Source organism: Vigna unguiculata, chromosome 8, assembly GCF_037176805.1.
Source record: "Vigna unguiculata cultivar grain cowpea cultivar isolate G323 ecotype 2 chromosome 8, ASM3717680v1, whole genome shotgun sequence".
NCBI classification, from domain to species: domain Eukaryota; kingdom Viridiplantae; phylum Streptophyta; class Magnoliopsida; order Fabales; family Fabaceae; genus Vigna; species Vigna unguiculata.
Window position 1 is genome coordinate 33,247,568 of NC_140799.1, and position 144,179 is coordinate 33,391,746.

Here is a 144,179-nt window from a genome sequence, read left to right on the forward strand (position 1 = left end):
CTTGCTCAAGATAAACTCACTTCCAGTTTAATGAAGCTTATATTTGTTTCTTCTTCACACCAGCTATGTTCACCAAACCCTTAACCTCGAAATTGTTTCTGTCTAATCTTTTCAAGCTTGAGCTTGATGATTTGTTTGAACTTCCAGCTTATGGGGGTTAAACAAAATGCAAGACCTCAAATAAAATTACCTTTGTATTTTTGTGTCATAATTACATTTTGTTATCAACATTCTAGAACATGTTGATATATTATTTTTTGTTTTCCTCTTGTCTTTTCCATTTTTGCTATTGCGCGTAGCTTGAACATATATCTTTTAACTTCTATCAATAATAAAGACCAATGTTTCTAATCATCATTCCTATTTGAGTCTTCATGCATTTCTGGCTTTCTTTTACATCGTATGCAACCAAATATGCAAATTTGGTCTATTTTAATTTGCTTGCTTTGTTTTTAGTTGCTTGTATTCATATAGTTTTTAATTTTATTCGTCAATTTTGTTGCTTGTTTTCCCCATCAATTGGGGAAAATAGTTTAAAAAAATATTTTTTGAATATCTTAGAGAGATTTTTAAGAAAACTCTTTCTTGGTGTTGTAGATGTTTGTTCTAGTGTTAGTATCTTATAAATATAATATAATTAAGGGTTAAATATGTTTTTAGTTTTCAAACTTGAATGTAAAATTTGAATTTGTCCCTATTTGAAACTTTGATACATTTTGGTCTTCCAACTTTAAAAATGAATGGATATAGTTTTCTTAACGCAACAATATTAATTTTTGTTTACATGTTAAATGGTCTTACAGGTTGATATTTGAGAGAGAATGTGCCAAATGATGTAAACAACTAAAAATTTAATCTGAAATGTTGCTTGATGCGTCAAAAAGATTTAACGTAATTGAGTTAGAATGACTGTATCCATTTATTTTTTAAGTTTGAGGATTAAATTGTATCAAAGTTTCACATGAGAACGAATTTCAAATCTTCGTTAAAGTTTATAAACTAAAACATATTTAAACCCTGTAATTAAATTGTAAAATAATTTTTAAGAGATACTTGTTAATTAATTTCAAATATATAAAATTATATTTAAAAACAATATAAATTTTGATTCAATTCTTAATCTTTTAACCAAATCATCGATTAAGAAAAATAGATCACAGAATTTCAAAATATAATTTTAACCAATTTTTCGCTTTCTGTTGATTATTTTGTTGGTTTTCGATTTTGTGTAAAAACTCTATATGTAAGATATTAAAGCCATCAAAGGGAGGGAGTAAACAGTACAGAGAGAGAAAAAAAGTTGCAATAAATAAAGTAAAATATAAATTGAAATTTCGCTAAATAATCTTTTTGGTATAATAAGCATTATAAGAAAAAAATTCAACTTTAATTATATAAATTTTAAGTTTGTTAATTTTGAATGGATTTTATTAATGATTAATGATTAATTTTAAAATAATTTTTGCTTTTTAAATTTAGAAGTTGTATCTATTTTTTAAGATTACTGGTATATTAATAATAATTCTTTATTTTAAAAATACACATAACAATTTATAAAGTTTAAATATATTTTTAATTATCTTAACTATTAATGAAATTCAAACAAAATTAGATAAATTTATAAATTTTGTGATAAGATTGCAGTTTTATTTTATTGTATCTAAAATCAAACATCTCAATATTTATTAACCTAATCCTTATAATTTTAGATGCAAGAGTTAATCGAAAAAAAAGAAAATCAATACTATTATGTTGATTTTTTTAATGGTTGGAAAGATTTAAACCAATTTTACTCTTTGTTATCCAATGAATATAAATCCATTTAGTAAATTTATTACTTTATTTATTTTAAATATTTTTATCATTTTATATTTTCCATAATTTGTATTAAAAGTTGTTTTGGTATAAAATATTTTAAAATCATTTAAGACCTGAATTCTAAATTGCACATACCATCAATATATTTATATTTAATATCTTATAATACAATAATTTGTTATCAAGATATCTTGATATAATAATTGATTATATAATATTTTTAAATATAGTACTTAATTATTTTTAAATAATCAAAATGTTTAATACAGAATCCTACTACATCAATATATTTATATTTAATATCTTATAATACAATAATTTTGTTATCAATATATCTTGATATAATAATTGATTATATAATATTTTTAAATATATACTTGATTATTTTTAAGTAATCAAATATGTTTAATACAAAATCTTACTACATCAATATATTTATATTTAATATCTTATAATACAATAATTTGTTATCAAGATATCTTGATATAATAATTGATTATATAATATTTTCAAATATAATACTTGATTATTTTTAAGTAATCAAATATGTTTAATACAAGATCCTACTATAGTGAGTGGTGATTGAATTCTGACATGGAAATTTTATGCAATTCTCATTTAATATTACTCATGTATTACACAAATTCGTTTAATTGATTTGAGTATCAGAGAGTTTTATACATGTGAATTTTTTTTTTCTCAATGAGACTTAAACTCTCTATCAGAGACACAATTTAACTCTTAAAAATCTCATACTCTACCTCGAATACATCTTGAACAAATAAAGTAATAACATAAATATTTCTTGGTAAACAAATCCAAGCAAATTTGAGTATGATTGTAATATTTAGTAGAAGAACTAGATAAACTTCATCTTACCCAATTAGTTTAGAATACAAAACGAATTAGACTTAAATTGTAGTACGTAGTTGTTATAATAAATTTAGGGTAAAAGGAAGAAGAATTAAGAGCCACTAAAATCCAATGAAAAAGAAAGATGCGACTTTTGTGTGGTATGGTTATCGAGTGAAAGAGAGATGTAAGGAGTATTGTGTTTGAAATGCGGCTGATATGAGAGGAAAAAGAAAGAGAAGTGAGATAAGGGTTAGGAGGATTTAGCAGCACATGGAAATTGGAAATGGTGTTGTGAGTTTCTTCTTTCTTGAATTTAGCAACAGTTGGGCAACCCACATGTTAGGCAGAAGAAGGTTACAAGATCTCAAGCATAGCATGCCTCATGCAGTAACACCTTTTGCTTTCCCACAACAATGGCATGTGCCAAATGGATAAGGAAACCCAATTGGTAAGGTTAATGTTCAGAGAAAAAGAAGAAAAAGGAGTGGAGAAGGTTGATAACAAAATGGATTTGCATGTTTGGAGCTTAGTGCTTACAACTTGATATTTCTGCCATGAATTGAGGTTGCTGCTACTTCATAACCCATCACTTCAGCTGCCAAACTTATCTTCATGCATGTAGCACAAAGATGTCTATAAAGACATCAATTAATGCAACTGCAAACAAACAGAACACTGTCTTTCTACAAACAAGGATTCACCAATGCTTTCTAATAATTAAAATGCAATCCTGTTTGATTTTGACCCCAAAACCTTTGTTTTTTCGTTAAATGATTGTGAAATGGATGGTGGTGCATAAAAAATGGAATGCTCCTATGCTTATAAACTAAGATACTCATTTATTGGACATTTTGTTATCTATTATATCAGATTTCTTTTAGTAACAGTTCAAGAATATTTTTTGGTGAACATATATCCTTATTAATATAAATCATTTTATTAATTATTTTACCCTTCAGATTTTTTAACTCCTTTTGATAATTATTTTTTCAGATTACTCTTTTTATAAATTTAATGGTATTTTTCATCTTAATAATAATTTAAAGAATTAATTTTTATGTTTTTATTATCATAATTTAAAAATGGACAGTTATGCGTGAACTAACAATGTTTTTAACTATTATTTAACATATATTTTGGCCTTTAAAATTTTTATTGTTTAATAAAACTATAATTCAATTACTTAAAGATTTAAAGTTTATTATCACAAACTATAGATAAAATTTGAATAAGAACGTGAACTAATAATCGAAATAACTCCCACGAGAGAAGATATTCTTTAACGATATGTCTGAATACGAAAAGATAATAAAACAATGAGGGAAAGACAAGGAAAGTTGATATTTTGGGTAGATTTTCCTCTTGCCAATGAAGTTGAAGCAATGACCAGAATAAAACTTTGGTCCTTTCAATGTAAAAACAAAACATTGAACCTGTGATAATGAGTGTGGCATATTTTTCAGGACTCTTACATTTTTTTTTCAGGTAAGTGTAAATGGATCGTTTAGGATGTAAACAGACAAAGAATGAATATTATTATTCACCCACATAGGAAATTTCCTAATTTCAGCGTGTGAAAAACTAAACAGTGAAGCTCAGTGTTCTGGGTAAATCGAGTCTTTACTATTTTATCCAAAACAATTTTTTATAGCAAAAAAAACAGTGCATCGTATGTAATTTTCTATGATTTAATATGTAATGACAAATAAACTCTTCAAAAGGGTATCTTCCATCTAAAATATCGGTTACGTTTTACCATAAAAAAGGAAAAAGGATTTTCACATAAGACAAATGTCGAGACAATTTACAATTGTTTTCTTTTGTCATCATGACACGACCTTTCAGAGTTTTGAAGGAGTGGTCGGATTGTTTGTAACTCATGGAATTGAGAAAAAATAAACATAAAAAATTCAATGCACTGGTACTTTATATATATATATATATATATAGATATTCTATTAATATTTATTAATAAAATATCTAATCTATAAAATAATAAAATTTTTATAATAACAATAATTTATTATTTTGACAATATTTAATAGATATAATTTTAATTTAGACTCATAATAACAATAATATATTTAAGAATATTTATACACTTTTTAATATTTATATATATCAATATGCATATATATCAGATACGTGTATCATCTGATACACACGTAAATCATAGATGGAAAGTAAAATAAAATAACCCAAACTTATCAGTGAAAGGCAAAAGGGAAACTAACCAGCACAGATAGAACATTGATAGTAGTTGATGAATATTTATATACGAAATCAGACGAACAAAATTTGTGTAAAGTGAAAGAATGAACTGCTCCATAAAGTAAACAAGCAAATCCTGAGAGTAAAGATTGTGCTTTTTTGACAAACCAACAGACTGCTTCCATCTTCCAGCTTTTTTATAAATATAAGCTGCGACACGCCTCATCTCAAGAACCTCATGCTTTTCAATCTGCACTTACAAATTGTTAATAATCGTTCAAACTTTAAGGAGTTGTTTGGTTTGAGAATGTGTTTTCCGTTTTCACTTTAAATTACAGAATGTAATCAAGTTTCAGAGTTTGTATAAGAAACATTAAAACTTTTGTTAAATATATTGTTATATATTAGATTATTAGATATTTTATCTTTATCTTCTATCTTCAGATTTTTTGTTATTATTCTTTATTTTGTATATTGGGCTTAGCCCATGTTTCCTTTATAAATACAATACTCTTTGTGTATTTTTAACACAAGAGAGATTAATTCAAACCTATTTTCACTATATTCTATATGGTATCTAGAGTCCAAAGTTCTATAAGAAAAAAATTTCCATCACCTTTGTCATTGCACCCGCCGCTGCCGGAGCTGCTGTCATCATCGTCGCCGGAGCATCAATTTTGACGGGCGACCACACGATTATGCTCATCTCGGCCAGGCGACCACAACACTATCGATAACACCGCCATTGAAGTTCCCGGCCGTCGTCTCTTTCAATCACGTGTGCGACGTCCTCTCCAGTACCAATCATCTTCGTCGGACTCGCCTCAGCCTCCTCTTCTAGGATTTGTGCTTGGTGCCTTCATTGGAGCACCTTGGATTTTTAGGATTTTTCTCTCTCCTCCATGGCGTTTTCATCTGCATCTTCTACTTCTGATATCTCTTCTGCCTCCAATATGTCTAACCCGTCAGTCTTTACTACCCATGTCAATGTGCACTTGCCCATTGATAAGTTAGATGGCAAGAATTATGCAACTTGGAATTCCAACGTTAAACTTTGGCTTGAGAGTCAGGGGTATCTTGATCATCTTACTCTCAAAGTGACTGATATTGCTCCCAGTGATTTTCCCCGTTAGAAGAGAATTGATGCTCACTTATGCATGGTTCTCAAGAATACCATCCAATCTTTAAAACAAATGTTTCATGCCTACGGCACATGTTATGAAGTCTGGGAACAGGCTAAATTATTATTATACTCCAATGATACTCAACGTCTCTATAGTGTTTGTCACGATCTTTTTGACATTGTTGCTTCTCGAACTCAGGACCCTATGGTTGATTATTTGGGTAAGATGAATGCTCTTTTTCATGAATTTAATGAAGTATTACCTCCTGCCTCTACCCTTGCCAAAGAAATAGAGCAACGGTCAAACTTCTTCACGGTTTTGACTTTACACGGACTTGCTGATAAATATTCCCATGTTCGTGATCAGATTTTGAATTCTCCTGTTACACCCAATTTTACTTCTACTTGTTCTATCCTTTTGCGTGTGTCATGTAAACCTTTCAATGATACACCTATTTTTGCCAATGATTCCTCTGTTTTGGCATCTGAACATTATGATCACAATCACTCTCGCAAGCCAAAAAAATGGCGTCACAAGTGTGACCATTGTGGCAAGTTGGGCCACAAAATTGATAGGTGTTATGCATTACATGGTCGTTCTCCTCGATCTGTTATGGTTGCTCAAACTGATCCTGTGGATCCTCCTTCATATGCTCAAGCTGACAAATCTGTTATCATCAATGAATTTCTTCAATGGTGTGAGGATCGTAAGCCCTCTAGTTCCACTGCTTATGTTACACACACAAGTACATCTTTTGCCGACCTGACTCAATCTTCGTTTATTGGTCCTTGGGTTCTCGACTTAGGAGCCACATATCACATTACTGGTAACAAATCTTTGTTTTCCTCTTTATCTTCTTCGGATAATTTACCTTTTGTTACAATGGCTAATGGGTCTAGGGTTTAGCTCATTGTGTTGGGACTGTTAACCTTTTTGCCTTTTTTATCCATTGATATTGTTTTTTATGTCCCTAGGTCTCCTTTTAACTTATTATTCATTAGTCGTCTAACTTGTTCTCTTGATTGTGTTATTTCTTTTACCCAAATTTCTATTTGTTTACATGACCAAAGTTCGTGACAGGTGATTGGCACCGAATGTGAGTCTCATGGTCTTTATCATCTCCACCCTTCTACACATCTTGGTGCAGTTATGGAGTCTCAATCTATTCTTCATGCTCAATTAGGTCATCCTAGTCTTGCCAAATTGCAATAGTTTGTTCCTGCCTTATCCAAGTTGTCCAATTTGGTGTGTGAGTTGTGTCAATTAGGCAAGCATAGTCATAGTTTCTTTTCTCGGAGTGTATCACACAGTGCTACGTCCCCTTTTGCCTTAGTTCACTTTGACATTTGGGAAACTAGTCATGTTACGTCTAATTTAGGTTTTCAACACTTTTATTTTTATTGATAATTATTCAAATGATCAATTAGCAGATATTTTCACTAAATCTTTACGGGGACTGAGAATTGATTATATTTGTAACAAGCTTGATACATACGATTTGTATATACCAGAGCTTGAGGGGGAGTGTTATAGATATATGAGATTATTAAATATCTTATATATCTTATCTTTATCTTCTATCTTCAGTTTCGTTGTTATTATTCTTTATTTTGTATATTGGGCTTAGCTCATGTTTCCTTCATTATAAATACAATATCCTATGTATATCTTCTACGCAAGAGAGATTAATCTAAAACCTATTTTCACTATATTCAATAACTTTTGATTCAACCGTTTTTTGTTTTAATTACACAATTTTACGTTTTCACAGATTCCCAAAAGCTTTTGAAATCAGGAAAGTAAATGAAAATATAGTGACATTTTTATAATCAAATGTAAACAAAAAGAAACAACCCAAAAAACGTTTCTGCAAACCAAATGATCTAAGTTTTTCAGTAAGCTTCAGATTTCAATTTTACCAATTTGTCCAAATAAGACAAAAGATTCAGGAGATTCACAGTGGAAAAAAAAATATCATGGGTCAATCCACCTTCATTATAATAAAGCGATATTAGCAGTCAAACAATAGAAACTACAAAATAATCAACAGTCAATCTGCCACTTGTTGCCAATATTCTACAGTCCCCTTTTTTCCTAAAAAATCATTGGTTTGCACATAAAGATTTGCAATTTCAGCGAGGCAGAACTGGATTATCAAGATAAAAAAATTGTTGAGAATATTCTAGAAAAAGAATATCACCTGAATAATGACATTGAGACCACAAATCTGAGCCCAGGGGAATTCTTCAGCATCAATGCATGCTAAACAAATTTCCTTCCCATGTTTTTCAACTGTTTGATTTCCTAGAACAGCACCCTGAAATTGTTTAAGCTTGACCAATGTCACAGCTAACTTAGCCCAGTTAGAAATAAAAGCAAATATAATTTTTGCAGCTTCGTAGAGAGCTTCATCTTACAAGCGGTCTCCAACATTGGGTAAATTAGCAGCATTTGGCATCAATATAAATTCTTCAATTTCTCCAAGCCGATCAATCTTTGCATATGCATAAATGAACTCACTGTCCACCTTGGGCTCTTTGGTCTTCTGCCTAACCATGAGACGAATAAAAGCCCAAGCTTTGTTATAACAGAAATCATTCCATATTTTATTTGAAATCTGCAAAAAGCATGATAACATTTTACAAGGAGCCTATCAATAATGGATAAAACAATAATTGATGGTTGAACTTCACACAAATACCTGCATTGACATAGGAAAGTCGTCAGCAAAGTCTGGAGGGAAGAAAAGATCTGCTTGCTTCTTAGTAAACGATGGTTTTCCTAACAAATGCCACAAGATACCAGATGGTATCAAGAAGTATGAGTTACTGAGGCAAAAACCCACTTACTTTGCCGTATCTCATTTTAAAAGATTCACATGTTGAAAACATCAAATGAAAATAATAAACCAACTATAATTACAGCAGAAAACAGAGAAGCCTGAACCCAGAATGCATGTGAAGTAGTTACATATAGTACCAATGAAAAAGCACTCAGTCATTGCTTTCAATTATATCTTTTGTGGTAGTTCAGTCCAAACCGTTTTTATGTTTTACTCCTATGAAGCGAGTAGTAGACAATGTAAAATGTCAATGACTTCTGGCACTATATCACACGATCTATGTTTTTAATAATTAGTTGAATTAGTGTTCTAAAATATATATCTACTTGGAAGTAAATTTTCAGAAGATTACATATGTTAACATTGTCCTCATCAATGTATAGGCATGCAGTAACAGGTTGTTAACAGCTTATACCTGGTTGGGCACCAAGTTCAATGACATCTTTGATGTAACCTGTCCAGCATTCGTACTCTTTGATGTAAAGCAAATAAGATTAAAATTCTTATCATTCCCAGCCACCTATATGACAAGTAAATTAAAAATACCAAACAACATTGAATTAGCAGCAAAACTAAAAATCACGTTTGATATTCATACAAATGAATCACAAAGCAGACAAAATTACTCTAAATGTAGCAAACGAGGCAGCACGTTCTTGGAGAGCCTGACTTCGTTGCTGATCCACAGAGAAGAGTTGCAGTTCCCTTTTACTAGTTCCGGTCTCTACAAAAAATAGAATGTTATAAAATTATTCCTAAAATTAATGTCACAAGGCAATGTTGTCCCAAAGTTTAAATCACATAACATATGTAAGTTTCAGGGACTTCTAATTTTAAAAATAAGTACAATTCTTGATCATAAAATACGAGTAGATAGTTCATTAATTAATAAAACAATTCTTTTAACAAGGTAAAAGAACTAGATTCAAGAGGACAACCATTCTTCTTAAAATAAAAACAGAAAACACTCATCAGCTTAAAAAGAAAGAGTATACACTACCTTTTGCAGTTAGTACACGCAGTAAATAAAATCCTTGAAGTATTTTAACTGAGGAGTAGAAAAAATATATAGGTATTATAGACTTAACTACACAGTTTAGCAAAAAAATATGAAAATAAAAGCTTAGGAAAAAATAGATACAAACCATCACGTGAATAGTTAGGAAAGGGTCAAGAATATTCACTTCATAAGAAAAATTTGAAAATCTTAATTTGATATGTTGGAAAGCTATCATAATTGCGATTACCCCTCAACTGCCTCAATTGCGGTCACCCTAACCCACCTTAGTTACACCTCTTTATGCGTCTTTCATTGTAGGTCTAGATCCAGTTGAGTTAGTTTGTGCCTAGGTCAAGTTGAGTAGGTCTGGCTGGATCTAGGTCAAGCCCAGTTGGTTTAAATCCATATCAAGTCAAACCAGTCAAAGTCCAGGTCGAGTCAAGTTGATTCAAGATCAAGCCAAGTCGGGGTAAGCCTAGGTCAAGTGGGGATAAATCACTTCCAATCAAGTTGGGCTAGGTCTATATCTAGTCAAGTTTGGTTGGGTCCAGCCTGGGTTAGGGCCAAGTTGATTGGGCCAAGTAGACCGAGACAAGTTAGGTTAAGTTTGGTTGAAATCAAGTTAGGTGCGTGTTGGCCCAAGACGTCAGGTTGAGATCAACCCAAACTTAGTTGGGTTGAGTTGACTTGAGCCCAGTCGATCCAAACGGTCAATTCAAAATATGAACTTGAAAATATGGAGAATTTCAAATTATCGCTTTTATGTAGAATTTGAAATTCTTTAATTTCAAGTAATCTACTTACTCTAATGAAATTCTAGAATTTCAATTTCTTTCAAAATTCCTTACCCAAACAAGATATTTTGTCATAAAGCATTTCAAATTCTCTAAAAAAATTAATTACTCTTTTAAAATGCCCTATCCAAACACACGTTAAAATGTTCTAGTGCATAGCATGAAATTGGCGTATAAGATGTTCAAATGTCAAATTTAGATAGAAAATAGAATTCTATATGAAAACAGGTAATTAAAACATATGTTAAGTAATAGAAAATCATAAAAGCTCACCTTTAGCTGACGTCCGTCCGAGTAACAATTCTTAGCATGTTTGGGGAGTTATCCATTTCCAAAAGACAAACTGAAGGAATTGAAATGATAATTAATAATCACATATGCATTCCAACACACTATCTTCGAAATAGATTCTTATAAGGTAAGATCCATGGATTTAAATTGCAAACGACATCACGTGATGCAGCCACAACATCTGCTTGCGGTGGTGGCCGCCACAACTACATAAAGTCGTGATTCTGTTGTGAATCACATTGGTTACAGTTGGCCATTTAGCCACCGACATGCACTGTTGCCACACCAATAATTAAAAACCTCGATCATATCATATCTAATTCTAAATCATGGAAAAATTTACACCTGCCCTTTCATCTGATGTAATTTCATCTTTGCTTTTATTTCAATGTTAAAAACTTGCAAATGATCCTGTGCAGTCCCTGGAATTTGGGCTGCATATAGAGCCTCATCTTCAGAGACATATAAAATCCATATTCACACAAGCTGCAGTTATCTAAATCATTAACTATAACAACGTCACGAACCACAGTGATCATTCACCATGACCAGATGCGTACACAGAACTTGTCGATTTTAATTCTTCCCACAGCCACAAAACCAGAGAAAAACATGCATGTTATGCAATTAGAGCTACCAACACAAAATCAGAGCCTCCAACGTTACCTTTCAGAGCAAGAATACGAGAATTGGGGTTCATTAGAGCAGAATCTGCAGTTATGATGGGCTGTATCAAAGGCTGCATTGGCGTACTCATGTCAATGATAACAACACTGTTCTGAGGTGCAGTTTCCCTGACGCATATGTACTTGTCCGATTCCATTGTCACATGAGTAAATGTCATGAATTGCTGTTGATTCCGACGATTCCCAGCTGCAAAAGAACACCAAATCGAAAATAAAACAAAAAAAAAAAAAGTGGAAACTTCACAGTTGGGTCACTGTAACGGAATGGTGACAGTGCTGTGAGGCTTTGAGATCTGACGAATGTAAAAAATGGGGACAACCCACACCCATTTGCTGAAAATGAAAAAAAAAAAAAAACTGTGATTTTTGAAATGGAAATGGTTAAGACGAGGGTAGGAGTGGAAAACAGAGACACTAACCGTTAAGGTCTATTTTATGGTGATTGGGGCGTTTGCAGCCATTGTACATGAACAATAGCATCAGAGAGACAGAGACATTAGGTAAGAAGAGAATGTTGAAGTTTAGATGAAGAAATTTGTTACACTGCGCGCTTGAGCTCTGATGCAACGAAGGCTACGAGGAGAGACTGTGAGAGATAGATGAACGGAACAAGAGAAACCGGAAGGGTAGATTAGGAAATTCTCATCACTCAGCCTGGTATAAAAGCTTGGGCCTAGAAATCATTTATGAACTTGGGACAGACTTCTTCTTCCTGCACCTCAATAAATTTTAAATACAGCCTCATAATTTTTAAAATGATTATTTCACTCTTTCTAAAAGTGATTTTAGGATTACTTATTTTGAAAATCTTCTGAAACATTTTTTATATTAATATAAATTATGTTTTCCACACTATCTTGTTATTTCCGATTAGAGATTAGCATTAGCCAATGGAGTAAAGTGTATTTCACTAGTATTTTCAACTCTTTTTAAATTAACTTTTAAGAATATTCTCAGTTACATTTATTATATAAGAACATAAAGATAATGAGTGAAAAATCACTTCGCAAAAAACAGGCAAAGGTGTGGAATTTAAAAGAATCCAATTCACCAAATGAATCTCAATTTTCTAACAATACGTGAATCACGTAATTTTATTTTCATATCTTCTTGAATGACTCGCTTCAATTTTCAAAAAATAAAATAATAATAATAATAATAAAATAGATAAAAATTAATTAAAATTACATGACCTTTTCTTCTAAAAAATCATTCAATCTGGTTTCGATATTTTTTTAATAAAAAATTTATACTAGAAAAAGCATTAGTGAATCTTTGAAGAAAGATTTAACACAAAAAAAAAACAAGTTTCACCAAGCTACCAAGGTTCTATAATAAAGATGTTAACTAATATAGTATATTTAAACAAATTGATGAATGAATATTTTATTGAATGGCAGCCAAGCCTTTAAATAACAACAGAAATATAATTGTAACTGACACAAACAAATAACAGAATAAAAAACAAATCCTGTAATATACTCAACGTAACAAACTCAACAAATATACTTCAACAAACCCTCCCTTAAACTAATTGCACCCATGCACTTTGTTTAAAGTTGGAATTTCACACACTTCAAGCAGTTTTCGAAATTTCAGAAAAGAATCCAATTTTAAAGGTTTGGTCATAATATCTGCAATTTGGTCCTGTGTTCCGCAATGAACTAGCTCAATGACCCCATCTCTTGTGAGATCTCTGAGGAAGTAAAACCTTACATCTGTGTGTTTACTCCTTCCATGCATAACTAGGTTTTTGGACAATTTGATAGTTGAGCAATTATCACACATTATCAGAGTACTTTTTGTTTGATCCAATCCTAACTCCTTTAGGACCCTTCTCATCCAAATTGCTTGACAAGCACATCCAGTTGCTGCAATGAACTTAGCTTCTGTGGTGGAAAGTGTGACAATTGGTTGCTTTATGGAGGACCAAGCAACACTGCCTTCACTCATTACGAACACATATCCTGATGTACTTTTTCTATCCTCCACATCTCCAGCATAGTCACTATCAGTAAAACCCAATAGCTTCTCAGTTCCTCCTCTTTTATATAGAATCCCATAGTTTTCAGTACCCTTTAAATACTTAAGAATTCTCTTAGCCACTTTAAGCTGACCACAAATCTGGTCGGGTGGTAGTGATGTACATCAAACTACCAACCATTTGTTTGAAATGAGTTTCATCAATTTTGACTCCCCCTTCATCTTTACATAAATTATTTCCTAGCATAATAGGATTGTTGATAGAATTACTTTCTTCCATGCCAAATCGCCTCAGAATTTCTTGAGCATATTTCTTTTGGTATATGTAAATCCCATTAGAACACTGCAACACTTCAATGCCAAAGAAAAATCTCATTTTTCCTAAATCTGTCATCTCAAACTGTTGTTGCATGGATTTCTTAAAATGATTCATCATCAGCTCATCATTTCTTGTGTATATAAGATCGTCTACATAAACACTGATAATAAGAATCTTACCTTCTTTGCTCCATTTGAAAAATAGTGTTTGCTCATTTTGACTTTGCTGAAAACCTTCACTAATAAAATAAGACTCAATGCGGCTAAACCAAGCTCGTGGTGCTTGTTTTAGACCGTATAAAGCCTTGTGGAGTTTATAAACCATATGTTCACTTCCATTCTTCTCATATCCTTTTGGTTGAGCAATATACATGTCTTCCGTTAAGGTTCCATGTAGGCAAGCGAATTTGACATCAAATTGATAGATACTCCATCCTCGTTGTGCAGCAATTGCTATTACCATTCTAATGTCAGGTTTAAGAGAGAGGGTTTCACTGGGGAGAACAATACCAATGAAACCTGAGTCCAACCACATAAGGCATTGACACCACTCTCAACCCAAAACCTTAATGCAATGAGTTTATGGGCCTTGATCCTTATATGGTGCTCTACTTTCTCATTTCTGGTCAATGTGGGACTTAGACTCACACTTGGATTCCTAACAATTTCCCCCTCAAGGGTGAGTCCCTTCAACCACATTGGTACACTCCCCCTCCAGCGGAAGCTACCCAACCACGAGTACTCCTTTTCTGCCCTTTTCTGTACCGTCGTTCTTCTTAACGGGACCCACACTATCAGGAAGACTTTCGATACTAGGACCATACTGGTACTGCACTCGTCTGAGCCAGCCGGTATTAACCATCGGCTCTGATACTAATTTGTTAACTAATATAGTATATTTAAACAAATTGATGAATGAATATTTTATTGAATGGCAGCCAAGCCTCTAAATAACAGCAGAAATACAATTGTAACTGACACAAACAAAATAACAAAATAAAAAACAAATTCAGTAACAGACTCAACGTAACAGACTCAACAAATATACTTCAACAAAAGAACATTTATAACACTCCCAATTAGGATTGGACAAAATAAATTGAACTCAAGTGTTAAAAATTGTATTGAACTAAAAAATAGTTCGCCTAAACTAAATTAAACTGAAAAATAGTTTAAATGAACTAATCAACCTGTTTTTTTTTAACCAACTGAACTGCAGTAAGTTGCATTGTACTATAATATGAACTGAACTGAAGTGTCATAAACTGAACTGTTTTTCGAACTACACTATTTTTGAATTGAATTGCAATATTTTTGAATTGAATTACTTTTAAACCGAAATGCACTAATTTTGAATTGAACTGTATTATTTTTTTAACGAAATTGCACTAATTTTGAACCAAACTACATTATTTTTGAATGGAATTGTAGTATATTTTTAAGCCAATTGCACTAATTGTGAACTAACTGCACTATTTTTTAACCAAATTCTATTTTGTTTTTAATCGAATTGCACTAATTTTGAACTAAACTATAAAATCCTACACAACATAAGCAAATTTTGTATTTCAATAATCATATTAAATAGAAACAAGATCATCCATTTATCAACATAACTACATCACGTACATGATATTTCATTCGATACATCTTATTGTATATACCTATAATTCTTTTGTCATAATTTGACTTGCATGAATTATTTATTGTTAATATAAGTATATTTTCATGGTTGGTTTAGTGGGATTTAAAAAGAAAAGTGGGAGGGATTGAGGGTTCATCTTTATTTTTGTGCCTAATGCTGTTCATGATTGAAAATTTGAAGTTCGATTTTAAATTTAGAATATTATCAACAAATAATTTTATTTTTCTTTGTAAATTGAATCGCCTTATAGATTAAAGATCAAAGAATACAATTTAATTCATGAGTTATTTTATATTATTTTTCTTAATACAAAAACTCTTAGGGTGTGTTTCTTTGAGGGAGTGGATATGGGAGAGAATGTGAAGATAAATTTGTGTAGATTTGGGTAGATGAATTTTTGTATTTTTTTAGTGGATTTAGAGAGTAAAGTAAGTGGATTTGGAGATAAGTTTTATGAGAGTTAGTGAGAGATTTGATTGATGTGATAGATAAAATTAATTGTAAAAGTAGATAGAATTAGGAAGTTACCAAAATACCCTTGATGAAAAAAAAGAATAATTTTGTAATTTGTTATAAAAATAATTATAATTAATTGATACAAATTAAAAAAATATTAAATTGTATCAAATTTAAAATGAAAAAAAAATTATGAATGTAAAAAAATTTATCCAATTATTTTTTTAAAAAAATTATACAAATTTATATAAATAAAGTTAAACAAAAGTTTAAAAAAAAGTTAATAAAAAAGTAAAAAAAAAAAACACACACACACACACGACACCGGTGTCATCCCTTTCAATGTTAAGGCATCAGTTATGTAACCGGTGCCATCTACACAACACACACTTGCACACTCGCAGCACCGATGCATATCACCACCATGCCACCTCGTGCAACTATAGCCACCACCTCCGTGTAACCACAACCCACCCCTTCATCCTCTTCCTCCCCCACCACACTCAACCAATTCATCTTCTTCCCCCTCCATGGATTCAACAAGGGCATTTTCGTCATCTGCCCAACTCCACTGCAATATCATCTTTGTTTTGAAGGGATGAATTAATTTATCCATCCCCCAAATATGCTCTCTCATATTTGTGAAATTCATTGAAAACGAATGCGCTCATACATGAAAATTCACTCTCTCAAATACCATTAAACAATATCATTCTCAAAAACGAACATTACGTTATGAAATAATTAAAGAGTTAACATTTTTTTAGAAAATTTAAAGTTTAATGACTAAGGAATCAAAATTAATGATTGTTTTAATCAACTTCAGGATTTGTGCTAAGCTAACACATTAATGGTCAAATAGATGAAACTTAACCTTAAAATGTTCCATATGGTATTTTCATTATTTTAATTTAATATTATTCTTCGTGCCTTTTTCTTGATTAAAAAAAATTGAAATTTAATAGTTTGTTTTCAGTTTTTTTAAATGTATATAATTTAAATCTCAAATAAATATAAATATAATCATCACAATATGTCATTAAAACTTGAGTAGATTTCCTACAAGAAAATTACTAAACTAAATTTATAAACTAAGTTAGACACCATTTATAAATCAAATATGATTGGTATATAAAAGGGTTTCTATTATTAAAGTAAAATTATAAATAATTTGTTAAATATAATTTAAATTGGTTTTTAATAAGGTTTTAATTAGTTACTATTATTTATTTTAAATTAATATTCATTTTTAAATTAAACAATAATTTAGAATCCATGATAGCAAATTGTTAAAATCTTAATACTTAACGTTAAAATTAATTTACACCATAATTTATAAATTGATTATAATTTTTTATTAATAATAGAGACTATTTTAAATACAAATAGTTATAGTTTATAAGATGGTTTCTAATTTATTTAATATAATAATTAATTTTTTTTTCTCTAGATGTAATTGTTATTTAATGATTTTCTTATAAAGATTCTATAAGTTGACTGTGATTGTTTGAATATATATTTAACCATCAACATGATGTTAGGGTTAAAAAACATATATAAAAGTAAAATAATTCCAAAACTCAAATTATAAGGTCATTAATATCCAATTCTTTGTGACCTTTAAAATTACATGGATTTTAAAAACATGGTAAAAATTTTCACTTTATTATTAATAGAAACCTAAGAAACAATTGATAAACTTGAAAAACTATAGCCTTTGCATAAAATCAAATTTAGATGACCATTAACTTTTTCGTCTCTTTGGCACGTGAATCACATGAAAGATGTCTATTTTAAATAATTCTATGATACTTTTGGCATGATCCAACAAATAGCTCATTAAATTCCTTTTTAGAACAACATGTGACTTTACACATAAAAACTATATTTGCAAAGCAAAATTAGTTTTATTTTACAAGATAAAGATTATATTCTTATTTTATTTATTAAATAAACAATGATAATTTTATAAAATTTTCAAAAAGCTATGACTCATAAAGATATTTAAATCCTTCATACACAAAAAATAGTCAACAATCTTAACATACAAACCTAAGCAATTTCATATATTTTTAGTGTCCAAAATAAATGTAAGTCTAAATCATACATTATGTAAAAGTGATATTTAAAGCCTTCATAAACAAAAAATAGTCAACAATCTTAACATACAAACCTAATAATTTCATATATTTTTAGTGTCAAGAATAAATGTAAATCTAAATCATACATTATGTAAAAGTGAGGAGATTTCACAGTCTTAAACTTTTTTATTAAAGATGGTATCATTCCTTATATAGATTGAATTCATATTTCATTAAAATTAAAATTCATCGATGTTTTCACTGACACTAAAATATCATAATTTTTTTTTTCACTTCTTTTCACTTTAGAAATAAATATGGTAATTTTAATTACAAGACCATTCTCACGTAAACACACCTAAAGCATTTCAACTACATGAGACACCTTCCATTATTGCGTTCCTTATTTTCCATTGAAAGTCTACGACAAATCCACCACGTACATGTTCCAAATAATGTAAATTGTTTAAGAATTTATTTATTTAACATAATAAATTTGTTCTCATACAACTTATGGGCGTATTGTATTATAATGTATTGTTTTTATTTTATTAAATAATTAAATGAGTAAAATAATGCATGTGTATGTTGTATTTTCAGTCTACTCTTAATAATTAGCCGTTCCTTTCTTCTTTCTTGATTAATTCCTAATTATAAGCTTAAGGGAGTTTACACATTGAACATTGAAAGCAACAATTTGTAAATTTTTTTGAATCAAATCACACAATGATAGAAAATTGTGAGTTGTCCCTTTTATATTAGTTACGTGCTTAGTTGCTTTTTGTTGCTATTGGCTATATTGTTTTGTTTATCCACCACTCTTTGATTTGAATCATTAATTAATGGGAGGTGATAGATAAAGTATGCAATCACCCTATTTGATTTGATTGGATTTGAATCATTGATGGAGGCCATGGATGAATGACAAATAAAATGAGTTAAGTTTATAAGATTTAAAAAATAATAATTAATGAAAGGTGTGTTATTATTATTTTTTCATTATTTTAGAATTTTTTTATTTTAGAAAATTTCAAAGGCACCTTAATAAGCTTTCTTAATGAACTTTAAATGTGATGTTGAATTCCTATTTAGAAAGAAAAATTATCAAATATTAGTGGTTTTCAGAAGGTAATACTTTTATTTATTTTTTCTATATTTTTATGCTTATATGTTTAGCGACTAAAATTTGTTTTTCATAAAAATATAAGAAGTTGCAATGTGATTTAACTAATAGTTTATTTTCACCCTTATAAGTTGAATTTTTAAATTTTAAAAAATATTAAACATTTTCAAAATAAGCTTTTTGTTATGAATTAATGATTGTCCATTGATTTGATACATTTACTGATATGATTCATTACTCTTTATGGTAAATATTTGTATTAACTAAGTTGATTTGTTTCCTTTATGGATTACATATTGTATATATAAATAGGACTCTTCCTATCAATAATAATACACAGATGAGTTGCTCCCTATTCTCTCATTCTCTATTCTCTCTTGTTTCTTCTCTTCTCTATTATCTGTCGTCATTCTCTATGTTATTCGCTTTATTTCATAACACGTTATCAACACGATGCTTCAACCAATTGAGGACTAGTGGAAGCTTTTTCTCTATAACGACAGTGCTCTGCGTGTCTCAGTCCAGGCTCTTTCTAATCCTTTCTCCAATTATAATTTTAACTTATATTCTTCCTCTTGCGATAAGAATTGTTTAACTTTATTAATTTTCATCTTCGTCTTATTATTTTTATTTTTATTATGACGGTGATTATTATTATTATTAATATTATTATGTTATATGCTAGTTCTAAACACGCGAAAAGTTGCAAAATTTGGATTTGTAACTCTGGATATTACAAGGAAGAATTCCTTATATTGGAATTTTAAATGTTGAAATACATTTATATGCAATTGATATTGGGATACCATTGAATAAAGAAATAAAGCATCTAAGCAATTAATTTGCTCATGCGACAAAAATATTGTGAAAAGAGATTTCACAAATATTATGAATTTATTTCATGCCTATGTATGGCTGGTTGGACAAAGCAATAAAGCTTTTGATGAAAAATCATGAGATCCGCCTAATCTGCTCCATTCCCAGAAGTGAATGCAGCAATAAATATTATGAATTTATTTCATGCCTTTGTATGGCTGAACAAAGCAATGAGCTTTTGACCTCAAGAAAATCATGAAACATGTCCAAACTGGTTCTACTTCATTCCCAAAAGTGAATGCAACAACATTTTATTTATATTTTCATGATCGTGATCGTGATCTTGATTATGGACATGATTATAAAGAAAATTTCAAAGACACATTTTGTCACCAGAAGTGGCACAATAATGTGAAAAAAAAGGAAAATGTGAAAATATTGACAAAAAGATGAAAGTATATATTATCATTACGGTGGTAAAGGCCATTTGAGTTGTACTTATTGTACACCAGAGCATCTTACAAATAATGAGAAGAACATAGAAACACACTTTGCTTATGAAGATGGTGATTCTGATTATGGCCATATGGATGCTACTCATAATATTGTTATTTTCTTTGCTAAAGCAAATGAAAGCATTGATCACCTAATTGATTATGAGAGTGTTGAAAAAAAATAAATCTCATATTGATATTTACGTTTATATGAAAAACGAATGTTTGCACTAGTACCAAAAAGATATGTGTCTTATTGATAGTGCAACAACTTATACAATTCTCAAGAGTAATAAATTTTTCTCTTGTTTGATAATGCGAGACATCAATGTTAGTATTATTTATAGTACTACAAATATATTTGAAGACTCTAGAAGAGCTATTATACTTCTACCAAGAAGTTGAATAGAAACTTATTAAGTTTCAATGACATTTGTCTAAATGGATATTATATTGAGACAAACAATGAAAAAGCTATGAAATATCTTTATATCTCTATGATTGAGTTGAAAAAGAAAGTGTGTTGGAGAAATTATCAACATTCTCTTATAGTTTGTACTACAAGTTTATTAGTACAATTAAAATGTATGTCATAGTAAACCAGAAGTTTACAAATCAAAATGATTGCCTTGTTTGACATGATCAGTTATTATGATGCGAAAAAAAAAGGGTTGAAAAACTCATGTGGACATCTTTGAAGCGTGATAGACCTATTGGTTCCAAATATAAAAACTCTTGAATGAGAAAGGGAGCTAAAATGCAAAATGACCTAATCGAAAAGGTTAAAATCCCAAAAGATTCATTTGACATAATTAATGGTTCGGTTCCAGAAGAACCTCAAGTACCTGAAATGGTTGAAATGATGAGATCTCAATAAATTATGTCATGAATCATAGAATATGGAACCAAAATAAAGTTAACATTGACGAAAATTTTACTTATAACATAGCGATGAATATTATGAATGACAATGAGGATCAATAAGCAATGATCATTGAAGATTGTCGACGAAGAAAAGATTGGCCAAAATGAAAATATGCAAAGAAGCAAATTGTATTTGCTTACTGAACGAAAGGTTTTTGGACGTATAGTTCGCACACCTGAAGTTGTGAAACTTGTTGGGTACATATGGATTTTTGCGCAAAAATCAAATTAAAAATGATGAAATTGTTAGATACAAAGCATAATTGGTTGTTCAAGGTTATTCACAAAACCTTGTATTGATTAGTGAAAAAACATGTTCACTAGTATTGGATGCAACAACATTGCAATATTCGATTATCCTAGTTGCACAACAAGGTTTGCATTTACATCTAATGGATGATGTTACAATCTATTCGTACGGTTCTTTTGAGAATCATATTTATATGAAAATCCCTGAAGGATTTTATTTGCCCAACAAGACAAATTCTAAAGAGGGTTATTCAATAAAATTGAACATGCTCTTTTATTGATTAAAGCAAGGATGTGCGTGGTATAACCATCTTATTGAGTTCTTATTAAAATAAGGATATGGAAATGATCCTTTTTGTCCTTGTATTTATATGAAAATATTAGAAAATCAATTTTTCATAATTATTGTTTATGTAGATGACATAAACATTGTTGAAACTACTAATGAGCTCACAAGGCAATTGAAAGAATTTGAGATGAATGATCTTTGAAGGGCAAAGTCTTGTTTGAAATTAGAAATTGAGTATTTAAATAAAAGTATTTTTATACATCACGAGGCTTATATGATTAAGGTGCTTAAAATGTTCTAAATGGACAAGTCATGTCCATTATGCACTTCAATAGTTGTGAGGTCGTTAGATGTTGATAAAGACTATTCTTAGACCTCAAGAAAATGATGAAGATCTTCTTGGTCTAGAAGCACCATATCTTAGTGTCATAGAAACACTAATGTATCTTGCGAATTATACTCGATCTAATATTGCATTTGCTATAAATTTGTTAAGCAAGATATAGTTCTTCAACTACAAGAAGAAAATGGTTTGGAGTAAAACATATACTTCGTTACTTTAAGGGTACTACGAATATGAGCTTATTCCATCCAAATGATTCAGATTCAGACCAATGGGTTATGGATATGCATGTTATTTTACATATTTTTACAATGTCACAATGGTTGATCACAAACAAGATGTTTGTTCACATGTGGTAGCACAATAGTTTCATGAAGGTATATGAAACAAACCATAGTAGCAATATCGTCTAATCATACAAATTACGAGGAAAGTTGTGAATATGTTTGGTTAAGGTTTATAATTCAACATGTGCAAGAAACTTGTGACTACCCCCGAGAAAGATGGAATCAACAACCATATATGAAGATAATAGTGTATTGTTCAATTGAAAGGATGATATAGATATCCAAAAATTCGTTCATCTGAAAATATGACAAGTCTATTTGTAAAGTTTTTGCCAAGAAAAACTTTTGAGCAAATGACTCACAAATTCGGACTCACCTTAATGATGTAAGTTTACATGAGGGGGAGAAATAGAATATGTGATGAACAATATTGTATTAAAGAATACAGAATGTTGTACTCTTTTTCCTTCACTAGGTTTTTTATCCCAAAGGGTTTTTCCTAGTAAGGTTTTAACGAGGCACATTCTTTATCAATGGACACTCAAGGGGGAGTGTTATGAATTAATGATTATCCATTGATTTGATACATTTACTGATATGATTCATTACTCTTTATGGTAAATATTTTTATTAACTAAGTTGATTTGTTTCCTTTATGGATTACATATTGTATCTATAAATAGGACTCTTCCTATCAATAATAATACACAGATGAGTTGCTCCCTATTCTCTTATTCTCTATTCTCTCTTGTTTCTTCTCTTCTCTATTATCTGTCGTCATTCTCTATGTTATTCGCTTTATTTCATAACACTTTTAAATATTTTATTCATAGTAGGTTTAATACTATTGTTTTGTCCTCATAGAATAATTATTTAATTTTATTTATTTATAACTCAAATTAGTTTCTATACTTAAAAAAAATGATTCTTTAAAGGTATCGTCATTTAGAGATGATAAGATGATATCTATTAATACAATAACCTATGTTTTATATTTTTATTGTTAAATCTAAAAGCCAAATGGAGAGAATGAAACACTAATCTAACTCAAACAATAAGAATATATCAAGTCAAAAATAAAAATGTTATTATAAATATAGGAAAAAAATACTATTAAATCTGGATAATATTAATAAAATTACGGTCCAATGATAATTAACCCTTAAACTAATGATATATATTTTCATATGCCAATAAAAAACCCTTAGAGTAACTCTCACGCCATTGTATTATTAGAAATAACATCCCGAAATGCAAATTCTTCCAACTCCAAACATATCACCATCAAGGACAACAACTACATCAATTAGAGACAAAACCCAATTTTAAAACTTTTTTAATTACATCTTGCTAAATAACTAAAAAAAAAAATCAATGGTTAAAATTTAATTTAAAGGACATCCATTAATAATAAGTTTATATCTCCAAAACTAATCTACTAAAACGATTACTTTGAAGAAAATTTCAAAATTTCATCATTTTTTTTCATCGATAGTAGTATTATAGTTAGTATAAAAGTGTCTAATAATAACCCTTTTACAACAAATACAAACATAATTGTTATGTTCTAATTTGGTTTGAAGGAAAATATCAAAACTAAAACCACACAAAGTTCCTAAAAAAGTATATAAATGATTTTAATGTAGCAACCTATAAGTTCCACATATAAGATTACGTGATCCTTAATGTTATTATGTTATTACAAACAACATAAGATTTGGTTTGAATAAAGAGTTAAAAAAAGTTGATTTAACCTAGGAGTATATATATAGTGGGTGTTATGTTTTAAGATAGTGAGAGAATAAAGAAAGATTGGTTGGATAAGGTTGAAGGGTTCGTCAACTTCATTCGTGCGCCATATTTGATAGGGTTATGTTATGTTATGTGAGATTTGAAGGTGAGTCATGAAAGTGGGGACCAAGCATTAATATTTGATATAGAAAGCACACCAAACAGTTCCAGAACTTCCTTTCTCAAATTCCTCTTCCATCTTTTCGTACATGCAATGTATCACCAATTATATATGTAGTCTAAATTTTTTATTAGTTTTTTTTGTGTGTCTTATTCTCTGTTACACGTTAAAAATACACTGCAATAATATTTTAAATATTTTTTTAATATATTTTAAAACATTAAAATGAATGATATTCGATGTATTATGAAAAAAAATATTAAAAAAAATTTAATTCATGTAGAGTTTCACTTGTTTTTATCACAAACAAACCATAATGATTTCAAAGTAAAAGTAAAAGTCGCGAGTTATTGAGTTCAGAATTATTGAACAGTGTGTTTTTCTTTTCTTGTTTACAACAATCAATTATTAAGAAAAAGTAATATTTTAAGTTCGGAATGTTGACACCCTGTGACCTCTTGAACACTTAAATTTTTTTTTTTTGGTGAAAGTGTACATAAGAAGAAAAGATGAAATCTAAAGAAAAATTAATGTAAAAATTTATTGGGTGTTAAATATTATAACGTTGAAGAAAATAGGGTGTGCGCTGGAATAAAATAATGTTAATTATTATATTATATGTACTTGTAAATAAATATTTTTATTAATTAACATGTTAACGTATTGTTTACAATATATAACCATCAATTAAACTCTTTTGGCAGTTATCTTAAAAATTTTAAAAATTATGTTTAAGATAATTTTTTCATTAGAGCAAAGTGTTAGTAAATTAAATCATTAAATATAATATTACAAGAAAATTTTTAAACAATGACTAATTTTAATAACAAAAAATAATTAATTATTATACTAACAAATTTAAAAACTAATTATAAACTTAAAATGATAATTAAAATAGTTTAAAAATTTATAATTATTCTCTAAATTGATAATTAAAATAGTATCTATTATAAATTGGTCTCTAAATTGGTTTTGGTTACAAAAAAAATTTACTTTTAATTAAAAAGTTGATCTTTAAATATAGTTTGTCTCACTAACATCAATCATTATTTAAGAGTTTTCTAAAATTTGTACCTTGGTTCTAATATATTTTTTAATTTTACTTTTTACTTGTTCTCTAATTTTTTTTGTCAAAAAAATTATTTTCTTATGTGAAATATTTTTAATTTTTTTTTCTTTTTGATTCCTAAATTTTTAATATATATTTTCGTTGGACAATAAGTGCGAAGTTAACATATATAGTTAGTGTAACAATAAAGATCAAATACAAAAGTAATTTGTTTAGAGTTAAAAGAAAAAACAAAAAAAGTGATTAAAAGTGAAAAATAAAAATTAAAACATAATTTAGGAATGAAAAACATATATTGTTTAAGTCTATTCTTAATATAATATTTTACTTTTGAGTTCTTTAATTATTGCCAAAAAGAATAATGATTAATAAAATCATTTTTATTACAATATTTTGTTATGTGATGCTGAAATCCAATAATTAGCTGATATTGTAAAATAATAGTAAAAGTTTCGTTGTCTTCAATTATATAGCCAATAAATAAGTTGTTCTTGCCCCAAGATTCCAAAATATGTTGACTTGTTACTATCAATCACTTGTGAAAGGTCACTCACCCTATTGTTGGTGAATGATAAAATCAATGGATACATGAAATTTCAATTCTCTTTTCATTTCTTCAAGCACATATTTAGATGATCACAACAACAAAAGAAAGGGAGAGGATACAAATTATAGCATATAATTATTTTTTTTGGCACATAATTGATAGAGGTTATGTTTCAGCCATTAAATACCTCTCTCCACCATAGAAAAAAAATGTCAAATTATTATTGTTATCAAATATTACAAACTATGGAAACGAATTTTGGATCACATAACATTCAATTGCATGTGCAGTCAGAGAAATATATGTACATGGGTGATTCTATAGTTCTTGAAAATCATAAGGTCCACACATTTCTTTAGTATCTCATTAATGAATCATAAATGTATGGTGATTATTTTTTTTCATAACCATGTTTCAAAAAATCTTTAAATGTTTTTATTGAACATTCTGGTAAAGATAAGATGATTTTATGTTATATGTGAGTGACCGAAACCTTATCTTATAAACCGATTTTGTAAAGTTAAATTAGGTTCAAAGTTCACTTTTTAAAATGACATGAGTCATTTAAAGTCTATCATATTAAAATATAATTGTTGGATTTATAGTGTCACTTGTTGTCGAAATATCCACTACTTTTTAATCCTATGATATTTGAGATGTGTAAAAGAGGTTTATCATAGTCTAAAAATAAGACAATTTCAATAGATACAAATCTCATGCTATAAATCAATTTAATAAGATAATTGAGTTAAACTTTCGCTTCATAAGAGTTTTAAAGGTGCTTTTATTATCTTCTTCGATATATTGTCAATATATGATTTTCACTAATCCCTTAATTAGTGCTCTAAATATATGGTTATTCACAATACCTATGAATATTTACATATTTTTGAAGTGTGAATAGAGAAGGAACCTGCATAAATGAGATGATGAAGCACAAAAGGAGAAGTGTATACAATTGGTGAAGGTAAAGAGAGTTTTAGAAGTGTTCTTAGAATCTTATGTGGTTCTGTATTTTGGTAGGTTGTAAACATCACAACCTAGGTGCCTAATTCAGGTTGGCCAGAAGTTGTTCTTAACTAGAAATGAAGGGGTTTTCTCTAAGTTCACTTCAATTGTGGAAATTTGCAGCCTCAAAAGCTGTGTTTTTGGTGGAAAACTTTGCTCTTTTCTATTATTGGATGTGATCACAAGGTCAATGAAGACCAGACATTCATCTACTTCCATGTTCCTAGTTTATTATCAAGATGCCCCACTTGGAAAAATTTAAGTCGGTTCAATTACCCTTCCCATCCCTACCCTATCATATCATAATTATATTTTCATTATTCCCACAAGTTTCAGAAACAAAACATCTCAGTTTAATATCTCTTAAATGTTCCAAAGTTCGGTTTTGGAGGAAAAGAAAAAGAGTAAAAATTCATTTCTGAAAAAATGGTCCCTCTTTTTCTTTAAATCTCCACTACCAAACATTGACTAAGTAAACTTGCTAGCACAGACAATTGACAAAACTTGGTGATAATAAATTACCTTTGACAATCTTTTACCAATGGATGGTTTCTTCAAATGTTATGTTCTTTAGTTTGTGTGTCTGAAAAAAAGAATCCATATAGTGAATATCTCCTCTCAAAAAAGATTATCTATTGTAAGGAATACCCGTGATGTGAAGAAGAAAAAAAAATGTTAGATCGTTGTCTGTTATACCTATCTTTTAAGAATCGTTCCCCATTTCTATTTTACTTACATTACATAGGCTGGAACTATGCCACTTCTAAGAAAATCATAGTTTACAATTATGAAATGAAAATGGCAGTTACTTGAAACAAGGAAAAAGACATGTACCAAATCAAAAAACCTACGAGTATCTTGTACCAAAAAATACCTATAAGTACCCAACAATAGAGCTAACTATTGAATTTCTGTTCAGGTTTGAAGATGAGAGGAGATTTATATTTGTTGGTTAGGGTTAGAAATTAATCTCAAGATAGTTACTGTAAGAATGGTCCTTTTCTATAAGTTACTTCAATTAGTTTTACACAATCACTTAAACTAATGTTCACTTAATGTGAAAGTTACTGTTCATAGTTAGTATTTGAACAGAAAATAAGTTGTTTACCATTCATTTTGAGGGGTGTGGGGAAGGTGTTAGGTTGGTTAATAAGTCCACCAATAGAGAGTAAAAGAGCATTGAATGCATTTTGCAACTTCTTTGGACACACACACCACTTGCATTTTCTACTACTTCAGTTCTTCTACTGTTCATTTCCTTCATTCTCCATCTTTTATTTCTATATATTATTCCCTGTCTCATCATAACTGACCTCATCTTTGCTTCTGAGTCATTCTCACTTTTCCTTCTCTTTCAGCCATGAACCCATCTGAAGAATTTCTGGAACATGGAATGTCTCAGCAGGTACTCTTTTCTTAATTTTTAGCAGTCTATGTACTGAAGGAACTGTCACCCTTCAATACTTTCATGAATAACTGATCCATTTCTACATCATGGTCATTATTCAGTGAATGTCTTCATTTTTTTTCCTATGTAGTTTAAACTGTCTTTTGAGCTAAACGGGGTTTTGTTACTTTTGTCTGTTGTGTTGAAAACTAATAAGATGTTACTTGTATTCATTGTGTTTCCATAAGGTGTATAAGAAGGACATTGCCATGTTCTGCTTGGGATTTTAAAGCCACAGTGTCCTTTTCTTGATGTCTCCTTTTAATTTTTTACTGGTTTTTCTGGCATTACATCTCATCCATTTTAAACTATTTGTACTTTATGGTTGAGCTTATAGAGGTTGATGTGATGAGCTGCTTCTTATCTCTGTTTATTTCATTTCTTCAATTTTTCACATTTGATTAACGTTGGTGTTTCTGAGTTATGGAGAATGTTGGTCAGAGCAGGTTTAATTAGGGAGGAATCTCAATTCTAGCATTTCTCTTTTGAAATTGAAAACATGATAAATTTGATGTTGCTCTGACATCTGCTCATGATATACTCAGAAGTTCATAGAATGCTTGAATAGAAATTTTGTTTACTTTGTGATATTGGCTAGGGTTAAAAGTGTGTAGTAGTGTATATCACTAATTTCTTATGCTTGGCTTCATGTATCAGAATTTAAAGAGAACTTCCTGTGCAACTGTGCTCACTCTGGCTTACCAAAGTCTTGGAATAGTTTATGGTGACCTCAGTACTTCTCCTCTTTATGTTTACAAGACCACATTTTCAGGGAAATTGAGACTCAAAGAAAATGATGAGGAGATTTTTGGCGTGCTTTCGCTTATCATCTGGACATTTACCATCACTGCTCTCTTCAAATATGTTTTCATTGTGATGTCTGCTGATGATAATGGAGAAGGTAAAGTCTTGAATCATGATCACGATTAGCACAATTTATATATTAGCAGAGTAATATTTTAGGATTAATTCACCTGTGAGTTACTACCACTTTTTGCTTTACAACAGAACTGTAAAAAACCTCTTGCTCCATGAACATCTAAGGATGATTAGTTAAATGTTTTTAGAATCAGTGGTTCACTTGTGCAGGAGGAACTTTTGCATTATACTCACTTCTCTGCCGGCATGCAAAACTAAGTATCTTACCTAATCAGCAAGCTACGGATGAGAAATTATCTGCTTATACCACACAAGATTCTGAAGAAACATGGCTTTCTTCTCATTTGAAGTTGTTCATTGAAAAGCACCCAAGGTTCCAAAAAGGACTGTTGATCTTTGTTCTGCTAGGAACCTGTATGACAATTGGTGATGGTGTGATTACACCTGCAATATCAGGTAGTTGATCAAGAGCAGCCATGAGCTTCTATAAGAACACATGAAGTATGTCATCCATCATTGACTTTGTTATAGTTACATGACTGCATCCCTTATAAATACTAGCTTTATGTCATTGCTCATTTCTAAAGTTATTATTCTTGTTAATTTTATCATCACATGTTTCAGAGTAAATGTTGTATTGTTTACCGAAAATGTGCCATGAGTCATTGTGTACAAACTTCTCAACAAATACTTATAGGAGACAAACTTAATAAATGGAATCAAATTTTTCTCACAAGTTCAAACTTAATGAATGGAATTAAATATTTCTCACATTTCTAAAGTTTGAAGTTTTAGACTTTGAGAACAGAAACCTTACAGTACGTTCAGTTAGAAACTTACAATTCTAATGTTTCTTAGTAAAAGGAAATTACAATTACATTGCATCTCCAGAGGTTTATGCCACATCACCATGTTCTTGGATCTTTATTTTTCTCTTTTAAATTTAGTTTACTTATCGTGAGATTATGAGTTGTTGGTTCAGGAGTTTATATTTGTACAAACATCTTGATTATTTGTTTCTCCTTTGAATCTATGACACTCCTTGTGTCTGCTTTCAGTTTTTTCAGCAGTTTCTGGAGTTCAAGTTAAGATCAAAGAACTCCATGACAGTAAGCCCACCAAGCATATCTTTCACAATCTTTATTTCTATCCACACTTTTTAAAACTCTACATTATTTATGCAGATTATGTTGTCATAATCTCGTGTGTCATTTTAGTGGTCCTTTTCTCCATTCAACATCATGGGACACATAGAGTTGCTTTCATGTTTGCCCCAGTAGTTGCTGCATGGCTTTTGTGTATAAGTGGTATTGGTATCTACAACATATTCCACTGGAACCGGCAAATATACCGTGCACTTTCTCCATTCTACATGTTGAAGTTCCTCAAAACCACTGGCCTTGAAGGTTGGATGTCACTAGGTGGAGTTGTGCTTTCAATCACAGGTACGTATATATACGTATATGATATAGTATTTTATACATTTTTCTCATAAGCATCTATATATAGTTAATTTTATTAACAGCTAGAGTGTAGTGGGATTAATCTTCCTGTGATACTGTCTCAGGAGTGGAGGCAATGTATGCTGCTTTGGGTCATTTTTCTGCACTCTCAATAAAGGTAAATAGAGATTTGAGAGTATAGATAAATGAATTAACTATGTTCAAAACGATAAATGCTTTTAACAGACACCCTTAAATCTCAGGTAGCTTTCACATGTCTAGTGTATCCGTGCCTGATTTTTGCATACATGGGAGAGGCTGCATTTCTCTCTAAGCATCATCATGCTATTCAGGACAGTTTCTACAAAGCCATACCAGGCAAGAAATTATTTCAAGAAACAACAAGCTTCAATGTTATTTACAGCCTCTGATGTAATTGGGCTACTATTTTCTGCAGAAACTGTATTTTGGCCAGTTTTCATAGTTGCAACTTTTGCGGCCATTGTTGGAAGTCAAGCAGTGATTTCTGCCACCTTTTCCATTGTAAGCCAGTGTTGCGCATTGAATTGTTTTCCTCCGGTTAAGATTGTTCACACTTCAAGCAGAATATATGGACAGATTTATGTCCCAGAAGTGAATTGGATACTAATGTGTCTTTGTTTAGCTGTCACAATTGGCCTTAGGGATATAGACATGATGGGTCATGCATATGGTAAACTTCTTTTCCACTATGTTTTCTCATGGTATTTGAAGTATATGTAATGTAATGTAATGTGAGTTCTAACCATTTTGCTTGGTCTTCTGCAGGGCTGGCTATAACCACTGTAATGTTTGTGACAACATGCTTGATGACACTAGTAATGGTCATTGTTTGGAAGCAGGGAATAATAAAAGCCATTATATTTTTGGTACTGTTTGGATCAATTGAACTGCTTTACATCTCAGCTTCTTACTGCAAAATACCTGAAGGAGGATGGATCCCCCTTGTGCTATCTTTTGCTTTTATGAGTGTAATGTTCACATGGAACTATGGAACAATGAAGAAACATGAATTTGATGTGGAGAATAAGGTTTCAATGAGCAAGATACTGTCCTTAGGACCTTGCTTAGGCATGGTCCGTGTCCCAGGAATAGGAATCATTTTCAGTAATCTGGCTTCAGGTGTCCCTGCTATTTTTGGTCACTTTGTCACAAACTTGCCAGCATTCCATCAGGTGTTAGTTTTTGTTTGTGTCAAATCAGTTCAAGTCCCTTGTGTCAGTGACAATGAACGGTTGATCATTAGCAGAATTGGCCCAAAGGAGTACCGAATGTTCTGTTGCATTGTCAGGTATGGTTACAAAGATCTGCAACAAGAAAACTACAATTTTGAGAATAAACTGGTAAGTGCAATAATCCAATTTGTAGAAATAGAAGAGAGTGATCCTGCACCAACCCCAGAAGAATTGTGTATGGATGGTGGAAACTTAAGTATGGAACACCTTGCTGTTTCACCACACACTTTGAATAATTCATGTTACATAGAGAAAAGCTTCCCATTTTCATGTGTTTTACGTGTGAAGAAGAATGAAAATGATCATCTCCAAGAGTCTCCTTATAAAGATGAATCTATGCAGATTTTAAGAGCGAAGGAGTCTGGTGTTACCTATATACTTGGTCATTCCTATGCAGAGGCAAAGAAATCATCCTCTATTCTAAAGAAATTTGCCATTGATGTTGTTTACGCTTTTCTGAGCAAAAATTGCAGAGACCCTGATGTTTACTTGAACGTAGCACATACTTCTCTGCTAGAAGTTGGTATGGTTTACCATGTCTAGCTCTAACAATTTCAATTTGCTTATAAGAACATAGTCATTTTTGTAAATGTTGTTGGTTAAGAAAACATGACAGTGACTTCTGCAAAGATGTTATCCAGATGTATCAGTTGTAGATTTTACACCATTGAACTCTAGGTGTTCATGATTCTGTATCTAAGAAACCAATTTAAAAATTTGTTTCATACAAGAAAAGTAGAATACACACAGGTACATACTTATGTAACACTTATAATATTATTCTACATTCTTAAGGCATGTTCTGTATAGCCCCAAAATACACACTGTATCAGCTTGTATAATTCCTCTAGTTTTCTCTTTATCAGCACAGTTGACACTTCCAACTATCAAAATCCAACTCCAATATTATAATTTTTCAAAGTAAATAAATAATTTCCATAAAGAATTATCACGTAATTAATACTATACCCTACTGAGGGTCTTCACAAAAAATTAACTTAGAAATGACTTCTATTTGTACCTTACGATTCCAAATAATATCAACAAAACGATATGGATCAAGTTTCCCCTTTTGACTTTTGCTGCTTTAGAGTTTCCCTGATGAACTAACAGAAATTCTCTTCATTCTACTCGATATTGAAAATTATAAATAAAATATTTATATGAATGTAAGTACATCACTCGTTACAAATTTGTTCGAATCTTATACACAAGTATTATACACAAGTATGGAACTTCGTATTTACATTCACTTTACATTATGATGTGGCAAACATAAACCAACAAGACAAACATGTTGCATATAAGTTAACAAGAACAATGATACTATAATTCCTATTTTTTTTATTAACATCTTTTACTCACTAACGTGACTTAGTGTGAATCATTAATTAATGTATCACTATCTTTTCTTTTGAAAAAAATAATAATTCATACTAAGTCACGTTAATAACAAAGTAAAGAAATCAAAAAATAGAGTCAAAATATAACTTTATTAACAATAATTATTTTTTAGCCATAATGTGAGGAATTCTAATAAAAAAAAGACTTTGTAAGATTATATTGTATAAGAATTATGATATTTGTACAATTTCTTTTGATAACGTTCGATAAAATTTTCTTTTTAACACATCCAAACTTTTTTCTTTCACATCATATCAAACTTTATTTTCGTCCATTTAAGTATTATCAGGAATGTATTGTAAAAAGTTTATCAACAAAACTTTGTTACAAAATAATTTATTATACAAGGATTATGATACTTTGACGAAGACTGATTTTTTAGGAAACACAGTGATTATTTTTTTCTAAACTACTTTTTCGTGCTTCATCTTATTAGTAAAATTCATTTTAATCTTTTATCCATTAAATTTGTTAGTCCTTTATTTAAATGCCATCCAACATATTCTTCGGTTAGTTTAAGGTTAACGTCATTTATGACATATAAGGCTAAAGTGAAAATGTATAAAGAAAATTAATCAAAATGAAATTTACTAAGGTACATACTAAAACAAAGTTTGTCCTTAGTTTTGCGAAGCCTAATCTTAAAATGGTTCCTTTTTATTAAATCCAGATCTCTCACCTTGGGTCTATAATACAGAGAACTGGGTCACCCAACATGAAAAAAATAATAATAAAACAATGGAAGGATAAAGTAGGTTCCTTATTCTTGTAACCATATTGTTTCGTCTTTCAAATATAAAAAAAAAAAATTAATTAAGATCCAAATTTCATGATAAATATTTGAATATTTTTAATTGACTCTGTACTAAGTTTTTATTTATTTTTTAAGTAATAAAAAATTTATATTTTTAATTATGTTTTTGCCATTAATTTTTTTGGTTAACCTAATGAATTAGTTGTTATTTTGTCCCATACGTGTTAATAAATGTGAGGGTATGTGATTAACCTAATGGTATTGTATTTAATGTAATAATAGTGGTGACATTAAAACAGTATATTGCATGCTAAAAGTGATAATGTGAATGTCATGGGAATACATAGTTATCTTTTCTACAGTATTAATATCAATAAAAAAAATTATAACCGTATAAATATCCAATAAAAATATCAAATAACAATTAGATTAAAATTAAATAATTATAACAAAGAGTAAGATTATCACATGCATATCTTATAAATAAGTCATGAAATCAAGAAATAAAAGTTAATATTTTTTTTTGAACTAACTAATAAATTAAAAGTGTATTAATAATTTAAAATGAAAAAAAATGAGGTGTGTATATTGAGATAGGTAAAATGACATGACAAACATATAATTATTCATTTGTTTTCATACTTAATTTACAAAGTCAATTATATTATTCATATACATACTTATACATATTCAATACAAAACGTTAAAATATGACGATTTCAAATAGGACAATGATATTTTGACTACTAAATTTTGACAATTTTTTTTACAATATAAGGTGTCATTTTTTTAAGTGATTTTGGAATATTGAAAATGAGAAAATGAAAAAAATTAAAAACCACTTAAAAAATGACACATAAAATTGTAAAAAAAAGTTGTCAAAATTTAGTAGTCAAAAAATCATTTTTCTTCCAAATATTATATGCGAGAACAAATTTACTTGTCATGACAGGTCATGGTAGGTGTTGTATTTTTAATACATTATGATTTTAACTACACGTTTTTTTTAAATGTTATTTTCTTAGCAAATCGAAATATATATATATATATATATATATATATATATATATATATATATATATATATATATATATATATATTATCTTTTTTTTGTTATAATTGTTGGGTTTTTAAATCCTCTCACACTAATAATAGGAAATAACTTTGTTTTTAACTATATCTGTGATCTTTGGTTGATTTTATAAAATAAGAAAGTGAAAGCTTTGTTTTCATATTTATTAAAAAATATTTGTATATTAAGTTTGCGAAATCGTAAACTAAGTATTTAAAAATCACTTAAACTAATTCTAATTTATTGACTACATACAAAAAATTATACAAATTCTATTAAATAATAAACAAAAAAACTCATGTCTTTTTTACATTGATTCTTAATTGATTGATGGCGTAAAAATCTATACACATTTACACAGGAGATTTTATAAGTTTGAAGGTATTTAAATACATGGAAATTAAATTGAATTGATATCATTTTAAAATATTTTATTTGAATAAGAAAAATTAAATTTATTAATTTCATTTTTTGTTTAAATAAAGTATTTTAATTAATAAATGAAAAGTTGTTTAAATATTAAATAGTTATTAATACTTTAAAAATATTAACATTGATTATATTTTTTTAACTGACGCTTTTTTTATTGATGTTAGTTGAAATTGTTTTTAGTTAGTATCAATCACAATAATTTTAACTAATATAATTCAGGGTTATGAGACTAATTTGATTTTTTCTTGACTTTTCAATCGAAAAACTCTCATAGTTGACATTAAAAAAAAAAAATTCTAGTTAATATTAGTAAAACGTTTTCCTAGTTAACAATTGGAAAAAATCTTCACAAACTATCGACCAAAATAAAAATAAAAATAACATAAGTTTTGTTGATAAATAAAAATAATCACTATAAATATCAATAAGAAAATAACCACGACAAATGTCAATTGAAAAAATCTAATTCGTCAAAATTTAATTTCCCTAACATTGATAGAAAAAGTTCAAACTAATATCAAACGAGGAATAATTGTGGTTTAAAAAACAAATCCTAACAACGTAAATTAACATGAATAAACAGTCCTTCCTTGATTTTGGTTAGAAAATTCTAGCTAGATTTGATTGAAAAATAACCTTAACTTATATTGTTAAAAAAATAACACTAATTGATATTAGTTGAAAACAAATGGACATAAATTGAAAAAAAAAAAAAGTGTTCGACAAAGTTAAAAGTCACTGTTAATATTGACCAAAAGAATCTTGACTATTGGTTGTAAATAACTCTAAACTAACATAGGTTATTATATATAAATCTCAATCAAACTAACAATATTTCAACTTAATCAAAATTAAGATTAGGAAAAAATTCAAAAATTTCACTTTTTAAAATATTCAATAACGAATGACAAAATAAATCTTACAAATCTTATATATTAAAATTTGGTTATATGGCTGTACAACTCGAAATCCTTATCGTATTAATATAAATAAAAATTAAATTATTTATATTACCGTATAAACTTTGTACAAGTTTAATTAAATAAAAAAAAAAAAGAAACTCACCGGTCCAATTATAATGTGTTTTTAAAATATTGTCTTCTTTGATGTATTTGAGCCCGTCACAAAGATATGTTAGAAGGTGAAAAAAGATAAAAATATTTAAATTTCGCTTGATTTCAAATCCTAAACGATATGGAGTTTATTGAGGGTAAAAAAAAAACAACATCAATTAGAATGAGAAATTGCATTAAAATTTATCATCTAAACTTTCCAAAATATTACTCCACACCAATGTCACAATAACATATTGAATAAAACAATCACATTATTTTTTATATATTCATCTTACCTATGAATTTAACAGAAAAAAAAAAAGAAAAATGTGTTAGAGGATATGTTGTTTGCATTTCTTACATCATCAACGTACTTTTTTTTTTGTGTGGAGAAATATGTACTAAGATTTGGATATTAAACAGCCTGCAAGGCTTGAAAGTGGGGCTATATAAAGATTGTTAATAGTTATGCATGTTCCATATTCATTATTGTAACAACACCATTGATGTGTTGACCTAGTTTTCAAATTCAATGTGTACATGCTATCCAACTATACACCTCCAACCGCTCAATAAATGTTCACAGAATTGTTGCTGTCATGGGATATTCACAACAACTCCCAAATGCTCATGAGCTCTACACCTCTTCCCTCCTATTCACGACATTCACATATCCACTTTTTCGTGGTAGATTAAGTATAATTTTAGTCTTTTAAGTACAAAATAAGAATTTGATTATGTTCTAAACTTTGATATATTTTAATATTTAAAGTTAAAAATTGAATGGATATAATTATTTTAATCTAACTGGGTCAACTTCTTTTATATGTTAAACAATATTTTAGTATAACATTTGACTCTTATGCATCAAATGAGATGTCCAATTCTACAACTAATCTGAAAATGAATGAATATAGTTATTTTAATCTAACTGTGTCAAATATTTTATATGTTAAACGATATTTTAAGATGACATTTGAACTAGAACATATCATAATATATACATTCAAACATTAATCTAAAACATCTTTACATCAAAAAAAGTTTACACATTTATATTAGAAGGAATATATATTCACTTTAAAATTTGAGAACCAAACTCAACTAAAGTTTGGAGCAAAGACAAATTTTAATTTTGGCTCCAAATTTAGGGACTAAAAATGTATATATTTTACCTTTTCTTCTTGTTTCTCTAAGTCTCTCGAAGTTGATGTGATTTAGAGACTTTTTATAATATGCTGGCTCTACTTTTTCCATTTTCCGAGTTAGAACTAAAGGAATGATGAGATGAGCTACCTAACCCAAGAGAAAAAACACATACGTTGTTTCCTAAAAGTTGGTAGTGTGATGGTGAAGAGAACGGAATGCCATAATTTAATATCTGAATTTTAAGGTTTTGAACGAATACTTTAAGAACAATGTTTCTTATTACTTTCACGTTCTTCACCTAAAGCATAGGACTATAGATTCAGGAGTACCAATCTACATCAGTTTCACACTTTCGGTTGTGGAATGGGTGGTGATTTTAGTCCATGGAAGGAGTAGAAAGTAAGAAAAAGAACCAAGGTTTCTGAAGGGGCTCTGAGACAACATAATTATTCGAGAAAAAAAATGTAGACATCATAGGATCTTATTTGGTATGCTGTAGTTATCACCACCTTTCCTTGTGAATATTTTCACCCTCCCATGAACTTGTCTATAATGGAATACATTTTCCTACCTCCTTTGTCCTCTCTTTTCATTGCTTCACAAGCAAAGAAATAGCCAAATGCCACAAGAGTTGCACTTCTCAAATGATGAAAAAAATAAAAAGGCAACCATAACCATGGAAGCTTGCATTTTGTGGTTTTTACCAGGCTGACACATATAGATCGGTACCAATGAATTGTGAACATGTTCATATAAAAGATCAGAACATCACTTTTAACCAAAAATCTTAAGACAATAGGTTTATGAATCCTTCTGCTTCTCATCTTTATCTGATGTGAAACTTTACAGTCACTTGAATTCATAACATGCATTATCCAATGACACTCCTTCCCATGAGTTAAGACAATCTAAGAGATGTAACTTGCAAGTATGAAAGAGAGTTATGTGAGAACTTCATAACCAGTTTGGTATACAAAGTAGTTTAATTTTTGGCCACGTGTATAGTGAACAGAAAATCTGAATTGAATAAGGGTCAAGAGTGGACATGAATCAAAAGTAGAAATTAATGAGACAGGACAAGCATATACTCACCAAGGCCAAAATAACCTCACTTGGAAAACTTTTGCAGCATTGGTGAACCATTAAACCTCAAAGATATGACAGTATAACAAATTAGAAAGCAAGAAATCTCACCCCGAAAAAGATTAATCTAAAATCAAAAGCATTAGAGTAGAGTAAATTTGACCAAAGAATTTAAGGTTGTACCTAACATGGCACTCTAAGTGCAGCTATCACATACTATAGAGCTGCCATCAAGCCCAAGTAATCTCCCATCCCCCATAAAATTTGTCACAAAGAAATCATAATGAGTCTTTATAGCAAAGTGCATTAAAGTAGTGTGAAATGTCCAGAGTATCCTTATCAAGATCATTGTCACCCTCATCTGCATAAGGCCATTGGAAGCATTTTCAGGGGCATTCTTGCAGATTTAACTCTCACATACCAACCTTACTTCAAAAGCAAGACCAAATTTAGAACAATAACAAGCTATCAAATTGGTAACCATTTTCTGATGAGGGAAGGAGAGACAATGAATGAGTCTGAGATTACTTCTCTCAAGAAAAAACTTGAAGTTCACATGGCAAGGGACGAGTTACTACAGAAGGAAAACCAGGAACTCAGAGAAGAAGTTGGTCGCTTAAAATCACAGGTGGTTTTACTCAAAGCACACAACTTGGAGAGAAAATCAGTTCTGTGGAAGAAGATACAGAAATCCATCGATGGAAACAACAACAACAATTCAGAACCAATTCAACTTAAAGCATCACCAGTTCAGGTAATCACATGTGAAAAGAGTTCAGAAAATGCAAATACACATACAAATCCAGATTTTCAAGACTCAGCACCCAGAAAAGAAAAACCAGCAATAGTACCAGCTCCTCCACCAAGACCTTCTGCTGCTCTTCTTCTTCCTCTGCATAAAAAAGAGAAAGTGCTTAAAGTGCAGCCATTAGCACCGCCACCACCTCCAACACCACCAAAATTATCATTAGTTGGGTTAAAAGCAGTGCGCCGTGTTCCTGAAGTAATAGAGTTGTATCGTTCCCTTACACGAAAGGATGCTAACATGGAAAACAAAATACATTCCAATGGAATTCCCACAGTAGCATTCAGCAGAAACATGATTGAGGAAATTGAAAACCGTTCAACATATCTCTCAGCTGTAAGTTTAGCCCCAAACTTCTCAATACTCATTTTCACGGGTCAAAAGTTTTAACATCAATTAATCTTCATATCTATTTTCATTGATAGATAAAATCAGAAGTTCAAAGACAAGGGGAGTTCATCAGTTTCTTGATTAAGGAGGTAGAGTCTGCTTCGTTTGCAGATGTTTCTGAGGTGGAAACCTTTGTGAAATGGCTCGATGGGGAACTATCTTCATTGGTGGATGAGAGGTCAGTGCTGAAACATTTTCAGCAGTGGCCAGAACAAAAAGTAGATGCACTGAGGGAAGCAGCTTGTAACTACAGAGATCTGAAGAACCTTGAATCTGAAGTTTCATCCTATGAAGACAATCCCAAAGAGCCATTGTGTCAGACTTTGAGAAAGATTCAAGCACTGCAAGACAGGCGAGCATGTACAAAATTTAGAATTTTCATACTGAAACTTTTGAGTAATACTTAAAATCAATTGAAAGTGCCATTTTCAAATGTGCAGGTTGGAGAGAAGTGTGAGTGCTAAAGAGAGGATGAGGGAGAGTATTAGCAAGAGATATAGGAATTTTCATATCCCTTGGGAGTGGATGTTGGACTCAGGTCTTATTGGGCAGGTATATAGAGCAGATACTTCATAGATTCTTTATGCTTTTAGACCATAATATGATACAAATTTTTTATTAAATACAGTTTAATATTGATTAGTATTCTTAGTATGATGAGGTGTGTTTTGTTCTAATAAGGTTTATTGGGTAGTAGTATGCTTAAACTAAAGCTTATTTTCAATCAAGAAAAAGATGTTTTTGTATTCTGTAGAGAACTAACAAGACACTAAATGAAATCATGCATAATGATGTTGAATAATCCTGTATGATTATCCATTTCACATAGATCAAACAACCAGAAAGGTATTCAGTTATTACCATCAAAATAAATTGAAACTTGAAAGGGTTTATCTTGTTATTGACTGCAGATGAAGCTAAGTTCATTGAGACTGGCAAAGGAATTCATGAAACGGATAACCAAGGAAATGGAGTCAAATGAAGTTTTGCAGGAAGATAACCTCTTTGTACAAGGAGTTAAGTTTGCATTCAGAGCACACCAGGTAGAGTACAGTCTCATAAAACACCCTTAAGTTAAAACATTTCCCCTTATTTTACTCATCAGCCACAAAGCCTTTCAGTTTGCAGGTGGCTTTGATCCTGAGACCATACAAGCATTTCAAGAACTGAAGAAGATTGGTTGTGCTATACCAAGCTATAGTAATCTGATTAAATGCCCCAAACTTGTTAAAACTTGCCACAAACCTGTATCTTAACTTCAATTGTCTTCCCTTAATTATTTGATGTATACACATCAACAGTGAAATTAATAAAATGTATATGCTCCTCTCTGTATTTCCTAAAGCATTGCCTACTTTTGGCTAGTAGGTACATGCTTTCTTAATTATGCAAGAGATAACTCCTCATTGGAGTCTTTGTGCTTCACAAAACAAACCATTACCAAAATGAACACCATATAATGCTCAATCTATAGGCTGCATAGGATCAATATATGGTTAGCAATAAAGGCTTAATGAATGAAATGAAGAGCAATTGAGAGCAAATAATATGGTATATATATATATTTATATTCATCATCAAATTGGAATACATTTCCACCATTGACCTTGCAATCTACTATGTTCAAAAACCAAATGTATTAACTACTTTTCTATGCATATTGTACTTCTAAATTTTCTCTGTTATTATGATATGTAATGCGTTTCTTTCTTAATTTTATAGAATTGTGGTAGTGTGTGTATACATATTAAAAATATAAAATTATGAATTTTACAATAAAGAAGCTTTCTCGGAGGACAGTTTCTCATATAGCCTATCTCAAGTCAAAATTAACTCATAAATTTACTCAAATCCTATCTCTAGTGACTTTGAACCTATGGTTACTCGTTAAATTCCAATTCCTTTAATCCTCAACAAGGAAAAACATGCCTTAAGATCAACATTATTAAGATAACTAAAGAATTATGTTTTATTCCTATATACAAGCTCCATTAGGTACTTGTTTCAGTTCTAAATTAAAAAAAATAATTTCCAATAATCAAGCCATGGGTGATCAAGTCACAATCATTAAGTGTATAAACAAAATACTACCATTGAAATGGAAAAACATATATATTCACAACACAAATACACAAAAATTTAGTTTATTACATTTAATTATCAACAAATAGATTAGCTCTCCACGGTGGAGAACTTTAGAGTATACAAATTGAAGAGATATGAAAGAAATTGAAACCAAAAAGAAGAAAAAAGACCCTTTCCCAAGGCACCTAGCACCTAGCACCTTCTCCAAACTTCATGTGTGCCTCCCATTTGCGTCTCAACCTCCAATTTGTAGCTTTTCTCCCGCTTCAATCCAAAAGGGGGGACATCACCTCCTTTTGCGACTCCTCTTCAACTAAAAATATACATACAAGATCTTCTTTTTGTGATCTACTTGATTTTTTTTAGCATGATTAATTATGATTCATGAAAATCTAAAATTTTGAGATGGTGTTTCATGCAATTGCAAATTCATTTGAATAATTTGTTAGGTATATAAGGAGGGGTATCACTAGGGAGATACAACACCAATGAGACCTGAGCCTAACCACATAAGACACTGACACCACTCTCAACCCAAAACCTTAAGGCAATGGGTTTATGGATCTTTATTCTTATATAGTGCTCTATTTTCTCAATTCTGATCAATGTGGGACTTAGACTCACACTTGGATTCTTAACAATCTGTCCCTCAAGGGTGAGTCCCTTCAACCACATTGGTACACTCCCCCTCCAGCGGAAGCTGCCCAACCACGAGTACTCCTTTTCTGCCCTTTTCTGTACCGCCGTTATTCTTAACGGGTCACGCTTTACCTGACCAACACTATCAGGAAGACTTTCGATACTAGGACCATACTACACTCGTCTGAGCCAGTATTAACCATCGGCTCTGATACCACTTGTTAGGTTTTACAGAGGGGGTTTCACTGGTGAGATACCATATAAACCATATAAGGATCAAGGCCCATAAACCCATTGCCTTAAGGTTTTGGGTTGAGAGTGGTGTCAGTGTCTTATGTGGTTAGGCTCAGATCTCATTGGTGTTGTTCTCCCCAGTGAAACCCCTTCTGTAAACCCTGACAAGTGGTATCAGAGCCGATGGTTAATACCGGCTCAGACGAGTGCAGTATAGTCCTAGTATCGAAAGTCTTCCTGGCAAGAGTCCCAGATAAGGGTTCCAGGTAAAGCGTGTCCCGTTAAGAATAACGGCAGTACAGAAAAGGGCAGAAAATGAGTACTCGTGGTTGGGGATGCTTCCACTGGAGGGGGAGTGTACCAATGTAGTTGAAGGGACTCACCCTTGAGGGGGAGATTGTTAGGAATCCAAGTGTGAGTCTAAGTCCCACATTGACCAGAAATGAGAAAGTAGAGCACTATATAAGAATAAAGACCCATAAACCTAACGCCTTAAGGTTTTAGGTTGAGAGTGGTGTCAGTGTCTTATGTGGTTAGGCTCAGATCTCATTGGTGTTGTTCTCCCCAGTGAAACCCCTCTGTAAACCTAACAAGTGGTATCAGAGTCGATGGTTAAAAACCGGCTCAGACAGTGTGGGTCAGGTAAAGCGTGTCCCGTTAAAACGGCGGAACAGAAAAGGGCAGAAAATGAGTACTCGTGGTTGGGCACAGACAGTATGGGTCAGGTAAAGCGTGTCCCCTGGAGAGGGAGTGTACCAATGTGGAGGGGGAGTGTACCAATGTGGTTGAAAGGACTCACCCTTGAGGGGGAGATTGTTAAGAATCCAAGTGTGAGTTTAAGACCCACATTGACTAGAAATGAGAAAGTGGAGCACTATATAAGAATAAAGACATATAAACCCATTGCCTTAAGGTTTTGGGTTGAGAGTGGTGTCAATATCTTATGTGGTTAGGCTCAGATCTCATTGGTGTTGTTCTCCCCAGTGAAACCCCCTCTGTAAAACCTGACATAATTATGTGGTAAACTTTTAGATGTTATGATGAAGTTTTAGAGGTAAGAGAAAGACTCACTCTTACTTTCTTCGATTTACTAAGGAAGAAAATGAAGACCTAAGATGTAACAATGAGATTAAGATACCTTGACTTTTCATGTAACTCTTGGTTTTGTTAAATCTGCACTTGATATAGTTTAACTTATTTTGTGTTGTATTTCAAATTAAAACCTATCTTGAGTTGGTTGTAAAAGTATAATAAACTTCTCTAACATACATCTATACATGTATAAATATTTTATTTGCATAAATATCATGTATGTTTAACTGATGATCAATTAAGTGATGTATTTTTATGGGTTAAATATATTTTAGTTTCTAAACTTGGATGCAAAATTGGATTTTATCGTTGTTCCAAACTCTGATACATTTTTCTTCCCAAACCTTAGAAATGAATGGATATATCCAAAAATGTTAAGTTGATCCTCCAATTTTTTTTTATTTTCAATTTGGTCTTGATTTGTGAAAATTGAGTCAAGTAGGTCATATATTTTTTTTTAAATTAATACAATTTAGTCATTTTCATTAAATTTCTTAAAACAAATCAAGAATTTTTCATCAAAATTGATACCTGAATTATGTTAATTACATCAATAAAACAAATCGTCCTTATTAAAAACTTCAATTTTGATGAAAAATCCTTAATTTGTTTCAAGAAATTGAATGGAAATGATCGAAAATCAATTTTTTCACAAATCAGGATCAAATTACATCAATTTTCACAAATCATGACCAAATTGAGACTACAAAAAATGGACGACCAATTTGATATTTTTGAATAAAAATAGGTACCAAATGAGTAATTAAATCTATTTTTTTTTCATGTGTGAATTGACTATTCATACTAGTATTTGAGCTGAAATATGTCAAACAATGTAAATAGTTCAAACGTTAGTTTAAAACACTCATTGACGTGTAAACAAATTTAATGAAATTGGGTTAGGAGGACTATATCTATTCATTTTTTAAGTTTGAGAACCAAACTTTATCAAATTTTGGGATATAGACGAATTGGAATTTCACCAACAAATTTCATTTTCATGTCAAAATTGAATGACTAAAAACATATTTAATCATATTTTTATTTAATGTGTAATTTGTTAAACAAATACAAACTTTATTTTTCACAAATAAACAATACAACATCAGGTAACACTAATCTTTATCTACCAATTAACTCTTAACAAACAAATTAATTGATTTATATGTGTACATATTAACTAATTACTACCCTAGATATTTGCTTAAGTCCACACTTATTTAAGTTCACATCTCGCCTAAATCTGCACTTGAAAAGAAAAAAAAAAATCTTGAATGAATAATTATGTGACCTTATTTTCCAAAAAAATCACCTAAAGTCATTTGTCAACTATTTCCGAGATTTATTCAAACTTGTAAGACGGCCTCATTCATATTTTGCTTGATCTCTTATCAAGCTTATTATATGACCCATTATTGATAATATTTACCTAATATCTTTTTTATTTAAATTAATTTTTATGAAATATTTATGTTTTTAAAAATATCTTTCTATTTTAGAACTTAGTTATTATTTTAGAATAAGAAAATCAAGATTGAGATATTATAAATATTTTATATTCGATTACATTTTGTTATATTATATATAGAGGATTTAAATAAAATAAAATAGCAGATTTTTTTATATAATATATCTTTTATATCTATCATATATCTCATATTTTTATAACCCATAAATTCTTTTAACACTAATAATATATTATACTACAATTATATGACTCTTAATATTTCATATTACAATTAAATGACTCTTAATAAATTTGGGTGGAAGTACAAGCTTGGTCGAGTATGTTTGATATATATTTTTTATAATAATAAAATATAATAAATTATATTAAAAGTTGTTAATAAAATTAATTAATAAAATCATTTTAAAAAAGATATAATTTTTTTCATCTCTAGAAAATTATTTATTAAACTACAAGAAAATGTACGTTTTTTTCGTATCTCTCTTATTTTTATTTTTTTAAACAAATATGTACATGGTGCTAAATGAAATTTGTATTTAATTTTCTTAATTACTTATATAGATAATTAAGTTATTATTAATAACCATTATTATTTTTTAATAAGTAAACATATTTATCCCAATTTTAAAGGTAAAATGATAAAAAAAATTGTGTATAAACAACTACTATTTTTTTTATTAATTGATATATATATATATATATATATATATATATATATATATATATATATATATATATATATATATATATATATATATATATATATATATATAACTAATTTGACAATTCACCTTAAAAAGTAAAATAATTATTTAAAAAATAAATTTAGATATTTATAAAAAAAGGAGAATGAATTGCGTATATTTTGAAATGTTTTTGTTCTTTCTAAATCTAGTGTAACACTGCTGACAAAATGTTGCAAGTCTCTCTCTGCCTGTCACACTGTTAAGAAGACTTGGATAAGAATTTCTTAACACACACATCACCATCTATTCTGTTTTGGTAGCTGCGCAGCTACGGCTAACAAAAACTGTCACAAAACTCTGAAGAATCAATGGCGGGTGATAGCGAAGAAGAGCGAGATGCCTTTAACCACACGCCGTTACGAATCCCCGGATTGCTTTATGTTTCAGTGAAGATGGAGAATCCCAATCTCACTCTCTCTGGGGACCTTCTTCCTCACGTATCGGGCTCTTTCCCTTTAGGCCCTTCTTCGGATCCTTCCAAAGCTGTAATTTTCACTCACCCATTTCATCATTTCATTCCTTTTATTCTGGGTCTCTCGTACTTCTTCTTACTGTTGTTGCTTTTCGTGCAAAAATTTCAGCTTTCTATGGAACGGGAATCCGCGACTGTGTGGGAGTTGAGCTTTGTTGTTCCACCTAATCACGGTAATGCTTTCTCACCGGCTTGGTGTTTGCCTTTTTATTTTATGTTAGTGGTAAACTTGTATGTATAACTGATAAACAGAATAAAGAATGCAAATTTTTGCTCTGAGCATCGAATGATAGCTTCATTTAGACGGTATTAAGGTGTCTCGAAGTTTAGTTTTAGTGATTGTCTTGCTATGGTGAACGGGGTTTCATGAACTGCGTTCTGACCTGAAGTGTTGAATTTTGTTGGGATTTTCAGAAGCTTTAGAGTTTAAGTTCCTTTTGAAGCCCAAGTGCATCGATAATCCTTGTTTTGTTGAGGAGGGTTCAAGCAGGGTACTAGTTGGCGGAGCATGGCAAGATGGTGACAGGATGGCATTGTTTAGACTTGGTAATGATCAAGTTCTTGAGTATCGAGTATTTGTGGAAGCAAAAAGGATTTCTCCCTTTGATCTTGCAGCTAGTTGGAGGGCTTATCAGGAGAATTTCCGTCTATCGTCTGTACGCGGGATACCTGATGTCAGCATAAATTCAGAACATCAGACAGGCAGTGAAGTAAGACTCCAATTATCAATTATCTTTATGTTTGTGATATTAATAATCCGGTAGTCTTTAAGAGAGTCACCTTTCCCTTCATCTTTATTTTGAAATTTAGATGCTAACTTATAAAAGAATCATTTTATTTTTACTTTACAATAATGAGATCTAATGCAGCGGTGAATGAAATGGAGGAGTGCCTTGAATGTTATTTTTATGACTAAAAGACAATTAAAGGAACGCTATAAGACTTGTGAGGTCATATGGAACTGAGTTTTGGGCCATTAGAGGCCAACAAGAAAATAAACTCAGTGGGACAGAGATGAGAAAGTTGAGTTAGATGTGTGGACATACTAGACAATATAGGATTATAGGATTAACATTGAATGCATTGGAAAGAAAGTTGGGGTAGCACCTGTAGTAGAAAGAAATTGGTAGAATCTCATCTTCGGTGGTTTGGCTGTGTCTGGAGATGACGTACAAAAGAAGCCTTAGTGAGGAAAGTAGATTATATGATGGAGGGCATCTTTATGGCTCTTATCATTAGAGGAAGAGGGAAACAAAGAAAAACTATAGGTGAAACCACCAAGAAGGATGTAGAATTTTGTAGATTTAGTTCAGTGTTGAGCATCACGTTGTTGTTTGATCCGGATAGCTAGCATTGGGAGTTCTATTCTTTTCACTAACTAAACTCGACAACTTCATCCCCTTATATGGATTTCAACCTAGAAGGGATCTTCCAAGAATTCTTTGTGCTTCCCGTGTTTTTGAGCCAAAACAGCCCTCTCCTATAAGCTCCATCAGTTTCAATAGATTTTCTGCATTTTCCTTCCTCATCAATTCCATTGCAGTTTGATTTTGAATTGTTTGAGGATGAATCTTCTCATTATTGCCTTTATCTTTGTCAATTCTTCTTCAATGATATTAATTTGCGACTCCATTGTGGCTGTATCAGTTGTTTCTCCTTGTTTCCTTTATTTCATGGGGCATTCACCGATTGGGGAGGGTATTTGGCAGGTTAGACCAGTTAATACAAATTCCACACCACAGAATAACCAAACGGAAAAATATGGAAATGGAAGATAAGACAGCTCTAAGATTCTGTTAACTTGCAACAAAAGAAAATACAAGATAAACAATCTCAGTGCCCAGAGCTAGGCTCCTTTAAGGTAGCAATCTTACTGCACAATCAATTAATTTCTCTTTTTAGCTGAGAGCACACTAGTCATTTATGACTCAGGATTTTCCTATAATCTCAGCCAATTTTAGTTGTTATTCTCTTCATGACAGGTAATTTGTTCTGCAGAATTTTTCTAATGTGATAGTGCAAAATTGTTATCTTACATTACCAATGTACCATAACTTGTTTGATCATGTCTCTTAACTGATGCTCTTTTTATGCTGCCATCTTTTCTCTTATTCCAACTTTATGTGAATACATGTGTGAAACATCCTTTTTCAAACAATTACTATGTACCTTATGCTTAATTTTTATCTTTTATTCAGAACATCTCATCTGCAAATTTAGAGCTTGATCTTGAACATTATATTGTTCCATCTCCCTCAACTTCTCCAAGTTCAGCACGTACATATGCTGCTAACAGTACAGAGAATCCCAGATCACTAGGTGGTGGGTCTGCCAGCATTTCATCTTCCATGGGAGATGACGGTGTTCCTATGATCAATCAACCAGAAAAAGTAAAGGCTTAGCTTCCAAATTCACATTTCAAATTCATGATTATACTTTCTAGAATGGATTGTTATAAAAACATGTAAGATCAGCCAGAGAGTTTTGACCTAACTTTGTTGAAACATTGGTGGTTATTTGCAATATATTCAGAAGTCTTTTTCCAGAACCAGAAGCTGTGGTGGATTTATAGTTGTAGTTGCCTTAAAAGACTTTTATTGGTTGAGGATGTAGATTATTTTGTTCAACATATCAGCTTAGATACTTCTTATGTTCTTCTAAAGTGTCAGATGGACTAATATGTTGATGCTTCTGATAGAGTAATGTGTTCATTTTATTTTCTTTCTCTGCGTGTTTATCTGTTTTCCTATACTAAGAACTAAAGCTTTTTTAAAAGTGTTGGAGAGTATCTCCAATTTAGAGGAAATATCTCCTATTTTTGTGCCAGTTTATTTGTTGCTGATAATTAGAATTTCATTAATATCTTTTCTGAATTATTTTCCTGTATTACTAGTTTCATGAGTTACAGATTGTAGATCATTATATAACCAAATGACGTTTAAACTGCAAAATGTCTCTTCTTGAGGTTATGAGAAAAATAAAAAAAGAAGCTAGTGGGTTATATGGATTCTTGATCATGCATTATATCACATCTAATAGGCTATCTTGACGTTTCAACTAGGTGGAAGAGGTTCATGCACCTGATCAATCTAAGGTTTACCAAAGTCCTGGAATGGTTAAATCGCAGTCTGTGGGAACAATTTGTCCTCCAGAGAAAGAAGGTAATCAGAGGGGAGTTTCTATTGACAGGGGTGTAGGATTTCCCAGACTTGTAAAATCCTCTAGTTCTGATGCGTTCACTACAAATTTTAATTTGGACCCTGGTACTAAGGTTTGTAAAAATGATTTCCGTTGCTTGTTTATTATTAAAACTTATTTACATTAGATTAATGTTTGTTGCATCAAGCTTTTCAATTGAGTTTATTAACAAATAGTTGCTTCTGCTCCCCCGCCACCCTGGCTTTATAATAGAATTCAATTCCAGCGGCTGCTGGAGCTGTTGCAGCTGCTGCAATTGCTGATCAGATGCTAGGTCCCAAGGAGCATAGGCATTTGGCAATTGTCATGGTAATTCTTGCTTGAGTATTAATTGCTCGTAAACCCTTTTAGCAACACTTTCTTTTGGGTATTGAGTGTGATTCAAAATGAGACTATGAACTTGTTGGGTATTAATTGCTCGTAAACCTTTTTAGCATTAACTTGTTGGGATAAGTATAGATCTTGAGTGTGTTGTTCATCTAATTACAAATTAAAATATTTGTAAATGAATAATTTCTTACTAGCTTCTTTTTCTTAGGTGAGTTTGCCAGCTCGAGGTAAGACTTACACTGCAGCTAAGCTTACAAGATATCTTCGATGGTTAGGTCATAATACAAAACACTTCAACGTTGGTAAGGTTGTTCACATTCTTGACTCATCCTCCTTAGTAATCAAGTCTTATATCTAACGGAATACAGGAAATATGTTGAGTGCGAATTTAACACACTTATGTTTCAATGCTGCAGTATCGTCGCCTTAAGCATGGCTCCAGTCAGGTAAACTTAATGCAGTAAAATTAATTGAAAAGTTTATGCTTTATCATGTAGTGTTTATCTACATTATATTAAATGTCAAATAGTTTAAATTTAATTCAATCTTACAAAATTGACTTGTAAAATGAAGATCGTCTTTACTTTTATTTTTTATTTTGGTGTATAGTTCGTGCGGGGCTTTGGATTTTTCCCAACATGCCCCCTTACTTCTAGCACTGTTGGGCTTGGGACATGGATAATATGTTGGGAAACCCTTTTAATGAATTTAGGATATACTCTAATACTATCTTACAAATTGGTGTAAACTTAATTTAACCATGCAAAACCAGCTTAAAGATAAGATTTGTCACCACTTGTATAATATATTTTTTTTGTGAAAAAAAGGAATCCTGCATTAAAAAATTTAGCAACAAGGAAGCTATAACATACCACTTGTTACTATTAGAAACAAAACTGTGTCTCACCAGGAATTGTAGCATAATTGATAACAATGCGTCTCAAACAGAAAACAAAAGTCACGAGTAACTTTGACTATCACATTTCCAAAAGATTTCCTATGATACGAAGAATAAAATTTGTGTAATTGTTTTTATTAATGTTACATGTATCTTTTATTACATGATGTATTGTACTGGTTGTTATAAAAATTTATATGATTTATGTTATGTATAATATATTTTTTGTGAAAAAAAGGAATCAGTATTAAAATAATTCAATTTGTTCATCATGGGATTCATTGATAAATCACTCGGACTGAATGCTAATGCTATTAAGTTTTGACTTGTTTTTATAATTCCAATATACCCCACTAAATCTCATTAGGAAAATGCAAAGAAACCATAGGGTTACTGTTTCCTTGTGCTAAACTTAAAAATTCTGCACACTGAACTGTAATAATTAAAGATGGGAAAGGGGGTTAGCACTGGCCTATATTCTGGTCAAAGAATTGGCGAATTACCCAAAAAGTAACTGTCAAATCTCTCGTACATTGCAGTGGCATCATTTTTTAAATTGTGAACATCACTATAGGGTGCTCGATTTTCTGTTTTATGTTAGTTTCATTCTTGGAATTATGATGTTATGGTACTGCATACTTTATAGGAAAATTTACTATCCATGTCATATTTTTCTGTGCAGTCTGCTGATTTCTTTCGAGCTGACAATCCTGAAGGTGTGGTAGCACGTAATGAGGTAACTTCTAGCCAACAATTTTTTTATTTGAATACGTGAAAGAGTAATTTATACTGGTTGTTTATAATTAGGTCGTAGATGTGTATAATTAGGGTGCATTTGGAAGAGCTTATTTACCGTTAAACTTGTTTTATGGTATAAGCATTCATCTAAGTGTTTTGGAGAAGTTATGAAAATAACTTATGATAAGTCCACAAATTGTTTTCAGATTATACAAGTGTTCTGAAGTAGCTAATGAAAAAACTTTCAACTTATATCTAAGCAATTTAACCCTATTTCCTTTTCAATTATAGAAACAACTGTCAGAAAATCACAGCAACCATAATATGAATTAGGAATACTATGTGGGAAAAAGCTGATTTGCCCACTTGAGGTCTTTCTGAAATTCTCATTAAATAGCCAATAATAGCTTTACACCAGAGGAGACGCTATAGATATTTACAGCACATATTCAATAAATTCTAACGTCTAATTAGATGTGACATCAAATTAAGTACTAATACCAGACAGATTTCTCTATGTCCAGGTAATTTCTAATAAAAGAAAATTATAACTGCATAAAGAACACTAACAACAACTTTTAAGTACTTCCATGATAAATACGTCTCCACTAAGTGTTTAATTATGTTTACCTAGCAGACTCTTAGTTGGAGATGTTACTTCCAGATTTTATTTCAAAATCTTATTTCATTCAACTAATTTATATTGACTTTTTACATTTTATCATTTTTTTGTCTGGTCACAAATATTTCACTTTATTCATACTAGTGGTCCACTTCTTTTTTATGGTAATAAAAAATGTAATTAAAAAATTAATTATTAAAATGAAAAAATGATTACTAAACATTATATTGAAGTTACCAAAAATGTGTGCATAAAAAAAATTATAAAAATCCTTTTTATTTTTATAGTTATAATTATTTAATAGAAGCACTTGTAGTTTTTCATCAATAGTACTACATGAATAGTTTCTTACGCATCATAAAAATAGTAAAAAGATGTGTAAGCGAACATATAAAATCAATAAAGTTAGTTATTTTTATAAAGGTTGAAAATTCATGCACGGAAAAAAGTCATACAAAGGAATCCTCATTATTGATTGTTATAGATTATTTTGTGACTTTTCATCTGGTATGTGTGAGAGAATGAATATTTTCAAGAACTAGTTTTTTTGAATTTTATAGTCTTTCAAGAAAACCCTAGTAATTCTTTTGGTTTTGAACCATACACAACAGTGTTTCCTAAATTAAACGTATAACATCCTTTGAGAGAGATAGTATCAAGGGGAAAGAAAATAGGTAAATAGTCGTTGCAGTACAACAAATATTGATTTATTTCATTTTTAGTACAACAAAAAGAAAATTGCAGTCTTAGTCCAAAAACTTTATTATGCTAGTTTTGTTTGAACTCAATGGTTAAGATGATTGAACACATGTTTGGTATTTAGTAATTGTCTTGAGTATTTATTAAAGAAAAAACTAATGTTAATATGCAATTAATCTTGAAGAAGATTTTAAATTTACAAAGCAAAAAACAAAGATAAAAAATGACTAAGTCCCATATTGACTAGACATAAGGTAATTTCATAGTATATAAGTGGGGTGCAAATCTCACCTTACAAACCGGTTTTGTGGGGTTGAGTTGGGCTTAAAAAGTCCACTCTTCTTAACATGGTATCAGAGTCATTGTTTAAAAAGTCTATCCTAGTGAGATTTCTGTTTCTTGGACAAAAAGTTTCACCCGCTATCTCGGGTCACTATCGGACCACCCATTAATTCTAGTCCACCCTTCTTAACAATAATCATCAACCAAGTTTAAGAAAAAAAGTTTGCCATCATAAAGTAGGCTTACCATAACACCCCTAAATGTCACAATGTAATAGATCAAATAATGATTGAAACACCTTGTTGAGTAAAGTAAAAAATAATCTTCTAAACTTAGCAAGAGGTCAAATTTGACAGTTGGAAGTAGAATAATTATGTTATATCAAAAAGAATTTCATTACTCAAAAGTCAAAAAAATTTATTAGATACATGTCCAAATTTATTCCAAATAGAAGTATTCTTACAAGAATCGGTATTTTGAATAGAAAAAAACAGTATTTGTAATGGTACTAAAGGAAAGGAAACATAATTAAAATTATTTTGTGTAAAAACGGAAGGAAACATGTATATTCCTTCAATTAAGATTACCACCGGCAATCTTCCTCTTCTTGGAGTGAAGCATCTCCTAGATAAAAAGTTGATTTTAAGGAAGGTGATGGACAAATGAGTATGAGCCAATAAAGCACTAATAGACAGAAAATTAAACTTGAATCGAGACACATAGAAAACATTATAAAGCACCACTATAGCATAAAGTTGAACAATGGCAATGGTTCTACATGAATAATAGATTAATTGGGTAATAAAAGGGTTTTATCGGTGGCATGTTTGTAGGATTGAAAACATTACCTAGAATGAACATGAGTACGGTTAGAAGTCTCACATCGACTAGAGATAATGTTAATTTAAAGTATATATGTGGGTGCAAATCTTACCTTACAAGCCGTTTTTATGGAGTTGAGTTAGACTTAAAGTCCTTTTCTTCACATGGTATCAGAACCATTGTTAGAAATAAGGCGAGTTTATCGTATATAAGTGAGTGTAAACTTCACTTTACAAGCTGATTTTGTAGGGTTGAGTTAGGCTTAAAGTCCACTTCTTCATGAGTACTAACACTTGAATTAATGATCCATCTACCTTTAATAAAAGAATTGGTAGAAATAGTATAAAAAAAGCTAAACCATTGGTGAAAGGACTGACATTTATAGTAGACATAATCACACCACTAGGAGACATTAGAGTTCTCATCCATGACATCCATGGGAAGAAACCAAAAAATTTATTGGAATGAATACAGAAAAATCACTTCTGATGACAGAAATAAAATAATTCATTGAATCAATATGATGTTTATATATAAGAGAGGACTATATATAATAGCAATCTAATAAAATAATATATAATATCTATTATATCTAGAAAACAAAACAATTGATAATATATAAAATTTTATTATATCGAATTATTTTTTATTCTAATAGAGAGACGCAAATGCTTTAAATATTGCCTCACCTACACCATGTACTCCTTGTTTAAATACAACAATATGTATTTATTATACCTAATGTTGAGATATGTACACTAAACCCAGCGATTTGTCAGAGAAGATTCTGGTTTGTTAGCTCCTTGTCATCCTTTCTCTATGCACGTAGTTTTAATATTTCATGTACCACTAGGTAGCGAAGATGGCATTTGAAGATATGATATCTTGGATGCAAGAAGGGGGCCAGGTAAATTTGTCCTTTTCAGATGATTTTGTTACTTTAAGCCTTCTTTCAAGATTTTTGTTTTTGGCTTAAGCTTTAATTTGGGTTTAGGTTGGGATATTTGATGCCACAAACAGTAGCAAGCAGCGAAGAAACATCCTGATGAAACTGGCTGAAGGTAGATGCAAGGTAGATGGGTACAGCCATATGTGCAATATGAAAATAATTTAGTTTTGAACTGTTCTTATGTATCCCTGCATTTTTTGTTACAGATAATTTTTTTGGAAACAATATGCAATGATGTAGACATAATTGAGAGGAATATACGCTTTAAAATTCAGCAAAGCCCTGACTATGCCGAAGTGTAATGTTTCGTATAATATTAGTGACATCTTATCTTCATGAGTATATAGAATTGTAGTTACATATGCAATCAGCTTTTCTTTTGCAGACCAGATTTTGAGGCTGGGTTGCGGGACTTCAAAGAACGTGTAGCCAATTATGAGAAGGCAAGTCTTTCACGTGTACTTTAACTTTTAATCGCTATTCGAGGTGAGCTTTTGCTTCAAGTAATGTTGATTTTATGCACTAGGTTTATGAAACAGTAGAAGAAGGATCTTACATAAAAATGATTGACATGGCCAGTGGACATGGAGGGCAAATACAAGTAAGTTTTACATTTAGTTATGTCATTCTATGAAGCAAAACTGAACCATTTTGCATATGTCATTGTCTCTTTTGCTAGTTTTTATAGTTTGATAATTGATATGCATCATGCATGTTTATTATCCATATAGTAGCTTTTGTTTGCGTGAGTAACAAATAGATTCCAGTAGTAACTAGATGTAAAACCTTGGTGTGGTAGAAGGCATAGTTTCACTTTCACCTTCAGATTTAAATAGCTTATAACTACTTTATCCTTGAGTCCACCTTAATCTTTTCTAAATTATTATTTCATGGTTCCGTAGAAGTGTATATTTGAAACTGTGATTGTTCTTGAAAGAATCAGTGTTAGAAAAGCATGTTACTACCATATGGATGCATTATGTTTATATGGATTGCAAATTAGTAGATCTGAGTTATACAATATATAATCGGTAAACTAGAAAAGATTCATTACTCATCTAAATTGTGTTGAATGACAAACTTACATTAGAAGCGGACAGAGTTAGGATCTAAAATATGAACCCTGGGCATCTCGGTTGACCAGTCTGTGATACCGTGTCAACGAACCACGCAATTTAAAAGTTATGCCAAGTAGTAAGGTGTATACGTAAATTGTATTGTAAATTAAATTAAACTCTCTGAGAGGAACTTGAAAGGAGGAACAAAATGTGGCATAGTACTGTAGCCACATACTTTATGATAAAATGTAAGTCATTTGTCTGATGTTTAAGGACATATGATAGTAAAGTACTTTAGCTGTTTGAAAAAAAACTATTGGGAGGCTGCTCTAATATTCTAGAATTTCTTGTGGCAAGTATTTGTTTATCTTGTTGAATTTTTCGATAACCATTTACAAGCATGGTTTACAGTGTGACTTTAATTTGTTAATGATCCACAAATTCTATCTTCTGGTTTAGGTGAACAATATCAGTGGCTACCTACCTGGTCGGATAGTCTTTTTCTTGGTAAGTGTCTTAGAAGAATGCAGTTAATAACAGTCAAAGCTTCACTAACACACTGAAAAGTAAAAGAAATGATCAAGTTAATTAATAATACTTAACCCAGTAAGACAATATTGAGAAATGTCATAGACCAACTTTTGCAAATGGTTTTTTCTTGAAATTAATCATATATGCCTTCAGCAAATGCTTCTGCAAATCACTTGTTAGCTTCTATTAATGATTTGTTTTCCTCATGCAGGTAAACACACATCTTACACCTCGCCCAATATTGCTTACCCGGCATGGAGAAAGTCGGTTTAATGTGAGAGGCAGAATTGGAGGAGACTCTGCATTAAGGTATATTTGGGTTCATACAAGCTTCGAAAAAGGTAGTTTACGAATGAAAATATCAATTTCCATTTCTGTTCTGTTCATACGAGGAACTGTTAGAAGAACACTAAGAATCTAAATTATTTTTCTGTTATCAGTCTTATTGTGATAAATCTTATTTTGATTTCTTCTTGTAGTAGATGTACTAAACTTGTACATGATCAATATTAGTTTAAAGGGGATTATAAGGTCAATTTTTTTATTTATTTCACATCGCAATTACTCAAAGTCTTATTAGTCAATACGCTCTTTTCTACATGGCATTAGATACCCAAAGTTATGTAAGGAACCTGTATGGTTCCTTTTAGTAATATTTTTTCCTACTCTCAATTTTAGAAATTATTATTGGTCTCTTCCTTCCATTTGGTGGCTTTCTAAGAAGCCAAAACTGGGATATATTATAGTTCATTTGTCACTGGTGGCTCAGGTTGGGTTAAAGATGAACCTGATTTTCTTGGTAACTTCTTTTTAGTATTGCGGAATTCGTACCTATCTAAGTGAGAGGCCTGGTGTCATTGGTTGTTGGCATGCAAAGATAGATGATTTTAGTTCCTCTATATTTGAATTATTTCGCATTTTCCTTTTTTTTAATATATAAATGTCATATCTGTTTTTTTGAACAAGAATGTCTATGAATTTCATGTGCCTAACTGGAACACAATGCAATTTGTTTCAACAGTGAGGCTGGAGAACTTTATAAGAAGAAGCTTGCTAAATTTGTTGAAAAGCGTCTCAAATCAGAACGAGCTGCTTGTGTAAGCTTGTAATAAATATATGTGCAAATATTGAAATGATAAACGGTTTGTGATGTTTGTGACTGGTGTCTAGATATGGACTAGTACACTGCAGCGAACAATTTTAACAGCAGGACCAATTGTTGGATTTCCCAAGGTTAGTGTCATCCTTAATACAGAAATATGGATTGGCAAAAGTGTGTATTATTAATAGTATCTATATATGGTAGATACAATGGCGTGCACTTGATGAGATAAATGCTGGTGTGTGTGATGGCATGACATACGAAGAGATCAAGAAGAACATGCCAGGGGAGTACGAGTATGTTCCAAACTGTGATCTTTGTAATTTCAAGTTGAAAAAGTTAAAAATGTTTCATGTAACTATTGTTCTTTATTTTCTTTATCTTTTTCTGCTACAGATCACGCTGTAAGGACAAGCTTAGGTATCGTTATCCTCGTGGAGAGTCTTACTTGGATGTTATTCAAAGGTTGATGCATTACTTCTTGTATCATTTTTTGGTTCCAAACTAGTACTCTTTTTTGTGTAAATATCTTGTATTTATGATAATGCAGGTTAGAACCTGTCATTATTGAGCTTGAGCGGCAACGGGCACCTGTTGTTGTGATATCTCACCAGGTTTTTCACATAACTTTGATGTAAACTTTCCATTTATATGTTCTATGGTTGATTGGTTTTAATTCTTCAGTTTCTCATTACAGGCAGTTCTGAGGGCATTATATGCTTATTTTACTGACAGGCCTTTGCAAGAAATTCCAGAAATTGAGGTAATATATTCATATTTAGCTCAAAGTGAAAGATGGAGTTGTGCAAAAGCTCCATCTAGTTCATGATATTTAAGAAATGAACTGTAGTCATTGTGTTAGAAGAAAAGAATTTGTGAGGTTCACCATCTCATTTTGTGAAACATTTGTGTGAACCATGAATTTGCATAAGATATCTCATGTATGAATTTGGATTCATCACGGGTTTTTTTAAGTTGTTCCTTTGTTGTGTTTTAGAATACAACCTGATTTTGATGTTTTAAAATATATTAAAATAATTTTTAAAATATCAATATCAGTGTATTGTTAATGTTTACACTATCAAAAAAAATTCAGTAGAGAATTTGGACTCCTAATGTATCTGTATCTGAGATTTGCTCATTTGCAGGTGCCCCTCCATACAATAATAGAGATAAACTTGGGAGTTACAGGTGTGGAAGAGAAAAGATACAAACTAATGGACTGAAAGAATAGCTGGAGAGAAGAATCTGAAGGATAGAATAGATATAAGTGAACCATTTTTGGTTTTATATGAGAAAAAATAACTATTGTCATGTATATTGTAAAATCCTGCAAAACCCCTTTTAATAATTTTTATGAGCATCCTTTAGTTTCCAGTTTGAAGAATTCTGAACATCAAAACAAAATCAATAACTTCTGATAGTTTCCATTTTCCAATCAAACAAATCCTGTTGTTTGGTTACATTCTGCATATCCCTTGCAAGGTTGAAATTGAAATTCTAATATTATTACAATGGGGTTCTAGAATATAAGTTGGAGCATTGACAATAAACTAAAGAAACAGGTTTGGACAAAAATCTTTAGCAGAAAATATGGAAAAAGAAGTTTATCTGACATGAGATGCTCGAGGTCTAAAATTTGCAGACCAACTGAAAAAGGCCACAAATAAATTTAGCTATTAGTTGTACTTCTCAAAACATAACATATCGTAGAGGATTAATAATGAAAACAAAAAGATTGAATTAGGAAAAAGAAAATAGAGCATGTGTAATGATTTCCAACCCCAAAAAACCTGTGAATTATTGGCAATGCTGTGTGACAGGAGGAGCTTTTGCTAGCCTAATACTGTAACCTCTCTAAAAACTGAAAAGGGATCTATCCATTGCTGGAAACATGCAACAAAATATGGTGGAATCTAACCAAAGATCTTCTACTGCTATCAACAGTTGACTGCTAGCTGTGGTAGGATGGTCAAAGAAAAAAAAAAAAAAAAAGAAAACAACCCCTATAGAGTGTATGGTTCCATTCACATGGGACCCCTGAACTCTGGTTCATCTCTTTAAAACAGTAGTTGGGGTCCCGCGACATGCCCTACCAAACCCAAACAACACAGCGCCACTTCTAATATTGTCAAAGTTGTAATAAATGCATGAAAGTGAAGAAATTGTGGAGGGGGTTGGCTCCTTTTCATGATTGACTTAGGCTTGATGCAGTTTACAAGAACTAAGAATATCTTATTTTATTTCTTGCCTTAGGAGTTAGGATCCTTTATTGCACCAATTTAACCAATTAAAACCACAAATAAATAAACAAAAACCTGCCACATGAATCCAATAAAACCCACCTACCCTCCATTGCCGTTGCCTTCACGAGTGCTTCATTTGTGCCCTATTTTTCTCTTCATCCCTCCACCCCCCATTCCCATGCATTCCTCATTAATCCCTTAGATATAGGGACTCTCCTTTGACTTCATCTCCAACCCCCCAACACCAAACACCCCCCTTCGTTATCACGTAAACATTTTCACAGTTAATTGCAAAGAAAGTGGAAGAACAAACCAACATTTCATTCAGCATTCAGCATTGCACAAACTGGCTCTTGACTTCACTGAGTTTTGTTGGGTCCCCTCCACCCAAAATCTCGTTTTAAGCTCAAAGCTCTCACCTTTTCCATAAAACTAACCTACCCTTTTCCCCATTCAAGAAAACTACACCGATTTCACTCTCATCCTTCACCCCCTCACAATGCCGACTCAATCCGAGTCACCCAGTAACTCACTGAGTCAACTCGCTCAGAGCGTGTTCTCCGACAACAACAGCAGCATCATGCTCGCAGCCGTTCTTTCCTTGCTCCTAGTCATCCTCTTTGTCCTCCTGCTCCACGTGTATGCCAAGTGGTTCTTATCTCAGTCGCAGTTACGTTCCCACACTCGCCGGTGGCGAACTCCGGTGACTGTCTCCGACGTTCTGGAACCTTCCCATTTCCACAGCATCAACATAGAAGCTTCACCCACCTGCACCAAGGGCCTGGATTTGGCGGCAGTTTCAGCGATTCCCATGTTTGTGCACAAAACAGAGAAAACAGAAGAATTGGAATGTGTGATCTGTTTGAGCGTTATTGAGGAGGGTGAGATTGGAAGGAAATTGCCAAAGTGTGGCCACGCTTTTCATGTGGAGTGCATTGACATGTGGTTTACTTCACATTGCAATTGTCCCATTTGCAGAGCTTCTATTCTGGGGAGCGATGATTCTCAACCGGGTTCTGGTGACGTGTTGGAGGTTGTGGTTGTTACTCCTGGTTATGAGATTAGTGAGCGTGAAATCGGTGCCATGAGTGATTCTGTTCCAGAAAATTCTTCTTCTTTGTTGAGTTTCTCTTTGAAGAGATTGTTGAGTAAGGTTTTTCTGTCACCTGACCATGTAACTGGGTTGGATGCTTCACAATGAAATATGAACTCTTCTCAAAGTTTACACATTTTTTTCTTCTCTTGAAAATGGATGTTTCACAATGAAATATGAACTCTTCTCAAAGTTTACTCATTTTTTGTTTTCCTGAAATTGTTTGGTTTTCTTCTGGAGATGTCTGGTTTCTTTCTTTTTCTCTCAGAAAATGATGCAAGAGCAAGATTGATTAGCCTCTTAGACACATTTTTTGAATGATTATCGTAAAAGCGTGTTCTTTCCCTTTTACTGTGCTAATATGTTCTCCTCTCAATGATTAAAGCAAATTACTTGCAGAGAGTACAGTAAACGACTAATTGTGAAGTAAGAGTAGTTATAAATTGTAACAGTTGTGATACAGAAGAGGAGAAAAGACAAAAGAGAGTACTTGATGGGTTATAAATGTGACGTTGGTTACTCATCTGTCGCAATTGATAACACTTTCTAACTGTAATTGATTGTTCTGATGTGGAAGCTTGTGTTGTTCAGTCATGATGAAGCAGTGACATGAATGGTGCATGTGGGTAGAAAATAAGGGATGGTATGGTATTGCACAGAGAAAGGACAGCTTTATGTACATGTTTGTTTCTGCTCAATGTTTTTGAAGGTTTTGTTCTGGGATGGATCAGAGTTCAGTTATGCAAATGGGGTGGTCAGAAATATTGGAAAAAAAATTCAAATGCTAAATATGTTTTATTTTAATGACTTTTTTTAGTTTTTATTTTCGTTTTAAAAATTTTAAATTGGTCTTTTATTTTTGGTTAAATTATTTTTTTGTCGTTGTATTCTTCAAATAATGTCAATTTGTTCCTCAAGTTTTTTTTTGTCTTAATTTGGTTCTTGTTTTTTTAAAAATGAGTCAATTGAGTCTTTACCATTAGTTTGACCAAATAGTGTTAAAATCCATGGTACATGTCAATTTTTAGTTTTTTTTTTTAATTTTTAAATTTTGAATTTTTATTTTTTTAATTTTTTTATTTTTTACATGTGTCACTTTATAATTGTGTCACGTGTTAAAATGATTCAATCTGGTCTCTATATTAGTTTTTAATTTTAATTTAATCTCAATTTCTATAAAAATTGAGTAATATTGTCCTTCATTAAAGTGAGACTCAATTTACTTTTTATATAAATCTTAAGGTGATATTCTTACTAAAATTAACGTTTTTATTAAATATTTCTAGAAATATTTTTAAATTAACTTTAAATTTTATACAAAACTTTAAACTGTGGTTTTGTTTTGAACTTGAAACTTAGTTCCTTAACTTATGTGTGACAAGTTATTTGATTTTTAATTTTTAATAAGTTTGTATGATATGGCACAGTTGAGTTGATGTCTTTATATATGATAACAAAATGGTTAATTATTGAAATTAAGTTTGAGGAGTCACTTTGTTTAATAATAAAACTAAAAACAAAAAGTTTGTTTAAAAATATTTCTACAAATATTTAATAAATATGTCAATTTTAGTAAGAATATTGCTTTATTTTTACAAAAATTAAGACTAAGTTGAAACTAAAAACAAATATAGGGACTAAATTGAATTATTTTGACATGTAGAACAACTGTGAAGTGACATGTGTAAAAGATAAAAAAAAATTAAAAAAAAAATTAAATATTTTTTAAAAACAATTAAGAAAAACATTAAAAAAAATTAAAAAAAATCACAAATTGACATGCGGCGTTGACTTTAATACTGTTTAATCAAAATTGACGATAATGACCAAATTGAATCACTTTTAAAATAACAAGGACCAAATTGAGACAAAGAAAAACTAGAAAACTAATTTGACACTACTTGAAAATACAAGGACCAAAAGAGTAATTTAACCTTCATTTTTTATTTTAATCTCAATTTTGTTTTGATTTTTAAAAAATTATACAATTTTATCATTTTTATTTTTCTTAAATTTTTAGATTAAATATTTTTCGTCAAAATTGAAGTTGTTAATGAAATAGTTTGCTTTGTTGATGTAATTAATATACTCCTAGTGTCAATTTTGATGAAAAATCTTTGATCTGCTTTAATATATTTAACAAAAATGATCAAATTGTATTAAATTTTCGAAAACGGAACCAAATTGAAATTTTAAAAAATTGGATCATCAACTTGACATTTTAGGATGAAAACAAAGACTAAAAGAGTAATTAAACCTATATTTTTAGTTTCTAAATTTATATGTATAATTGAAATTTGTTTCTATCCAAAATTTTGATATATTTTAATCTTCCAATTTTAAAAAATAAATATAATTATTTTAACCTAACGATGTTAATCTTTTTTTACATGTAAACCGTTTTCTGGTATAACATTTGAGTTAAAATGTATTGGGTGTAAAGAACTCAAACACTAACTCAAAAATATTGTTTGACACAATAAAAAAAAATTAACGCAATTGAGTTTAAAAATACATTTATTTTTAAAGTTTAAAGACTAAATTGTATTAAAGTTTCATATTGACTTGATCCATTATAATAACAAAACACATTATAAAACTGTAAATATTTGAAATATTTTTGAAAATGATTAAATAATTACTAATCACCATTGAAGTAACTAATTTGATTAATAAATAAATAAATTGGAAGTCAATATGTTTTTCCTTGGCATGCAATGACATTTAGTATGATTTTATTTTTGTGGCCACATCCACTTCTATTTTGTTGTGAATTATATTATATATTTCTATATTTTAATATAATTGCGTAGATGCATTGATATAGCCTCTTCCCCTTTTCTTATGCTACTTCTCCCACTCAGAATTTGACCTCGTGAACATGTCACGTTTCAAACTACCTACTAAACCAAAAGTGAGACTGCTTCATCTCATCAAATCTTTTTCCATGTTAGTGCTTTTCAGATAACCAAAATCAGATGTAATTTTATCCGTATAGGGTATTCAAGCAATATTCATGATTATTACAGAAACTTTTTGTGATGGTTTAAAGCTTCAAAACTTATACTCATGAAGGTTTGGGCAGAAAACATATTTTGTTCTATGTCGAAAACATAAAATTGTTTCCTTGGTAAGAAATAGTTTCTTTATAATAAAAAAATAAATGTCTTTAAGAACAACCAATAATAATAAAAGATAGATATTTCTATAAATTACACTTTTTAAGAAATAATTTGGGTTTTTTTAGATTTTTTTATAGAAGAAAAATTGAATACAGGTTGTTTAAAGTCAGCTACAATACCAGTGGTGGCCTTGGATTTGGTACATGTCCTTAAACCTAGTTTAATGGTGTGATCCACGTAATAGAACAAAATTATGGGTTGTTGTTTATTTATAACAAATAATAATAATTGTGCGTATGATTCTCTATGTAGATAAAAAAAAATCACATCAAAATCATATTTCTCAAACGAAAATAAAATGTGGAAGTATATTTAAATTTACATTATATTAAGAGTGGGCGTGTGATATTCTAAATGTAGACAGTTATTTTCTCTCCTCATGAAATGAAGTAAAAGAATATAACACTTGTAAGGATTTTTGACCCTGATTATTTTCGCAATTATGTCCCAATTTTAAAACCGAGACATATTAGGATGAGGCAAAAAAGACACCACTTTTGGTTTCGGATCCCAATCAAGACAAAAACTCTTGATTCTGCCTCGGTTCTAAACACAATCGAAGCTATATGTACTTCTTTTTGGTCCCTACAGCAACCAACGTCGCAACTTCCCCACACACCTGCCACAACCTCACCATAGAAGAAGAACAATCCACCACTACCAGATCTACCTGAAAGGAAACACTCCGAGTCGTGTAATCCAATCATGACGCAACCTACACCAAAACGTGACTCACGCACCCACTTCGTTCACACACCTACATTGTAGAAAAACCCAAAACCAACCATGGCAGCAACCTCCATCAAAACTCAACCACAAAAATATAAAACACCATCAACAAATCACAAAAAAAAACAAAAAAAATGGAGATGTGACAATAGACAAAATCAATGGCAACAAAAAGGCATATAAGGTGATTTCATATGTGAAATCTACACTAGTGTAATAGTTTACACTCTTACAAATGGGATCATAACCTACATATGTAACTTTTGTTTCTATTAATCCCTCGTCAAATCAGAATACTACTTGTGGTATCCACACAAGTAAGTATTTATACACTGATATCTCCTCACAATTATGACATTAACCATAAATTTAATATTAACATACAACTTTATGATTTTAGCTAATTAAGTAATGGTCTTAACACATTTAAATAAAATATATAAAAAAAATACTAACAATCTTCCACTAGTCACATACCTTTTCTTATAAATGTGTTTGACTTTATGAGCTCAAAATTTGCAATTATATATTTAGGACATATTCAAATAATTGTGTCAGTGATATCAATACATACAACTAAAACAATAGTTGTTATATTAATCATAACTAAAATCATTAATGATTACTAAAATAAACTCAACAAAAGAATTAAAAGTATCAAATTTGACCATGGTGGTGAATATTGTGGCAAACATGATGGCTCAAGTAAACAACGTCTAAAACCTTTTGCAAAGTACCTAGGGGAATGTGGAATTATTTCATAGTACACAATGTCATGGTCACCTAGCATAAATGGTGTAGTAGTTGAAAGACGAAACTAAATTCTTAAAGATATGATAAGGAGCATGATTTGTCATTCTACCTTGCCATAGTCACTTCGGGAAGAGACACCAAAGACTACAACTTCCATTCTGAATAAAGTGTCAACCAAGACAGTTGCTAAAACCTTTATGAGCTTTGGGTTGGGTGAAAGCCTAGTGTAAATCATTTTTGTGTATGAGAATGTCCAATTGAAGCAAGGCTTTATAAGCCAAATGAAAAAAAAAATGGACTCATAAACATTAAAAACTACTTTATTGGTCATTCTAAAAATTCTAGAGGTTATATATTTTATGATTCCAAATTGAAGACAATTGTTGAGATGAGAACATTCTTTGACGATATTGAGCTTGGATGAAAGAATGAGGTTAGAAACTTTGTCCTAGATGAAGAATCGGTAATAATTCCATAATCAATTGATATAGTTGGTTTTGATAAAGCAAGTTTTTAACCTTTGCAAGATATTCCCACTCAAGATGATTTGGTCATTCATGAAGATCAAACTTAAGATCCTTAAGAACCTATGCTTTAGACTCAGTACCTTTCTGCAGATCCACAAGAAAAATGAGAAGTGATATTCTAGATGATTGATATTTATCCAAGAACATGAGGAAAATAATGGTATGGTGGAAAATGATTCGGTCAAACTCTGTCAAGCCATGCAAAATTCCAATTCAAATGTTGATGGAAGCAATGAATGAGGAGCATTAGTTCATCCAAGGTAATAAGATTTGAGAACTTGATCCATTACCAAAAGGCATGAAACCCATTAGATGAAAATGGATATTTAAGACCAATGGGCATTGCAAAGGTAATGTAGACAGTATAAAGCTCGTCTTATGGCAAAGGGTATACCTAAAAGGAAGTGATTGACTTTAAAGAAACATTCTTTCTAATTTCATTGAAAGACTCGTTTAAGACAAGTATGACTCTTGTTGAATATTATGATTTAGTGCTCCATCCAATGAATATCAAGACAACATTTCTAAATGCTAACATTGATCAAACAATCCATATAGTACAACCAGGAAACTTTGTGTTGGGGACCCAAATAATAGGGTTTGCAAACTGAAAAAAAAAATTCACTTACAAGGTAAAACAGACATCTCATCAATGTACTATTAATTTCATAAAATAATTTTCTCATGATTTTGAGACAAATCTTATCGTCGATCGTATATATTACAAACTTAGTAGGAGCGAATACATTCTAGTGTTCTATATGGTAATGACATACTATATTCTTAGACATTTCTAAATTACATAATCTGAATTATATTCTAATTCTCATAAATATATTTCAAATTTATTAAATTCAATTTATTTTTTAAACAAATTTAATGTTAAAATGAAATATAAATAAAAATTATAAATTAACAAACAACTTGTTCGTTAGCTTTAAATTTTTTTTTTTAAACTGGTAACTTTAAATGAATTTTTAAAGTCAGAAAATAAATTATTCAAACACAATCCCAATATCACGACCTCCTTAAAAAACAAAATAAGTCAAGTTTTAAAAGACAGACTTCTCGATAGAATATTTTAATTTTAATGTTTTCTAAAAGTACAAAAATAATAATTAAAGCGAAAAATATCAATATCATTTTTCAAACGAATCATCAATTCTATATTAAACTAATAAATTGTTAATTAGGCAAGTTTGTGGGAATATTTTATCTTTTTATTTATCACATATTAAAGAGCCTTACATCCTTATTGACTTAAAACAGTAATAAATGTATCTTAAATAGTTTTAAAAGATTAAATTATATGTTATGTGGCTTAAATAATGTACACGTATTGCTAATATTATTGCATGAACTGGTATTAAGAAATTTGTGATTAGAAGTGAAGAAAAAGAGCTTTGGGTCTTACAAGAAATTGGATCGAACCCCACTCTGTCACACTCAACCTTTTGGGCCTTACACGTTTTTTTCCTTTTTGTCTCTTCTCATGTTTGTCTTCACCACCGTTAATTCCGTCTCATTTATTTGCTGAAATTTAATTTTTTCCATGAGTGTTATTTTTAAATTCTCAACCATATTTTACTTTTCTTTTTTATGTTAAAAAGATGTGTTTTATGACACATTTTTTGTTTTTTTAAGTGTGATGGTTTAGAAACATAAAGTTGCGTTTACTATACGACTTTATGAAACATAAAGTCAATTTATTATTTTAAGTGAAGTGTAATTGAGGTAATTGATATAAATTAAAAGTGAAAAAAATTTGGTCAGAGTAATTATATTTTAAATGGGAGTATAATAATGTATAATATTCATTGTTTATATATGAATAGTTAATATGATTATGATTTTTATTTTGAAATAATTTTTTTTTTGTTTACTTGAGATTGGTTCATCAATCTTGTAATGAATGTGAGAATAGTAGTTGTCCACCGTGATTATTGGTATTGCAAATTAGAGTTGAGAATGAAATTGGAATTAATATTTGATTTGAAACCAGATGAAATTAAATTTTATAAACTTGTAATTGATTTTCAGCATGCATATTTGTAAACGACAATATAAATAAACAATAGTAATATGAGCAAGAAAGTTGAAGAGTCTAAAATTTTTCAAAAATATACCACCAATTATTTAATTTGATTATTATATCATTATTTATTAACTGATTTGAGAATTGTTAACCCTTAAACATCAAACTCATAATTTTGTGATCAGAATGTCTGCTCCTAGAGATGATACAAGTCCATACTTGCTAAGTAAAATTTATGACAAATGAATGTTCTTAATGAATAATTATAAGTGATAAATATATATTTTTTTTTAATTAAATGTTAGTTAATGGATGGGTACAAATAATCCTAGTATTTAATATGTGGTGGATATTCTCTACTTCTTAATATTTCGTTAATAAAGTTTATTTAAATATTTAGAAAATCAAATAGTAACAATAAAGTTATTGATGATAAATTTATTAAATGAAATAAATTATGTATAATAATAAATTATTCTATAAAAATATTAACACTGTTCCTTAAACCGATTATTCATTAAAATTTATTACAAAACAAATTTAAATTTATAGCTTAAGTTTTTATGTACAGAAATTGTTAAAACACATTAATTAAATAATTAATAAATATAAACTCTTTATTGATTAGATATTAATTAATAATTTAACGAAAAAATTCTTGACCAATTATAACAACCCAAAAATTCTACAACAAACATTCAATAATACTTAATTATCATATGGTCCCATAATTATATGTGAACTAATTCACATTACAATTCTTAATAACAGAATTGAGTTTTTGTAAACTAAACTTTACAATAGAAATTTTATTTACAGTTTAGCCCTTTATTCAAAACATACAAAGCATATTCATGTGTTTTTTAAAATCTTTTATAGCTTTTTAAAATACTAATTTCTTTTATATTTATACATACAATTGTACAAAACAAATTTTATTCGCACAAAAAATTTAATTTGTTCTTTTTTTTTAATCCATTTTCTTGTCTTGACAATCTTAAAGAAAGATATATCAAAATACATTAAAGTAAAAACATGAAAGTAAACACATGTACTTCAAAATATAAGTTAAGGATTTTTATTTATTTTTTTTGAAAAAAAAAACTATAATTTATCATCTCTATAATATTTCTAGACTAATTTCTTCATTTTCCCAATTCCGTCTACCGCTACTATCATTTTTTTTTTCGATTTCTATTCCCATATATATATATATATATATATATATATATATAAAAAGGAAGATACCAAGATCAATGTAGAAGTACCATAACACAACTAGACCCTTGTTTCTGAAAAATTAGTATATTGAAAGGACTTCTAAGACTCTACACCTATAATGTTTTCCTTTTTCTCCTTTTTCTCAACAACAATAACCCAAGTGGAATAATCATATAATTCATGTGCTACTAATAAGGTTAACTTCACTAGTTCCATGAGTATGATCCTCTTTCATATCATACTCTCTGCCATGTGAAGGTTCCTTTGACTCTCACTACCTAGTTATCTACTATATATGAGTCAGATACCAGTAGAGTCATTATAGTCTCACCTCCTAAGTTTCCTTCAGTACACTTAAACTCATCCTTGATTAACATTTTCTCTTAGAAATAGCTAATTTGACCATCCTAACACTAGAACATTCACACTTAGTCATGCATTGTCAAACAAATGATAAACAATCATAATTATAAAAGATAACATATAATGAAAATCATTTAAAAACATATAAACCATTTCTAGTATGGAAAATATCAGAGTTACCGTTCAACACCAAAGAACCACCGCCCAACGCCACAAAATCATAGGCTCACTGCTTGCCAAAATACGTAGTGGCACCTAACGGTAGTAGTTACCACCCAACTGCAATGCAACATGAATATTTGGTTAATGCAAGTAGTGCCTTTTATCAACATTTTAAAGCCTCCACTTTTTAATTCACATGTTATAACACTTCGCATACACATACTACATTCATACAAATACAAGCAACATACCACATTCAAATAATACCTTAATCAAAGCATTCAAGTGTGTTTACTCTTTTCATCTCACAAGAATTAAGAGTGTAAGTATGTCCCTAATTAAAGATCTAAATACAACATCCAAGATATTTTCATCTTTCAAATATAAGTAACAACATCATCAAAGGCACACGCATTCATTCCATCTCATATTAGTAACATTTTTTAGTCACAATTAATCTCTCAATTTCAATAGATTCCCTACTACCAAAATCTATACTTCCACATGTTAAATCAACAACATTTTCTCAAGTTTCCATATATTATATATTCATAAAAATATTACCACGACTGACACTATTCAACAAAATCAGACATTTCACGTAAGATTCTCAATTTAACATAATTATTACAGTTACCAATTTATATCATAATTTATATCAATTTAGAAATCAATTTAAAAACTATTTTAGTTACTAATAATTTTAAGTTTATAAATTAATATTTAAATAGATTATTATAGGAACTAATTATTTGTTATTACTAAAATTAGTTATCAACATATTTTCTTAACGGTTTATACTCATGTTTTGTAATTGAAGTGAAATGTGGCTTTTCTCTTTGATAGAAGATGAAGGTTGGATATGAAGATAATCAAAGAGAAAAAGAAGGAACGTAACTTTACGAAAGATAAAGATGAGCACTAGGAACCAAAATCATAGGATTCCAAATTCCTCCCAAATTGAAAAACACTTAGTGGAATCTGTGTATATACTTTCAACTAAACTTCCAAAGAGGCCATATTTTAATATAATGATAAATTAATTTGATACTCCAAGCTTGGAGACCAAATAGTGGTATCCACATTACTCCACTAGGCATCCAACCTTTTCAATTTCCCCTAATTAATGCTCATTTTACCTTTTTTTTCTTTCTTTTAACTTCACTAATTTCAGAATTGAAGATAACAAATGCGAGGAAAAGCATAGTGCCTAACTATTAATTGCCTTTACCCATTTTATTCTACTCTAACTTTAACATTGTAGACAACATACTTTATGAAACTCACTCATCAAACTTATAAGAGTAGCTTTCTAATTTCATCGCTGGATTCATTCATTTCAAAACAATATATATAAAAATAGAGTTAAAAATTAGTGTTAGTGGTGATTAAAGAGAATAAAAGCGAACTATATTAAAATTATACACTAAGATAAGCTTCTCTAATCTATACCTTAATGACCTCTAATAGTTTTAGACATTAAAATTATACTTAAGTTAACAATATTATTTTAACCTTCAAAATTATTGGTTGAAATACACCATTAATAAGACTAATTTATGTGACAAAATTGTACATATCGGAAAAATTAAATATGAACTCTCCGATACAAAATATATGATTTCACTACTAAAAAAATTCATATTTTCTTTCAATTTTGTTTTGAAATATTTTTCGTTGAAAATGCTTACAAGTTTTGTTGTAAAAAAAAATTGCAAGAAATTACTACAAATTTTCTTGCAAAATATTTTGTATAAAACACTTTTCGCTACAAATATTGTAAGAAATACTTATAAATTTTATAATTTTGTAGGAAATGATTACCCACGAAAAAATTATCTGTCAATTAAAATTTTTAGAAAAAAGTCTTTTCTTACAATTTTTTTTAACAAATTTACAAAAAATATTTCATATAATATGAGAATTTCTATTAATATTTATTAGTGAAATAAAATTTCTTTCTAACGATATTCATATAATTATCATGAACTTGTTGATATACATTAAAACTAATATCCTTAAGTAAGATTTTGAATATTAAAGGGAAAGACTCCTCCTATATTATTCAACAATAAGTTTTAGTTAAACACATTTAAGTTGATTCATTGAATTTAAAGGATTCAACACTAGAAATATTCACTCCAATAATTTTGTTATTTTTTCTTCCTAAGTTATATTACATACATATGAAGTTGACATAGGTAAATTTTGAAATGGTTTATATATGATTGAAGTGTAGGTTTGTTTTGTCCATTAGCAAGCTGCACATTTGACAGAAAGTTGAAGGTACAAAATTTTCAAGCCCAAAGAGCAAGAATAGACATTGCAGCAGAACCAAGGGTCAAAGCAAGAAAAGATATTTTCTTCAACCGAGGAGTAGAGTTCATAAGCTTGTTGTGAAAAAAGTCAACTGCTATGAGATCAACAAGGGCCATGTAAATTAGTATTCCTGATGAAACTGAACCCAGTAACCCTTCCAGGATTAAGGCATTTGGATTGCTATCATCGTACCCTGTCAGAGAGAACAATGCCATCCCCAACATTATCCCCATTGGTGTTGTCACTGCAAACATCATGCACATGTATGCTGTTGTTCCAAAGCTAAATCCTGCCTGTAACAATCATCATACAACTTTCCACAATTCTTAAAAACTTACAAAGAATAATACAATTACTTAACATTAAACAGTACAGAATTCAATAAAATGAATTAATTGGAATACACTTACATTTTTTTTTTATATTTATGGAGTAATAAATTAGCATGTGCAGAATAATAAGTTGTTACCTTTGATATAGTTTCATGTTTTAAAAAGTCATATCACATTTCAATTGGCTAATAATATAACATTTTTTTCTTAATTACTTTATTTTGGGAAAACTTTAACACATACCTGAGAGGTGGAGGGTAATTGGTGCTACTGTTTAATTAATTACGAAAGAATATCAAACATTAATAGTTATCATGATTAAAAAGGCATTAATACTTTATTCTGATCAAAATGACTTTGTGAACACTTGAAACATTGTTATTGATTGGGGAGTGAGAGAGATAAAGAAGCCATAGAATATTTATTTATTATGTTTTTTATTATTATCATAGCAGTCACGGTGAAACTATGATCTCACAAACATCTCACGGTTTCCAATTCGTGACTGCACAAGCCACACAAACACATGTAATAAATTAATTAAAATATTCCTCCATTGCCTCTTTTCTAAATACACATTTTATCTTTGCAAAATCCTATTTAACTCTTTTTTAACTATACCCATGCTTGAATTAATGGATAAGATAATCTGGAGAGGTCATTAATAATAAATTAAAAATAAATAAAAGGAACACAATATATACTCTTATGTTTTCAATTCTATAAATAACACTAAAATGGCCTGAATACAAATCCATACTTATCCACAAAAATTACTGAAAAATCAGTCACACGTAATGTTAATTTGGGAAGTTAGGGTCTTTATCCCAATAATTTTAGATGATGATTTACAATTATAACCTTTAAACACTCTAAGCCCCGTTAATTACCAGAAAGGGGAAACTAATAATATAACACAGATTTCAGACAACAAATGAACAAAAAAAAAGTAGAAATAAAAATGTGTTTTTTTATAAACAATGTTTTAGAAACTCCCATAAACGCGACACGTGTTACACTATTTTCCTTCATAAAAAACAGGTATGAAGATATAAATTTTGACAAGAAAAAAATGTAGAAGGCAATAAATATAATCCAGTTCAAATTTTTCCAATGTTCAAATTTTAATTATTATAATTATAATCAACAGATTATTTAAGAACCTGCAATTATTTATTAATTTATTTTCAGAAACCTAATTAAAAACATAGTGATTGGAACAAAATCTAATAAGAAAGATTTAAGAAAAGTAATGGAAGAAGAGAAAGAACCTGAGCGACGCAACCACCGAGACCCATGCCTTCAAATATTTGATGAAATGCCAAAGCGGCAACGAGAGGTCGAATAGTGCAAACGTTCTGAGACATTCCCATGGTAACTCCGATAATCACAGAGTGAAAAATAATCCCAATCTCAAGCACCTGCGAAACCAGCCTCTGTTTCAGTCTCACCAATTCTTCACCTCTTTCACCGTCGCCGCCGGAGCCATGGCACCCACCGCCGAGCTCCAACTCCTTCTCCTGCGCCACCACCGGCGCGTACTGCGCGTGCTCCACGTGCGAGCTCGCCGCAAGGTCCACCAGGAGCGCCAGAAGAGCGCCCACAAGCGTCACGAGCCCCGCGAAGGGGAAGTCCTTCCAGGGATGGCGCGACGCCACCTGGCAGTCGGCGAGTGCGGCGTACGCGTCTGGGAGCACGTGGACCAGCGAGGTGGAGAGAATCACCCCTGCCGCGAAACACTTGATCACGACTATGGCCTTGTCGTAGAGCGGCTTCCCGCGGAAGATCCCGGCCAGGAGCACCGGCGACGACATCCCCGCCACGCTCGTCAGGAAGATAACGAAGATTGAGACCACTTTGAGATGCGCGGCCGCCACACCGTCCCTACACGCCGCCGTTCGAGCCAAGTCCGTGACGCACGCCGACGACGCCATGCACGAAGGAAGAGAGAGAAAGGTTAAAGAAAAAGAAAGGTGTGGGGATGAAGAAAAAGAGAGTTTTGAAGAAATGAAGTTGGAAGAATCAGAAGAGAGAGTGATAAATGGTGTGGTGTGGACCAGCCTCTGGTGGGGTTCGATTTGTCATGGAATGACTCATTTTTTCACAGTTTCTTCTTTTCCTTCCAATTTTTATCACTCACGCTTTCTTCCTCTTTCAGATGAATTTCCATTTCTATATTCAAAATAAATAATAATATTTTCCCTTATTTTTTTATAAATGAAACAACCAAAATATGTGTGCATTTGGTTGCTTATGTTTGCAGTTAATGTTTAATTTAATTATTGAAAAATACTATTTCAATTAGTAATAGAAAAAGTGTAATTAATTTCACACCTCGAGTTATAAATATATGACGGGTTTATCAGTAATTTGCTCCATTCCCATGTGGGTGTCATTAAATCAATATCCATATATTTAATGAACTTTTTTTGTAACCACAAATATTTATAAATAATTGTCATTTTATATACAAATGAAGAATAATACGGTTAAATTCATTGACTTTCTTCGCCTTTTTAGAACATAAGTATTGAAAAACTTCTTTAATAATTTTGAGGTTTTATTTATAATTAAAATCATTTACAAATTTTAAATTGTTTTTATCAGTAAACTCATGTCTCAATGATATGCAGCAGAGAAAAAAAAAACTTATTGTATCAATAATAGACATGTACGGAACCAACCTCCATAATTTGGATCTGTAGTGTATGTATAAAATGAAGTATAAAATATTTTACCTTCCAATGTTATAAAATATTGATATCAATGCACAATAATCATAATCATAAACTTGTAAGGAAAAAAAAGAAACTTATTATAACTATGCTTGAAAAGTGGAGTTTAATACTCATTAAAGGACATGTGTTCTTCAAATTGGGTAGATACATTATTCATATATTAACGAGTATATAGTACAAAATATCCAATTTATTTATTTATTGTTTACAACTTATAATTAGATTTATGGAAAGTCAGAAATATATTATAGAGCCTTCTAGTCAATATGTCAATAAGTATGGTAGTTTTTATTTTCTTATTACGTTTATGTTTATGCATATACCCTGTTCCTCCGAGATATAATTAAGTATATGTTAACACAAAACTAGTTTTTGACATGTTATTTTTAAATTTAGACGTTATAGGAAATTTTGACGTCTTGTCTTATTTAGAGGTGTCAAATTAATATCAAAGTTAAAAATAAACATTCAAGAATGTATATCAAGTAAGAGTTCAATTACTCAACGATGAATTTTACAACTTACTGATAATTGGTGTCATTTCAAATTAAAATTGGGCAACATTTGAATTCTATTAGTGCATTAACAAATGTTAAATGTTTCTTTTTTCTAAATTTTTGTTTGTATTTACACTTTACCCAAACCTAAAAAGCAAAAAAATATTCCAGCACAATTTACACTTATATGTTTAGTAAAGTCTCGATGTCACTATTACGTACATCAAGTTTACACTAATATGAAAGATTAAAGAATATTAATCGTTTTTTTCCAGATGTTTTACTCAATGATCATTTTCTTTTGATGTTTTTCGAACACAATGTCATTGTTTTTCACCTAGTTATATACTTCTTGACCATTGAGGGGTCTCGACACAACTTTATCCTCAGGACTTCCATTAAATGTTTTTTCATTCTACTGTAAGGATGAGAAAGGAATTTTTGATGTCTTATATACACAATTTTTTAATCATACTTCAATTGAATATAACTCATATTTTCTTCACAAATGGGACATGCAAAATGACCTTTAACATTGTAACCACTCAAGTTTTCATACACTAGGAAATCATTTATTGTGCAAAATAACATTGCACGCAAACAAAAAGTTTCTTAACAGTATGAATCGAATACATCAACACTTTCTTCCCACAATAGTTTCAAATCATCGATCAATGGCTTCAGGTACACATCAATGTCATTTCTAGGTTGTCTAGGACCCTATCATTATAGAAAACATATATATTTTCTCTTCATGCACAACAAAAAGGAGAGATTGTAAATCATCAACAAAATTGGCCATGAACTATATTTGATACTTAAGTTCTTATAAGGATTCATGTCATCTATAGCAAGTCCAAGTCTTAAATTTCTTGGCTATATATCAAATTCTGGAAATGTTTCATCAATAACTTTCCATTATAGAGAATTAATTGGGTGTCGAAGAATATTATCACACTTTCTTCCATCAACGTGTCATTTCAAGTTCTTCGCATCTTCTTTAATGACAAACATAAATGTTGGCAAGAGTCAAAAGACAAAAGGCAATAATTGTTTATGTCTTGTAGTTTGTGTATGTTATTTAAAATAGTTAAATTAGTAAGTCAAGAGTCAAAAGGCAAAACTCAAGCAGTAGAGTACTGAGACAGTTTTATTTTTGCAAAACTCATTGAAATAATCAATTATCACTATTGATAATAGATTATCACCTGCTGACAATAGATTATCATAGCGAGAAAAATGTTCAGAAAAAATTTGTGATAGTCGATTACCATTTATGATAATCGATTAATTGTGGTAGTGACTTACCTTTTCATATTTTAACCTAATTTCTAAATAGGCTTCTATAAAGTGGTAGGCTTTCATTTGGAGATATAGAAGTTAGAGAAGTTCGAGTACTTGAGACCTCTCTCTGGGAAGGTTTTGAAAAATCTGGTGTGGGTAGAGCGATAACTTTCATAAAGTGGAATCTTGAGTGATTGAGTGTTTTTGTTGTTGCTAGGAGAAGTAGGTTGTCATTTGTGTAATTCAAAGGAGGTGTTCATTATTCAACGGAGGTGTTTCTTCATCTCTAGTGTGATTCAAGAGAGATGTTCATCCCTTGTGGATTTCAAGGGAGGTGTTTTCATCTCTTATGGTTTCAATAGACGTGTTTTCTAAACCTCAAATTCTCTTATCTGTTATTGTATTTGTGATTTAGTTTACTGATTGACTTAATATCATTTTAGAGAGATTAACAAATGGGTGTAGAATCTTTTAATCTGAACCAATATATATCTTGTGCAATTTTCTCTTTCGTACCCTCTTTATCTTATCCTCCTTCCTTGATTTTTGTCCACACTTAATCATTTAGTTGCATGATTCTAATATATATATATATATATATATATATATATATATATATATATATATATATATATATATATATATATATATATATATATATATATATATATATATATTACATCTAATTATTTTATTTTCTTTTTAAAGAAAAAATTAACATTTGTTTTTATATTTTAATAAAATAAAATATTTCTTTTAAATTTCTTAACACCTTGAAAATGGGATGAAGAAAATTTAGTGAAAAGAGATATTATGAAGTTATTAATAAAATAATAAAAAAAATATTAATCTACATACAAAAATTATAATTATATAAAGGATTAAAGGAAAGGGATTTAAAGTATTGCATTTACATAAACCTCCTTAAACAATCTTTAATAATAATAAAAAAAAATCTTATTACACCATATCATATTTCGTATTATATTTTTACAAGTTTTAATTCAACAGTGAAATCTTATTTAGGAATCCAATTTTTTATAATTTTTAATTTTTATTCCAATTTTTTTACAATTTAATTATTAATATATTGTTTTTATTCTTAAAATTAAAGTTCTTACATTAACACTCAATTCACTACAGGATAAATAGCTTGGTCAAGGAAACGTGGTCATATGAAAGGCATGAATTAACAAAAGTAGGAAAAAGTGGAATGAAGAAGTTAGGAAGAATGACCTAACTAAAGAACCAAGCTATGAAGAAGTTATGAGGTGCAGGAAGAATTGCATGGAGGTGCACGAAACAGCTGCCTCTTTAAAATAGAACCGTTTCCTTTTACTATTTTTTCTGGGCCTATAATCTGTTGTCCGAACAATGCAAAGCCCACACACAATCCAATAAAATCAATTTTCAAACCCATTATGCGATTTGTTTCAAATCCAATCTCATTGTCAACCCAATAGTTATGTTAAAGAAGAATTAAATGGAGTTATTTTTTCTTATAAGTTAAATTTTAGTCAATTTATTTCTCTTTCGTGTCATTTTTCTTACGGTTAAATTTAATCTAGAATTAAAATTAAAGTGGGTTTTTTTTTCTGTCTATTATAGAAAGGGGACATTATTTTCTTTATTCGGTTATTAATTTATTGTCTAACCAATTAAATAAATGGTTAATGATGGATAACGGTTAAATAAATATGATTTTCAAATATTTCTTAATCGTATTTTTTATGCATTCACGCATTTAATATTATATATATATATATATATATATATACTACAGAAAAAATGACTTTAGGCAATGAAGCAAAAACCATGGCCTAAAGTAAAGAAATTGTGGCCTAAAGATTAGACAACAAATTGGCAATGGATTTGCAGTCGTGGCCTATACTAGAGGCAACGATTTTTTTTCAGTTTAGGCCAGAAAATTCAAAAACTGTTGCTTATTATGCAACAATTAAAAAACATTGTTTTAAATATTCCAATAGGCAACAGTTTTTTGGCCAATATAATGCAACGGTTTTTTTCGTGTTGCTTATTTCTATAGACCACATTTATGAAAATGTGAAACAAAATAGATTTGTTTAAACAAGACATATAAAAATTGAATGATATAAAATAATTTAAAATATAATTTTAATTTGATCTATGCATTTAGACAATACTATTTTAAATGAAATATTAATAATTTTATTTGAACAATATTAATTAAAATATATTTATTCTACTAAAATAGTAGAAATAAAATAAAATAGATTAATAAGACACTTCTAACATATAATATGGAATTGAAAATTTTCATATTGCAAAATTATATTGTAATATTGTATACAATTCCATAAGTAAAAATGTTTACAACTAATTAAAAAGTATTATGTTCTCAAAAAAAGAAAAAGTACAATTTATCTTACACTTTCATTCCTCTTCATCTTCATATACCATTTGGATTTTTTATCATTCTTCATCCTCTTGATCTTCAACATCCTGAAACAAAAAAAAAAGTTCAATTTATCTCTTATCCAAATCCCAACTAATAAAACAAAAATAATGCAAGTCTTAACTAATAAAACATTTCATCAATATGTAAATAGAGCCTAGGTTGCATTTTGTATTCATAAATTCAACAGAAGTTATTAGGATCAGACAACTATATTGAAAAACGTAACACCTGTTTAAATAAAATTTCTAAACTAAAAACTGTATTACAATCATAAACCTTGAAATATGAATTTTTGTCATGCTTAAAGAACAATGCATATCCTATAAAACTGGACCAGAATGGCTAGTTTGATTGAATTGACTGTGCACCACTGGACAACCCAATCGATGCTAAATAACATTAAAAGTCAGCCTAGAACATGCTAAACTCCAAGTGAACTGAATTAAACAGGGAATTGGTCATTTAGGGTTTGACCAATTGAACCAATGCAAGCTTAATGTGAACACCAATCAGTGGCAGAATTCAACAGCATTATTATAAAATAATTCAATGCGAGATAATGCAAAACAAGGCTGAATAGCCTCAGCAGCATTATCATAAATAAATGTGGTACTCATTATTACCAAACATAGACGTCGCACGAACAGATAGTACTCCATTTGTCTTTGATTTATTAACATTCTTTCCTTTCAAAAGCGAAGATGCAAATTCCATAACTGCTTCCAAGCTAGCATCAGTCGCTGCACTCCAAGGAGACGTACCTCCATTTAATGATTGTGCTTTCACAACATTATCAGTATTACAAAACATGCAATATCCCACTGCTTGCCCAAATGACACAAAGCTGACATGATACACACCCCAAAAAAACTTCAAGTTTGACACTCAATGCTTAACAACGCTATCAAATGGGGTCCTGTTTAAAGAAAAATATAAACAACGCTATCAAGTTATGTAAAGAAGGGTATGAAACTATCAGGGTAAAAATCATAGAAACCTACTTTATTAATTTCTGAAGGGCTGGCCTCTTTCATCCCACCATTCAATATGTCTATAATTTTTCTGTGCATCTCCTGCAAAAGTTTCAATCTGTAACCACAAAATAGTTTTATACAAACAAATAGCAGAAAGTATACTATAAAACTAGACTTACAGACTTTAGAACAGAGACAACCTTAACAGCAGCAAAACTGCATCATTAGCAGTCTTCATGGTGTCATCTAGTGTCAACAAGTCTTTCTCAAGCAGTGCATCAATATCAATTTGTTTATCATAAATCAACAACTAAGCATAATTTTGTAGCTTTTGTAAGCCTATTGATAATTGAATTAAAAGTAAATTATACTACATTACTTTCCAAAAGGGTAAAGACAATTATCAATTAGTTAAAAAGAATGTATGTTAAACAGTATATCCATTTCATGTAAAAAATACTCCTTGTATATTATTTTTTAACTATTTTTAACAAGAATTAAAGTTTCGAATTTCACGTTTCTTTTAAAGCCAATAAACATCGAGTCTTTTTTTTCTACCAAATTTGCACTTAGTTTATCTCTCTCATTGCTCTTCTATGCCATTAATTCTTCAATCTGCAAGGAATGAAGCATAATGCTCCTTGTCTATTAAAAAACACCTTTTTGGGCTAGTCCCTACAAAACTACATCTGACCGATATTTTTAGACGTTACACTAACTTGCTTTTATCATGGACAATAATAACGATCAAACATGTCATAGATGATAAATAGTAGATCTAATCAACATAAGTTTCATACTTAATAGGCAATTAATTATTAACAGAAGACTGATAAATCCTTATTATAACTACCAACAACAACACACATTCAGAAAAGGGCTAGCAACCAAAGTCATAAAACAGAACAATTATAAACCTATAACTTCAAATAAAAGGCATCAAATATGTAACATACTTGGCAGAGCTGAACCTGAATTACTAACAGAAAAACGTATGCAGATTAAGCTATTAAATAGTAAGACTGCAAAGCCAAATTAAATAGTAAAGACTGCAAAGCCAAATTAAATACCATCTTGAATACAATAATTTTCCCTAGCATTTCCACTTGTCCAGCACCAGATGCTTGCCCACATAGAGTCTCTAGTGCACTTGAGATACCAAGCTGCAAGTAGCATTTCATTAGAAACAACTACACAAATTCTTAACTAGAAATGAAAGTCTTTTGTCTAGTAATGAGAGGAAGTAAGTATATTCTTGTGGGTACTTTAGAAGTCATTGTTAAGATATGTGAAGGAATTGACATCATAATTGCACAGTATGTTGAAAGCAATAGGGTAATCATGTATTTTTAATCTAAATATTCAAGTGAATAAACTTCAATCCAAAATGGTAGGTCTTACAACATAATCAATAAGTGAGTGAGCAAACCCTCATCCCGCTTCCTTTCCCAAAACTCATTGGACCTTTTTCCTTTCCCAAAACTCAGTGGACCTTTTTCCTTTCCCAAAACTCCCTCCAACTACATAGTACAAACCCTTATCAAGGGAAGAAGAATGTCGTTTCCAGGTAATAGAATCAAACAATAAAATCCAAACCCAAACCAAATAACCCTAGATTATAAACACAAAAGGGAAGTAACGAAATTCAAAATCAAACCAATATTCAATCAAATTAACCAACCAAAAACGAAAACCTAAGTTACATTGTACATGGTGAGAACCAAGAACAGTGATAGCTAGAGTGATTACTTGCTTAAGCCCAACCACGACGAGACGGCGCTAATGTCGGCGAGAGGAGACCACAGTGGAAATGCCTCGAAGAAGGGACCTAACAACAATGAGAGGGCGACACGCGACGCTGAGCTCTTTGCATTTTTAGTCAGCATTTTCAATCAGCATGCATTTTCAGATCACGATGAGACGGTGAAGGCGAGGCTTGCGAGGCGACCGCTGTGAAGAGGAGGCGACCCAGTGAAGACGAGGGAGCAGACGACTTAGGTTTTTTTTCGCGTAGGTTCGAAGGAGGGAAATCAAAAATGCTTTGGGATTTTAGTTTTGGCGCTTAACTTAGTTTGTGCTTTTAATTTTGGAAGTATCTTTGCGTTTTTAGATTTAGTGCAGTGTTTAGTTTCAAGCGAACATTTAGTTTTTAGTATTTTCAGAGTTTTGGAGGTTTTAGTTAAAATTAAAAAAAAAAAAAATTTAGGCCACATTTTAATAGATTTGGCCACATTTGATAGAGACAACATTTTGATAAATATGGTATAAATTATCAACACTTTAAAAACTGTTGCATTTGATTTTGATTAAGCCGCACTTTTAAAAGTGTTGTCTTTTCTATGTTTAGGCAACACTTTTTTACTTGTAGACAAATTTAGTGTTGTCTAAAGCAAAAAATGTTGTAGTATATATATATATATATAAATGATATTTTAATTTATTTGTTTTGATTTACTTTTAATCCATCACTTTTATCACTCTTAGATTATTTATTTTAATTTTTTTTAGTGATATAATGTGATGATCTAAAAATGATAAAAAAAGTGGATTAAAATATCATTATCCATATATAAAATGATCGGACTATTGATAAATTGAATTTATGTCTTAAGTTTAATGATCGACATAAAATATGTATCTTTAAACTTTCATGTGATGATTTTGAACGGAAGAATGTGAATTGACGAATGCAAACAATTATATTTTAAAATTCAGTTATTTTATAATCAATTCATTATTTCTTGATTGTTTTGAGCCATTATAATTTCTAATAAAAATGCCGCTACCAGTGATATTAGTACCTATTTTGTTGTGTAAAGTGTGTGTAAAAATTTGTTGGTGTCAAAATAATAGTACCTATTTTTCTATGTATAACTAGGTATCTCATCATTCTAATTGTTTAATTTATGATATATGTGAATAATATCAATCTCTTCAAATAGTTTTAAGCATTGCCATTTAATAAATTTTAACATACATTATTTGGTCTTACTTTGTAAATCATTTTAGAAGTTTCATTACTCACTTAGTCATTATAAGTATTTTTCAAATTGTGTGGTTGAAAATTATTTATTGCATTACAAGTTTTAGATTATTACTAAAACATGTAATTATTAATTCAAGAATGAACATAAAATATATATCTTACATTGGTTCTTGATTTAATTGACTTAAAATTTTATTTGTTTTTTTTATGTTTTTCATTTGGTATGTATAGTAAAACATTGATTGACATAGTGATATTTTTTACGATGGTTTTGATCTTAATCAATGTAAAAAATTTATCTACTTTTATTTATTTATATATATATATATATATATATATATATATATATATATATATGCTTTTTAGGCATAGCGAAGAAGAAAATCATGATCCATTTGAAACTTTTTTTAAGTAGCACGACGAGTTCAATTTTTTCAAAATTCATAAAGAAGCACTAAGAGAAAAACTTTAAATAATAACCAAATTTAGTGAAAAAAAATAATTAGTCAAAAAATTCTAATCGATAATAGTTTTTATTATAAATTGGTCTCTAAATTGGTTACTAACATTAGTTACATAAGTTTTAGTTACCAAAGAAATTAATTTATAGATTAGTCTCAAATAATTAATTAGAGACTAATTTAGTGACCAATTAATTTGGTAGCCAAAACCCATGTGTGATTAATTTAGAAACCAATTCATAGTAAAAATTATTTTAGTTACTAGAGACCAATTATAAGTTTTTGAAACTAATTTAGTTACTGATACTTTTTAGTTTATAAATTAATATAAATTAACCGTTATAGTGACTAATTATTTTTTTTCATAAAATTTAGTCATTATTTAAGGTTTTTCTGTCATTCACATTCGCATGCATGACAATTTCACCTTAGAAATATAGGATTCCGCATGAGTGGTCCAATTTTAATAAATTTTTAGTCAACTAATCTATTTTTTTAAAAATGGGTTAAGTTAACTCGAAAAAAAAAAACGTATGTTATTATTTAAGTATATTAATATATCTCAAAATTGGAACAGGCTGAAATATATATATATATATATATATATATATATATATATATATATAATTATAAAAGTATGCTTCGGTTTCATCGAAGCATATATTATAATCGAATTGTATAAGACAATTTTTAATGTAAAATCTGCATTAATATAGTCGAAGTATATTTAACATTTTTCTACACTATAGGAAGGAGAAAATCATTTTGTCCGCACTTTGAAGTTTTTCTTAGGCCTCTCCTATTTTGATACTTATATTGGTACATCTAAAAAATGTAGCGCATGAATAGCTTGAGGAATACAGAAAAATGAGATGAAGTAAAACAGTGAATATATGTTTGTATATAAGAGAACATATAGTTTAAACCTCTCGTGGGTCTACAAAGAGAGTTCTTGGTGGCTGAGTGTTGCTCAATTCACCAAACTTGTTACTTCCTTCACTGTTCAAAGCCTTTATGCACCACAGGTCCTGGCACGAAAGCAATTTCCAATGTGGAATATGATGAATCAGATCATCTCTTCCTCCGATTTCCGTCACAACGATCTTGCACTGTGCACTCCCACAAGCCATGTTATGCACAAACTCACACAATGCCCTAACCAACTTTCCAGAAAATGGCCCTTCTTGGTACACACCATACATGAAGAAGAACCCAAAAGGGCTAAAGAAATTGGGCAAGGTTCGCAATTTCATGCATGGCAACATTCTACCAATCAAGCTCCAACTCTTTGTGAATAACATGCATGACAAAGGTGCTTTCCCTAGCTTCAGCTTGAAGATTTCCCCACAGTTCCAAACACTAACCATAGCCCAATTATTAGGAACTTTTCCATCTAAACCAAAATCACCATCACCTCTGAAAGAAGCCACCCAAGTTCCCAGGTTCAGCTTGTTCCTCAGTATATTCTCTATGTCACTAGGGAAAAACTCAGTGGATCCCATGAATCTTCTGTAAAGAGATTCAGCCTCTTCAACCTTCACCATGGCTATCTCAATGTCGGGTGAGATTTGAAACTGATGGTGATTCACTGGGTTTATGAGTATAGTTGGAGTCCTAAACTTGGTGTAGCAAAACTTCTCCATGAAGAGGTTCGTTGAGGCGTGGTTTTCTTTCTCTGTGGCCATGTATGCATATTCCACACCGTTGGAAGTGAACCATTCTTCTAGCCTTCGCACAAGACTTGATCCAATGCCTTTTCTTCTGCTGTGAGGAGAAACTCTGAGGCCTAAAACATACCCCACCTTTGCCATATTATTAGGATGACTATGAACTGTCACCATTTTTATCAAGCCTTGAATCACACCAACCAGTTCATTCTCCATCTCTGCCACCTAACACCAAATTAACCAATAAGTGGTGTATAAAAGGACCACACAAAAAGATTATTATAAATGCTATTGTACAGTGTATATATGTATATATATACCAGCATTATGTACATGGGACTGTTCCGAATCCTACATATGGGGTCACCCATAGTGTATAACACGCTTTCTGATGGCCCTACCTTGCATCTTCTTTCAAGATCTTCTACCTTAGCTCTATCAGAGTGACCCTCGTAGCTTCTGATTATGAACTTCTTGAATGCCATGTTCAGTGAAACTTAGTGTTGAAGAAAATGTTTGAGTTATATGCATGGAGCTATAGAGAAAATGAAGGAGATGAGATATTCATACTAGTGAGTTCTACAACAGGAACAGTGGTTGTGGAAAAACTTCACACAGATAATGATTTATATGCAGCAAAAAGAGATATACTATAATGCAGATATTTGTATAATGGTTAAACTCGACCTCAGCATACGTATATAAAGACAGAATTGAGTTTATGCCCTAGTACCGTGGTTCGTTATCGATATCTAGTGGATGATTAGAATTGTGAAAAAGCAGGTGCATGAATTTGGGAAATAAATATAGAATGGACTTAGTAGCCAAATAAATTTAATTAATCTAATTACAAGAACAGATTAATACAAGTTCCCCTTTGCATATCCCTACCAAATATATAGATGCACAATTGTTAAATATTTTCAGCAATGGTGATCAAATAATGGGTTAGCCACAATTGTTTAAGGATTAATCACACTCCATTTAAAAAAAAAAAAATCATCACGTCGATTCAATTCTCATCTTATAAGTTGATTTTGTAGGATTAAATTAAGTTTAAAGTATATTTTTTAACATAGTATTAAAATCATGGATTATAACCTATGTAACAAAGTTTGTGGTTTATTTTATCTATTGTTCTACCGTTATCAAATCACTCGTTAATATCTAGTCTCACATTCGAACTAGATATGTCTCAACCTGATGTGATATATTGAAAATCTTACATTAATTAAAAATGAAATCAATTTATAACGTATAAATGAGTACACATATCACTTTACAAGTCAATTTTGTAGGATTAAGTTAGGCTAAGTTAACTTCTTAACAATACGTCAATTTAGAAAAAAAAAAGTATTAGAAAATAATTTTTTAAATATAAATTCAAATAAAAATATAATTTAAACCATTGTAAATTTACCACAAATATTCAACCAGAGAAGGTATTTTCTCCACTTGTGGTGTTATATTGCTAAGCAAATCATTCAGGTGGTGACTGTTATATAGGTGTTATATATGCTTTGAATAGTTATGAGATTGACTTGGAATTTAATTTTGACTTATTACCACTACAAAATTTTCTTGAACCATATTATGTCATTCAAAATCAGTAGTTAATAGTATTAAAACTTGAAGAACAAGCTAGAGATATAATTGAGAAACATGCTTATAACCATTATCCTCACTATTAAAAGATTAATTTATACTACTTTTATCTTGATTATAAATTTTATTAAAAGTATATTTTATTTGCCACCTCACCAAATCGCACACCAATTTGAATTACAATGATTCTATGCATGTTGTTTCGCGGCGGGTGGGTCCTCTTTAGACACAAGATTCAAAAGTAAAACTTAAATTAAGCTAAATTAAGTTAAATTAAAACCCCACTCACCCTTCCCTTTCTGCAAACTATAAGTTTTATAATTAACACTGAGATTGCCTTAAATTCTAAAACCCCACTAACAAGGAGTCACTATATGACACTTGTAAAAGCAACTTTTGTAGAAAAAAAAAGAAAAAAACTCTTAATTAGTTGGAATCATTTTGCTTGTTATAAATGGAGTTGCAAAATGTGAAAAATATTAGAAAAAGTTGAAAAGAAAATCATAATTGATTAGAAAGCTAGTATTATTTTAAAGAAGATAATTATTAATTTATTAGTATTAAAAACAAAAAACTTGTTCTAACCAAGCTTAAGTAGAAACAAAGCATTAATTTGGTTAGTATATACAGTAGCATGTAATGAATAATGTTTTAAAAATTCAACTTTTGTCAGAAACTTTTGAGTTTTGATATTCAATTAATTTAGCTCATGCTTTAATCGTGATCGAATTATAGTTAAAACAAAATAATATTTTTAATCTGAAACATAGTTCATGATCCAGACAGATTAATTAGAATGATAATTCAGAATTTTGGTAGTAATAAAAAATGTAAGGCCAACCGATACTTAGGTCCGTGTAGGTCTATCTTATATAATTTGTCGCTTTTTGTGGGTCTCACAGTTTATATAAATTTAGGTTTTTAATTTTTCAGTGTCGTATGTTAAAAATGACGAAATATTTTTATTCATATATGTATTATTGTGTTTTATCTTGATGGTTGAAAATTAATTATAGCAAAAGGTTAATAATTTCATAAACTAGTTTATCGTTAATTTTTAGAGTTTTTGTTATTGTAAAATTGTTAAATATTCTTTTAAAAAAATTGTAAAACATTTTCTTGAAAAATGTTAAACTTTCATAATCAAAAACATTCAAATAAAAAGATATATTACGAATTCTTTTTGCATGATAATTGTTATATTTATAATTTAAACTTATGTCATATTTATAATCAAATTACATAGCTCTATTCTTGAAGATTATATATAGTTTAAAAATATCGTTAAATTATAATATATTAGAATTTTACTTTATTAATTTGATTTTTTAAGATTGAGGTAGACTTAAATTTATTTTCTAAAATAAATTCAATTATACTAAAAAAAAATTAATTAACAAATTTATTAATTAACCTTAATCATATAATATTATATTTAAATATAATAACTAATTTTGTTTGCTTTAGTTTTTTATTTTTAATTTAGAATTCAAAAATAAAATTTTCAATTTAGAAAAACAAAATAGATTCATGAAATTGAAAGAAAATTCGGTTTTTTTATTTTTTGAATTGGTGGTGTTCGAATATGTTTTTATCAGCTAGATTTTAACACTCATAATTTCAACCCTCATACTTGCAAGTACATGATTATTTTTTTTTTCAGAATATATTTTTTTATTTAGCTGCACCAAATAAGAAATTTTTAATTTTTAAGTCTTTTTTAAGTGTTTAACATAATTTTACTTATTGTGAATATTTTAGAAGGGAATGAGATTTAGGATGAAAAATTATCATCTTGTTAATATTAAATCTTTTTCGATTTGTGTATATGTTGTTTCATACAGTTATACAACCAGTTAGACAAAATACTTCCCTAGTATGTCCCAACCTTTTTTGATGGATTAATTTAATTCATCAAACATTGTATTATGAAAAAGAAAGTAAGTTTGCATGTTATTTAATAAATATAAAAAGACTTGTTGTTCCTATTTTACTACAGTTTTATCTTGCAAAATTATTTCGATAAATTAATATACAACAAAAGAAAATCTATAAACTATCGTATACTTTTACTTGTTAGTGATACAGGATGATTTGAGTAACAGTAAAACATTATGGACAAAATTTAATTTATCCAAAATATAACTCAATGATTATAAAAAAAAAAAAAAACGTCAAATCTTTCAATTTCAATTTTGGTTCAATTAACCTCATGCCAGTGTTTAGCTATGAAACAATTTAAGAATTGGGCACTCAAATTTTGCACCTTTTTGTCATTATCAAAAGGAAAAAGGGAGAGGTAGAATATGTATAAGCCAAAAGAAGGTGCATAATATTTTGATTGAGTTCATCACTTTTAGGAAAGTGAAGATGAAGAATTATAGTGGAAGGAGAATATTTGCAAAAGATATCCAGATTTGGTAGCAAAGTATAGATAATGATACATTGATAGGTATAGAGAGGGTATAAGGGAGGGTTATCTTCCAAATTAATGGATTTTTTGGTGGAAGGAACTTTCACAAATAAAATAAAAGGTCCAAGGTATATAGTGGAATGATTGTTGGAGGATGACAAAGGGTGTTCATGGAAAGAGATATACAATAAATATTATTTTATAAACTAAAATTATTAACATTTAAAATAAATTTTACTATTAATAAAAAAAATTATAATTAATTTTTAATCAAAATATAATCTAATCTCAAATATTAATGTTCTGAATGCAAGTCCGACAACATGTTAGTGTCCCGGTATACTCAATAATTCCATATCGATTAGGAGTCGACCAGGTCAAACATAATTTGAATATTCTTTCATCCTTCCACCTTTCAAGTTGTTCTTTAAGTACAAAATAATGACAAAACTAAAATTTCAAAAAAACATACCATATGTCGTGATTGATCTTAATGATACTGGAAACTTTGATTCACAAATCAATTATAATTTTCAACTAATAATATAGACTATTTTAAATATAAATCATTTTTAGTTTATTATATAGAATCTAAATTAGTTAATATAATGGTTGATTACTTTTTATCTCTAAATTAGTTGTTATTTTGGTGTAGTGATTAAAAATTTATAAAAAAAAAAAATTAAATTACCTATCACCAGTGTAATAAGGGCTTTTGGTCCCGGTTATTTTTGGCATTCTGCCTCGGTTTTAGAACCGAGGCATATTGGGGTGAGGCCAAAAGGGGGTGCCTTTTGGCCTCGGTTATCACCCGAGGCGTAAAAACACTTTTCTGCTTCGGTTGCCGAGGGACCGGAACCATAGGTTCAACAATATTTTTTTTAATTAAAAATTTCGCAGAGCCTTTGGCCTCGGTTATGGTAAGAACCGAGGCCATATACCCCGTCACTACCCATCAGCAACCATCCATCATCGACAAACCCATTCTCAACAAACCCATTGGCTTTGCGACGACGCGGCTGACGGCAATGGCGGTTGCTCCGGCGGGCGTGGTGGTGCTGCTGCGTCATGGTCTGTGAAGAAAAGATGGTGGTTGTTGCAACTGTTCCGTTTGCGTGCTTCGTTGTAGCTGCTGGTTCGCGCGAAGATGGACGAGAATGAGGGTGCAGGTTTGTGGTTGCGCTGCTGCAGGTGGTTCTTCTGCAGGTTGGTGTTTCCGGCGTTCGTAGAGGTGCGGTGGCACCACCACGCAGCAGTTCGCATCTCCATCGCAGCTGCAGCAGTGCCGCCACCGTTCACGAACCATTCTGCGCAAGCCACCACGCCGGAAAACGCTGCTGGAGCGAACGGCCACCGCGAGTTCTTCTTCCTCACGCAGCAGCCATGGCTGCACCAGTTTCGAATCCACCATTGACGCAAAACCATCGTTTGTTGTCCATACCACGTTCGCACCGCAACAGCAGCCATGGAAACTGCCACACCTCCGCGAAGCAAACTGGCGCGCCTCCATTATAGCATCTGCACCGCACCACCACAGTTCATCACCATCTCCGTCCACTCAAGGAGGAAGAAAGGGAAAGTGAAGGAAGGGCTTCGCGGAGAGAGAGAAAGTGGAATTGCAGAGGCGGCGCGGGAAGGAAGAAGGCTTTGTGAATTTTGAACCCTAAATAAACCCTATGGCTTTGGTTGTTAGAGGAACTGAAGCAATTGACCCTCTTTTGGCACCGGGTCTCCTTGGACCGAGGCCTATACCCCTAACTTCCAGCCACTTTTTGGCTTCGGGTCCTACTGGACCGAGGCCTATACCCCTCTTTGGCACCGGTTTTGAGCGAACCGGGGCCTATACCGCTCTTTGGCTTCGAGTATATGGAGAACCGAGGCCTAAAACTTGGCTCTAATTGCAAAAATGTCACCGCGCCATTATATGCTTCGGTTTTTGGCCAACCGAGGCATATAAGGCGAGGTAAAATGGGAATTCTGCACTAATGTATATAGAGGATTGAGAAATTTAGATACATGGAAATTGTGTTAGATGAAATGTACATAAGCATCTTTAAATGGTTAAAACATTAACGTGGTAAACAAGACTTCTTTTTTTCATTAATTGAAGACTTTTTTATATAAAATATTTTTAAATAGAAGCTTTCTTTTCAATTTTTTGCATTTATTTCACCTCTCTAACATAATAAAAATGAAGAAGACTAAAATATCTTATCAAATGAAAACGATTTTAGATATTCCTTATAGAGAAAACTTAACCATGGACTAAAAACAGTGTAGTCAATTGTAAAAAATTAGTCAATCAAACTTGTAACAATTAAATTTATATATAAAACTTCATGGAAAAGTTGATAAAAAAAAAAGCTGGCCACTAATCAATGCCATTGGATTTTTTTTTCCTTTCCAAAAAAAAAAAACATATATAATGAATTATTTAATGGGTGGGTTGATTTATGAGTCACAGCCCATTTGATGATTGTACAAGATGTTAAGTATATGTAATTATTTTATTTAACATAAATTAATTAATTCAGAAAAGTGTCAAACTTCTCTTACATCATTTTAGAGCAGTTAATTAATGTTGTTAGATTCTTGTTCCAAGTTCCACCCACCTTTTATTCACTAAATTATGATGATAATCCTCATTATTATTAATCGAAAAGACATCCACCATCAATAGTTACAAATGGGAAATGCACACGCGTGCTTAAAAGAAAAAGCATTATAGTGGGTTTTCTCTGATACATAATAAATCTCTACTAATCCAACAATTAATATGCTTTTCTTTACCATTATTCATTATGTTGTTCTCCTATGCATAGTAGCCTTTTCGGATGGATACTTTCCTTGTTACATTCTTTGTTTATTTTGTTTCATACACATGTTTAAAATATATTTTGTTATATAGTACACAAAAAAGTATTATGTTAACTAATATATATTCTTTTTGCTATTAAGACAAATATTTAAATTGAGTATGATTATTATAAGTAGTAGAATAGCAAATCTACTTTCTTAAATTTTTTTTTTACTTATTCATTGTCTATGTCAAATATAATTTAAAATTCACATTGTAACTTTCAATATTATTTATAATATTAAAAATTAAATAAGTGTATGAGTATTATTAAAATTTCGGTGATTAGTAATATTGTAAAACTTCTCAACGAAGATTTAAAAAAAAAAAAACTAATAAAAGAATAGTAACAATATAGTCGTTTAATTTTACACATAAAGTGATTTTGAATGAATAAGTAAAATTATTACAAAAATTATTGTAATTATTGTTAATGGTCGTAAATTCGTCAATAAACCCCAATTTATCAACAAATTTTGTTATGGATTTCACAATTTAATTTATTAATGGATATTTGGTAACAAATTCATCAGAACAATTTGTCGAAAAGGTCCATTAATAAATTATAATTTGTATTATTGAACGATATTTTTGTTGATTGTAACATTCCATTAAATTAACAAACACAATTAACGGAAACGTCGCACGAGATAACATAATAGTGCAGTCCTGAAGTTTAAATCCGACTCCTTACAACATAAGGCACGCCACGGTGCCACAAGAAAACCAATTATAAAGTTAAACGGAATATAAAGAGATCACAAGTCAAACGGATACATGGGCCGTAGCCCTAAGAAAAGCCCAACAAAAATAAAATATCAGATCCAACTCAGGTGGACTATGCAGCAAAATCCTCTCCCCTCTATTGGCCACGAGTACCTCTCGCCTCTGCTCCCATCAATAAATTGATGATCATCGCAAGAGTAGAAGGATAACATATAAGGCATTCAAACAAGAAAGGGTAAGCTAGAGCCAAAAGATTTCATCAAGACAAGCAGATACATTTTCACAATCTAATACACACATCTCAACCAAGCATGTTATGACTTCTCAAACAATACACTAAGACTCGACTCGACTCATCCGGATACATATAACCTGGTCGGATTCAGCGGATGCTTGCACTTGTGGTGGATACCTCTGCTCACCTCTGCTCACCCCCAAGCTGCTCACCCCCGAGCTATATGTTATAAGTGTTACAATGAATCAATTTCCCTCACCACAAGGTTAGCCCTTAATGAATTTCAGGCCTCCTGCTACTCTCACCACAAGAGTCAGTCCGCTCTAGGTGAGACTAACTGGCTCCTTAGAGTGTCAGGATGCAACCTTACCTTGAATCCTTACCAAGTTATACAGATGGGGCACCACCATGGACACCCACTAACAAGGGCCATGGAATTACGTCCTGACCACTGAAGCACAACCCTAAAGATCTCACCTAGAGATCCCAAGGAATTATGCACTGACACGAACCAATCATGCTTAATAAATCAAAAGGAATTAACATGCATATACATTTACATATCACACCAGCTCTTTATTGTTTCTCCTCTTCCATTTTCCCGGTAAATCCATACTCATCCATCATTCTCAAACCATAGTTGTGAATTCCATCTCATGCCAATACCATGTTACTTTAATACCAACCATCTCATTAATATCCCATGCCAAGCTCATACCAAACCCATTATTCACAAATTATGAATCATACCACTCATGCATAATCATTTACCTCATACTTTCAACACAATACTTAAATCCAAACAAGCATTAACCATTCAAAGTCAAGGAAAACGATCAAACATCACACTGTCTCGCCCAGCACCTCGCTCAGGCTGAAGGGTCTCGCTCAAGCAAGAGGTTCCCGCTCAGGCGAGCCCCATTCGCCTAGGCGAGGGCTCGAGAAGGGGAACAGTGGCTTCCTGTGCCCATCTCGCTTAGGCGAGCCCTCCTCGCTTGAGCGAGAATGTGGCTCGCTCAAAGGGAAACATGTCGCTCAAGCGACACCTCGCGCGGAAAACCAAAGCGAGCTCCCGATAATCTCGCCTAGGCGAGACGTGCTCGCTTGGGCGAGAAAACCAGTGCTCGCCACTCTTCTCTCGTGCACAAACTCGCAACAGATCTGTACAGTCCAACATAATACAGTTCACAGGTTCACGGTACATACAAGGCATCCCATAGCAAAATATAGCACTCAAGCAGAAAAACGCAACAACAGAGTAAAGTCTAGCTTCCCTTACCTGGAAAACAAGCTAGCAGCTGGTTCCTTGGGTACGAACAGTGAACGCAACAGCTCCTAAAATGGATTAACGAGTTGGAAATAGTGAAACCAGTTCAAAACGAGCTCACCATGACTGACCCTATTTGGAACCATGAAGAAAGAACTAAATGGAACTAAGGTACGAGTTAGAACAGACTTACGTGAAGTAGGAATAGCTCGAGCGAACTTGAAAGTGGTGAGGAGACGAACCCTAGCAGAGAGTGTGGCTGCTCAAGGAGTCTCAAAGGTTTCTGTTTTACGAAAAAGAGCACAAAATTAGTGTTGGGGCATATTAGGTCTGATCCTTCCCTTTTTGGACCAGCCCTTAGGCCCATAGGATTGGGCCGGCCCTTAAAATAAAAGGAGCAGAATAACTGGGCCTTACATTGATAACATATCATTATAATTACCAACTGATATTTATTACTATAATTATTTAAATAAATTTTATTTACTATAATATAATAATTTAATGTAATTGTCTTGATTTTTTTATCACCATTCGATATATGTTGAAGTTTAAAAGGTAAAAGATTTATATTAAATTTCAATTATTATTAGTTTAATATTTTTTTATTGGTGGAAAAAAAAGATTTCATTAAAATTTAAATAATTGAATTAGACATACATTTAAAATATTTTTTAATTTAAATATTTTTTTTCCTTTTTATTTTTTTAAATGTTTTTAAATTTTATCAATTAGATAACATTAACGTTTACAAATTTAAAAAATGTTATGGCTATCAAAATTAATCTTATTTAATATTTTAATTTGAAATATATACAATTATAATTTCTTTATAAACATTTGATATCGAAGAAACAAGAATACCTTTTTTTTAATATTGAATATTTGATAATATTATATTTTCTTATTTTTTTATTATTTTATAAACATTAATTAATTGATATTGAAACAGTACAAAGCGGGTACGAGTATATACCCATTACCCGGTGAAATTGGAGATAAAATAAAAATTTGATACCCGTTATGTTTAGATACGTGGATAGAGATGAATTTTTTCTCTATACTTTAGTACGAAATAACAAAACCATTCCATGTCTCGTCCCCATCCCTATACTTCACACTACATACCATTACTTTTTAATAGTTTTTATCACAACATAATAGTTGTTACTATTAGATGATTAGGTGTATAATATTTTTTTTTCTAAAAAACATAGTTTTAAAATCGATACAAACCATCACTATAAGAAAATATCTTATTAATGACCAATTTTAAAGATGAAATATAATTAGTTATTATAATGACCAATTTAGATATTAATTTATAAAATAAAAATTATTGGTAATTAAAATAGTTTCTAAATTGATCACTATAATAAATGGATAGATCTTTAAATTGGTCACTAACTTTAGTTACCAAGGTTTTAGCTATAAAAAAAAATTGTCTCTAAATTTGTCTCATTAATGACCAATTTAAATACAAATTTAGAGACAATTTATTTTGGTAACTAATGTTATTGACCAATTTAAAGACAAATTCACTATAGTAATCAATTTAGATACCAATTTAAAAACTATTTTAGTTACCAATAATTAAATTTGTCACTATAGTGACTAATTATTTTTGTCACTAAAATTAGACACTAATAAAAGATTTTGTTGTAGCGCATTTTATAAATATACAACATATTTTTATATAAAAAATATGAATTTAAATTATAAAAATTCAAACAAATGTCATATTTACTATTAGCTTAATATAATATTTTTACAAAACATTCAGTAATTTAAAATAAAATATAAATATAACCAAATATATCAATATATATTTTTCTAAAAAGATAATATAAATAATTCTTTTAGTATATACTCTTTTGCACCTACATTTGTTCAGGTACATAATACATTTATAATAGCTTACCGTTCAAATAACACATAAGCTGGAAAGTTATGTATATAAAAAAAGTTTAGGATAGTAAAACAATTGAAGATCATGAATAGTTTTTATTTAGAACGACAATTGAAGATTTAAATTTTGATGAAAAAAATATAAAAATTATTTTCTAAAAAACTTACGATGATCATAAACTAGTGCAATAGAGGTCACATACGATCATTATATATGAAAACTTGATCGACGGATGAAAAGTCATTGCTTACTGTTGTAAAAAAAAAAACATTTTAGATGACTGTTTAAATCGTGGTTTATGTGTATTATGTTAAACTACAATTGTCATATGTACTCAAAATGATAATTCCCACTCTAATTGTTGTCAATGTATATTATGTTAAACTACGGTTTTTTTAAAATCGTCGTCTATGATTATATATAACTTATACTTGATCATCATCTATTTGGTTATTTTTTTATTTTTTATTTTGTTTTTAGTTTTTCTCCTCGTAATTATGTAATCTATACATCTCAAAATTATAATCAAAACAAACAATCATATCATTGATATGGTCAAGATTGAAAAATTTAAAACTATTGGGATTAAAATAACAAAAACGAGTTTACAATTCATCTAGATTAATATGTTGTAGAACTCTATAAAATAAGTAATCCAAGTATTTTTAAAGTAATTGATTGATTAAAAATAGAACAACCAAGAATCATTGAAATATTGCAAAAACGACAATTTTAATTACTACATAAAATAAACAAATATTCTTAATTTATGAATTAGTTAGATCATTACTTAATCTAAATTTCAGTCAATGTCTACTCGAATAATGATTGTTATCCATTACATTACATAATATCCACACTCATACACTTTGTTAGTTACACTACAATTTAATACCACCACAATTAACATTTATAATTGTTTGAATAAGTGTGGGTATGATGATGTTGGTTTTTTTTGTGGTTGTTATGTTATCGTTCATGTTTATCAATGTATATGTGTCTAAGTATGTGAGGTATGGTTATATAAATAATGACTTTGATGAAGAGTTGTGAGTATGATACTCTTTGGCCCTTTATAAGCGTTGTTTGTGCTTAGTTCAAAGCAGACTCTTCGAGTGGTTAGTCTTGAGAGGATCCTCTTGGCAAAGAGCTGAGTAGAGGATTTTTAGAGTGTCGAAGTCAGAGGACTACTAAATCCCTTTGGGTAGGGAACTCTTTGAATTGTGTTTAGGTGTGTTTGAATATGGAAGTTTGGTTCTTAGAGTGGTTAGTTTGGAGGACACTTGAATCCTTCTAAACAGGTAGCTCTTTCAACTAATGTTGATGTGTGGAGGCTTAGGTTCTAGAGTGGTTAGTTCGAAAGACGATTGAATCCCTATGGACAGCTAAATCTACAAGTCAAGGCATTATTGTAGTGTGTTTTGTGGTTTGAAAATTTATATTTTCTTGTAATGCAATTTTAAACATAATATGAATTATTTTAGAATTTGAGGTTTTGTTTGTTTTATGTTAGCTCATCATTATATTTTGTGGTTGTGATTTTCGCTTGCGATAATCATGATTTATGACAGAGACAAATAATTATACGAGTGTTGAGGAAGATGCACAACGCTAGAAAAAATAATTAATATCAGAAGATATGAGACAATCTTATAGTCTTATTTCCAATAAATTTTATGGTTATAAAAGAATGATTATTTTATTAAGATTTCCAATAAAATAAAAATAAAGTTTTATTTTAATTATATAATTGTGTTAATTATAAATTTTAGGAAGCGAAAATTTAGTACGTAACACTTCTAAAAATGTAATATTTGTATTATTCTTTTGAAAAAATTTGAAATGCCATGTTGAGGATTATAAATATATTATATACATGTATATACATGTTGACGGTTATTAATTATGTGATGAAAAATTGGCAGTACGTTATTTTGAGTTGTTACTTACATGTACATATAATTATTATATTAGTTAATAAATGTTATTATATACTTTATACATATTTATTTACTTTTTTTATTATAAAATAATGTATTTTCTTTAGATATAAAACTATTATTTTTTAAAATATAGAATTTTATATGTTTATAAGATGATTTATAATTTAGTGATAGTATGATATAATAATAAAAACAATTCAATTTTTGTTTAAAAAAGTTTTTTATTTTATATATTTTAAAACTTTAATCTTTAGTTTTATGATTTTTTTATTTAAAATTTATGCTATATGGTAGTTTTAGATAAAATAAGAAAGAGTGTCGCCCATCATTTTATTAAAATCATAAGAAAAGTGGGCATGTCATTGAATAAAAATTGTATGGTAATTAAGAAAAAAATTTCCCTTTATTTTTATTATATAATAAATTTTAGTATTCCTTTAGAAGAATTTAGTGTGCAAGTTTTAATTCAATGGAAAAACAAAACTAAACATTTTATCTAAAATTACATATACTCATATTTCTAATATTTCAACATGAATTGGTTAGATTTGAGCAACATTGAATCAACCACGCGCACTTTAGCCAAATATGCGCTTTTACCTAAACTTGTACGGTCTGTCAAAAGAACTTTGCATCTTTTTGTTAGCTTTAATCTCATGAATGAGCAATTATGCGTTGGGCTTGGTGTCATTTTCACATAAAAGCAACATATTCCTCTTCTTCAGAAAATCTTCATCTTTCTTTTTAGTTAACCTTTTTGTCATATAGTGTTCTTTTAGTTCATGATACCTAGATGTTCAAATTAATCACATCACATGAGATATTTACAAACCATATACAATGAAATTAAAGATAAGAATAAAAAATCCTAAAAGATTGTTGGTGGGCTATTATTTCTAAAAACTAGATGATTTTTTTTTTCTAGATTTATATAGACTCAATTAGTTGGATGGTATTCGAATATTCACTCTCGTCTAAATGTGTCAATTTTATGAATACCATTTATTCCTACCGAATACATATGTACTCGCAAACACAAGTTATGTAGGGACTAATGAACCTTTTAAATGCACACGTCCACCTTCTTCGCTTCAGTTTCTAAGTCCAGGAGCCTAAGTATCTCCTTCCAAGAGCTTGAGTATCTCCTTCCAGGAGCCTGAGTGTCTCCTTTCAAGAGCCTGAGTATCTCCTTCCAAGAGCCTAAGTATCTCCTTCCAGGAGCTTGAGTGTCTCCTTCCAAGAGTCTGAGTATCTCCTTCCGATGAAGAGTTCCTCTGGCGGGAGGCCTGCAAAGTCATTCCAATGCTCAAGTCAGTGTCAGAGCAATAAATGATAGTAATAGTAAAAAATAGCATAACATTTTACCTCGTGAACAGTGTCTTTTATACTACTTTAATGGACCAAACCCTATGGGCCTAGGGTTTGCACTGTTCAGTTAGTTTTAGGTTTTACTAACTGTGCTTAATTAATCCTAATTCCTTACTTACCATTCCATTCAAAGCACTTATTACAGTTCATTCAGTAGAGGTGTCCTCTGCCCTAGTGCCGAGGTCATTAAGGCCTATTCCTCAGTCATCACGACATCCTCGCCTGTCTTCATATTACTTTCCTGACACGTGCATGCGCTATGAACCTCTTAGGCTGGAGTATATCTAGACTAGCATATTGGTGTGCTTCCTAGGCTGGAGTGTACTCGGATTAGAATATTGGTGTGTGCCATGATTGACTATTTCGCCTTATCAGGTTGAGGTATATTCGGCTCCTCAAGTTGTGCCCACTTCGATGATTCCAAGTGTCCCCTTTTCCGAATATGTACATCATCCGACTAATTATGTCATTCATATATTAAATATGTTTAAACTTATATAGTATAATTGCTCTTAATTGGTATATAAAATTATGGTTAAATATGTTTTTAGTCCCTTAATTTTCGGTGAAAATTGGAAATCGCCTCTCTTTGAAACTTTAGACTAATCTAGTCCCTCAACTTTGGAAATGCGTGTATTTAGTCATTTTAATCAATTTTTTTAAGTTTATTTGACATTTAAAACGCATTTCATGATAGTATTTGAGTTGTTTACATCGTTTAGCTCATTTTCGTTTCAATGTCTACTTAGAAACACATTTAAAACGTCAAATAAACTTAATAAAATTTAGTTAAAAGGACTAAATTTATCCATTTATTAAATATGAGAGACTAAATTGGTCTAAAATTTCAAAGATGGACTAATTCTAATTTTCACTAAAAGTTAAGGACCAAAAACATATTTAACCCATAAAATTATTATGATAAAATCAAACAACAAATGACTAGATATATATTACAAACATGTTTTATTACGACACAAAAGTAATAATATTGTCATATAAAAAAAATATACACAAGTCACAACGGTCTTACTAAATATACATAAATAAAAGATTTATCACGCAAAACAAAGTAACAATCTTACATAAAATACCATCATGATTTGCATGTGCTTTTACCGTAAAGCTTTTAAGTACTAGATTATAGAACATCTTACGAAATATATAAATATTGTACTATATTTTTCAAACCTTCATCTTGAAAAGCTATCTCTCAACAAGGAACATTTCTTTGTACATCCTCTTAAGCAACGTTTTTGTTCAATATGAAATAAAAAATAAATAATATTTTGAAAAATTAAAAGTGACTTAGTGAGAAGTATATGTGCTTAATTCTTTTATCTCAAGGGTAGATAATCATAAGTGACTTTGTATATTTCTTGTAAATTAAAAATGACATTAAAATACTTATAATTATTATTTGATTTACAGAACCATTTACGATTTATAAAAAAGAAATAGAGTGAACTAATATAAAATTAAAGTGTTCCTTAACTTTTTCTATTACGACTGCACTAGTTTTAATTATCATTTACAAGTTATAAGGAAAAATCTTTTTATAGGCATTTTTCAATTAGTAACACTCTCTCCCAAATAGTTCGGTTCTTAACCATCTTCAAAAGAAAAATGAAAAAAAAATATTTATTTAACTTTATTCTTTTTGAGTTAACTTGTTTATTTTGAAATAATTATTTTTTAAAATACTTTTTATTACTGCCCAGTTTTTTTTCAAATTATAATATTTTCAATCAAAACATTAAATAAAGTTTAAGACTAAATAAAAAAATTATAATTTTCGACAACTTTTAACTAATAATAAATAATAATTTTAATGTTATGTTTAACATAACTAGATGAAAAAATTAGTTAATAATTAAAATCTCTTACTTAATAGCTGAAACTATTAGGGTAGCGTATTAAGATATAATGCATTATATATTGGAATAGTTAATAAATATAAGATATAAGATATACCTTAATAGGGTGGTTTCTTTCTTATAAATGTTAGTTTTATTGATAAAAATATATTTTTGAAATATTTACGATTTAGTTTTTAACAACTTTAAGTTTATATTTATAAATGAATCGTTTTACTTGTACCTTTCACTTACAATTATTATATCTTCCTTTTACATCGGGTAATGTATTATTATTTATCTGATATTACATCTTTAAATATTTAAACACACAACATCTCATATTTTTAAAAAACAGTATAGTTTAATTCATATAATGATCGCGAAAAAAAAATGGTTGTTCAAAATTCCACCAAAAGACAAATTTATAGTATATAATTGAGTATAAACCTTACATCACAAGGTGATTTTGTAAAATTAAGTTAGACTTAAAATTCTCTTCTTAACAATGGTATTAGGTCATGAGAGTGTCAAAGTAAGTCAATTTCACTCACACGAGTTAGCTCACCACAGGTTGAGTTAAAAAAGGTTCAGCTTAACCCGTGTCACTTTTTCTGTGAGCTAGAAATTTTACAACCTGCCCCGACCCACCACAAATTTTTTTGGTGAGATAGAAATTTTGCAACCCGACCCAATCCACCACTGGTTTGTGGATTAGTGGGTTAACTCACTTACAAGTTTTATTTTTTTGAATATATTTTATATATTTATTACATTACAATAAAAGTGAATTGACTTAATTTATTTTTTATAATGGTGGAATCAAAGTGTTCGCCTAATTCTCCAAATATTATTATAAAGATAATAGTTAGAGATCAAAGTATCAAGGTATATAACATGACAAATAAATTAATTAAATATTCAAACTATTTCAATATTATTGACCAACATTCTAGCATTTAAAAATATGAAATTGTGAACTTATATAATTAGAAGTACTAAATAATTATAAAAAGAATGTTGGTGGATTAAGTGGGTCAACTCACCTTCAACGCGTCTAGAACCTTTTTAACCCGTGGGTTACCTGAGTCGAACTCAGTTCAACACACTTATGAAAAAACTGAATTTTTCTCACCTCAATCTAGCTCGAACTTGATGTGAGCCGGATTGGCTCACGGGTTAAAACCCATTTTGACATCTTTAGTCATGAATTAGAACCTATCCTAGCCAGATTTTCGCTATCGGGCATTTGTTGGACTATCATCAATGTCTAGTCTCACGTTCGAGATGTATATAATGACGATGGTGTGTTGGAGATTCCACATTAACTGCAGATAAAAACATGTTTATAGTATAAGTATATGTAAACCTCATCTTAAAAACTGATTTTGTAGGATTGAATTAGACTTAAAGTGTTAATATTTATAGCATAAAAATATCATAAAACTATTAAAAATATTTTTTATAGGTAATTATCAATATCTTATCAAATAAAAATGATACTATAAGACTATTTTATTTTATATAAAACTATAATCATATTCTACCACAGGGATGGAAGAAGAGAAAAAATATATATAAATATAAATAATGAAATCTTATCTTACATAAAGTGACAATTGCCTAATTCACTTTGTGATACAGAAAATTGGGGACCCTGCAGGAATTTGATAGCGAATTGTTAACAAATCAAAGACATTCATCATTGCCATTTTGGAATCTTTCCTAACCTTGAGGAAGCATAATTGCAAATGATTTTGTAAAGCTTATTTTGTTGTCCATTATTGTTAGCATGCCTTAACTTTTTTTTTTTTTCTTTTGAGGTAAAGATTTTGCCACCTTTATTAATTATTGGAAAATATCTCTTCGATTAAACACTCATGTTATTCTGTTCATCTTAGAGCATCTTGAAGAAATCTAGAATGTAAGCATGTTTTTATGATGTTTAAATTTATTAAGAAAAGAATGTGTGGTTGTTTGCGAAAGCATTCGTACTATTGTTTTATAAATTGGATTATTAATGTCTAATCTTATGTATAAATTATATAGAATTAGACTTAAAAAAGTTCAACTCTTATCATGAATTATTTGAGATTGAATCATGTAATTCATCTACAAGATGATTTCTTACGGATTAAGAAAAGTTGTCACTTTACATGCTTAGCCTCGTGTCGTATTCATTCTTTGGATGACACAACCCACTCTTACAACAAATGTGTCCAAGGATATATATGTAAATTGCAATTTATTTTAAAAAATAAATAAACATAAAATAGCTGATGGAATGTGATTTTCATAACCAAATCCATTCCGTGATCGCTGTTGGGTATTTGGGCCCATATTTCAATATATGGATAATTTTGGATTAGCCCAATTCAATCCCGAGTGAACCCAACGCTTCTCTCTCTAACCGTTTCAAATTGATCAAATATTTTAAATTAATTTCAAATCAAATAAAACACATAAAAAGTGAATGAACGAAAAGTAAAATTCAAGTAATAATCAGTTCTTTTTGCTAAAACATTAAACTTACTAGATGAATAATTAAAATGAATATAGATCAACTTTCATATTATCATCTTCATGTGGAGAAAAATTATTTACTTTTTACTTTATATCTTATTCATCATATTCACGTATTTGTGCAAATGAGACACGGGTATTTCTTATACGACTACTACGTTGTCTAACATATAGCCGTACTAAAATACTAAGACAAAATATTAAAACACTATATTATTTATTACTAAAAATTTGATTATTCTCTTTTCGAATACGAAATGTTCTATTCAATAAAGACATATATGAAGAGAGTACTGAGGGACACATTGAATGATTTTTTTTTCACATGCTCAATTTTTAACTAGTTTCTTTTATATATTTTTTTTAAAAAAATAAAATTAGTTTTTCAACACATAAAAATTAATGGAAAAATACACACTTAATCCATCCTGAGAACACACACATGAAATTCACACCTAAAAATTCGTATAACACAAAATGATCTATCTCTCTATATATAATGTTGATTTTGATTGAATGATGATATTTTTTTTCATATTCATTAATTTATATCTAGAATTTGATTTTTTTGTTGAATGGTTCAAAAGTCCACAAATAAAATTCATTCTACAGTAATGATATTCATTTAGTATTATTACTGTATATTATAGGATTAAATATGGTTAATAGTCCCTTAATTTTTATGTGGAATTGAAATCAATTTCTATTCTAAATTTTGAATATTTTCATCCTCAAAATTTATTAATTAATGCATTGTATATGTTTTAGGTTATATTAACATGTAACAACAATATTTTATCGTAACAGCAAATTTAATGACTAAATTCATCCATTAATAAAATTTGAAGTTAAAAATGATTGAAATTTTAAAAGAGAAATGAAATCCAATTTAAAAAAATTAATTAAAGAACTAAAAACATATTTAACATTTTAAAATTTAAAGAGAACATATATTTATTAATTAATATTATATGATTTTAACTTCACTAGTAACATTATTCTACACATATTATATATTATATTTTATATATATATATATATATATATATATATATATATATTAATGGATATGTTTCTACCAATTAATTGTAAAATAAGATATTAGTACATTTATTTTTGTTAGGTAATTGTAAAATAACTTTTTTATATTAATATTAATATTATATACAATTAAATGTAGTGTAAATATTTAAATTATATAACGATATAAAAGAAACATAAAACAACTTAATAAGTTAAGAAACATATGAAATTACAAGAAATAAAATACAATTTTTTTATTCTATGTTCTTATACATAATCAATTATTGGTTACACCTTTTGTTATTTATAATTTTATTTTTCATATGTAGAATATATATAATTTGTAGAATACTATCTTATGAACAAGATATCTAATATTAATTCGACAAAATATATTATTTTTTATTTTTAAAGGATTAAATGTGTTTTTAGTCCTTTATTTTTTGCGAAATTGGATTTCGTCATTAATTTTAATCATTTTTATCCTCAAACTTTATTAATGGTGAATTTAATCCTCCTAACCAGATGCAGATGACACTACATATGTGTTAATGTTCCAAACGATTGTTACATAACACCACGTGCTAACAACATAGACACACACATGTAGTGACAGATCTTGACTAATAATTTTAAGGGAGCTAAAATAATACATTAAAAATTTATTGAAGTTGTATTTGACTCGGATCATATTTTAAATAAATTCTTCTAATTTCATCTCTTTTACTTATTTGATATTCACATATTTTATGACATTTTACTATATCACGTCCCAAAGAATAAATATCAAACTCCTCACCTATATATAATTCTTTTACCTGGTAAGAAATGACTCATCTAATCGAACAATAGATTATGTGTATCATGTTTCAGAATATGTAAAGAAGATGAATTTGTCTTGTTTTCATCTTCACGGGTAACTTTCCTTTAATCACTTGTAAAAAATGAATATATTATTTTATTCTTCATCGACATACCTACTTTATCATAATCTAATCGAACTTTCAGAAACGTAATAAAAGAAAACTTTATGATAATCAAGTCAGAATTATAAATTGCTTATGAAAAAACACATAGTACATTTCTATATTAATTAAAAATAATATACGAAAGCTTATAAGATAAATAAATTATGTTAGCTATGAAACTAATATTTCACAAGAAGGATAAAGTTACATTTTTTTCTTTAAAAATGAAAGAGAACATATGAAAAAATAAGAGTAAAAATAGTAAGTTTGTGTCTAACTTTTTTTTTTCTTACAAAAAAAAAAAGTGAAAGTGACATATGAATACAATATGTGAAAACTCAAAAGACAATAAAAAAAAACCTTAATAAATACTTTTATTCTATAATATATTTGATTTTATGTATTATTATTAAATGTGGTACTTTATAAAAGAAATAAAAAAGTACCTAATTTAATTTTCATCAATTCCTGATATATTCTACACATAATTTGAAATTTTAAAATAATCTTTAAAAATTTCTAATATATAAATTTGAAAATTTTCAAAAAAATTTGGGGACCATGGCCCCTTCCTTACCTTAAAAGGTCAATCCCTGCACATATGTGAACACGTGACAATTCTGTTTGTCACATCAATCAATCTTTAACGTCCTTATGTCATAAGAACTAAATCTATTCACTAATAAAGTTTGAGATGAAAATAATTCAAAGTTCGGAAAAAAATTCAACTTTACATGAAAACTACTAAATTAACAACAAGTTGAACCCTATTTATATTTTAATATTATCTTTAAATTTTTATTAACTTGAAAGTATTAAGAGTCCCTTTTGGATAAATTCTTGACATGGATACAACAGTTGGATTCTTGAGAATCTCAACTTGATTATAGATTCTAAAAAGAGTATAACTATATTATTATATTGATACTCTATTTTCCTTAATAATAACATTATATATATTATAAAAAAAATTGAAAAGGTTTTAAAGGGAGTCTTCTTTTAAAGAAAAGAAGTGGTTTACATAAACCCAACATAAACCCAATTCATTTTCAATTCTCAATCTCCTTCCATCTTAGTAAATTGACCTCCTGCATTTCTCCTCTTGAAGATCCAAAACCATAGAAACAATCAGTGCCAAGGATTCCACCATACAAGTCAATCAATTTCAAGTTAGGGTAAGTTCAAACTTTTCTCTTCTGATAGAGAATCTCTAATTTTTCTGGTGTATGCAACTTTCTCTGGCTGCATATGATTTTTTATTTTTCTAGATACATCTTCATCTAGCCATGGTTCTTACACCATTATCAATCGTTGATTTGATTTTAGTCTTTGGGCTATGAATATAGGACTATTGTAAGTGGAGACATTGTGTAAGAGGGTAGAACAATGATAAGAGTCTTTCTTAAGGAAAGGGAAACTGATAATTTAAATTATTTTAAAATGATAATTTATAACTGCTTAACCTTTAAATTATTTTTGTTAAATTGGATTTGATGCAATTTTTGAGATTTTTTTAGTATTGTGTTGTGATTTGAGTGGGTATATTTTTAATGGATGATGAATTGTAGAGTGATGAATGGTATGAATTGGGTCTGAATGGGAATTATATTGATGAGTACTAAAAGAAAATGATTCTTGGAGAAAGGGAGTGTGTGAATTATGTAGTATAGAATAAGAGAAATTAAGATGATGAGAAAACTTATATGTTAATCTGTCATGGATTCTTATATTTGTTTTGAACAAATGTAATGTTGACATTGTTGAAAAATAATAATTTAGAGAGGTTGATATTATTGTAAATAATATTGTTGATAAGTTGAGTATAATATTATGGTAGAGAGAAAAATTCAATTGTTTAGAAGTAAATTTTTTTCTGTTGTGTCCAAGGTTGAACGACTCTGAACATTGTTAGGCAGCAAGGGAGGCATTAAGCCGTTGGTCTGGAGTTATAGAAAAACTTTAAATTTTTGTTTGAATTTTTTAAGTCCTTTCTGGCTTAGAAATGAAAAGTTTGGTTCTCAATGGCTATTCCCAAGGGAAAAATACCATTATTTAGGATGTAAAAGTGTATTGAAAGGGGATTCCGAGAGTGAGACTATTCTGACTCTACTGGTATGTAACTCACATATAGTATGAGTATGATATCTTGGTGGTGAGAGTCGAAGGAGGCTTCATGTGACAAACAATATGATATGAAAGACGATCATATTTAGGGAGCTAGTGATGTTAATCTTGTCATGACTTGTTAAATTAGATTTTGTTTCATCTTAATGCCTCTCTGATGATGGCCTCATAGATAAAGATAATGAGTGAGATAGTGAGTAAGTATGACAAGTGCAGAGTCTCATAAGTTTGTTTGATACACTAATCTTCCAGAAGTAATGTGTGTGAGTATAGTTGTGATAGGAGTTGGATGTGGTAGTGCTTTGTAATGATAAGTGAGACTTTAGTAGTAATTTCTATAAAAAGTCTAATAGTAATTTATTGAGTTTGTTTTTTTGGTTGTCATTATAAAAGATGTATTTAATACTCTTGTATGTTGTTTTGTCCTATCCAATTAGTTTTTCCTCTCCTTTTAAATGCATTTACTTACTTTTTTTTTTCTTTCCTTGTATTGCTTATTTTGTTGTTTTTTTATGTGATGATCTATACAAATATGTGAGCAAAGGTAGTAAGAGATGGGGTCAATAGCTCAAGAGTAGGAGTCCATCATTAGTTATCTCTGATAATTTTAAATAGTTATTAATTCAATAGACGAAGTCTTAGCCTTTATTTTGAAAAACTATATCAAATATACTTCTCATATTTTAAAGTACTTTGGGATGTTTAAGAAAATCATTTTGAAATACAATATTAAAGGATTGTAATAGGCTTTAAACTTATTATTATTATTATTATTATTATTATATATATAATTTTTAGTATTGATGTTATTAAATAATGACTTAAAGTTTTTGAGATCAAATGCTTGAGTGTCAAAAAAGTACTATCCAAACGGTAAGAAGAGAATTCATAAATATTAATATATTAAAGAAACTGTGTGAATAAATGCATCTTTCTTTCTAGTTCAATCCAGTGTAATTTTATCTTTATTACATAACTTATTTGTCAAACATTTTTTACTATTCTTTCTATCACTCTTTTTGATTATAGTTATCATGAGAACTTAGTGGGAATGTGTCATAAGAATGACAGTTAAAATAAAAAATGTTGGGTGACGTTAATGCCTCTACGAGTACATCTCTGAATATGCATGATGTGGTTCCATAGTTTGGTTCTACCCGCAGAGGCAAATTGGCGTGTAGCAATAATGTTCCCACAGTGGTTGAATTTAACATAACACTGCTCTTAAACAGGCTTAGTAAAAAAAGTTTGACATGTTATCGTACTAAAACTTATTACAGTTTCATAAGTGTCGAGTTGGAAGCATGTCTTGTTCATTCAATGTCTCTGTCAGGTCCTTTGTGAACACCCCAAAGCCATGATTCAACGAGAAAAAAGGGTAATGATTCTAATTACATACGTTGAAATGATTCTTGCATGTGTTATACTAAGCTATGTACGGTATAGTTTTGTACCAACTCTACTTTCTTTTTCTGTGTGTTGTAACTGAGCAAGTGTTGTCTTTGCAAAAGACAGTTGAGGGGTCCCTTTCCGAAACCACTTTTGTTTGCTTACTCCAATGACTTCTTTCGTTCTTCTGATTCTTCTCTTGCTTCTCTCAGTTAGCTCCACCTTCTTCTCTCTTTATCATCCTCTATTGCTATATTTTACCAATGAAAACATCATCTTCAAAAGGTGAAGCTAATGATGGTGTTAAGGGAAACATAGATTGGGAGCTCAGACCTGGTGGCATGCTTGTTCAGAAGAGAAAATCCCTTGACTCCTCTTCTAGTCCCATGATCAAAATCAAGGTCTCTCATGGTTCCTATCACCATGAGCTCACTGTTCCTGCACAATCCACTTTTGGTAAGCATAGCATAGGATTGTTTGCATTTTCGGGGAGTTATTACCTATCTTTTCCTAATTTACACACCTTGGATCCTGGTATCAAAAGGGTAACGTTTGTTGCAATTTATAATGTATAACCTGTTTTGAAATCATCCAAAAGATCACTTTTTTATACATGGGTTTTATTTTATTATCTCAGTACCAAGTGGGAAATTTCTCTTATGATCGATTAGGAGATGTTGGAATCGTACTTCAGGTCCTGACAATGTTAACTCATCAATCCCCTTCTTCCCTTTTACGTTTAATCTTTGTTTGACACTGACCTTGCTGAAAGCATACGTTTTGGACAGAGTAACTGTCATTATCATAGTATTGTTGCACTGTTTGAAAAAGGTTGTTAGAATTCAGAACAGGCATGTTGTGAGAATTATAGGTATGTTAGATTCTGAAATTGTTGAGTGAGTATTCTGTTCTGGTTCAATGGAAGGACATTTAAAAGGGGTGCTTGCAACGGAGACTGGTCTTGAGCCAAAGGAGCAAAGGTTACTAGTTAGAGGGAAAGAGAAGGAGGATGAGGAATGGTTGCATATGGTGGGGGTGAAAGACATGTCTAAGGTTGTCTTGCTTGAGGATCCAGCCAGCAAGGAGAAGAAGCTTGAGGAGATGCAGAAGAGTGAAGATACTTTGAAGGCATGGGAAGCCATCTCCACTGTCAGAACAGAAGTTGACAAGCTACATAAAAAGGTGCTATTCCTTGTCGTGAAAACAGAAAAACTTCATTGGAATTTTGAAAATAATGGCAGCAATGTTTGATGGTTTTTAGGTGGTTGCTTTGGAGACAACTGTTTCTGATGGTACAAAGGTTGAAGACAAAGAGTTTGCAATCTTGACAGAACTACTAATGGTTCAATTGCTTAAATTGGATTCCATTGCTGCAGATGGAGAAGCCAAGGCACAAAGAAGATTTGAGGTTAGTAACAACTAAGAAACTTAATTTTTATATGTTGTGCCCTCTGATACAAGAACTAGATTTAATGTGACACTTAAAGTGATTGTTTGAACACAGGTGCGTCGTGTACAGAGTTATGTGGACACAGTTGACAACCTGAAGGCAAGAAATTGTGGTGCATTTAGCAATGGTGGAAACATTAATGCAGTACCTGTAATTTGGGAGGCATTTGAATCGGGAGTTGGAAGCATGAAATCACCAACTCCATTTCCAGCAACTACTGTGATTACTAAAAACTGGGAGCACTTTGAATGAATGCAAAGTCCTTCTTCCACTGAGTTTGTTTATTTGTAGAAGAGGCTTCTATGAAAGAAACTTGGTTTGTGCAATGCCAAGATGTTTTCAGAAGTGAAGAGTGATGTCTGTTGTAGAAATTGATACCTGTACATGTTACTTTACTTCTCCATGTCAGAATAAACACATGATATCAGTATATTATTATTATTATTATTATTATACATCTAACGTAATATAATAATAATATAAATAATAAGAAAAAGTTGTATTTTCACAAAACTTTTTTTTACACACTTTAATAAAGTAATGTTATTCTACTTAAATAGATAGATTGTCGAAGATTTAAAAAAAAAAAAACTTTTGTTAACTTATCATGTTTTAAATAATAATTCATTTGTCTATTATAGGTTTGACTATCTCTAAAATAAGAATCATTTTCCTTCTTTACCATTAATATGCTTCCTACTTCAGTAAGCATTTAATTTAACTTTTTATTCCTTTTAAATAGTATAAATTAGTTTAATTTGAATTTAAATTTTATTTAAACTTGATTACTAATATCTTTGGTTAGATAGATTAGTTTGAAGATTATTTTAATGTTAATTTACTTTTTTTTTCTAAAGTTTGGATTTTCGAAATGCCAAATAATAAAGATAATTATTTTTATTTCTATACATTTTTCTTCGATTTATTTTCATTTAATATGTTAAAAAATTATTATTATTAATAATGAATGCCCGTTATTAATAGTTATTTATTTCTATCCACAAATTTCAGTTAATAAAAAAGTAATTAGGTAAATGTGTTTTATATCCTTTCAAATTTTTAATACAATAAATACGATCTCTTAAAAAATTTCTTATACATCTTTTTAAAGTTAAAATATATCTTTTACTTAAGGATAGCATTCGAAAAATATGTGAATGATGATTTTTATTAAATTAATTTTACAATTAAAAATAATTTTAATTAGAAGTATAAAATTCTATCTTAAAAGCGTCATTGAAAAGTTTTCAATATAACATTAATAAAAAAATTAAGTAGTATATTTGAATTTTAGAAGATCTTAAATATGTTCTTACACGTACGAAAATAATAAAACTTTTTAGAATATATTTAGTATTTTAAGAATATTACAGGGTCCAAAATATTGTATTTAATCTATAATGAAGGGTGTTTTTATTTTTATTATTATTATTAAAATCTTAATCTCAATATTAAAATAAACTAGAAGTCTAATGTTCGCAATGTACGTCGTAAAATTTTTAACATATAAATTATATTATAATTAAGATTTATAATAAAAATTGAATATATAAATATAAATTAAATTTATAATTGATTTACTGTTATTTTAATGATTAATCCTTTTTAAAAATAAAAATAGTTAGATTAGAAAATAAATTAAAATTAATAAATAAAAATTGACATAAGAGTTAGAAATAATTCATAAAAGTATTTACTGAAAATCATATTTTTTAAAATATTTTATTGACGCAAAACCCTTATAAAATATAAAATTGTTTTTATTAGAAAGATTCAAAACCAACTACTCTTAAAGTTAAAAGGCACATTCTTTCTCAAAGCACTTTTCCTGAAAACCTCTGTCTGTTCTTCATTCTACTCACTCAAATCTCGTTTTTTTTTTCTTGATGAGAGATAGGGATTACGTTTGCAGCGAAGCCCTCTTCAATTCTAATCCAACAAGTTTTTCATTCGAGTAAGTCAAAATTTCAATGTTCTTTGATGTCCAATCTGTTTTGGTAGTATGTAAAGTTTGATCGGATTGCATGTGCTCTTAGAGTCTTTAATTTTACTCTTTACTAATCAGAGGCTCTTTTGGCTTAATCTGACGAATTTTTGATATCTGTAGGTTGAGGCAAAGTGTTCGTGTGTTCGAAGGCAGTTTGGGGCTTTTCGAGTTGTTGGATTGTTTTCTAAGGTAAGAAAAGTTAGATGCTTTAAAAGATGTGTTATAATTGAAGGAATTGAACATTTGTTATAGCTCTGAGTGAGTGTTGTATAAATTTGTTTTCGGTAAAATAGTTAATTGATCTGTGGAGCATTGACGTGTATCTGAATTTGGATTGATGCAATTTTTTGAATGAGATTGTGGTTGAAATTTTGATTTATGAATGTTTGAACTGATGCATGAAGTGATTTCGCTTGTTTGATGTTGTTAAAGTATGAACCTGGTGGTAGAGGAATTTAGATAAAAGAAAAAGATGATATGTGTAATTTGAGATTTTGGCTCGAAAGTTATTTTATGGATTGATAAACATGACTTAATTGATTTCAAAGGGTATGTTTTGTACTGGTTTAATCTGTTTGAGTTTTCGAATATAAGAGAAAATGCTTATTGGAATCCATTAATCATGTTCGCCAATCAAATGGTAAATGAAATATGAGTTTTTGATGTTGATGTGAAGTCCTTGATGAACCCTTTGATTGACTAGATTTGACACTTCATGAGCTAAGAGTTTGATATATTAAGATTACTTAAATACACATCTGGTATCTGTATCTATTTTTGTTGTGTTTGTTCAATTTGGTCATTTTTATTAAGGGTGATTAAGCAGTTAACGTGAGTGAACAATGCATGTCATGTGTCACCTCTTAATTTTTTTAATTTTTAATTTTTAATTTTTTTAACTTTTAAATTTAAAAAAAAAAATTCACATGTCAGGACACAATTCTGCCACATGTCAATTTGTGATTGTGATACTTTTTTCTATTCAATTTAGTGTCTATATTGATTATTTTTGTTCAATTCGGTCTCTATATCGTTATTTCTATTCAATTTAGTTCCAATTTTAATTAAATTGAAACAATTTTGTTCTTTTCAAATTGAAACTAAATTTAATTATTTTATAAAAATTATGTATTTTTATTGAAATTGACATTTTTCTTAATTATTTTTTAAATTCAATTATAAATTATTAAATTTAATTATGAATTAAATATAATTCTTAGATTCAATTGTTAAATAAAATATTATTATTTAAAATATTATTATAATATAATTATTAAATGTTACTGTATTTTTGTATAGTAAATGATTGCGGTTGCTTGACATTTTTTTCTAAAGTTTGGATTTCCGAACTGCCAAACAATAAAGATAATTATTTTTATTTTTATACATTTTTCTTTGATTTATTTTCATTTAGTATATTAAAACTTAATTATTATTATTAATGAATGCCCCTTATTAATAGTTATTTATTTCTATCGACAAAATTCAATTAATAAAAAAGTAATCAGGTAAATGTGATTTATATCCTCTCAAATTTTTAAGATCTTTTGAAAATTTTCTTATACATCTTTTACTTAAGGATAGCATACGAAAAGTATGTGAATAATGATTTTATTAAATTAATTTTACAACTAAAAACAATTTTAGTTAGACGTATAAAATTTTATGTTGAAAACGTCATTGATAAGTTTTCAATATAACATTAATAAAAAATTAAGTAGTATATTTGAATTTTAGAAGATCTAACAAATATGTTCTTAGACGTACGAAAATAATACAACTTTTAGAATTTTAACATATAAATTATATTATAATTAAGATTTATAATAAAAATTAAATATATAAATATAAATTAAATTTATAAATGATTTACTGTTATTTTAATCATTAATCCTTTTTAAAAATAAAAATATTTAATTTAGAAAATAAATAAAAATTAATAAATAAAAATTGATATGAAAGTTAGAAATAATTCATAAAAGTATTTATTGAAAATTATATTTTTTGAAATATTTTATTGATGTAAAACCCTTATAAAATATAAAATTGTTTTTATTAGAAAGACTCAAAACCAACCACTCTTAAAGTTAAAAGGCACATTCTTCCTCAAAGCACCTTCCCTGAAAATTTGTTCTTCATTCTCCTCACTCAAATCTCCTTGTTTTTTCTTGAGGAGAGATAGGGATTACGTTTGCCGCGAAGTCCTCTTCAATTCTAATCCAACAAATTTTTAATTTGAGTAAGTCGAAATTTCAATGTTCTTTGATGTCCAATATGTTTTGATAGTGTGCGCAAGTTTGATCGGGTTGCATGTGCTCCTAGAGTCTTTAATTTTACTCTTTGCTAATCAGAGGCACTTTTGGCTCAATCAGATGGATTTTCAATATCTGTAGGTTGAGGTAGAGTGTTCGTGTGTTCGAAGGCAGTTTGGGGCTTTTCGAGTTGTTGATTTGTTTTCTAAGGTAAGGGAAGTTAGATGCTTTAAAAGATGTGTTATAATTGAAGGAATTGAACATTTGTTATAACTCTGATGAGTGTTGTATAGATATGTTTTCAGTGAAATAATTAATTGATTTGTGGAGCATTGATCTGTATCTGAATTTGGATTGATGCAATTTGTTGAATGGGATTGTGGTTGAAATTCTGATTTATGAACGTTTGAACTGATGCATGAAGTGATTTCGTTTGTTTGATGTTGTTAAAGTATGAACTTGTTAGTTGAGTAATTTAGGTAAAAGAAAAAGATGATATGTGTAATTTGAGATTTTGGCTGGAAAGTTATTTTATGGATTGGTAAACATGACTTAATTGATTTTAAATGGTATGTTTTGTACTGGTATAATCTGTTTGAGTTCTCGAATGTAAGAGAAAATGCTTATTGAGATTCATTGATCATGTTCACCAATCAAATGGTAAATGAAATCTGAGTTTTTGATGTTGTTGATGTGAAACCCTTGATGAACCCTTTGATTGACTAGATTTGGTACTTCTTGGGTTAAGAGTTTGATATATTAAGACTTAAATACACATTTAGATTTAGACTTTATTTTCGTTGAGTTTGTTCAGTTTGGTCCTTTTTATTAAGGGTGATTAAGTTGTTAATGTGAGTGAATAGTGCATGTCACGAGTCACCTTTTAATTTTTTTTAATTTTCAATTTTTAATTTTTAATTTTATAATTTTTTATATTTTTTAATTTTTTTAATTTTTTTAATTTTAAAATTTAAAAAAAAAATTCCACATGTCAGGACACAACTCTGTCACATGTTAATTTGTAATTGTGTTAAATAAAATATTATTATAATGTAATTATTAAATGTTACTGTGTTTTTGCATAGTAAATGATTGCTTGACATTTTTTATTTTGTAAAGTTTGGATTTTCGAACTGCCAAATAATAAAGATAATTATTTTATTTCTATAATTATTTTATTTCATTTAATATATTAAAACTTAATTATTATTAATAATGAATGCCGGTTATTAATAGTTATTTATTTCTATCCACAAATTTCAGTTAATAAAAAAGTAATCAGGTAAATGTGTTTTATATCCTTTCAAATTTTTAAGATCTTTACATCTTTTTAAAGTTAAAATATATCTTTGACTTAAGGATAGCTTACGAAAAGTGTGAATAATGATTTTATTAAATTAATTTTACAATTAAAAATAATTTTAATTAGACGTATAAAATTCTATCCTGAAGTGTCGTTGATAAGTTTTCAATATAACATTAATAAAAAAATTAAGTAGTATAACTGAATTTTAGAAGATCAAACAAATATGTTCTAAGTACGAAAATAATACAATTTTTTAGAATTTGAACATATAAATTATATTATAATTAAGATTTATAATAAAAATTGAATATATAAATATATATTAAATTTATGATTGATTTACTGTTATTTTAATGATTAATCCTTTTTAAAAATAGAAATATTTAGATTAGAAAATAAATTAAAATTAATAAATAAAAATTGACATTAGAGTTAGAAATAAAATATAAAAGTATTTATTGAAAATCATATTTTTTAAAATATTTTATTGATGAAAAACCCTTATAAAATATAAAATTGTTTTTATTAGAAAGACTCAAAACCAACCACTCTTAAAGTTAAAAGGCACATTCTTCCTTAAAGCACTTTTTCTGAAAACCTCTGTCTGTTCTTCATTCTCCTCACTCAAATCTCGTTTTTTTTTCTTGATGAGAGATAGAGATTTCGTTTGCAGCGAAGCACTCTTCAATTCTAATCTAACAAATTTTTCATTCGAGTAAGTAAAAGTTTCAATGTTCTTTGATATCCAATCTGTTTTGGTAGTGTGTAAAGTTTGATCGGATTGCATGTGCTCTTAGAGTCTTTAATTTTACTCTTTACTAATCAGAGGCTCTTTTGGCTCAATCTGACGGGTTTTCGATATCTGTAGGTTGAGGGAGAGTGTTCGTGTGTTCAAAGGCAGTTTGGGGCTTTTCGAGTTGTTGGATTGTTTTCTAAGGTAAGGAAAGTTAGATGCTTTAAAAGATGTGTTATAATTGAAGGAATTAAACATTTGTTATACCTCTGAGTGAGTGTTGTATAGATTTATTTTCAGTAAAATAATTAATTGATCTGTGGAGCATTGACGTGTATCTGAATTTGGATTGATGCAATTTTTTGAATGAGATTGTGGTTGAAATTTTGATTTATGAATGTTTGAACTGATGCATGAAGTGATTTCGCTTGTTTGATGTTGTTAAAGTATGAACCTGCTGGTAGAGAAATTTAGATAAAAGAAAAAGATGATATCTATAATTTGAGATTTTAGCTCGAAAGTTATTTTATGGATTGATAAACATGACTTAATTGATTTCAAAGGGTATGTTTTGTACTGGTATAATCTGTTTGAGTTCTCGAATGTAAGAGAAAATGTTTATTGAGATCCATTGATCATGTTCACCAATCAAATGGTAAATGAAATATGAGTTTTTGATGTTGTTGATCTGAAGTCCTTGATGAACCTTTTGATTGACTAGATTTGACACTTCTTGAGCTAAGAGTTTGATATATTAATTTTTAATTTTTAATTTTTAATTATTAATTATTAATTTTTAATTTTTAATTTTTAATTTTTAATTTTTAATTTTTAATTTTTAATTTTTAATTTTTAATTATTAATTTTTAATTATTAATTTTTAATTTTTAATTTTTAATTTTTAATTTTTAATTTTTAATTTTTAATTTTTAATTTTTAATTTTTAATTTTTGATTTTTAATTTTTAATTTTTAATTTTTAATTTTTAATTTTTAATTTTTAATTTTTAATTTTTAATTTTTAATTTTTAATTTTTAATTTTTAATTTTTAATTTTTAATTTTTAATTTTTAATTTTTTAAAATTTTTAATTTTAAAAAAATTATCCACATGTGAGGACATAATTCTGCCACATGTCAACTTGTGGTTGTGTTATTTTCTTTTATTTAATTTAGTATCTGTATTCATTATTTTTGTTCAATTTGGTCTCTATATCGTTATTTATATTTAATCTAGTCCCAATTTTGGTTAAATTGGAGCAATTTTGTCCTTTTCAAATTGAGACTAAATTTAATTGTTTTATAAATATTATACAATTTTCTTAATTATTTTCTAAATTCAATTATAAATTATTAAATTTAATTATAAATTGAATATAATTCTTAGATTCAATCGTTAAATAATATATAATTATTTAAAAGATTAGTATAATTATTAAATGTTATTGTGTTTTGCATAATAAATTATTGTTTGACATGTTTTGAATTGAATGATATTATTGACATATTGATGTGACAACTAAATTATAGATGTGAGTTATAGATTTTTTTGTGTATTGAGTTTTGAATATAATTTAGAATAGTGAGTAAATTTTTATATCTTTCCTTGTGATAGTTTACAAAATTGATATATGAATTTAAACAAGTATACTATAAGTTAAGGGAATAAGATTGTTTGAAATGAGTAAAGAATTATGCTTGAGGAAATTATGATTAATTTATGGTTTTAATTAAATGAGTTATATCAGATCACAATGCTTATTGGAATTGATGCAATTTGTATCTTATATGAAAATGATTGTAGATTGATGAGAATTGTATAAATTTGACATCATACATATAGGGTGATGTGTGAACTTGTTTGAGTAGTCGATTAAGTATTAAAACCTATGTTATGATAAAGATCTTCTAACATCAATGATGGTCTTAAGTCATAAAGATTAATATTTCATGTGATGAGAAGTTGAGGAAGAGTTCTCACACATTGTGATTAGGGATGACAATGTAGGCTTGGCCGAACGGGTCGGTTCGTAGGCATGACACTAACCTGAAACCTGAAAAAGAAAATTAAAAAAAAAACAAAAAAAAAACTATGAACTAACATATAACATGTCTTTAACGTTGTTGGTACAACCCTAACATAAATGACATAATTGCATAAAATATTTAAACAAAATTAAAACTTAATTGTGATTAAAAAAAAATTGAGAGACACATTTAGGACTAATTTTACAAAAATTAGGAGCAAACGATTAATTAAACTGAAATATTAATTTCTATTTTAGGATAGTTTAGTAAAATAAATTACTTTTGCTACTTTATTAATATGCATGTTACAATTCATATTTTATATATATTTCATGACAAAATTTATGTTAATTCCAATTGATATTAATATTAAGTACATAATTGTAATCAATTTCATATTACACTTTGATTTTGTGTCCACCCTAGGTTAATATAAAATGTAATAAAAATATAAGGTATTTATTATAATATACGTTACAATAAGAATGATTTTTATTTTATGTCTAAAATTTCAAACTTTTTATGTCTTTTAATAATTCGACGACGTCTATGCGGGTGATGTAAATTTATGTCAAGAATTTTGTCTGTAAATTCACATTGGACCTTATAGTACCTAACACAAGTTTACGCCGAACTTTATAGCAGCTAATGTAAATATTTTGCATTTTTTTAAATAAGTGGTTTTGACTTTAAAGCTAAACATGAAATATAAAAAAAAGAATAACAATTGCAATGACTTTAAGCACAAACGACAATAATAGGCAAAAAGATAATCATAATTGAGACATTTATGCATTTTAGTTATTAAGATTCCAAAAACAACCATGAAGATATAGAACATATACATCAATGACACACTTGACCAACAAAAACTTAAACGTAATCGAAACAACCACCATGAGAAACTCATCAGTAACAAAAGGAGACATTATTTAGTTTCCAAAAAAATAATTAGGAATTCAATGTATACAAAGTAAAGGTTTAGACAACTAACCGCTCCCCAAGAGAAAACCACGCATAAAAGATAAAGAAATGAGCTATTTTGGTCACCAATGGAGCCTTCACCAAACTCATGGTCGTCAAAGAAAAGAGAAGTTTTGCGCTTAGGTCTTCCGGGGAGAAGATATGAGAAATAAAAGGTTATCGCATCTCTAATCATACCCTTTGTGGTTAGATATATTAAACTTTTTACGCTTGATCCTTTATAGTCAAATTTGACCCTTTGTAGTAAAACATAAAAAGTCTCATTTACATCTGAACACAAGGATTACGGCGTAAATTTATATCTAATCACAAAGGGTATGATATAAATGAGATTTTTCACATCTAACCAAAGGATCATATGTAAAAATATTTCTCTTATTAACAAAAATATCATTACATTTTTTAACGTTTGATCCTCTGCAATCAAATGTAATTAATCCATTTTCCATTAATGTGACAATATCATCGACTAAAAAAATCTTTAATGAAAAAGGATTACATATAAAATTTATACATATGATAACAAAAGTTAATTCGAACATACACGTATATAACATAGATATAAGTTGAATTAATTTACCATCCTTACCTAATAATTACAAATGAAGGATCGAAAACTCTATAGAATTTTCAAGATAAGCATAATACACTAATTACCGCAAGGCATCTCTCTTGTTGAGAGGGTGTTAAAGGTCAGATTGGGAGTTCGATATCCACTGGCAACAACCCATCTGCGAATATCAAACTAATGTGTAAATATAAATTTTAATTTACGCAAGTTTTGATTAACACACCAGGTTTCCATTTTGTTTAAAAGTTAATACCATTTTTGTTATAATTACACGTCTTTATTAGTTGTAGTTTACAGATGAATAAAAGAACGATACTAATCAAGAACCAAATGCAAAACATACATTTATCATCTTAATTTCTGAAGATCCAAATTAGTACAAAAAATGAATGTTAGACACTGTAGTGTGGTGAAATACATCTTCATCGCATAATTCTTCAATGAATTAGGAAATACTCTTAGCTTGCCATAAATTTTCTTAATAGATGTGTAGTGGTCAATCAATAGTCATAGATGGTAAATGATCTATTCATATTTGATTAAAAAATACACATTCATTTCTTCCCAAAAATGTTTTTCCTGTTTTAATTAATAATTGCTTGAGATAAGTAAGTTATTACCTAGTTCATGTGACAACAATACAATCCTTACAAAGATTACATGAATTTGCAAAAACTATCCTAATCCAACAACTAAACATACCATGTTCTTCCCACGTATTTAAGGAACAAAGCTTCTTTCCAGAAGGTATATTTGGTAAATATACGTGTATCTTCTTTGTGTTGAAAAAGATATATCAAAAGCATTCATTTTACCAGATCATTAAATCCTATATACACAAGTTTGATGTTTTGTCATTAACATTTTTCACTCTATTCCTTTTACATGCATGTGGTTTTCCTCTTTACCCTCTATCAATTTGTCATATCATTAATGCAACATAAAATATATTCTGTCCATACAAAAATAATAATAAAATGCTATCAAGTTACCATGCGCGTTTTCTACTTTCTCTAATATCATGATGTGAATATTTATGATATATTTTCTGCTTAAATTTCATGCAAACTAATTACTCATTAATCCTGCTTAACTCCTTGTTTTGCAGAGAGACAGGGGAAAATGGAAGAAGTTAAGATTACAGGAAACCTAATAGAAGAAAAAATATGGTCAAAGATACCCATTTTGGTTAAGCCTGTTCCTCTAAGACCTCAACCATGGAGAAAACCCTCCAAGCCACTCCAAAAGCTTCCGACCATTCCAGAAAATGATCAAATTCTTACAGAGGAAAACCTTAATGGAGACCACAACAATTTCAATGAACTCCAACCAAACATTGAGCAAGAAATGAGAAATAAGTTTAAAAGGTATGTATATGTTGTTTCAAGTTTGGATTCTCTACTAATTTTTTCTCTGTTGTTCATCTGTTGTATCTTTAAAATACACTGATGATCATTAATTTTTTACATGCTTGCATTATATATAATGATGAAATAGTTATGTATAATTAAAGAAAAAAATCATTAAACCTTTGTGATTTCAATACTCTTTATGGAAAAATGTTTTTTGTGTAGTTAATAATGATATGAAAATATATATACGTTTGTGGTTTTGTATAATTTTTTTTTTTATGGTGATTAGAATCGTCTCAAACAGATATGCTGCACGAAGATCGAGATTGAAGAAACTTGCATACGTTGAGGAGTTGGAAAACGAATTGAAATCATGCGAGGTGATTCACCAAACGATCAATTTTATATTTTTACTCTCTGTTCATGCATAAACAATCCATGTTTATTTGCGTAGTTTTGGGATATAAAATGATTTTACTTTCCTTAAAACGAATATCTCACCAAGAACAAATATCGCTAATGAAAAATTAGGACACTGAATTTTCATAATATCTGTTTTACTCTGTACCAAACGAAATTCTAAAAACCCTTTTGAGAATAGACATTGTAGAATATCAATTTTCGAGTAGTTTGTAAAAAAAAAATTAATTTTCTTTTTTTTTTAGTTATAAAAATGTCATGTTATTTCTCATTTTTAAAAATTTACATTCAAAGTAATAAAAACTATACACCTTTACTTTTTCAGTATAAATGTTTGAAATCAAAATAAAAGTGAAAATTTTGAAGTTGTGAAAAAATGTAATATTATAGTGTTATGAGTGTGAGTTGTTCCATGTTGAAAGACAAGAATGTTAGATTATATGAAACTGTGTTTTGATGATAAAGTTGTAGATTTTGTGATTTGAATATGAAAAAAATTGGTTGCAGAGGAAGAGAGAAGTTCTCCATGGAGAAATTGCAGAGCAACGAAAGAAGCATCTGTCGTTGGAAATTGAGAATCATACACTGAAATTTCATTTGGCAGCTCGTGAAAAGCAAAGAATTCTTCAAGAAGGTAACAATGTCATAAACATATTAGAACCATAATAGAATCTAAAATTTATATTACTGGAACATTATTTTTGTATTTGTAACAAGATTTGTAAAAGTTGAATTGTTTTTTTGATAGTTGAGATTGAAAAGAACAGAGCAGAAGTTGGTAGAATGATGGAAGTGCAAAGGAGAATGGTTAATTTGAGATCGTTGCAGCTTATGACCAATTCCAACTTTAACCCTTCAGCCTTCATCTGATTCAATCGCGGAAACTCAGATTACTGCAGAATGTCTTTTCTTAATCTGTTTTAGAAATTGGAACAGTTACTGTTTTTTTAAAAAGATTATCTTTTGATTAACGACTTTTGGAGTCCTTTGTTACTAAATTATTATTATTATTATTTTTATTTGATAGACATGATGGAAATGTAATGCTTTCTTCTTTGGTGGATAGTGAGATACTTGAACTTGTCCAAAAGAAAGAAAGCCTAAATAAAAGCCATTTATTTTGGCCCAACAAAGTTTGCATAGCACGTTTAGGCCCTAGTATTTCTTTCTTAGATCAAGAAACTTTTATTTTATATAGTTATACACGAAAATTATTATTCTTTTTTGACTGTGTATTGGGATTATTGATAAAAAAATGAAATATATATATATATATATATATATATATATAAAATGAAATAAAATAAAAAAATTATTTATTTTGATATTTGATAATAAGGTGATATAATATATATATCAACTCAATCATTCTTCATAGAAGATAATATAAAAGTTGCAATACTAATGAAAGACATGAATAAAATTGGTAATGAAAGTGGAGAAATGGAGTAGAATAAGAAAGGAAAAGAACATTTCCCCTTAAATAGGTTTCCAAAACATAAGCGAATTTGTTCAAAGAAGTTCTACAAGATAAAGGTAAATATAATTTAATCACTAGCGGACCTACGTTATGAAAAAGGAGCCATGACCTCCCTAATTTGTTTATACTTATATAATTTATTATTTAATTTTAAATATATTTTTAAAAAATTAATATTTTTAATATATTTATATATTTAATATTCTAAAAAATTTATATATCAATAGATAAGAATTTTTTTTTATTTATTGTCCATATTTAATTTTTTAATTTGACCTTTTGAATATTTTTAAATAAAAATAATTATTTTCTTAATATTATTTTTTAAGTGATCATTGTTAAATTTAACCATCTTTTTATTTAATTATTTTTTAAACTTAATTGTTATAAATAAAAATTAATTATAGTAATATTATAAAAAATATTTATATTTAATTCTATAATTATAATAATAATAATTTTATTATGTTTTATTATGAGAAAAAAATAAATATAATATTTTAACTAATTTATATAAAATGTTTGAGATTACACTTTTGGTTTTTATTTTAGTTCAAAATATCAAGTTGGTCTTCTAATTTCTTTTTAGTTTTAATTTAGTTTTGATTTTTGAAAAAATAATGTAATTTGGTCTCTTTTTTTGTTAAATATTTTGAATTGGATCAAGGTTTTTCCATAAAAATTGAAGTTGTGAGTTGACATAATTCTAGTGTCAATTTTGATGAAATTTTTTTGCTTTGCTTCAAGAAACTTAACAAAAATAACCAAATTATATCAAATTTTAAAAAATGGAACCAATTTGAGACTAAAAAAACTAGAGGACCAGATATTTTTGGACAAAAAAATGGATCAAAAGAGTAGTTAAAGAACTATATTATTCATGTTTATTTATTTTTCAAATCTAACTTTTTTGTACAACTTAATATATGTTTATTGCATGAAATGCATGTTTATGAACTTTGATTAGAGTCATTCTTGTATATTTTTATAGGACATGATGTTTGTGCTTATGTTGCTTAAAAAAAGTCTCAAGAAAATCCTTATTGAATATTAAGATAACAAGGTTAGTTGGATGTGAATATTTATTTCAAGAGATTCAACAAAGAAGATAAAATGATTCCAATAAATGAAAGAAATGAACAAAGACAATAAACACAACGTAATAGGTGGAAGCATAAAATGAACATAAGAACTTGAAATTAAAGAACAATGAGGGTAAAGAAAGAGGATGGGGAAGGTGACACGCCACTTGGGGATAGTTCACATCCCAAGATAAATTATGGTTGTCACAACTTGAACCAAAGTTTAAGATAAGAGAAAGGAGATAAGTTCATTCTAGAAAGAGAGACACGCAAAAAATGACTATAATAACTTTAGTTCTTCATCAACAAGCAATTACAAGTGGAGGAGATGTCCTCTTAAATAAACAAAGAAAGGAACCTCCTAACAATTATACAAAGATGAGGACTACCTAGCAAAATCAAAAAGTATCTTTTAGAAATCTAATGATTAGGAGAGGGGTGGTACAAAAGAGAATATTTTCAAAATCTTTAAAAAAGTGAATTCTCTCACTTCCAAGTGTGCACAAGGATCCCCACTTCAACTTCCAATGATGTCTCCTCAGCAAAACTGGGGGTGTGTTAAGTACACTCCCTTGGACTAGCTTCATTCCTTTAGAAGGTGACAACTTCAAACAGGGAGGTGTCATTAGTAAAACTACAAAACACAATACACAAACATGAGTCTAGAATTTATTTAAGATAAAAATTAAACAAACTAATAGAAGAAAGTAAAGAAACTTCTCTCCTAATCATACTTATTTTCCTTAAACTATTTTCTCCATCTTTAATAAGGGTTATAGACTCGTTATAACTCATCCACCATTCTCAATTGTTCTTACTCCTTATTTATTACAATATTGATTTTAAATAAAATAATAAGTATTTACCATTAATATTTCAATAATTTCTATATATTTACTTTCAAACGCTCAATTATTTATCATGCAAAAATGTTTAATTATTTATTACAAATAATATATAATATGTCTTTTCTCACATGTCACTTATTTCTTCAACATCTTCGATATCCGAAAACATGTACACAAATATCCAATTGTAATCTAGTACATGTAAATGAAAATATACAGTAAAAGAAAAAAAAAATCATCCAAGCACTGTTAAATTGATAATTACTCGACTTCTAAATCTACTATTTAACCAATCAAGCACTTAAATAATCGAGAATTAAAGTTGAAGTTTATTAAACTAAGAATATATTTGAGAACATATGTAAAGAGTGGATTAATATACAATCCTATACAGGAAAGAGTATGATCGTTTTTGGGTAACAATAAAATTACTAGAAAGATTAATATATTTAGAATATACAATAATATATACGAAGCTATTCGCCCCCTCCCCCCCCTCACATATTTGATAGCTTCTCCTAGAAAAAAACTTGTAATACCTATTCCATTCGTAATTCCATCAATTCTTTTTTTATCAAAAAAAGAATTTAATTTCACTAATCTTCTGATACTAGCAATTAAAGATTTTTCATAAAAAAGATCTATATAACCATGATTATACGACCAATTATATATGATATTTTGAAAATGATCGGCAACATTTTTTTTTAAGAAAACTTTTTTCAAATAAATTTAATAAATTCAAATTTTTTAAATAGGAATAAACCGATTTATAAAAAAAAGACGCTAGAAATATTTCCCAAAAAGTGAAACTCAAAGAAAAAGTTGCGTTTGTGAAAAATTCATAATAATTCATAAAATTTTCTGAATCTTTATGTAAAAGGTCTATAAACGGAATTAACAATTTGGATATTGTCAGAGAAGAACACGAAATTAGACAGAGATGGAGGACGCCACAATCTAGCAGATTGATAAGTCAAGTGAAGATTTGTCACAAAGATATTAATCTTTAGTAAGAACCGGAGACCTAAGCCAAGAACAAGGAGAATCCTCTCTTTAATGAAAATCAATTTCAATATATGAGTAATAGTGACTACATTATTTTTGATACCTCTATATATAGATACATAAGTTTAAGAAAACCTAAAAACCCTACAAGAAGGCCCAAACCCAAAACATACACTAATTTATGAAGGAAAACCCAAAGCCCAAAAACATAGAACATAACTAATTTTTAAGAGAAAACCCAAAGTCTAAAAACATCAACTAATTCTCCTAAAAACTATCTTTCAAATGTGTTTTAAGCCATGATTTTCATATTCTTTCAGGAGCCTTCAATAATTTTGATCTTTCAATCTTGCTCTTACCTTTGTCATAGGTTCTTTTAAATTGTAAAGGTTCTTGTATGGAATCTTTGGATAGTCCTCTATCATTTCATCATTCTTCAAGAAAATTTATCTTCAAATTTATATCATTTGAAAGTTGAAAAATAATCCTCTATCATATCTCTTTTTTTAAAATGAATTTATCCTTAAATTCGTCTCACTTGAATATTCTTTATCATGGATAGTTACAGTCCTCAAAGAAAGTTGCGTTTGGTGCGGCACGTTTAATTTTGTACATGATGAAATGAGAAAGACGAAGTGCATAATGAAGAGGAAGCATCCACATTTGCATGGAGTTGAGGAATCGCTTTCCAAAAGCTAGTTTGAGTGATTTGGACAATGGTGGGACAGCAGAAGAGAGAGAAGAAACAACGTTGAGTGGTGTCACATGGCTTTAGTATATATTCACCATTCATTGCATTCTTCATGCCAACAAATTATTCTTTTCTGTCTACGTCTAATTATTCACCCAATTCTACATGCTTCACCATCCTTCAAAACAATTAAATTATTTATAAAAAGGAATTGCTAGATCTAATAATTAGCTTCATCAATGTCCACATTTTTTTTGTTTTTATCACTTTATTTAGTGATGATGGACATGCATATCCAGGCATATTCACGTGTTGATTCTTTTATATATATAAAGGGACAGGTTTAAAAGTGGTAGAATAGTCTTAATATTTTTTAACAAAAGTCAGAGTTTATCAATTCAATTAATTGATAGATTGAAGTTAAATTAAATAGATTAAATTTAAAGAATTTTAATGTAATTTAAGAACCAATGTTGACGCTTTTTGTATTACTTTCTTTTGATGTACTACATTATATTTAGAATTTTGGTTTAATTATTTTTTCGGTGCCTGATTTTGTTTAAAAATATTTTGTCCTCTTAGTCTCATTTTTTTAAAAATATATAATTTGGTTACTTTTGTTACATTTTTTCAAGTAAATCAAAATTCTTTTAATTGCACCAATAAAACAAACTATTTTTATAAACATTCTTCTTGAAATTATTTTAAAGCTATATACAATGCTTTGCTTTTTTTATCCTTATCCTCCAACCCATCAAATTTGATGAATACAAATGAGTCATACGTTAAGAAAAAATGAAAAATTGTATAAAAAAATAAAAATTATTCAAATGAAACAAATTTAAGATGTAAAGAGAGAAGAAAAGATGATTTTTTAGGATATTTCGTTAACTAAGAGTTTATATTATTTAACACTTAAAATTCATGGTTAAAAATTCTCTTATAACAAAAATTAAAAGTGTTTAAAAGAAGCATAAAGTCTTATTAAATGGTTTAATTTAATAAAATTTAGGTTTACATTTTTTCAAAATGCAATACCTCATCTGAAAAAAATTGCACAAATGACAAAAAAAAAAGTGTGCATTTGATGTTGTAAAGAGAAAGAACAAATAAATTTGATGGATATCAAATAACTTATAATCTAAAAAGAATGAAGAATTATATACTAAAAGAAGTTCATGAAGTAAAATGGAAGAGAAAACCAATAAAAATAGTGAATATAAGAATAAGATTTTTAGGTTAGTGAATAAACTAAATGTATTTTAAAGATTTAAAACGATAACTAATTTGAAAATGAGAAGATGTATACATATATCCTTTTCACCATATCTATTTAAAAAAATTGAATATTATTTATATCCACACTCATATCTGAACAACTTGACTTTCAAAACTGAAAATAGTTTGAAAAATACTTATAAGATAAATTTATTTGTTATCTTATACTAAATAAAAATGAGAAAAAAATCATAAAAATAACTCACAAAATCACTACTAAATATGTTAAATACAATATATTCTTTCTTATACGTGCATATATGTGTATTTTTACCGCTTGCAGATGAATATATATATATATATATATATATATATATATATATATATATATATATATATATATATATATATATATATCATTACTAAAATCTTTTGTAAAAAGTATGTTCACTTGAATGAATTGGTTCGAGAGAGGGAGAATAAATGAATTTGAGTAGATTTGAGAGTGAATTGTGTATTTCTTTTTCAAGAGATTTAAAGGTAATAGTCAAAAGTAAAATTTGTGATTGATTTGATTGATGTGATAGATTAAAAAAATATTTTAATAGAAATAATACATAGATGACCATTTTTCCCTTTATATAATATGTAGTATAAATTGATAGTTATATAAGTTACATTTATTTTGTTAATTTTTTTAACCACTAAAATTGAAAAAGAAAATTAATAAAATTAATAAAATAATATATATTTTTCATAGTGCATTGTAATAATAAGGTTAAAATACTCTATTGGTCCACGTTTTTGTTCAAAAATCTCAATTAGGTTTTAAGATTTTTTTTAGTCTCAATTAAGTCCATATTTTTTAAAATGCGTAACAATTAAGTCCCGTTAGTATGGTGGTAACGGTGTTAAGGATGTGCCACGTGTCAGTTCCTATTTTTTTTTTTTTTTTTGATTTTTTAATTTTTTTTAATTATTCATGTCACGTGTCACATTAATATTGTACCACGTGTCAAGTCAGTTAAGGTGACACGTGTCAAATTATTGTCTGAATCTCAATTTGGTCATATATTTGTTATTTTGATTACATTTCAGTCCATTTATTTTAAAATTTTAAATATATTTATTTAAACTTTTTACAAAATTATTTTAAAATTTTATATTTAAATTTATAAAATTATTATTTTTAAACCAACTCTAACATTTGTATATAAATTATTTAAAATAATTTTGTAACAAGTTAAAATAAATATGTTAAAATTTAAAACAAAATATAAGTAAAGTTTAATGTAAAATAAAAATTAAATGAACTTAATATTAAAATGTTTAATAAAAATATCATTATAAAATTTATATAAAAGTTAAATTTAGTCTCAATTTGGAGAAGATGAAATTGAAAATTTTAAAAAAATGGACTGAAATATAATCAAAATAACAAATATATGAACCAAATTGAGATTCAGACAATGACTTGACACGTGTCACCTTACTGATTTGACACGTGTCACCTTACTGATTTGACACGTGTCACCTTACTGATTTGACACGTGACACAATATTGACGTGACACGTGGCACGAATAATTTGTATAAAAAATTCGAAAAAATGAGGAGCTGACACGTGACACATCCTTAACACTCTTACCACCATACTAACATAATGGACCTAATTGTTACGCATTTTCAAAAATATGGACCTAATTGAGACTAAAAAAAATCTTAGAACCTAATTGAGATTTTTGAATAAAAACATGGACCAATGGAATATTTTAACCTAATAATAAATGTTACGAAGCAATTCTAAAAGACATTTTTTTCTTTTTTTTTTCTATTGCACTAGGGGATTGGTGGATCTACGTATAAAGACAGAATCGAATTTGTAGAGAATGTGATAGAATCCTCTTCATTTCATGCCCATATCCGTTCCAGCCATATATGGGATCAAATCCCTTCTCTTAACGCGATACTAGATCGTTTCCAACATTACATGGATCAGATCCTTTGTTAAGTGGATTGGTTCCACACACGACTAGATCAGATTCAGTACTTTGTTTATTTTCTCCTCTATTTCAAACCTTATGAACGACCACTTCATGCATGAATGATACTCCATTATTCATCACCAGGGTCTTCTCAGTGCACTTCACAATTCATTATATCAACCACGCACACACCCACACACACATAAATTTCACACAATCAAAAGGTATTGAAAATTACTGACCTAAAATGGCACCAACACAAGACGACTCTCTCCACCAAAGCCAAAAACCAAGACTGGCTTCTCCTCCTTTTCCAACTTATACACCACACCTGCCACATATACCAACTTTCTAACTTATTAAATTTAAATTTAATGGCTATTCTCCACTTAAACAAAGTTCAAATGTAACATGTGTGGTCACTCTATGTCGGGCATGTTGCTTCTTCTTTATACTGGAATCTCACACAGTCTCACCAATGAATATTGAACAACATACCATGCTACATTGCTACATGCACGTGAATAAAGCATGAGATGATCTTTGGTCAAATTATGCTCTCAAATCTACTCCCATTAGTCAAGATTATAAAAGTGGTGCATCCCGCAAATACTCGCTTTCACTCACTCTTGAATCAATGTAAACAAACATAATAGTCACCTCCTATTTAATCTTACCATTTCCTTTGAAACAATAAATAACCTCAAACGAACAGAGCATAAGATATATGTTAACCTCATATTTTAATATCATATACCAATATTTGTTGCAGGGTGCACAATTTTTCTGTTATGGAGACAAGGTGGGTTGAGTTACAATCCAAAAGTGAGATTTTTAGTGAGACAACTACTGAGGGAGAACCTTTGCAAGTAACATCAATTATCATGTAACAGAAATCAAATAATCTGAATCACAATCGAATAATAGCATAATCAATCCAACAATATTAATATTATATAAATTAATTTGTAAATTGATAACGTTTGATTTCTAATTATGCATCTATATAATGAATACTTTATTTACTTCTCCATTAGTAGTATCACCCGAACAAAATGAAAAAAACATAGCAACTCCATTTACCTGAAGCCAAAAATAACAGAAAAAAAATAAAAGGTGATTTATGATATAGACACTTAACCAATATTCACAAATTCATTAATTAGAATGGTGGTGGGTCCACAGCCAAAGTTGACTTGATTCACAATGGCTTGCTTTGGTTGGATGAAGAAGTTGAAAATAATAATTGAAAAACAGAAAGCGGGAATTTCAAAGCTTATTTTTTAATTTGTGAATTACATCTATATTCGAAAATGTTATGACCTGTTTGGTAGCGAAAAGACCACTTAACCACAAAAATAATTGGAATAGTTTAACCACCTTTGCTTCTCTTCCAAATCCACCCAAACCAAAGCCAAAATTTGCGCCTTAATCAATAAAAAAAAAGGATCAGATCAAATTATCAATGTGTTTAACAATATCTAAAAGTAACACATCCATAATTTACCTTAAAGCAAACATATAAAAATAATTATGGATATAAAAATGTACAAGCAAACATTTTCAATTATGTTAATAACATAATCTACTCATAGATAAAAAAACAAATGAAATGTGAGTCAGGATATCTCCGGTTACACTTGATTTAGTTTTAATTCAATATAAAATTTGAATTAAATTAATATTATATTAATATTTTCAAATACAAATAAATTACATAATTTTCTAGTTAAAAATTATAATAGAAATTTATATAAGATTTAAATAATATAAATATATTATAAAAAACGGAGTTAAATTATAGACAGTTTATTAGTTGTTAACTAAATTTAAATTCATAATATTATATGATTTGACGGATTCATAATTTTCAGTTTCAAATCCAAAAGAAGTATAATAAAACAATTGATTTTTATGTAAGTTTTCAATTATTTTTTTATAAGCTTAATTTTGAAGAACCCTACTTTACCAATATGACCTAAATAGAAAAATTAACATGGTTATTAGGTTACATGGTTTCCGTGAACACACAATTGGAGTAGTTTATAAGCTAAAAGACAAGATTACTTTATTGTCTGTACTGTCTAAGTACTTTTGGATTAGAAGATGAAAAATAAAGAAAAAAGAAACAATGTAAAATAAAAAGAAAATAAATGAAAAAGGAAGGTATTTAAATTAAGCAATAAAGATTAAAAATACGCAAAAGTGATATAATTTTATTTTATATTAAATAACTCTTTTTATTAATATATTTTATATTAATAACTCTTTTTATTATGATACATATAAGTTTAATTCAATTTTATAATTTGTATTGCATATATATCGATTTGCAACGCTTTTCATTTTCATTCTCACGAGCCTCGTGACTTTTTACGTATTTATTTTTTTCTCAAATTGATTCTTCACTTCCAACTTTATAAAATATTTTTTCCATTATCGTTAACTCAAGTGTTCTGTTTTTTAATAGTCTAAAATCTATAAGTTATTTCCTAAGTATTATATTTTCATTGTACATCTTAAGTCATCTCTTTTTTATTGTTTGTATAATTTTTGTATCTAAATTATGTATTAAGTCTTACACCATTTATAATGTCATTATTTATAAAAGTTTCTTGAAGTTAAATATTTTTTAACCAATTGCTATTAGAACACTTGAGCTGACATTATATATACACAATAATTATTTGATTTTTTATCGCACAAATGAGAAATATCGATGGAAAAGTATTTTTAATTATTAATAAATGGATTAATTGTACTATTGTAGATTTTGTGTGAGGAGTACATAAATTGATATGATACCGTAGAATTTTCCAAATTAATATAAATAATTATGCATTAGGCATATTCTTATTAAAAAACATGCCCCCACTTTTAATTTATAGCTTACAGAGAATAACAAAAAGAATAACTAAATTCATTGATCTTGATTTCTTCTCATCTTCAAGTCGTTTTCATTGAAGTTGGTTACTTGAGTTAATTAACTTTATTAAATGCTAGATGTAAACAAATTAAAGAACTTTACTGTAAATATGAAAAAAATACAAAAAAATAAATAAATAATAAATTAACATTTGAAACATTAAAATTATTTAATTATAACTTTTTTATATATCACACGTGGACGTAGCCTTATTCAATTAAATAAGACTATTACAGACAGCAAAACTTTCTCTAAATATTTAACATAGCTAAATTACTAAAAATGAGACTCAACATAAATGTTATACATACATACATATATATATATATATATATATATATATATATATATATATATATATATATATATATATATATATATATATATATCCCATGTCAATTCATTCACACATTCGAAAACTACAATCTCCTTACTTTAAAATCTAAAATCGAAATTAAACCCACTTTAAATTATTTTATAGCCAAAAACTTTAGTATATTCACAATGAGATTTATTTTCTTATTTAAACATTAATTTTCGAATAAATAGTAGATGGACTTTTATAATGATGATGAATTTTATTGATTACATTTTGTTTTTTCATTAATTTAACATTTAAATACAAATAGTAACATATTAGATGTTTTAAAAATTGAAATTGATTACTAGTATTTATATAGACATTTTAATTAATAAAATCTAATAATTAATTATCTTAAGAATTTCAGTATTCTTATACTTTATGTCATAGATAGAATATTTGACAATTTCCAACAATAACACAACACAAATATGTATTATTTAGAAATTAATTAAAACAATAAAAAATGCTCAATATATCCTATCATCATGCAACAATTTCAGAACTATGACTCACTCGTGATAGAAAGCCTCAAATTAACACCTTTTTAAGATGCTGAGTTCTGTTTAGACCACTTTTTCTCCCACCAATGCAAAACAACTATGTAAAAGTAAAACACTCGTACCAAAGCAAAAAAGCATTCTTTTTCAGCTGTAAGCTATTTTGTTGTTGGGTTGGGTGCTGCAAGCTCTTCCCCCCCCCCCCCCCCCCCCCCCTCTCTCTCTCTCTCTCTCTCTCTCTCTCTCTCTCTCTGATGGGTTTTGGTTTTGAAAGCAGGTAGAAGGAACATCTTTTACTCAAAGGTTCAACCTTCACGCCCCTAGTAGCCTAGCTTATGGGCACGCCAAAGTTCAGCTTTTTATCCCAACAGGGGCTTCAAGGCAACGACTGTGTTCACTGAGAAAAAGAAAAACGGAAGAAAAATGCGTGGCCTGAAGCTCGTTGAACGCTTCAAGAGCACCCAAGTTCATGCCCTCAATTCAGAAGGCACTAGCAGGAGAAACAAGGCCACAGGGGGAGCCATAACAATCAGATCACTGGTGTCAAAGTCCAAATCCAACACCACGAAAACCTCAGCAGTTGCAAACCATGTTGTTGTTCCTCTTCAGCTCCCATCTGCTGACTCTCTTGAGCCTTCCATAGAACCTTATCTTAAACCCATCAACCTCGTGGAGGCCTTGGCAGAACTTTACCACAGGCAAGAGTGCTGCCTTCAATCTGAGAAAGCATCACTTTCTGTGGAGCAGTTCACTTTGTTGCGCAGCCTCGGAGACCAGAAGCTTCTTAGGAGATGTATCAGAACAGCACGGCAAAACGCTGGGGATGTGCTTTCCAAGGTTGTGCTTTCGGCATGGTTGAGGTTTGAGAGGAGGGAGGATGAGCTTGAGGGTTTGTCTTCAATGGAGTGTGGTGGTTGTGTTATTGAGTGTCCGAAGGGGAATTTGGTACATGGGTTTAGTCCTTGTTCAATCAATGATAGGTGCCAGTGTCCGCAATGGACGAAACAGGAAACTAGCACGGAAGAAAGTGTGCGTTTGGGTTTGCCGGATGAGGAAAATGATATTTCTTTTTGCATTGGGAGTGAGGAAATTGATTGTGTTAGGTGGAGAATTGCAGCTCTATCTGACACTTTTAAGGCTATGCTTTATGGTGGCTTTGCTGAGTCCAAGATGAGGAAGATTGTTTTCAGCCAAAATGGGATATGCTCTAAGGGTATGAGGGCTGTGGAGTTGTATAGCAGGGCTAAGAGGTTAGACTTTTTCTGTCCCATGACTATTTTGGAGCTGCTTTCCTTTGCCAATAGGTTCTGTTGTGAGGAGATGAAAGCTGCTTGTGATGTTCATTTGGCTTCAATTGTTGAAAGTGTTGACGATGCATTGATATTTATTGATTATGGGTTGGAAGAGAGAGCACCTCTTCTTGTGGCTTCCTGCTTACAAGTGTTGCTCAGGGAGCTACCAAATTTTTTGTGTAATTCTGATGTGATGAATATCTTTTGTAGTTCTGAGGGAAGGAAAAGGTTGGGCACAGTGGGGTATGATTCTTTCTTACTGTACTATTTCTTGAGCCAGGTGGCTATGGAGGAAAGCAAGGTGTCAAAAACTACAGTTATGTTACTAGAAAGGCTGGGGGAATGTGCTACTGAAAGGTGGCAGAAAGCCCTTGCCTTCCACCAATTGGGGTGTGTGCTGCTTGAAAGGAAAGAGTATAAAGATGCTCAGCATAGTTTTGAGGCAGCAGCTGAAGCAGGTCATTTGTATTCTGTGGCTGGTGTGGCCAGAACCAAGTACAAGCAGGGTCAACCATATTCAGCTTATAAGTTAATTAGTTCTGTCATGTTTGAGCACAAGCCTACTGGGTGGATGTATCAGGAACGTGCTCTTTACAATATGGGAAAGGAAAAAGGGATTGATTTGGATGTTGCAACCGAATTGGACCCCTCTCTTTCATTTCCGTATAAATATAGAGCCCTGCTAAAGGCTGAGGAGAAGCAGATAAGGGCTGGAATTTTAGAACTTGATAAAATAATTGGATTTAAGCTCTCTCCTGATTGCTTAGAATTCCGGGCTAGGATGTTTATTGCACTTAAGGATTATGACAGTGCCATAAGAGATATCAGGGCATTGTTAACTTTGGAACCAAATTATATAACTTCAAATGAAAAGATCACAGGAAAATACTTGGTTCATCTCCTTAGCCATGTGGTGCAGCAAAAGAGTCAGGCTGAATGCTGGATTCAGTTATATGAACAATGGTCTTCTGTAGATGATGTTGGTTCTTTGGCTATTATACATCAGATGCTGGAGAATGATCCTGGAAAGAGTCTGCTAGAGTTTCGTCAGTCTCTACTCCTTTTGAGGTAAACACGTCAGTAAATCATAGCTATAGGAAGTATATTTATGGCATTTACTTCTAGAGTTCATAACATTACATGGTGCTCTTTTGGTATCTAAGGATTTGATTTATTTTGAGTGTGTTAATGCTTTCTGGTCTGTTTCAAGACCAGTAAATAAAATGCTATAACAAGAGAGTTTCTCACATGTATGAATTTCATAGGTTAAACTGTCAAAAGGCTGCAATGCGCAGTTTGAGGATGGCGAGAAACCATTCTAGTTCAATGCAAGAAAGGTTAATTTATGAAGGATGGATATTATATGATACTGGCTATAGGGATGAAGCGCTGGCTAGGGCTGATAGATCAATTACAATTCAGAGATCATTTGAAGCCTATTTTCTAAAAGCATACGTGTTAGCAGATACAAGTCTGGATCATGAATCTGCTTCTTACGTTATCGAACTTCTGGAAGAAGCACTTAAATGTCCTTCAGATGGTCTTCGGAAAGGACAAGTTAGTGACCTCATTCTCTATCCCTATTATTGATTAAGTCACTGTTCTCCTCCAGTCATTTGATTGTCTTCTGCAATATTTTGTAGGCACTCAATAACTTAGGGAGTATTTATGTAGATTGTGGTAAGCTTGATCTTGCAAAAGCATGCTATGAGAACGCCCTTGCAATTAGGCATACACGAGCTCATCAAGGTTTAGCACGTGTTTATCATCAGAAAAACCAAAGAAAAGCTGCATATGATGAGATGACCAAGCTAATTGAGAAGGCAGAGAGCAATGCCTCAGCATATGAGAAACGATCAGAATACTGCGACCGTGAGATGGCAAGGGTTGATCTGAATGTTGCAACACAACTGGATCCATTAAGGACATATCCGTATAGATACAGGGCAGCAGGTATTTAACTTATCTTTCATTCTTTACCATCTGTCATGTGCTTTTTAATTGGAGACAAATGTTTATTTAGTAATATGTTTGTCATGAGTCTTGACATACTAATCTAGATTTAGTTGTTTTCATCAAACATGCTTTCATTTATTGTGGAAAACTTTGTTAAACACGATGAACTATTTTTATTTTGGAACTTGATGTTACTCGGTCTTCATAATTTCATAAACCTATTTCATATGTAACTAACAAGACATTCCTTACATGTTGGATTTCTTGGCATGGCCACGCCCTGAAGCCTCTAGATTCGTGACTATGTTCTGGATGTATTTAAATGTGTGACTATTTCCTGTGTTACTTGTTCAATTTGTACTTTAGTTACTAAGTTGTCCATCTATATTGTCATTAATGAGTTGACTGGATTGGTATTCTGGATGGCAGTTATTTAAGCATTTTTACTTGTTTGGGTGGTCCTCAATCTTTGAAGTTGCCATGATCACCCACTTGACACTATTGCTATTGTGGTTAAATATAGATTGAGACCATTTGCAAATTTTTATGAGAGATTGAGTATCAGTTAACAGAAAAGTATACATCCCGTGCATATTTTTATGATGCTTCATGGTTAAAACCTTGATTTATTTTTGATAAGTAAGCTTGATCAGAGACACAATTGTTAAACTTAATTTCACTCACATGGAATGTGACATGACCAGTGATGATGGATGAGCAAAAAGAATCTGAAGCTGTAGATGAGCTCACCAAGGCCATAAATTTCAAACCTGACTTGCAAATGCTTCATCTCCGAGCAGCATTTTATGAGGCAGTAGGAGATCTATCTTCAGCTCTTCAAGATTGTCAAGCAGCTCTATGCTTAGACCCTAACCATACAGACACGCTTGACCTGTATCAGAGGGCGCGAAAATTAAGCTTTTAATCATAAACGACAAGCACATCAAACGTCTACAATGTGAAGATCTTGGTTAGAAAATTGCTGGGGCATCCCAACTTTGTTAGAGACAAGGAGAGGGGACATACATAATCAAACTGTTGAAATAATGCCCAAACTCCTAAGAAGCAATGCCTGGATGATTCAAGGAAAATATGGAGTCATGTGTTTCACATGATCAAATAGGAGGATGACTCAGGTGTACATCTGAAGATGTTCAGAGCAGTAACCCGTTGTCTAATATAGATTCTTGTGATCCTTGTGCACATAATTGTCTCACTATTCACACATTTGTACAGTGACAGGGTTATGATTATAGAGATTCACACTTTGTTTCCTAAAGTGTATATGTATTGCTCTTGATGAAGCTTTTATTTTTATGTTTCTTGCCAGAGGAAATGGTAATTTGCTTCCAACTCATCACGAGCATTTCCATGCTAGCATTTTAAAAACAAGGAAACATTAGTTACATAAGCTAATATATTCACAGTGAAAAAGTGAATGTGTTTCCTTCTCGTATTGACAAACGCAACAGTCCTTTCCCTGTCCCAACAGCAGTTTCCCCAAGTAATATTCAATGGGGTATTATTAAGGAAGCACTCTCTGTCAATCCAAACATTAACAAAAATCAGTTCCTCTACAATGAGGCAAATGTTATTTGTTCTTTACATCTTTTTCTGCTGTCTTCAAACTAATAGTTTAAAAAACATTAGTATAAACATAAATACTTCAAAAGTGCACGAATTCCAAATTTAGAGTAACTGTACAAATTATCATTACACTTTTATTCGGGTAATAATATCAATGTCTCAACTTGAATCAGTGGACGTAATTGCCATTTCTGCCCACCAAAGTGGTGATGCCTTTGGATTTGCTCCATCAGGCCCCATAGCTGTTATTTCCTTGAGTCTAGATGTAACTTCTTTCATAGTTGGCCTTTTCTCTCGATCTGGTTGTACACAGTTTCTCATTACTTCAGACCATTCTTCAAGCTCTTCTTCCTGCAAAGAGTTCAGTCTTGGATCAACAACATCTCTCAAGGATTTCCCCCACCTTAAATATTCTGCTGCCCAATCTGCAAGAAGTTCGTTGTTCCCTGCAATGGGGATTTTCCCCGTAATCAACTCAAACAATATTATTCCGAAGCTGTAAACATTGTCCTTGGCATCTGCTGATGATGTTTCCAAGAGTTGTGTGGTTGCAGACCCATTGTTTGCAGCACACACGTCGTTCCATAAGCTAAGATCTGATATTTTAGCAGCATAATCTTCAGTAAGGTATATAAATGAAGATTGCAGGTTTCTATGGGAAATGGAGGGTTTTAGGTCAAGCATATACTCTAGGCAGTAGGCTATTCCCATAGCTATCCTCATTCTCATAGTCCAATTTAGTTCTTCTGCTTCTCTAACTGCAGCATATGCAAGAATAAAGTCAACACTCAGAACAACTTTAAGTGCATCTTTCGCAAAAAAATTTCAAGATGTCAGGGATCTAATGAATAACTTTTTGCCACAAAAGACAAGCCTTTTACTCACAGTTTGGTTGCAGAAGTGAGGTTGTTATGAACCTGAAAAGTAAAATATGAACAGAATATCACTTACTGTGTATATGCTCAAAGAGTGTTCCATTTGGAGCGTACTCAAACACCATCATTCTTGAGAACGGCTTATTCTCTTCACAGTACCCAATTAGATTCACAAAATTCTTGTGATTCACTCTAGATAATGTTGCTATCTGCAATCATGCAAAAATAAGAAGTAGGACCTGGATGATAAATGTGATGAATTTGCTACAGTTGTTGAGAGCATACCTTATTTCGGAATTGAGCTTCCATGCTTTTTGACCATTTTTGAGCTGTGTTCACTGCAGAGGATGCTACAGCTATCTCGACTCCACTGGAGAGAGTCCCCTTATACACAGTTCCATCAGGAAGCGAACCGATAATGTTGCTGAAATATTCACAAGCTGCTTCAATTTCTCCTCGTTTGAGACTTGGCACACCTTAATCACGCACAATAAATGAGTTAACTCAATCCGATCTAAAGATATAGTTCTAGAAAACTAACTTCATTCTTTGACTTTACAATGCAGTGCATAAGATCCAGAATGACCTATTGCAAACATAAAAATTACCTTTTACAAAGGCTTTCTGCAGCTGGCCACTCAATCCTGTGGACCAAGGTTTAACCGTCACAACCTTCCTACTTCGGAAGCAAGCAAAAATAGTGGCTGACATCAAAATCAATAAAGAGAAACCCCCAACTGCAGACCAGATTATCGTCGAGTGATGTATTTGATTGGAATTGTTTGTGTTCCTTTGGGTAGAAAATGGAGAAGGGCTAGGTGCTGGAACCCAATTAACTGGTGGTGTAGTCACAGAGAGAGGAGTGTTTGCTGGTGGTGATACGTCTGGAGTTGGTAACACTACAGGCGAAGGAGTGAAAAAACTATCTGAGGGAGAAGGTGATGGCGAATATGAGGGACTTTCTGACGGCGAAAGTGACGGTGGTGATGAGAAAGGCTGAAAATTTGGTGGAAATGAAAAAGGGAAATGCGATGCTAATTGTTTAAGTATCCCTTGGTTAAAATGCCTTTGGATTTTGGGTGTACTGGCAGCATTTGCTCCTTTGAGAAGTTGCCTCCTGTCTGCTCTATCCCCATGTTGGCCAATGTGCCTTAGACAAATTGTTACAAGTAAATCATTTCTAACTTGAACTGTAGATTAACTTTACAATGAATAAGCACGCTTTTAGCAATATTATTAGACTGATGATTATTTTCATGGTAGAGCTACGTTAGGGTAAAAAAGTTACGTCATTCAACCATTTACTGAGGAAGATGTTCATCGAATCCAAATTCTAAAATTGATAACTCAGAAATTTGTTTTGTGAAATCTATCAGTATATGCTCACCATAAACTACATCTGCCAACATATGCTTCTCCAGTAGGGGTGGCACTGGTTAGTTCTTCATTAGCATGAAATTCAGAATTCATCTTGAGCTTATACAGCTCTGGAGTTAAGTTGGTCAGATGGTAATTGTTGTCCAATAGACTGTAGTATAAATTTGGCGGTATTAGTGAACCAAAGAACAAGACAGAACGAAAATATTTGACATGAAAGGATTAACTTACAGAGTGGTTAGGGATGGCATGTTGCCATGATCAAATGGAAGTGATCCACTGAAGTTGTTATGTCCCAAGTCAAGGACTTCCAACTCCTGCAAGTATAGGATCTCCTCAGGAATTTCTCCAAAGAAAGAATTGTTGCGCAAAATGCTGCGGAGAATACAAAGTGTACAAAGTTGGTCAAGGAATACTTATTTGTAAAACAAGCATTGGCATGAGCACCATCTTACATTGATTTTATATGAGCCAGCATTCCAACTTCTGGTGCTAGTGTTCCTTCAAGACAAAGGTCTTTCAAATTCCTGCAAGTTGAATATTCATCACCAGAATTAATTGTATGTTTTATTGCGCACTAACTGGTAGAAAATGTGATTTAAATTTCTTTATTTTTGGTTAACATTGACCTCGCCCCTATACTTTTAAAATGGTGATTTTGTTCTGTAGTTTTTTTTTTTTTTAGAGATAATTTCATGCATGTTCATAAAGAAATACGAAATTCTGCGATTATGAAAAATACATGGACCTAAATCATCTTTTTTGAACTACAGTAAGACTAATTTTAATTAGAGTGCTAAAGAGTTTTTTATCCTTAGAAAATCATGCAACTTTTTCTTTGTTCTTTTACAAATATACTTGTAAAACTTCCTTGACCTATGTCTCTCTTCTCCTAATTCTTCTGTATAAGAAGAAAAATATCACTCAGTTAATCGGAAAAATAGAAGAGGTAAATATAAAAATAAAAAAAATTGATCTAGTGTTTATAGGTTGTCTTGCTAACACTAACGCATTATACTTTATTTTGAAGTAAATACTGCCTTGTAGTAAAATACCAAATCCAAGAAAACAGTTATACTTAATAAAACAGAGGAAAATTATTCGGTTCAGACATCACAAAGTATTTTGAAAGATAGCAAGCCATAGTTTTCATTTTAGATCCTGTATTAAAAAAAAAAAAAAGTAATTAACCCAAATGTTTATGTTTGTAAATATTTACTCACCTTGAGAACTGACATCCATATCATCTTATAACATTTTACAAAATGAAGATCTAATCTATTATAAAAAATATAAAATTACGAATTACAGTTAATGACATTTAGAATATTAAAAATTAAAATCAAAGTAAATTTTTACAAGTTAGATCCAGAGACGGAACA

General features: G+C 29.9%; 11 protein-coding genes and 1 long non-coding RNA gene across 32 annotated transcripts in view; 7 read left to right on the forward strand and 5 right to left on the reverse strand.

The window, feature by feature from the left end:
- Positions 1-4,857: 4,857 nt before the first annotated feature.
- Positions 4,858-12,246, reverse strand: LOC114193749 (clathrin heavy chain 2-like). Of its 11 annotated transcripts, none has more exons than XR_014983982.1 (10): positions 12,041-12,246; positions 11,602-11,808; positions 10,918-10,987; positions 9,851-9,898; positions 9,477-9,574; positions 9,266-9,370; positions 8,710-8,789; positions 8,426-8,625; positions 8,209-8,325; positions 4,858-5,134 (listed from the first exon to the last, which is right to left on the reverse strand). XR_014983982.1 is itself a non-coding variant. In XM_085665272.1 (8 exons), exons 5-8 carry the CDS (start codon positions 9,290-9,292, stop codon positions 8,313-8,315), a joined length of 252 nt encoding a protein of 83 aa, XP_085521398.1. In that variant the 5' UTR covers positions 9,293-9,370; positions 9,477-9,574; positions 10,918-10,987; positions 11,602-11,954; positions 12,041-12,240; the 3' UTR covers positions 8,208-8,312. The 11 variants fall into 11 exon arrangements, 1 of the variants encoding a protein (XP_085521398.1); XR_014983986.1 differs by lacking the exon at positions 9,851-9,898 and adding an exon at positions 5,501-6,675 and having other exon boundaries at positions 11,602-11,954; positions 12,041-12,237; XR_014983983.1 differs by lacking the exon at positions 9,851-9,898 and having other exon boundaries at positions 8,209-8,340; positions 8,426-8,557; positions 11,602-11,954; positions 12,041-12,242.
- Positions 12,247-28,310: 16,064 nt separating this feature from the next.
- Positions 28,311-33,049, forward strand: KT1 (potassium transporter 1). 2 transcript variants are annotated; one of them, XM_028082713.2, is made up of 9 exons: positions 28,311-28,570; positions 29,270-29,513; positions 29,702-29,947; positions 30,550-30,600; positions 30,676-30,936; positions 31,059-31,111; positions 31,197-31,311; positions 31,391-31,645; positions 31,741-33,049. In XM_028082713.2, exons 1-9 carry the CDS (start codon positions 28,526-28,528, stop codon positions 32,748-32,750), a joined length of 2,280 nt encoding a protein of 759 aa, XP_027938514.1. In that variant the 5' UTR covers positions 28,311-28,525; the 3' UTR covers positions 32,751-33,049. The 2 variants fall into 2 exon arrangements, with proteins under 2 accessions (XP_027938514.1, XP_027938515.1); XM_028082714.2 differs by lacking the exon at positions 28,311-28,570 and having other exon boundaries at positions 29,373-29,513; positions 29,686-29,947.
- Positions 33,050-39,547: 6,498 nt separating this feature from the next.
- LOC114195327 (CHUP1-like protein) lies at positions 39,548-41,785 on the forward strand. Of its 2 annotated transcripts, none has more exons than XM_028085747.2 (5): positions 39,548-40,297; positions 40,387-40,703; positions 40,792-40,903; positions 41,263-41,394; positions 41,480-41,785. In XM_028085747.2, exons 1-5 carry the CDS (start codon positions 39,647-39,649, stop codon positions 41,519-41,521), a joined length of 1,254 nt encoding a protein of 417 aa, XP_027941548.1. In that variant the 5' UTR covers positions 39,548-39,646; the 3' UTR covers positions 41,522-41,785. The 2 variants fall into 2 exon arrangements, with proteins under 2 accessions (XP_027941548.1, XP_027941547.1); XM_028085746.2 differs by having other exon boundaries at positions 39,556-40,297; positions 41,473-41,785.
- A 4,990-nt stretch (positions 41,786-46,775) lies between these two features.
- LOC114195280 (6-phosphofructo-2-kinase/fructose-2,6-bisphosphatase-like) lies at positions 46,776-59,703 on the forward strand. Of its 2 annotated transcripts, XM_028085697.2 has the most exons (23): positions 46,778-47,100; positions 47,197-47,260; positions 47,502-47,797; positions 49,286-49,477; positions 50,149-50,358; positions 50,499-50,594; positions 50,824-50,922; positions 51,032-51,061; positions 52,196-52,249; positions 55,530-55,583; positions 55,671-55,748; positions 55,832-55,923; positions 56,011-56,068; positions 56,152-56,226; positions 57,143-57,190; positions 57,426-57,523; positions 58,236-58,311; positions 58,385-58,447; positions 58,521-58,612; positions 58,713-58,781; positions 58,867-58,930; positions 59,014-59,079; positions 59,465-59,703. In XM_028085697.2, the coding sequence occupies exons 1-23, from the start codon at positions 46,924-46,926 to the stop codon at positions 59,540-59,542; spliced, it is 2,229 nt and encodes a 742-aa protein (XP_027941498.2). In that variant the 5' UTR covers positions 46,778-46,923; the 3' UTR covers positions 59,543-59,703. The 2 variants fall into 2 exon arrangements, with proteins under 2 accessions (XP_027941499.2, XP_027941498.2); XM_028085698.2 differs by lacking the exon at positions 49,286-49,477 and having other exon boundaries at positions 46,776-47,100.
- A 985-nt stretch (positions 59,704-60,688) lies between these two features.
- On the forward strand, positions 60,689-62,648 carry LOC114195069 (RING-H2 finger protein ATL2-like). Its single transcript, XM_028085463.2, has one exon. It carries the CDS (start codon positions 61,062-61,064, stop codon positions 61,761-61,763), a length of 702 nt encoding a protein of 233 aa, XP_027941264.2. The 5' UTR covers positions 60,689-61,061; the 3' UTR covers positions 61,764-62,648.
- A 10,171-nt stretch (positions 62,649-72,819) lies between these two features.
- On the reverse strand, positions 72,820-75,297 carry LOC114193018 (zinc transporter 6, chloroplastic-like). Its single transcript, XM_028082708.2, has 2 exons — positions 74,550-75,297; positions 72,820-73,239 (listed from the first exon to the last, which is right to left on the reverse strand). The coding sequence occupies exons 1-2, from the start codon at positions 75,210-75,212 to the stop codon at positions 72,925-72,927; spliced, it is 978 nt and encodes a 325-aa protein (XP_027938509.1). The 5' UTR covers positions 75,213-75,297; the 3' UTR covers positions 72,820-72,924.
- Positions 75,298-80,075: 4,778 nt separating this feature from the next.
- LOC114193993 (uncharacterized) lies at positions 80,076-83,290 on the reverse strand. Its single transcript, XR_003606331.2, has 4 exons — positions 82,961-83,290; positions 81,239-82,374; positions 80,861-81,153; positions 80,076-80,281 (listed from the first exon to the last, which is right to left on the reverse strand). It is a non-coding gene; the product is annotated as an uncharacterized LOC114193993 (long non-coding RNA).
- Positions 83,291-85,380: 2,090 nt separating this feature from the next.
- LOC114194768 (putative N-acetyltransferase HLS1) lies at positions 85,381-86,978 on the reverse strand. Of its 2 annotated transcripts, none has more exons than XM_028085169.2 (2): positions 86,727-86,978; positions 85,381-86,550 (listed from the first exon to the last, which is right to left on the reverse strand). In XM_028085169.2, the coding sequence occupies exons 1-2, from the start codon at positions 86,808-86,810 to the stop codon at positions 85,579-85,581; spliced, it is 1,056 nt and encodes a 351-aa protein (XP_027940970.2). In that variant the 5' UTR covers positions 86,811-86,978; the 3' UTR covers positions 85,381-85,578. The 2 variants fall into 2 exon arrangements, with proteins under 2 accessions (XP_027940970.2, XP_027940969.2); XM_028085168.2 differs by having other exon boundaries at positions 85,383-86,550; positions 86,646-86,978.
- A 23,589-nt stretch (positions 86,979-110,567) lies between these two features.
- On the forward strand, positions 110,568-112,436 carry LOC114193775 (BAG family molecular chaperone regulator 4-like). Of its 2 annotated transcripts, none has more exons than XM_028083707.2 (4): positions 110,568-110,987; positions 111,469-111,713; positions 111,793-111,939; positions 112,036-112,436. In XM_028083707.2, exons 1-4 carry the CDS (start codon positions 110,795-110,797, stop codon positions 112,231-112,233), a joined length of 783 nt encoding a protein of 260 aa, XP_027939508.1. In that variant the 5' UTR covers positions 110,568-110,794; the 3' UTR covers positions 112,234-112,436. The 2 variants fall into 2 exon arrangements, with proteins under 2 accessions (XP_027939508.1, XP_027939507.1); XM_028083706.2 differs by having other exon boundaries at positions 110,647-110,987; positions 111,457-111,713.
- Positions 112,437-113,775: 1,339 nt separating this feature from the next.
- Positions 113,776-124,832, forward strand: LOC114195522 (uncharacterized). 5 transcript variants are annotated; one of them, XM_028086023.2, is made up of 8 exons: positions 113,776-113,935; positions 114,089-114,157; positions 116,362-116,430; positions 118,395-118,463; positions 122,949-123,207; positions 123,482-123,572; positions 124,120-124,246; positions 124,361-124,832. In XM_028086023.2, the coding sequence occupies exons 5-8, from the start codon at positions 122,963-122,965 to the stop codon at positions 124,480-124,482; spliced, it is 585 nt and encodes a 194-aa protein (XP_027941824.2). In that variant the 5' UTR covers positions 113,776-113,935; positions 114,089-114,157; positions 116,362-116,430; positions 118,395-118,463; positions 122,949-122,962; the 3' UTR covers positions 124,483-124,832. The 5 variants fall into 5 exon arrangements, with proteins under 5 accessions (XP_027941824.2, XP_085521338.1, XP_085521339.1 ...); XM_085665212.1 differs by lacking the exon at positions 116,362-116,430; XM_028086022.2 differs by lacking the exons at positions 113,776-113,935; positions 114,089-114,157 and adding an exon at positions 116,057-116,207.
- Positions 124,833-135,926: 11,094 nt separating this feature from the next.
- LOC114193503 (ethylene-overproduction protein 1-like) lies at positions 135,927-140,237 on the forward strand. Of its 2 annotated transcripts, none has more exons than XR_003606273.2 (4): positions 135,927-138,070; positions 138,268-138,559; positions 138,677-138,955; positions 139,663-140,237. XR_003606273.2 is itself a non-coding variant. In XM_028083330.2 (4 exons), the coding sequence occupies exons 1-4, from the start codon at positions 136,134-136,136 to the stop codon at positions 139,881-139,883; spliced, it is 2,760 nt and encodes a 919-aa protein (XP_027939131.2). In that variant the 5' UTR covers positions 135,930-136,133; the 3' UTR covers positions 139,884-140,237. The 2 variants fall into 2 exon arrangements, 1 of the variants encoding a protein (XP_027939131.2); XM_028083330.2 differs by having other exon boundaries at positions 135,930-138,070; positions 138,646-138,955.
- A 276-nt stretch (positions 140,238-140,513) lies between these two features.
- LOC114193504 (putative inactive receptor-like protein kinase At3g56050) overlaps positions 140,514-144,179 on the reverse strand; it is a 5,822-nt gene continuing 2,156 nt past the window's right edge. The window contains exons 3-9 of the mRNA XM_028083331.2: positions 143,253-143,324; positions 143,029-143,172; positions 142,808-142,948; positions 142,029-142,570; positions 141,706-141,896; positions 141,497-141,629; positions 140,514-141,303 (exon numbers count right to left, since the gene is read on the reverse strand). Coding sequence (XP_027939132.2) covers positions 140,705-141,303; positions 141,497-141,629; positions 141,706-141,896; positions 142,029-142,570; positions 142,808-142,948; positions 143,029-143,172; positions 143,253-143,324 — 1,822 coding nt within the window. The 3' untranslated portion in view covers positions 140,514-140,704. The remainder of the gene's footprint in view (positions 141,304-141,496; positions 141,630-141,705; positions 141,897-142,028; positions 142,571-142,807; positions 142,949-143,028; positions 143,173-143,252; positions 143,325-144,179) is intronic.

What these genes read in the sequence shown, in the direction of transcription:
- LOC114194768 (XM_028085168.2), bottom strand. Translation starts at nt 86,810, where the DNA reads ATGGCATTCAAGAAGTTCATAATCAGAAGCTACGAGGGTCACTCTGAT. An exon ending in GTCCCATGTACATAATGCTG is followed by an intron (nt 86,551 to 86,645) that starts GTATATATATAC and finishes ATTTGGTGTTAG; the next exon opens with GTGGCAGAGATGGAGAATGA.
- LOC114195280 (XM_028085697.2), top strand. Translation starts at nt 46,924, where the DNA reads ATGGCGGGTGATAGCGAAGAAGAGCGAGATGCCTTTAACCACACGCCG. An exon ending in ATTTGGACCCTGGTACTAAG is followed by an intron (nt 50,359 to 50,498) that starts GTTTGTAAAAAT and finishes GCTTTATAATAG; the next exon opens with AATTCAATTCCAGCGGCTGC. An exon ending in AACACTTCAACGTTGGTAAG is followed by an intron (nt 50,923 to 51,031) that starts GTTGTTCACATT and finishes TCAATGCTGCAG; the next exon opens with TATCGTCGCCTTAAGCATGG.
- LOC114195327 (XM_028085746.2), top strand. Translation starts at nt 39,647, where the DNA reads ATGAGGGAAGGAGAGACAATGAATGAGTCTGAGATTACTTCTCTCAAG. An exon ending in ATTCAAGCACTGCAAGACAG is followed by an intron (nt 40,704 to 40,791) that starts GCGAGCATGTAC and finishes TCAAATGTGCAG; the next exon opens with GTTGGAGAGAAGTGTGAGTG. An exon ending in TTGCATTCAGAGCACACCAG is followed by an intron (nt 41,395 to 41,472) that starts GTAGAGTACAGT and finishes AAAGCCTTTCAG; the next exon opens with TTTGCAGGTGGCTTTGATCC.
- LOC114193018 (XM_028082708.2), bottom strand. Translation starts at nt 75,212, where the DNA reads ATGGCGTCGTCGGCGTGCGTCACGGACTTGGCTCGAACGGCGGCGTGT. An exon ending in TCGGTGGTTGCGTCGCTCAG is followed by an intron (nt 73,240 to 74,549) that starts GTTCTTTCTCTT and finishes TGATTGTTACAG; the next exon opens with GCAGGATTTAGCTTTGGAAC.
- LOC114193749 (XM_085665272.1), bottom strand. Translation starts at nt 9,292, where the DNA reads ATGTCATTGAACTTGGTGCCCAACCAG. An exon ending in TGAACTTGGTGCCCAACCAG is followed by an intron (nt 8,790 to 9,265) that starts GTATAAGCTGTT and finishes GGCATTTGTTAG; the next exon opens with GAAAACCATCGTTTACTAAG. An exon ending in ACTTTCCTATGTCAATGCAG is followed by an intron (nt 8,558 to 8,709) that starts GTATTTGTGTGA and finishes TCTCATGGTTAG; the next exon opens with GCAGAAGACCAAAGAGCCCA.
- LOC114195522 (XM_028086023.2), top strand. Translation starts at nt 122,963, where the DNA reads ATGGAAGAAGTTAAGATTACAGGAAACCTAATAGAAGAAAAAATATGG. An exon ending in ATGAGAAATAAGTTTAAAAG is followed by an intron (nt 123,208 to 123,481) that starts GTATGTATATGT and finishes TATGGTGATTAG; the next exon opens with AATCGTCTCAAACAGATATG. An exon ending in GCAAAGAATTCTTCAAGAAG is followed by an intron (nt 124,247 to 124,360) that starts GTAACAATGTCA and finishes TTTTTTTGATAG; the next exon opens with TTGAGATTGAAAAGAACAGA.
- LOC114193503 (XM_028083330.2), top strand. Translation starts at nt 136,134, where the DNA reads ATGCGTGGCCTGAAGCTCGTTGAACGCTTCAAGAGCACCCAAGTTCAT. An exon ending in CAGTCTCTACTCCTTTTGAG is followed by an intron (nt 138,071 to 138,267) that starts GTAAACACGTCA and finishes TGAATTTCATAG; the next exon opens with GTTAAACTGTCAAAAGGCTG. An exon ending in GTATAGATACAGGGCAGCAG is followed by an intron (nt 138,956 to 139,662) that starts GTATTTAACTTA and finishes TGACATGACCAG; the next exon opens with TGATGATGGATGAGCAAAAA.
- LOC114193775 (XM_028083706.2), top strand. Translation starts at nt 110,795, where the DNA reads ATGAAAACATCATCTTCAAAAGGTGAAGCTAATGATGGTGTTAAGGGA. An exon ending in TCCTGCACAATCCACTTTTG is followed by an intron (nt 110,988 to 111,456) that starts GTAAGCATAGCA and finishes GTTCAATGGAAG; the next exon opens with GACATTTAAAAGGGGTGCTT. An exon ending in TTGACAAGCTACATAAAAAG is followed by an intron (nt 111,714 to 111,792) that starts GTGCTATTCCTT and finishes GATGGTTTTTAG; the next exon opens with GTGGTTGCTTTGGAGACAAC.
- KT1 (XM_028082713.2), top strand. Translation starts at nt 28,526, where the DNA reads ATGAACCCATCTGAAGAATTTCTGGAACATGGAATGTCTCAGCAG. An exon ending in TGCTGATGATAATGGAGAAG is followed by an intron (nt 29,514 to 29,701) that starts GTAAAGTCTTGA and finishes TCACTTGTGCAG; the next exon opens with GAGGAACTTTTGCATTATAC. An exon ending in GATCAAAGAACTCCATGACA is followed by an intron (nt 30,601 to 30,675) that starts GTAAGCCCACCA and finishes TTATTTATGCAG; the next exon opens with ATTATGTTGTCATAATCTCG.
- LOC114195069 (XM_028085463.2), top strand. Translation starts at nt 61,062, where the DNA reads ATGCCGACTCAATCCGAGTCACCCAGTAACTCACTGAGTCAACTCGCT.